The 144,179-nt window shown below is 36.1% G+C and overlaps 4 protein-coding genes and 1 non-coding gene across 7 annotated transcripts in view; 3 read left to right on the top strand and 2 right to left on the bottom strand.

Moving 5' to 3' along the window:
• Positions 1-37,342: 37,342 nt before the first annotated feature.
• On the top strand, positions 37,343-83,637 carry LOC121424786 (shootin-1-like). Of its 2 annotated transcripts, XM_041620561.1 has the most exons (12): positions 37,343-37,702; positions 58,958-59,132; positions 69,818-69,936; positions 70,742-70,823; positions 72,320-72,414; positions 73,312-73,470; positions 74,327-74,571; positions 75,449-75,504; positions 76,019-76,206; positions 77,548-77,680; positions 79,477-79,525; positions 82,717-83,637. In XM_041620561.1, exons 1-12 carry the CDS (start codon positions 37,622-37,624, stop codon positions 83,219-83,221), a joined length of 1,887 nt encoding a protein of 628 aa, XP_041476495.1. In that variant the 5' UTR covers positions 37,343-37,621; the 3' UTR covers positions 83,222-83,637. The 2 variants fall into 2 exon arrangements, with proteins under 2 accessions (XP_041476495.1, XP_041476496.1); XM_041620562.1 differs by lacking the exon at positions 79,477-79,525 and having other exon boundaries at positions 82,717-82,810.
• A 3,353-nt stretch (positions 83,638-86,990) lies between these two features.
• On the bottom strand, positions 86,991-109,664 carry LOC121425154 (nucleolar protein 14-like). The gene is made up of 19 exons (XM_041621153.1): positions 109,423-109,664; positions 108,505-108,639; positions 107,825-107,963; positions 106,146-106,204; positions 105,857-105,922; positions 105,138-105,233; positions 103,436-103,513; positions 102,572-102,738; positions 100,586-100,659; positions 99,656-99,942; positions 98,917-98,971; positions 97,886-98,105; positions 96,716-96,851; positions 95,516-95,680; positions 94,704-94,864; positions 93,479-93,704; positions 91,505-91,626; positions 88,977-89,138; positions 86,991-87,744 (listed from the first exon to the last, which is right to left on the bottom strand). Exons 1-19 carry the CDS (start codon positions 109,621-109,623, stop codon positions 87,645-87,647), a joined length of 2,649 nt encoding a protein of 882 aa, XP_041477087.1. The 5' UTR covers positions 109,624-109,664; the 3' UTR covers positions 86,991-87,644.
• Positions 109,665-113,370: 3,706 nt separating this feature from the next.
• Positions 113,371-113,443, top strand: TRNAA-AGC. The gene has a single exon. It is a non-coding gene; the product is annotated as a tRNA-Ala (tRNA).
• A 6,828-nt stretch (positions 113,444-120,271) lies between these two features.
• On the bottom strand, positions 120,272-130,021 carry LOC121425515 (ankyrin-1-like). The gene is made up of 5 exons (XM_041621590.1): positions 129,670-130,021; positions 126,977-127,126; positions 126,122-126,349; positions 125,269-125,481; positions 120,272-124,638 (listed from the first exon to the last, which is right to left on the bottom strand). The coding sequence occupies exons 1-5, from the start codon at positions 129,938-129,940 to the stop codon at positions 124,148-124,150; spliced, it is 1,353 nt and encodes a 450-aa protein (XP_041477524.1). The 5' UTR covers positions 129,941-130,021; the 3' UTR covers positions 120,272-124,147.
• Positions 130,022-140,505: 10,484 nt separating this feature from the next.
• The window catches only part of LOC121425109 (BTB/POZ domain-containing protein 16-like), a 19,250-nt gene continuing 15,576 nt past the window's right edge, over positions 140,506-144,179 (top strand). For both annotated transcript variants that reach the window (XR_005971475.1, XM_041621087.1), the window contains exons 1-2: positions 140,506-140,942; positions 142,987-143,053. Coding sequence is in view for 1 of the 2 variants with exons in the window: in XM_041621087.1 (XP_041477021.1) it covers positions 140,818-140,942; positions 142,987-143,053 (192 nt within the window). In the remaining variant the exon portion in view is untranslated. The remainder of the gene's footprint in view (positions 140,943-142,986; positions 143,054-144,179) is intronic.

Raw genomic sequence — 144,179 nt, 5'->3', positions numbered from 1 at the left:
CACAGGACACAAACATGATCGTGGGTGCACTGTTCAGTGTCGTAAATATAAAGCTGATTATTCGTTGATCATCTTTAAATTTTCTGCTCTCGTTTTACGCGGCTTACTGCACAGTTAGACCTGCTACAAGAAAGATCAATTCTGATGATGCTTGTGTAGTCTTCCACTGCAAGAGCAGATTTAAAGACGTTTCAATACTCAATTGTGTTCAATTTTGCATTCGCGATGATTGAGGTTGTAAAATCTTAGCTGATCACGTTTTCATACGTAATTTTTGACGTATAAGTTTCCTCTCAATCACGATCTGAACACAACCATTGTTTCTTATTATATAGTGTTTTGTGATAGCATTTCAATCATGATTCATGTTGCTGTTTAAATTTGAAAATCGACATTTAATTCACCATTAGACAATGCCCTTAAAATGTTCAGCGTTTTTACAGTGTATATTGAGGTTGGATTAAGGTGGGCTTCTTTTTTATGTATTTTTTTCACTTTGGTCGATTTACTTTCTTTATTGGATAGCTATTTTCTTTTGGTATTAAATAGCTCTTGAGTGGATGCACATGATTATTATGAACGACATCATTGCAATATATCTTCAATTTTTCGGACTTTGATCCTTGGACTTTGACCTAAAAATTTATTCAAAGGTAATTTGTCTTTAGCGTTTGATCATTTACAACAAAAGAATTCCTTCATTACATTTAGTTTGCTTTGTGCAAAGGGCAAACTAACAATAAGGTTTATTTGTGTAGAACATGAAAACAGAGAGTAAAACTAACAGCCTATTTATGGAAATGAAACAAATTTCATTTCTGTATTATTGGTTTCAAAAGGGGTTTTGACCTTTCAGATGATTTTGCAGGGAATCCATTGTTTAAAGGTGAATGCCGGTTTTGGTAACGATATAAAAATGAGTTTGTTCAGAATCCAAAGAAATGACCATCAAAGTGTCTGTTTGTATAAATAAACAATATGTGCCAAAGGATTCTGGAAGAACTTGTGTGATTGCTGAGAAATTAGCAAATAAGCACAGGATTCGGGTCAAGCGTCTGGCATGACATTCAAAGCAATGATAATACACTGTCCCAAGTGCGCTTTTCTGTGTTGGTGATCTTCAGTGTAAATATTTTTCAGCGTAGATTTCAAGATTTCACAAACTTCAGTTTATGTGACTGTACCAGATCTAGATCCTTGATGATATACTGACAATTAAGCCTGGTTTTATAGACTTTCTCATGAAATCAGTGTTTACTGCATGCAACTACTGGCATTTCTCCTTAAAGTTGCAAAGCTGCAAGCTAAAAAGTCTAATGGTATCGTCTTTGTATAGATGATAGACTTTATTGCAACTACTAGCATAACCTTATTTTGGTTTTAATCAATAAATGCATTATGCACAGCATAAAGAACCATAACTGAATAAATACAAATATCCAGAAAGTAAGCATAAGCAACTAAAGTGAAAAGTATACAAATAACAATAGTTTGCTCTTTATAGAACAAAAACTTATCTATTATAATAGTTATATAATGAACCTGAAATGAATACATCTAGGGGAAAGTAATTACATTAGTAGTTGGACTTGGAATTATATTTTTAGCAGGTATTTCTGATCATTATGTATGTTTGATGTTATGACATTGTTATAACATCAAACATACATAATGATCAAATTACAAATGTGACAATTGTATAGTAGTGAAGTAGATAGAGACATAAATCATGTAAACAATAACAAATAAATGTAAATGCAGAGGCCAGCTACCGTAAGCTGAAAGCTTGAAATAATAGCAGCCAGGGGGAAAAGAGAAGGCTACATGAAAACGATAATAGAAATACCAGGTCTTTATTATTTAAAAGTGATGTCACTTATACCCTTTTCATAAACCTATCCTCCAATTAGCCGCCTAAGAGTAATGCGGATAATTCAATAAAAATTGCGTTCATAAACTCCGAAAATAAGCCGCATTATTTTTACGAGCGCCCGTCCTGAAAAAGGCGGATAATCGCCATGACAACTGGACACGCCCCCTCCGATGCGGTTGTGTTGGAAAAGGGTGACCTTGTGACCGCACCATGGCAATTATCCGCATTATTTGGAAATGCGTTCATAAACTCAAAATCTTGTCCTGATGCTGCTATTATGCGGATAATAGCAGCATCAGAGTAATGCGGATAACTCTTGTCCTCCTCCAATTTTACGACCAAATTATGCTGCTATTAGCCGCCTAATTCATTTTAATGGGGTTTATGAAAGGGGTATTACACGTATATTGCTTAAAATATGATAAAAGGAAACTTAGGGGGAAGCACTTATTGCAGTTGCTTATTGCAAGTGCTAAGGCTAAGTGCTAAGGCTATAATATTGTTACAATTATGATAATGCAGCTATAATTGTACTATGATGACTACCCCCTACTGGTCCTATATTAAGTTGTTTGTGATTATGTGTTTTAGGTGAGGTGGCTCCAGTTTCCACAAGTTACAAACTTTTTTTTTTGACGGGCTATCTTGCAATGTGCAATACGATTTGCGTACATTTCAATTTTTAACAAATCTTTAATGAAGTGAGATTATTTTCGAAGTCTTTTTTCTTTCATGTTACTTCATTTTTGATTGAGTTAATGCTAATCCATTTGCCTTTTGAAAGGGCAATCGATTAGTCTGCTCGCCTTGTATCAATTGAATTTTCTAAAAGTCAATGACTTTAAAATGTTCAAGGCAAAATTGTACAGTACTTAACTTGTTCAATGATTCAAAGCTTTCATGAGGTGAGTACGCCCTCTTGAGGTGGTTTGAATACATACAAGCCTTCATCTGTAGATTCGTGCTTTCTGATGAGATGGGCAAACTCTTTGAGCAGTGTTCAATAAATGCCTTTCCCCCTAGAAACAAGATTTTCAAAGGTAAATTTAATCATTGGTTGGGATCAAGCAATTATTTATTGGTTCTTCTAAACATGAACATAACATTGAAATTTATGGACCAAGAACTACTCAGAATAAAAAATAAAGATTATCATATCACAATTTACAGCCAATCAGATCTTTTTATTTCAAATAGAAATATGATTGTGCAGTGAATGTGCCCCTTCCCAAGTCATTCCCGAATCCAGAAAACGGGCAGGTCCCAAGTCTTCTCAATCTTTTGCCCCATGTCTGTGGAATGTGTGCCTCCTACACTGTAAAAACTGTGGTGTTAAAACTGACACCAATTGGTGTTAATAGAGGACCACACCCTGAGGTGTTAAAATTACACCCTAGAAATTAAACATAACACCAAAGAGTGTAAATGTAACAACAAAAGGTGTTGTAATAACACCTATAGGTGTAAAACTAACACCACCAATTTAACACCGGTGTAAAATAACTGGTGTGGTCCTCTGTGTACACCGGTTAACACCACGGTTTTGCTGTGTAATTTTCTAAAACATGACCTCATTTGGCATGTATATATATCTATTTATTCATTAGAACATATTTATTCAGGTACAGAAGATCAGCATAAAACTGTTTTTCATCAATGACCTGATGACAACATCAAGAAGAACAAAAATCATCCTATCAATATCATACATGAAAATAAAGTCAAAATCTGAGTCAAATATATAAAAGGCATCAGAAAACCCTCGTCTATATCACAAGTCTTAACATGCTCAATGCATGAAACAGCACTTTGAATCCTCTCAAAAAGGTATATTAATCCAATTATTATCATTATTATTACCATTTTAAAAATTATGCATCTACACAAAGATATGGAGGATGTGGAGCTTTGTGGCCCAGTGGATAAGTCTTCTGACTTTGAAACAGGGTCGTGGGTTCGAATCCCAGCCATGGCGTAATTTCCTTCAGCAAGAAATGTATCCACATTGTGCTGCACTCGACACGGGTGAGGTGAATGGGTACCCGGCAGGATTAATTCCTTGAACGCATGAGCGCTGAAAGGCAGCTCGAGCTAAAGCCGGGGTAATAATAATGACAACGCGCCTCGGAATAGAATATTTCTAGATGGCGCTATATAAATGCCTATTATTATTATTATATATACTGAAGCACCAGTTTATGCAAATTACCCATCATATTGGAACCTTCTCTCAATAACTGAAAACACTTTTTGCTATAATCCGGATTATACATGTATTTAAATAAGATTGCAATGTAGCAAAGATAGAAATAAGAAGTCACCAATAGCAATCTAGGACAATTTATCCACACCAAATCCTCCTTGGATGCAGGGGAAATGAATAAATGGATGCTTTTCTAGAACATCCATTATTAGTGGCATCCCTTTTTCTGGGTCAATATTTCTGTGATATATAACCTCAGGAAAGGGGGCTTTAAAGCTGCAATAATATTTGCATATATAGGCTAATCTATCTATTTGTAAAGTAGGTTTGATTTTGATACAACATAAAACCTCATTTTTATAAGAAGTTATGAAAGTAAAGTGCTAATGATAAAATTATCTTGCGTAAAAACCAATTTCTATTGTTACCTTCACCCGCAGTTTAAAAGGCCAAGTCCCGCCTGAAAAATGTTGATTTGAATAAAAAGAGAAAAATCAAATTAGCAGAACGCTGAAAATTTCATCAAAATTGCATGTAAAATAAGAAAGTTATGACATTTTAATGTTTCACTTATTTTTCACAAAACAGTGATATGCTCAATTCAGTGACATACAAATGAGATAGTCAATGATGTCCCTCACTATTTCTTTTGTTTTTTCATTGTTTGAATTACACAATATTTCATTTTTTACAGATTTGACAATAAGGACCAACTTTACTGAATCATATAGAATTCGACAATGCTAATTATACATGTCAGGGGGAAATCATTGTTTCACTTGTCAATGAGGAGAAAATAGAATATTTCATATTTCATCAAATAAAATACAAAAGATATAGTGAGTGGATGATGTCGTCATCAGTCTCCTCATTTGCAAACCAGCCAGGATATACATATGACTATTTTGTGAAAATTAAGCAAAACTTTAAAATGTCATAACTTTCTTATTTCACAACAGATTTTGATGAAATCTTCAGTGCTGTACTTGTTGGATTTTTCTCTTTTTATTCAATTCAGCTTTTATTGTTGGGATGGACTTGTCCTTTAACTCCTCGAGTCTACTGAATCAAATATCTGTTTTTACTACATTGCTTGAGTACAGAGTCAATCTCGCTACTTCACAAATATTTTATGAATTTGCATACAATTTTATCGACTGTTAACATTTGTGCTTGGATTTCCTATGAAACTATGAATTATGATTTAATAATGGTAGTATCCATTGCCAGGGGAAATCTGCCAAAAAACAGCTGGGATTGATGATACCCCTCCCTTTGTGAAATGGCCTGTTCAGACGTGAAATGTTTATTTAAAAAAAATCGCTAAAAGGAATGTCATCCTAGCTTATTAACTATTCAGACAATCCATCCAAACCTTGCAGAATAAGCAATGTAAATTTGCAAAATTCTACTGTTATGCTACTATGGATATGTGGTCTATGTTCACGTTGAAGTCCTGCTCATTTATTTTCAGAATCATTTTGAAGTTTGAACAATGATTTGGTATCAAGACCATTCATACTTTTAAATTTATGGTTACACCCTAGTTTTGTAACCCAGATGCAGTGTTTTTTTTCTGTCAGCATTGGGTGAAAATAGCCTTGGTATATAAACCATACATCAGTTTCTTTTTGATAGTATGAACAAGATTGATGAGTATGAACATGACAGACGATGCAAGCATTGAAAAACCCAACACAATTGTGTACAGAGTTTCTATCTATTCCTGTGTCATTTTGTGTTCTTTGGAGACCCGTGTGACGTCTCTCTGTGCCAGTTGGAAGTCTTATTGCGAGAGGTTTTAGAAAAATAATATTTTAAAGAGGGGAGTAGTTAAGTTTTGCTGTACTAACATTAAATTTAAAACTATTTGAAATTTGACTTTATATAAAGGGAGAGGGCAGTTGAGCGAAGTGGGGACAATTAGACACCGTTCTCACTACCTTCCTAAAACTAGTTTACCGGAAACTAGTTTAAGTGTAGTGAGAATGGTCTTCCGATCAGAAAACCATGTCGCAGGTAGTTTTCAAGATCGCCTTGCCTTGTTAAACTGGTTTTAGCGTGAGGACACAACCGTTCTTTGGGAAGCGATCTTTGCACATTTTGAGCACGCTACTCCACACGACAGGTGTAGAATGCCTACGCTGTGGTTTCGATTCGAATTTCATGCGAAACATGTCACTTTACTGAGAGCATTTCCATAGCAACAAGATCACTTTATGTGAAGTGATTTTGAAAACCACTTTCGCGTGATTTAATGGGAATGCTAGCAAAACGATCTTCCAAACTGGTTTCCTGAATTGGTTTCCAGTAAACTAGTTTTAGAAAGCGTAATGAGAACGACCTCTAGGAGAGAAAGGTAGAGGAAAAGTGAGAGAGAAACAGAGAGAGGGATGAAAAGAAGGCAGAGATTTTGTTAAGATGGGAAGAAGAATGTGAAAGGAAAAGAGAGGCAGAGGAGTGGGGTAGGGGAGCAAAGAGAGAGAGGGCACAATAGACAGGCCTGTGAAATCTCCGCTATTTAGCGGAAATCCGCTATTTTCATTTTTTAAGACCGATTTCAATTTCCGCTTTTTTCCCGTGTTCCATTTCCGTTTTTTCTTAGTCAAAATTCCGCTATTTTATCCAAAACGGCTGGAAAACAAGTCTAGGTAAATGGATGCGAGCAGAATGTGTGTGTTGTGAATATACACGTTACGGGGCCTTGTATTTTGCCTTCGCTAAACTGCTGCGTATCCATAGAGATACATCTCTATGTGCAGATCACACCGTGCACGCAAAGCAGCGTCTCAAATCGCGATATTTTGCGACTGGTAAATACGTCTGTAAGGATGATGACGTCATCCAAGATGGAAACTTACGACCAACGAAAGGATCGAAGATGACGATGTTTCGATCATTATTTCAAAGGAATTAGCGGTAACTGCGGTCTAAGGTACGATATTTCTGAATTTTAAACATTTTTTCGTAAATATGGATGTGATTTCTTTTTCATAATGTGACATTTTATGTACAAAAAAACGATCGGAAAATCGGGTTTCCACTGTTAGATCTAACGTTACTGCTAAAATATGTTGTCTGTACTTACGGGCCTCCAAGCTCTTTATGAATTGGTGAGTGAGCCAACGCAGTTCAGCGGAATTTTTCCGCTATTTTTTTGAAACCCCACTCACAGGCCTGAATAGAGTGGGTGTTGGGAGGAGAGAGGCGGGAAGAGAAGGGGAGGGGAGCGAGACTGAAAGACAGGGGGGGAGGGAGAGATAACAGAAGGATGCCTGGTAATTAATGGGTAGTAATGTGTTCGCACGTCCTATTTGCGCTCCTGTCATATTGGTTCCTGTAGCCTAATTATATTAACCTGTTAGGGTCACTGACATTTTTGTACTGCAAGTTTAAAGTTTATTCCTTGTCCTCAAGCAGGTAGAATCAGATGAATGTATTTATCAAAGTTTAGCTAATATTTATCAACCTATTTGTCCAATCTTATAATTTAGGAATTTATGATCACATTTTATAACACAACCAATTAGTGCTTTGCTTCTTGGTGCATTAGTATTGAATTCTGTTATTTCTTGACCATTTACTTTGGTTCAGATATCAAATTAAAGAACAGATATTGAACTTTTTACACATATGATTTTCCATTTGAAATTCAGATCTGCTCGCCAACTGAATATTTTGGTATCCTTTCATCAAATTGTATTACTCATGCATGATTGGGGAATCATTGAATTTATTCAAGATAAAAAAGGAAACTCTAAAGCTTTACGATGATAGGTCATTTGTCTATGGTATTTGTGATTTGATTATGATAAATCATCAATAATTCCATTCTCTTGTTTTTTCATGGGACACACTATATATAAATGAGTTATAAAAAGTGAAGAAGGCAGTGGTTATCTTTTTTTGTGTTATAAAAAGTGAACAAGGCGCTGGCCTCAACTGAACCTTGTAAGAGGCCAACCTCTTAAGAAGGTAATTTTTGTATTCATTAATTTACTACAAGGCCTCTCAGCTTACAGTTATGTAATATTTTCTTACTATGGTATAATACTTCTGAATCATTATCAAGTCATCATGCATCTTGCCAAAATATTCATCAGGTTTTGAAATCTTTTGTTTCAATAAATATAAAAAAGCCTATTTTTCATTATTTTATATAATTTTCAAGGCTATTGAATTGAAAAATTGTGTAATGCATAATCTCACATTAGAAATACATGTATGTATAGAAAATAATCAATGGTGATTTTGATGAATATGTTATTTGATAATTTTCGGACTTTCTAAATTCAAGATAATCTTCAATTTCTTCAAAATTATGGTGATGAAATAAGAATTGAAATTACAATGAAAGTTATTCTGGGTGCAATTTAGATAACCACAAACCAATTTTCTTTAAATATTATTGATTGAGTTAATTCATAAAAGTGAAGTTACAGATGACTGGTTCAAAATGAGTAATTGAGGCCCTTGTAGCTAAAAGATATAGTCCCCACTTTTATACGTATATGAAACAGAAGCCCCCTGAAAATTGTTTTTAAATAATAGAAAAATATGACCCAAAAATGTTTTTATTGTTCTTTTCAAAGAGCATACCATGAATTTATCTTGTCCTTTTGCTGTTCACAAATTTGGGATAAAATCAGACCTCAAGAAGAATCTTCAGCAACTTTTTTCTGGTAATGTGGGTGCATTGTGGTGTAGTGGTTCTGACTCTCGCCTTTGAAACAGAGGGTCTTAGGTTCGAATCCTAGCCATAGCGTGTTTTCTTTCAGCAAGAAATTTATCCACACTGTGCTGCACTTGTCCCAGGTGAAGTGAATGGGTACTCGGCAGGAGTAATTCCTTGCATGCACTGAGCGCTGGTGATAGTAGCTCGAGCTAAAACCGGGGTAACAATAGCAGCGCTCTGTATCCTCTGGCAAAAAGCGCTTCGTAAATTCAGCTATTATTATTAATAAATAATATATAGCATTTATGAAGCACTGATTTATCTAGTTTCCTATTCATTGGCGCACCATATATTACCCCCGGCTGTCAGCTGCGAAAGGTGCTTGGTGCATTCAAGGAATTAATCCTGCCAGGTACCCACTCACTTCACCCGGGTTAAGTGCAGCACAATGTGTTTAAATTTCTTGCTGAAGAAAAACGTGCCGTGGCTGAGAGTCAAACCCACGTCCCTCTCATTGGAAGACGAGATTCATAACCACTATAAAAACACTAGGGTTATTTTTCCTGTACATTCTAAATTTCAAGGACTTTAAAATGAATCCAGATTGGCTTGGGATAGTGACTGGATTTAGATTAAAACCTTGTTGATTTGAATTCAAAGCTATAATAGGCTTGCATCCAAATCAAATCTTGTTAGATTTAGAAGCTAGTCCCTTGGGATTGAAATTAAATCCAATTTTCGGCTGGTCACTATTTACAGTTGATCTGGGAGTATCTATATTAAATCTTTGAAGAGTGGAGCATTCTTTGAAAAAAAAATAGATCTCACAGTTCTCCCTGCAGTTGTCTAGCATTTGTTGGATTTAATAATCAATTCATCTGGTGACTCAATTAAATATATGCAGCAACTTGGCAGACAAGTGAGTTCAGTATAGATAATATATTACCTCCCTGGGGGCTTCTAATAGACTCACACATGTTAAGATACTGTAAGTGTTAATTGTAAGTTTCCTGAATAACTCATTTGAAGAAGGACTACATTGACCAGTTTGACCAAGTTGCTTGGACATCGTTCGGAATGATTTTCTGTTACTTGGAAAGGACAGGTATATGTAGGTAGTCTCTCAGAATCAGGATACGATTAAAAATGTTTTCATCTAATTCGGATTACTTGTTCGGAATTTTGAGGAAAAGGTAAGTCAAGGAGATTGAACATAGATAGATAGATAGATAGATAATGGATATGGATAGATAAATGGTTTATAAATAAACAAAACAAGATCCTGATATTTTCGAGACCAAATTGTGATGTGCATGAAATTTGTTTATGTTTCTGTTTATGGCAGGACAGCGATTTGCTGGTAAATGCCAATCTGGTATAATCAATCACCCAGGAAACATTTTATGTCTAGGTTTAATCAGTCATAGAGGCTGACATTATAGACGACAGATATTACTCCTAGGCCTTTTTTTATCAAAGTGGAGACAATGGCAGAGCAGGGTTTTGAACTCACAACCTTGCGATTATGAGTCCAATGTTCTAACCTCTGGATCAAACATAAACACAGATAAACTGTTTTTAAAGGGGAAAATGAAATTAAATTCATTGTGCAAATTTCATTTGAATTTCTGTGGTCTCATTTTATCTCATATTGATCATTCTTGAGATTTTATCACAACTGCTTGTCTCAGTTTGTCCTTATATACTTTAAATGATTGATACTTAATTGAATATGGTTGGCCTATTGAATGAAGCTTGTGCTATTACATCGGTTGTCGTCCGGTCGGGCAATCGTGAAACTGGGTTCAAGAAAAGGCTTCACTAAACACTTGCAGGGTCTCATCCAGTTTGCCCGATGATTTGTAAAAAAATTATCAGTCAAATATACAAATGTTTGGGTCTAATTTGCCTGATGTTTTGTGAAAATTGATAGTCAAATATACAATCGGTCATGTAAAATGGATCGAACCTTTTGGATTACCTGATGTGATGACACAAGCTGTTTTATAACCATGTCATTGCACTCATTTTCATTATTTGGATAATATCAATAATTTATCTATTCATATAAGAGTTAAATCTAGCCCTAAAGAATCTAATCATATTAATAAATCAGCATTTACTCCTACAATTAGGAACAATCCATGTGCAAAGAATAGTTGATTATGGGCAAATCGTGAATTCAATTATCTCTTTCCTGCCAAGAGATATATAACTGTCCATTCATAAAAAAATAATTGTTTGGGATCAGAAAAGTTCTTTTTAATACAGGCTTGGAAACAGAATTAGAGCTGTCACAGTTTTTAATCAGGACCACGAGATGTTGTGCAATATCTAATCTGACGATTAACTTGGAAAGCACATTTAAAATGATAATGGTTTCCAGAAGACAAGTATTCTTCAACTAAAATAGTCTACATTGTGTGATGATAAGTTCAGCATCTTAATGTTTCAGTGCAGGGTGCTACATGTACATAAGCACTTGCCCAGTTGTCCGGGGCAAGTAAAAGTCGGGCAACAGTGTTTTGAAGTAAAGACAAAAACTACTTGCCCAAATTTTGAAGTAAAGACCAAAACTACATGCCCAAATTGGGCAAGCAAAATTCTCACAGTAGAATGACCAAAATTAGGGTCAATTATGATATGATGGCAGGCAGGATAAAATCACTTTAGAAAAAGAAATGCAATAAAAAAGGTAGATCAGTTCATGTCAAAAGAGAGAAAAAGGTCAATGGTTTAAATAACCGCAAAACTTTCCTTTGAAGAGGTATACATTTTTTTTCAAGGATTTTTTTTTTTTTGGGGGGGGGCAAGTGAAAAAGAATTTTGGGCAAGTATATTTCAAGTTTTCAACTATTTAAAAATTTACTTGCTAGACTGGGTAAGTGCTTCTAAAAAGTTATGAAGCACCCTGCAGTGATAGTCTGAATATAAACCCCTTTTTGAGGCCAGTACAGATAAAAATGCTCAGAATTACTTGTATGAATCAATCAGCCAAGAAATCGGTGACCTCTTCTTTAAAGCAAACTTTTGAGCGAGATATAACTAGGACAGGGCAGATAATTACTTCATCAGGAAAGATGATGAAGCAATCTATTGGCTTAGGATATATTTTACGAGTCAAATGAATTAGCTTATGTATTGGAATATATATTTGTTTTGAATACAACCTGTATATATTTTTTTCATATCCTGTTTTCAAATGGAGACTAAAATTTAGCAAGCAACATTGATTTGCATTGCTGAGTGTATAATGTTAATATTTAAAGTATACCCAAAACATCCGTGCCTGTCTTTACCCTTTACAAATGATATGTTATGAGAAAATATGACTTTTAACAGGTTAGGGATGATAAATACATGGTGAAAATTTGTTTGAAAGAGTTGACAGAAGATTTCTTTCTAGTCATATTAACTTCATAATTTTCTCATAAGCTCTGTTGATATTTCTGTAGTGACCCTTCACCTCATGTCATTTATTTCATTTTCAACAAAATATACCCCAAGTAAATACAAGTCAATTTCATAAACAGTATATCAAGGTCATTAAATCAACTTGAAATATAACTAAAAAATAGAAAGGATTACATGATTTATAAACTGTGAAATTCTTTGACAATAACTATAAATTATTAATACTAAAAGATTGGATTTTATCACATCTTAAACTGTTATAGGTCTGGGGGCTTTTTAGATACCATGCTTTACAATGAACAAGATTTGGTAAGTGTCTGAACGAATGGAAAAGAAAGAAATGTTTGCATTTCATTGCCTGCATGTTTGTGAGCTTGTCCTTTCTCTTTGCATGAATTCAAGAAATAATATGAAACTTTTCTTGACTTTGACAACAGCTCATAGTGTTCCTAGGTGTTTTTAAGGATAATTGCTAGAAGTGTTTATAAGAAAGATAAAAGTAAGGTAATTAGTCCAGTGAATTAGGATGCAACTCATGATAAACTTCATACATTTGAATATTGTTTGATTTAGTTGGATCTAATTGGAATTCAACAATATAATCAAAATTTTATTTATTTGAATCTAATTGGAATTCAACAATATAATCAAAACTTTATTTATTTGAATATATTCCTGCCATCAGTAACATGTTTAAAAATGATACAGGCTAGAATATCTAAACACATTTACGTATATACTGTGTATTCAAATGCAAGAAAAATACATGGAATTTTTTTTTTTTTTTTAACCAATAGAATGATTTGTATTGAAATGATTTTGTATTTTTTACTCTCCGGAAGATCTTGAAATTGAGCATATATTTACGTTTCAAATGGAATTGTCTCTTCATTTCTGGGATTGAGAGCTTAAATTATAACAGCACATCAATTGAAATATGAAATTACATAATGAACAATAATTAAAGGGGAAAACTGAATTTGAGTGATGATATTATAGCAACCAGCAATTTATACTGTCTAGGAAAAAAAAGCATTATCCTATTCCCCCATTGAGTTATCCATATTGGTTTGGTCAGGGGAAAAGATATTCTATTCAGACTTTTAAAAGTCATTGTTTAACTCAAGATCGGACTTTAAGCCCCTTCAGACTTGGCAAAATACTTAATCTGTGATCATGTGAAACTAACTGCAAGAAATCATAAAATAGGCCTGCATTATTCTCCTGAGATGCTTTAACAAGGGGGGGGGGGGGGGAATAGGAACATTGAATTTGATTTCAAATCTGATTTTGATATCAATTTTTGTGAAAAGTGAGTGCGCATGAGTGTGTATTTTTAAAGGAAATCACTCGGTCATTATCTTAATCATGCGCAGACAGGATCAATTACTTTGTGGGTGCCACTACTGTTCACCTATTGTTTGGATTTGCTTGTGAGGGGGCCCAGAAAGGAGCGATTTCCTTCAAATGTGATTTACTGAATTGTTTATATCTAATCTTAATGGAATTATGATATCGGTATTTCAAATGTAAATCAAGCACAGTATTTCTTTTTTTTTATAATTGGATAGTACTCAAATAAAATGATTGAATTTTGTAATGTTTTTGTTATGTGATATAGGCCTACCAGTAATGAGTGTAGTTGAGAAGGCAACTGACCCTGATTTAACATTTGTTTAATTATTTTGCATTGGTTATTAATCTCTCTCATTGGATCTTTATGATAGGATTGAGTCTGGTTCTGTTTATATTTTCTTAAGTTTAATGAAGCTCTTTGTGCATCAGAGTGTCTCAAAAGATATATTATTGCTCTTGCCATGTTATTATTCCTATTAACATAAAGTGAATATGAGCTCCATCAGATTGTTCCATAAGAAGCACTTTAACATTTTTACATTCATAGCAAGGGGCTCATGTCACAAAACTTGTTATAATAACAAAGTCATATAATAGTTAAAAGCTACTGAAATCCTTGTATCTGATTGGCTGATGAGAATTTTTTCATAGAAAATTGTGCATCTGTTACTAAAACAGGTCTATATGAAATGGGGATGGTAATTGAAAAATGATTTTAAAAAATACCTTATATTTTTTTACACACATCTGTTTTGCCCATCACAAAGTTCCATTGCTAAAAAATACAATATTCTCTTCAATGTTTGATCTGCATGTTGTCCAATTATGCAGTATGTGTTCCCTTATTTTTTAAAAGCTGAAAATGTTAATCTTTGAAACGTAAAAGATGTAAATTCTTCTACTCTTATCATAAATAGATTAATTTCTGACAGGTTCCAATTTATCTCACCTGGTGGGAGTGCATCCAATGTGGATAAACTTCTTGCTGATGGAAACAACGGTATGTCTAGTATTCGAAGCCATGACCATGTGATAGAAAATGAGAAATCCATTAGATCATGGTGCTTATAATGAAAAAGAAATAATGATAGTATAGCTGGATTCATATAGTACTCTTTGCCTGAGGATACAAAGCGCTTGCTATTAAAGGGGAAGTTCACCCTGAAGAAAGCTTTGTTGTGAAAATAGCAGAAAAAATAATGAAAAATATTGGTGAAGGTTTGAGGAAAATCCGTTAAAGAGTAAGAAAGTTATCAGAGTTCAAAATTTTGGATTTGTGACGTCATAAACGAGCAGCTGCCCCATGTGTTATGTAATATAAAATGTATGAATTTCAAATTTTTTATGGTTCCTGATGACTTAAGTTTGTTTTCTTTTCATGATCGGGTATGAAATGATTTTTCTATATTGATATACAAAAGTTACAGTGAAAACCATTTTCAATTTTCTGAGAAAATGACATTTCATTGATATTTTACCATTCGCTATATAGGAATGCTGCTCGCATATGACGTCACAAATCAAATAATTGAAATTCTAATAACTTTTTAATTATTTGATGAATTTTTCTCAAACCTTCGGCAATATTTTTTATTATCTTTTCTGCTATTTTTACAATAAACTTTTTGTCAGGGTGAACTTCCCCTTTAATACCCTGGCTTTAGCACGAGCTACCATCACCGGCGCTCAGTGTATTCAAGTAATTAATCGGTGCGTTAACCATTCACCCCACCTGGGTCAAGTGCAGCACAGTGTGGATCAGTTTCTTGCCGAAGGAAAACTCACCATGGCCAGAATTCGAACCCACGACCCTCTGTTTGAAATGCGAGAGTCAGAATCACTAGACCATGACGCACCCATCCGCCAGATTGTGATAATCATTGTCGTGGTGCCTTGATGCTCAGCCATGGTCTTTCTCCAATGTCTTGGCCTTGGACTTTCAAGCCTGATTGGTATTGAGGGTTTTGGCCTTCACTAAAATGCTTTAATCTTGCCATGGTCAAAAATGACTAAAGCAAGGTGTCCAAATGACTCCTTCTTCTAGATGACTATGCATTTCTAGTGAATGCATTCATGATTTCATAAAATGTTGGAGAAAATAACACAAAATGGAAACTATCTTTCCATCATGTATGATTATAACCACATCACGTTTTGCCTGTGACCTGCTTTTTGTGAACTCTACTACTGTTACATATTTTTCTTCTGATCTCAATTGAAGTCAAAGCCGCAGCTGGACCAACCTTAGATTTGACCCTGTTAAGCAATAAATATGAAAGTGGTCATCTAATATTGACCACACGGTGGCTGCAACTGACAAAGGTCAAGGACGGTACATACACCCCATGGCAATAATTGCATAAGATATTTTTATATATCCACCAAGGAGACGAAAATGAATACCCTTTAAACCTTGGGATGGAGTGATTACGATCTTGCTATGCTCTGAAAAATGTTTCATGTCCTGTTTGAACCAAGTCCAAGTTCTGCTCGTATTTTTAACTCTGCCAAGATTCCTATCTACGTCCTCCTCCGATTGAGTTGAACAAAGTTTCTAAATGGATTTGTGTTCTGTGAGAAGTTTTGGGAAATTGGAATCCTTCCTTGGTTAGTTTGGAAACATCAGGTGTATTGCTCCCAGGAGGCATTTCATTGTCACTTAAAATTGATCTTAAAATTGATCCAATCAATTTCAGATAATTTAAACAAGATTTGGATTCCAAGGCCACGTTATCAAATTTTTAAAATCAGATTTAGGCCTAAACATCATCATAATTAATGTCATCGTCATCATTATCATCATTGTCATCATCATCATCATCATCATCATCATTGTCATTGTCATCATCATCATTATCATCATCATCATCACCACCACCACATTCATCATCATCATCACCTTCATTATCATCATAATCACTATTATCAGCAACAACAACAGCAGCAGCAACAACAACAACAACAACAACATCAGAACCACACCCTTGAACTTGCAATTAAGCCCCCCCCCCCTCCAGAAAAAAAAGGAAAGAGAAGTTATTTTCTTCAAATATTTCTGAGCAATGATAATGCAGAGCTCTACATGATGCAAATCCGACATCTACTATTGTGCCATTAAACATTCTAGCGTTACCCTGTTTACTCTGAACTTTTTAAGATAATTTCATTCTGGAGATGTAAACTTTCCATGGTCAAGGCTCATACCCATGTTATGAGATAACTTGTTTTTTTTATCGTGATGAAAGGGAGAGGTCAGTTGCTGTAGGGAGATGTCTTCTGTCTGAGGAAGTCTTGTCTGATAGATGCCTTCCTGTGTATCCTTCACTACCAGAAGGACTTAAGTCCACCAAGGATGACTTCAGACGAGGGGCCATTCACACTGTTTGATTTCCATGATATTTTCATCAGACCACTTACGCTGCCCCTGAAAACTACTGTCACAATCCAGAAACCTTTGTAGTTGTAGGGGAAGTGATTTACGTCTTTGCGTCGAACTTGTAGCCTTCGCTATCATAAGGACTTAAGTGTATCATGGAGGTGATCCATGAGTGTATCAAGGATGACTTTGTAGGAGAGTCATCATTTGCCCTGTTTAGTTGGTTTTCATGTGTTTCTTCAACAAATCATCAAAACTTGTCCGAAAAATGCAATTTACAGCACTGCTTTTATGGGTATTGATTTAATCTCTACATACACAGCAAAAACTGTGGTGTTAACTGGTGTACATAGAGGACCACATCAGCTATTTTACACCGGTGTTAAATCGGTGGTGTTAGTTTTACACCTATAGGTGTTATTACAACACCTTTGGTTGTTACATTTACAATCTTTAGTGTTATGTTCAATCTCTAGGGTGTAATTTTAACACCTCAGGGTGTGGTCCTCTATTAACACCAATTGGTGTCAGTTTTAACACCACAGTTTTTACAGTGTATATTAGGCAGGGGCCGTAGGACAGTTTTGAAAGTGGGGGATGGTGGAGGGGAAGCTGACCTTCCCCCCAATCACACAATAGATGGTTATTTTATTATTTATTGTAATACCGTTTTGGGGGGGGAGGGGGTGAATTCTCGTCCCCATCCCCGGCCCTCGTTGGGCATAACATTGATTAGCCATTAATAGATTGCCATCATGCCAAGGTAACTTTGATATCTAATAATTGCTTTGGAACATTGATTTTGATTGGCTGTTGAGCCCTGCTATCATTATCGTCATATAAGTTTTCATGCAGCTGCATGGAACCCTGGTTCCTGGCTGTGCAAGTAAAAGTTGGTACATAGTACCATGGAGGTAAAAAGTACATACACTTTTTCCTAATATATATAATTCCTTTTTCTGAGAATGCATTTCTTTGGTAGAAAATGTAAATTTAGCAGGACAAATGGTTATACACTACACACCAAGAGTTGAGATGAGTAAGAACTTGTATTCAGTGTGGGATAAAATGGCCGAGGTAATCATATTCATGATTGTTCTTTATTTCATCATCTTGTCAACTCAGTGTCACTGGAATTGATAGTTTCCTGTTATCAGAGCAAGATTATAAGATTATGGGACTAAGGTGTCTCGGAGCTCATCGCCAAGCTCAACATTCCATGAATATTTGTTGCTTTTCAAAAATATGTGATGAGTATAGTTATGATTTATTTTTTCATACGAAGCAAGTGCTTTATAATTATAAGATGACTTCAGCTAGTTCAGCCTCAGTCTATGAATCTTTTCTTAAGCCTGTGAGAACAGGGCCCCATCTTACAAAGAGTTGTGATTTATCTGATCAATGTCAAGTATATGGAAATCCATCCACATCATGATTTTTGCTGCAGGAAATTTGCACAATGTCCTTTGTAAACAAAAAGAAGTAAACTGAATTTTTGAGACATCGATGGCTTTATGAGTATGCATCACGTGCATTTTGTATGTCTACGTTGCTGGCTTTCCATAGTTGCAAATGATCGGATCATTCGTAACTCTTTGTAAGATGGGCTCCAGGGCCTTATTACATAAAGCTTAATGATTGATCACAATCCTGATTTCTATGATTGATTGCATTTCTTATTGTAAGATCAATTGTAAATTGTACTTTGTATTTTAGGCATAGTGTTAAAACACAATTTTTGCGAGAAAAAAAATCAGATTGTTGCGCTCTCTTCCTGTGAACTGTTGTTAGTAGGAAAAATAAAATCCCAATTCCTTTATTTTTTTAGAGTTAAAGATGATTTTTTTGGGGTATTTTTTTACAAAACAAGTCCACCTATTGGTATTTATAATGCATATATATAAAATGTCTTGCTCAAGGGCATAAGTGCCGTGCCGGGAATCGAACCCCTGATCCTCGGATCTTAGACCACTCGGCCAGGGCACCTCCACTCATAGATGATGATTGTACATGTAGACCGACAGATGATGATCAAAAATATATGTTGATACCTGCAGAAACTTGAAATTTCATGGCTGCATGGTAGCTATATATAGCGCATTGCATATGTTAGAAAGGGAGTGGTGCTCTAAACTGCCAACCAGTGCCAAAAGAATTGGGGGAAAAATGTTAACCAGGAATTAAAACATTAAAGTTTCATGTGATTAAATCATGAAATCTTTTGAATGCATGTCATTTCTTTGCAGAACTCAACTGAGATAATTTGAGTATCATGTTTAGTAATACAACACTTTACATTTCATTTCCCCAGAGAGAGGTGCAGCATCTTTTAATTTCTATTCTGAAATATTGGTGAGATAATCTATTTTTTCATTGTCAGGTGAAAGTCAATTGATTTGTACAGAGTGTGAACAATTGATGATAACTTTCAAATACACCAGAGAATCTTTTTGGTGTTGTCATCATAACTGTACTAAAGATGAAATTGAGCTCATTTTGAGGTAGCAGGGTTCTATCCAAGGACCTAACCCCATCCTCGGTGGGTCGGTTGAGGCTCGACCATGAGGGGGGCAAAAGCAGGAAGTCGTGCTTGTTTTTGACGATGATGAATGACGATAGACAAGGGAGGGAGCCACCTCACTTACACGCTCTTAAGAAACAAGCCGCAAGTTGGAGGGAAGAACTCAGTTTTTAGTGGAGTGTTGCAGGAGCAGCAGGGCCTTTCAGGATTGGCTATGTCCCCCGGATTACTCTCGCGTGATTGGTTGAATCTCCTCTACTCTAGTTCCTGCTTCTGTTTATCCCTTCCAAGGCTCACCTCGTTAGGTCATAACCTGCAACTCATGTGGATGTTGAGAAGGAACAATCTCAAAACTATTCAGGAATATTCCAGGAGCTCACCAATCTTTCAGTAGTGGATAAAAAGGATAGTTATCTCAATACTTTTATGAACTTATAGAAGATTCTTTTAGTTTCAGAGGTCTTTGAAACTGGAAAATATAGCATCTGTCTTTCATTCTGTTTGTGCTGATGGGAAATCTGTGAATATTTTCTCATTTAGCTATTAGACTCAGAAAGTCTACAAAACTGGAGTATTTTCCAATGCTTTTCATTGTTACCTTGTCTTGCTGGTGGAAAACTTTGGAGATTCTGTTTCTAGCTGATCCAGAAGGTAGTCACTACCAGAAAGCCTATTTTACACTTGGGAAGTAGCATCTCTTTTCATTATTGCCTATTGAGTTAATTTGGAGACTTGAATATTCTGTTGCTGAGCTCATCCTAAAAGTCTTTATAACTTGAAGATAGTGTCTTTTGGATGCTGATAAACCCCCCAGATTTTTATATGCATGTAGAAAGAGAATTCATGCGCTTGGAAGTTGATGACAGAGATAATTGGATATAGTGTGAATTTAATGCACCACCACTCACCATGGGATTCCAGAAGAGAAGGGTCCAAGTTGTTCCAGCTAATCGAGTTTGCGTACAGCATTCACCGGTCTCTCGTCGCATCAAATGCAAGCATACAGACGTTGATATCTTACCGGTAGGTCATGTCTTCAAAGTTGTGCTAGCAAGAGACCTTTGGTCCATTCTTCAGGGCAATCTTATACCCCTTTCATAAACCAATCCTCCAATTAGCCGCCTAAGAGTAATGCGGATAATTCAATAATAATTACGTTCATAAACTCCGAAAATAATCCGCACTATTTTTATGAGCGCCCGTCCTGAAAAAGGAGGATAATCATCATGGCAACCGCACACACCCCTCCGATGCGGTTGCGTTGGAAAAGGGTGACCTTGTGACCGCTCCATGGCAATTATCCGCATTACTTTCGAAATGCGTTCATAAAGTCAAAATCTGGTCCCGATGCTGCTATTATGTGGATAATTGCAGCTTCAAAATAATGCGGATAACTCTGGTCCTCTGATTTTACGACCAACTTATGCTGCTGTTAGCCGCATAATTGGGTTTATGAAAGGGTATTAAAGGCAACTGCTGGTAAAAAAAACCCTGATAAACTTGCCCTCGATCCTTACCTTAACTCTTATCTCAATTATAACTTTAACTGCAATCCTAATGTTGATCCTAACTAGAAATTTAAATTCAGTTTCATCTGGCTCTGTTCACAAACTTATAAGTTCTATTTATAATCAGTGTGTACACAGAGGGACACGACATTTACTCTGGCGACAATTGCTCTGAGCTTTATTTCATCTAAGATGTATAGTAGTAGGGTTAGGGATGCAATAGGGGTAGGGTTTTATGATAGGTTTAGGATAGGGTATACTTTTGAATCCAGGGTTGAAGTTTGTCGTTCCATTAGTGTGCGGTATTTGCAGCGGAGCAATTGTCGCCAGAGCAAATGTCATGGAACCAAACGCAGAGCTGTTATCATCACTTGTCTGGCCAAATGTCACTCTATCTGCTTATACCCTCCAAGTACTTTATTTCCTGCTATTAAGTTCTCTCCTTTAACACATCCTGGAAGATTTTCTTCTCTTCGTACCAATCGTAATCAAGGAAATCTCGAGGGGTAATAGATCGTAAGGGGTAACACCCAATATAAATGATTAGACCCAGTATGTCCATTGATCCAACATGGAAATAACCTGCTCAATTCTATGTAATCTTTGATGCTATATTTGGGAAGAGATTTGTTATCGAGCCAATGGAACATGCCATTGAATGTTTCAGCTCAGAGAAAAAAATTGTTGGAGCAGTATTTTTGTATGTTTTCTCCTTTCTCAATGAAAGTTTAAAGAAAGATGATTTACTGAAAAGAGAGCTTTTGCTATGGTTCGGGGACAATTGACTCTTTGTCCCCATTATAAATTGACTCTCCATGTTCCTGGCCTAATTCTGGTCAGTCTATTTCATTTATTTCTAATCTATATGAATTATATTTGCCAAAGTACAAAATGGAATGAATGATGATAAATAATGATATTTTTTTAAAAAGTGTTTTGACATTGTTTTCAGGAGTTGAAATAGCCCATGATCATATTGTCATTTCAACAATTTCATAATTTGTTATACAGCATGACATCCATAACTCATTTTACAACCTTCTATTAAATAGTCATTTTTTTCTATAGATTTGGTAGTTTTATTGCAACAGACATTTTAAATTTCAAATAAGTTTCATAATTTCATGGTGGTATTACCGTACTCACACCTTAATCTGCCTCTGATATGGGGACCATTTTTCCATGTATAATGACATGAATATGATTACTAATTGTTACTTCACTAATCTTGAACAAATATCAGCTAGCCTTTTAATCAATTCAATCAGTTAGCACTTCTCAACAAGGAAGGAAACAAATCACTTAATGGTTCCTCTGATCCATCTGAGTAGTGTCATTGCTAGACTAATCATTTTGCCTGTATCCTAATATACCGCCTATCTGTAATTTAAGCTGTAGCTTGAAGTCTCGACTAACTTTAAAGGACAAGTCCACCCCAACAAAAAGTTGATTTGAATAAAAAGAGAAAAATCCATTAAGCATAACACTGAAAATTTCATCAAAATCAGATGTAGAATAAGAAAGTTATGATGTTTTAAAGTTTTGCCTAATGTTACAATACAGTTTCACATCCTGGTCGGTATGCAAATGAGACTGATGACATCATCCACTCACTATTTCTTTTGTAATTTAATATATGAAATATTCTATTCTCCTCATTGTCAAGTGAAACAATGATTAATTCCTCCCTGAACATGTGTAGATACCATTGTTTTATACTGTATGGTTCAGTCAAGTTGGTCATTATTGTCAAATCTGTAAAAAATGAAAAATTGTATAATTCAAACAATAATAACAAAAGAAATAGTGAGCGATGGATATCATCAACTGACTCACCTAATTGTGCATATCACAGTTTTGTGAAAAATAAGCAAAACTTTAAAATTCCATAACTTTCTTACTTTACATCCGATTTTGATGAAATCTTCAGGGTTATGCTAGTTTGATTTTCCTTATTTTATTCAAATCAACATTTTCTGGGGTGGACTTGACCTTTAACAAGGGCCTTGAACAGATGAATTGAAACTGTTAGTCTTCTTTTTTTATTTAAATAGAATTAATGAAATTGTAATAGTTAAAATGTAAATTAAAATTGCTGATACAGCCAATTGTAAATGACTATTTATCTTCAGAAAGTGAATTAATATTAAAACTAAAATTTTGTTCAAATTTTGTCACAGTAGACATTTTGACTACTAAATGTTTAAGGCTGTTGTGCATTTTCTCTTCTTTTGCTCACAAACTAAAGTATGCAGTATACATTTAAATGTTTTTTCACCCTTTCTTGTTGTCTTTCTCGATTTATTTAATCTGCTTATAATTTACTAAGCAAGAAAGTGAGCTTTGGAAGTGAAAATAATTTGAGGAAGAAAGGAAGTTTAGTTTGAGAAGTACTTTCGCTTTGCTCCGAGAAGGGAACTCCTCGTCTTGGAGTTAACCATCCCGAGGGATGACCTGTAATTTTGTGATAACTTTTCTTGAATTAAGTCAAAGTAGGAGCGACTGTTTTCAATGGAGTATAGAAGCTATACTTTTGATGCTTGAAGCAAAATTGTAAGAAATTCCCTGTAGAGGTGTAATGAAATATAGATTAGATGATAGAAGCTTTAAAATTAAATATACAATGTCTCTTCAAAGCGTGTCAAATATCTGTGATGGAAAATTTGAATTATGTGTAAGGTACATGAAGACAGGATTAAGTAAAATGTTGCAAGTTGAGATTGAGCACTAGTTCAGAGCAAAAACATTTGGCTAATTACAATGTAAGAGCTCTGATGAGAGGTGAGAGTTTTCTAACTTATTAATTTAGCAAATATTAGATAGTAATTTTTTACTTGGTACCCTTACAATAATATGAGCATTGAATTTATGAAACCTGGGCCCTGTTGTACAAAGAGTTACAATTGATCCAATCAATCACAACTATGGAAAGCCAGCAAAGTCAAAATATGAAATGCATGTTTGTTCAAAAAAAATTCTAGATATGAATCCATATCCATAAATTCATTGATTTCTTGACAATTTGGGGTGTTCTCCTTTGATTAAAAAGGACATTTTGCAAATTTCCTGAAGAAAAAATTATGACACTGATGGATTTCCATAGAGTAACGATTGATCGGATCAATCGTAGCTCTTTGTACAACGGGGTCCAGGGCTCTGTATAGTCTGCAGGCACAAACCCATGGTTTTCACAATTGGCATAGTGCATAATGTAGAGTCTGAAGTAGTGAGACTAGATTCACTGTGTACTGTGGCTGACACAGACAGAGCCTCTGGCATCTAGTCTTTACTCTATATTGACCTGTTATTGGTTCGGTTAAAGTTTCAGATACGAGTCTGTGTTTGCAGACTAGGCCCTGTAACGGAAAAGATGCAATACTATTAACAATTGATTGTAAATTACTGTATGTGGTAAGTTGCGATGGGGATTGATTATACAATTGGTTGCATCTGGATGTTACAGGAGCCAAGAAAGCTCATCAAAATATAATATTATGATTTAATAGTCCTGGGGTCCGTTGCAGAAAGAGTCGCGTTTAAATGCAAGTCAAAAAATCAATCGCAAGTCCCAAATGCATGTTGTTGATTGGTTGAAAATCAAGTTAGAGTTGCGATTGATTGCAACTCTTTCTGCAACGGGCCCCTGTTCATTCTGTCTATGTATCACAGAAATAGGTGTGTCTATTGTCTTTGCAGCAACTTGTAGGATTTCACTTGGCTTTCTCATCCCCCATCGTTGAGTTATATTTCTGCCAGATAACGAAAGGTGCTTGAATATCACACTTTGAACATCCTTAATGGGTTTAGGGTTACTATCACAATTTGCTTTCTTGTGAACACCCAGTGGCGGACCGTACGTGACCCGGAGGAGACAAAGCATTGGGGGGCACAGCATTATTCACGGACAATGCAGTGCCCCCAAATGCTTCGTCTCCTCCGGGTCACGGTCCGCTACTGTGAACACCATTAATGTTATGATGCCCCCATGTGCCTTGAGAGCTCAGAATTCTTTGAAAGTACTTAAATTAGTTTTATATCACAACCTGCTCTAGTCTGAACACCCTTGATGTTGTGCTGTCTTTCTGGATAAGGGTGCTCGGATTTCTGGAAAAGTGATTTAATATCGCAATCTGCTCTGGTGAAAACAGCCTTAAAGATAAATTCCAGTATTGGTAACGATCTCAAAATGAATTTTTACAGAATCTTATATAATGACCACCCAAGTGTCTGTTTGTATGAATAAAAAATATGTGCCAAAGGATTTTGGAAGAAATTGTGTAATTGCTGAGAAATAAGCAAAATAAGCGCGGATTCGGTCACTTCCGTCGGGTCTTTATTCCAGCAATAATAATACACTGTCCCACGTGTGCCTTTCTGTGTTGGTTATCTTCAGTGTGAACATTTTTCAGCGGAGATTTCAAGATTTTACAAAGTTCAGTTTATGTAACTGTACCAGATCTAGATCCTCGATGATATACTGACAATTAAGCCTGGTTTACAGACTTTCTCATGAAATCAGTGTTTACTGCAACTACTGGCATTTCTCTTTAATGTTATGTTGTCCTCACAAGCCTAGGGTGACAGAGGAAGGAGGTGGGGAAGGGGGTGTCAACCTCGCCCCTCCTTTATAGCAGGTGCTTATCATGACAGTAGCGACAGGTGTATCTTCTAATATGCCGGTCATGGTGGCTTCAATGTCACCAACGGATATTAATGCAACATTTACAGCTCTATGGTTGGTTGGATAATCTTAATCCCTTTTTTATCATGATCCCATTCCTACATTCTCTGACGTCATGATCCAGCATTTCTAATAGCCCTATAGATGTGACATGGTTTGGTCTACATATTGTGATGTATATATGCGATGCGAAACTAAGGGTGATTTTGCATTTTTATTTTATCATTTTTTTTCATTCAAACTAGGTTTTAGAGACTTTTATTAAAAGCTACATATTCAAATATTAAAAAAAAAGTTTATAGGGCCAGTAGGGGATTCATTATGTTACTCATCTAAAAAATAGACAATGTAAGTTATAAAAAGCGTCAGTAATTGTAATTTGGTATCAACAAAACACCTTATTAGAAATATGTTAGTGCCAGTATAAACTTAACCCAGACAGTTGATGCAATTGCTATTCATCAGTTTTTTTTTATTCATGGGGGCTTTGTTACTTCAGTTTACCTTCTTTTTATCTTGAAACGTAATTATCCAGGATGTTTAGTTGAAACCACAGTTGCGCACATACAAAAAAAAATCTTATGAACTATAGGTCCATAGAGTGATGAGAAAATTGTGCTCAGGCCATCTTTATCAAATTAAAACAATATGAAAATAATGTGAAGAAAAAAAAATCGAGTTTTATTATCTATTTCTCTCCTGAAAATTTCCAAGAGAAAATGTGTCTTATTTTGCTATACTCTCTACAAATCATTCTTTGTAGACTTTTTAAGAAAAATCCTATTTTACATGCAGTTTGCCATTTCACAATCTGATTCTGCAATTTTTTTCAAATTGTGTGTGATAAGATTGTCTATTATGATTATGTTCACCTTCATGTATTTTTCTTTATTATTATATGGAAATGTTGTAATACCACCCGAGGAAGGTGATATTAGTAAGCACATTCCTACCCTAATTGAATGGCACCATGGGACCATTCTGACGCAGCATTCATTGCTACCTGTAATTAATTAGAAGAGAAAATATCAGCTCACCACATTTAAGGACGAGGATAACTTTTCTATGACCTCATTAAATCCAGGAGTTCATACTGCTGCCCCAGTCACATTGAGAAACTGACTCCAGACCCATCAAAGCTCTTATATTATTTTCAATGATATTTAGTGAGCGATTGTATTACCAACTGGCCTTATATTACTGAACGCGCCTATCGTACATGTCAGAAACTAAATTTCATACGCTCGAAACTTTGCAAAGGGAACTTAAATAGAAAGATGATGAAAAATGATAAACACATTTTCAAAGTCTTTAAATTCTCAGAGTAGTAAAATATCATAAAAATGGCTCATCAGTGATTTTTTTTCCTCAACTTTCCCCACGGAAAGCACACGTTACGTAATGTGATACCATTTTCGACTGAACAAAATATTTCACATGTGAACAGGGGTGCGATTAGAAACTGATATCATTAAAAAGAAAAACAACTTTAGCAAAATTTTAGAATTATTATTTTTTGTAGGTACTTGTGTATATATGGTTAAAGTTTGATGAATTTTAGGAATATATTGTGTTTGATATGACTGAATTCTTGAAAAGTGTTTGGTAATACAAACCACTACCATACTATCAGTCAGCTTGGAGTCGGTTTCTGTTTGCGTGACTGTGGCTTCATTTCTCATTGAAAGATTTATGCGCTTTAAATGAATATTGAATTGAATTGATTTGAATTTATTACCAAATCTCACTCTCAGTTACAAATGCATGAAGAAGTACATCACATATTAACAAAAAATTTGGTAATTTTGAGCTGACAGAATAGCAAGATGCTAATCAAGGTTAGCCCCAACCAACTGTCTATAAATGTTCTAACAATGCATGATGCACATTACACATTTAAGCAAGTTTTTATTCTGGAAAAAAGTATAATATTCAGATATTTCAAGCATTGTGTAATTATGCATTTGGTTATTATAATAAATATGTTCTACTTTTTTTTTTATAAAAGATTCTTCAATTCAACCTCTGGCTGCTAATGAATTTTCAAAACACCATTACTATTACAATAATTCACAAACTAGATGGATATTCTGGTTTATATACAAGCTAACTAATAAGACAGGTGAGAGTCATTACTAGTTTCAAATTTCCAACTGTTATATAAGCCAGGGCTCCACAGTTACATTTTTTACTGGTCCAAACCTAAAATTTGCTGGTCCCCCAAAATAGCAAAGAACATTTAAAAAACAAGTTAATATTTTTCTGTCTTTCATTATTAATTGTTACCCCTCCCAAAACAAACAAACAGTACACACGCACACACAACATAATCCGTGAGAGCGATTTTTCTAATTTTCAAAAGAGAAGAAAATATCATTTACATCAATTTGATAATTTTTTTTTACTGGTCATGTTGGACCAGTAAATCCGGCTGTTTATGAAAAGTTACTGGCCCGACAGCAATTGTCACTGGTCGTGCGCTGTTTAAACATCTTCAGGAATATTTTTTTTCTTCACAACAGGGCTGTGTAATGTGAAAGATACTTGCCAAGCCATGTTCAAAAAGTCATGACCAATAGTAATTATTGTTTGTATATTTTTATATTACACCCCAAACTGATAATAGAAAGATGAATTAAATTAGTTACATATGAATATGAATAATCAATGCTATAAAAGTTGAATTGAATTGTAATATTAATCCCTATTTGGGGATGAGTAGTGTAGTAGAAAACTTGTATGTCTCAGTTCTGTGAGTCATTTGTCCTAGTTTTGAAATTCAATCAGTTAATTTGCTTATTTAGATATCAATGATTCCTTTTTAGCAATGATAAGCGGAAATATTACATAATGTTATGAAGACAATGGGAAAATTTAGTCCAAGTTTTTTTGGCTTAGTAAGACAATTTTAAGAAGGATGACACTTGATTTAAGAACTTAATTATTGCCAGGTTAACTTGGAGAAGTTTACAATTTGAATGGTATTGGTCTACACTCTAAATGCCAAGCATTTAAAATAAATCCAGATCGGCTGTGAATAGTGACCAGCTGGATTTTGAATTAATTTCAAATCTTAAGGATTAACTTTTAAATCTGAAAATATTTAATTTCAATTCTTTTTGATTGATATTTAAATCAACAAGGTTTAAATCTAAATCTAATATTCGGCCAGTCACTATTCACAGCCGATCTGGATTTATTTTAAATCCTTGGAATTTAGAGTGTACCATTCAATATTTAAATCGTGCACATATATAGTGACTGTTTCATCATTTGTCATTGATTGATTCTTATATTTTTTAATTTGGCCATTTATCAGATTTCATGCCATCTTTCCACATTGTGTAAAATTCAAACTTAATTTAAAAATGACAAAACTTAATTTTGGCTTTAAGGTCCTTCGTGTTGGGAGTATGATGGAAGGCTGTTTCCTGAGATATGTCTACATCTTATCATGATAGTATCATTCCATACCACCTGTCAATCAGTCTTAGGCCACGCCTCGTAATGTGCCTCTGGAGTGTGTACTTTCATTGCGTCATGCCAGTGATGCCAATTTATCTTGGAAATTGTATTCTTTCACACTTACTTATACAAGACCATATTGTCAGTTGAGAGCCAGAAGGGCGTTACTGCAGCTGAAAGATGTTCTGTTCAGAACCAGAAGGGCACTATTGCTGTGCAAATTTTATGGTAATATTGCTCTTCTGCTGCTCAACAGAACATCTTTGATATGCAATTGTGCCCTTCTAGTTCTCAGCCGACAGTATAGATAGGGTGCTTTTCCTGGAACAAAAATTCAGTGATTTTCACTGATAATTGTTATAAGCCATAGAAATCCTTGCGTGGGATTGGCTCAGAACGATAAATCTGTGAAAAGATGCTTCATCATGAAACGCTCCCCAGGTATTTTGTCAGTGTAAATTCAAAGAACTTATATATGGCCCCCAAATCCCCTTCTGATGATAGAGTTCTTTTCAAAATGATGAGAATTGCTTTGAAAGTGATAGTTTCCAATATCAATGCATGAAGGCAATTTTAAGGAACTTTTTTTTAATAAGAGAAGAATGTTGTACATCCTTTGTTATAGATAGGAATATGAAAGTCATGCTAATTGTGTCTCAACACTTTTGTCCCATCACATGTTTGCAAAGGGGTATCTTGCCGTTGCGCTGGGCCACCAATGCAGTTCACCCACTAGGTGCTTTCAGGGGTGGTGTGCAGGGAATTCTAAAGCTTAGATAGTTCATGACCTCCAAATCAAATGAATAGTTCTGGGGCCCGTCTTTCAAAGAATTGTGATTGATTTGATCAATCGCAACTATGGAAAGCCAGCAAAGCCATCATATAAAATGCATGTTTACTTCAAAAAAATTCTAAATAAGAATTTATATCCATGAATTCATTGATTTCTTGACAATTTGGCGTGATCGATCTCCTTTGTTTACAAAAGACATTTTGCAAATTTCCTGCAGAGAAATATGATGACACTGATGGGTTTCCATAGAGTTACGATTGATCGGATCGAACGTAACTCTTTGTAAGACGGGGCCCTGGTATGCTGATTCTACACTAGGAAGAGATATGGTATACCTCAGACATATCAGGATGCTGAAAGTGCTTTATATTATTTCTTTCAAAACTTCATGTTGTATGATGAAAAGAGGGGCATTCCATCAGATTCAAGCTGTTCTACACTCTAAAAAGTTGATTCATCCCTTTAATTATAAACGCACGCCTTTGTCAGCAACTCGACTATAAACCATTGATCATTTCTAGATACTGGTTTCATATGAGGAGCACGCAAAATTAATATTTGTTTAAGCGTAAAAGGTCTTCTGCCGTGGCAGGTAGCAATAAAGTGCCAATCACTTCACCAGGGGATATCCGACCAGAAGCATCCAGGGGCCTCACAGCCAGGATGATCTTAATCACGGGACAGGGGAGCCTTTCATGGAAAGAGATTTGTCATTGATTTTCAATTAAAGACCACTCTCAGCCAATCGGATGCAAGGATTTCAGTAGCTTATGACACATGCCAGTGAAGTTCATTGACAAAAGGCTTTTGTGAAAAGCCCTCTTGGGCTGTGGTCATTTCTGAACAACTTCCACTGATGGGAAATATTAGAATAGTCTTCCTAATTGAATCATTATGTTGCTGCGGCTGCAGGAAAGCGAACTGTTGTGCTTGAACTAACCTCAAAGCTAGCATGAAAAAACGTTACTCCTTCTAGGCAAACTGAATCCCCCTTCCCCCTCTCATTCGGGCAAAATATGTTCACTTAGCCAGGAATATGTGCACACATCATTCACAAACTTATAACAAATATGGCACATTCAAAAGTTGAGAAGTTGGAACTGAAGAAGAGATTTTTTCTTTCATTAAGCTTGGTTAAATCTTTCTGAAGTGTTGGTCACTATTTCAGTATAGTTTACACTATTGAACCTTCACCAAAGTTTTACAAGATAAGGACAAGCAGTGACAAGATAACATGTTCATTATTCTGTGTATTCAAAGATAAACTGATATTTCAATTTTCATTATAATTAGTCGTCTGATATTATGCTTTGGAGCTAAAACAAATTTTCAACAAATTAAGAATTTGTTTTTATTTATTTCTTCAATGATTAAAAAGCACATATTAGGCAAACAAAAAGCAAAAAGAAAATATAATCAGTGAATATCATGTATTTTTTAAAAGGTTCTATACTAAACTTGAAAAGCATCAGATGTAATGTACAATGATACACTGAAATTCTACTAAAATAAAATGAAAATTGAGTAATAAAGAATTGAAAAGAGTTTACAAAGATGAATTCTAATCATGTCAAATCAAATCAAGTCCTTTCTATTGATTTACCTGAAGTAGCAAGTTGCAGTTGCTCTGTGATACTTGCTTCATGCTTTAATTCTATTCACATTGTTGCAGATTACACTTTGAGACAAGAGATCTTTCTAAGATAGTAACATAATCTAGGCCCTTTATCACAAACTACATTGATTGATCACTCATCATTTGTATAGTTCATTACACACACAGAGAGCTCGATAGAATCAATTGCAAATCTCAGCTCTGCGATCGATCATTGCACAGCTTTGAGTCCAAGTGCATCGATCCTGCATCATACTGCCCGTTAATCTTCCCAATGATGATGCAATTTTCACCCAATGATCTTACGTTGGAAATGGTTATGTCGACACCATCGGGCTAGTTTGCCATCGTAAGTAAATTATGTCAAATTTGTCTGGGGAAATGCAGAAAGAATTGAGTTATCTCAACTGATGTTCATGTGCACTTTGTTTCTAGGTAGCTTGGGATTTGATGGGTTGTCTGAGTAGCAGCAGCTGGACATATGGAAATTGTGAGCAACACTGACATTTGAAAATGTGGAGAAAAAATGGGGGGAAAATGTACGTATGGTAATGATTTTTTAATGAATATTTCATGTACTTTTAATTGATGCTTTTGATACATTGAAAATGCGTCTCACTGAAATGTTTACAGAATTATGCAGACTACAGAATTGTTTTTCAAATCATAATCAGTCTTTTGATATATTACACAATTATTGTCCAATCGAGCAAATTTATTACCCAGTTGTTAGTTTTTATTACCCAATTCTGGCAGATTTTAACCTATAGTTGTGTGGACAGTGAGTTGCCGAGCATTGGTTAAAAGTTGGACATTTTTTGCCCAACTATTTTAAGAGTGTAGGAACTAAGAATCACTTTTGCTAATATCTTAGTTGTTTTCATGACTATCTTCATGAATATTCCTATGTAAGATTTCAAGATATCTGTCAGTCATCGCATCCATGCATGTCATTGGGATAAATAGTATGGGGTAAAAGAATATTAACCAATTATAGGGTAAAAATGGCAAAGAGAGTGAGGAACAGTAAGATGCATTCATGGAGATAAGAGTGAGAGAGAGAAACAGACAGACATCGAGGGGGAGACAGACAGACAGACAGACAGAAAGACAGACAGACAGACAGAAAGACAGACAGACAGACAGAGGCATATAGGAAGAGAGAGTGAGAGAGAAAGAAAGAGAGTGACAAAGAAGAGACAAACAGAAACAAAGAAGTAGAGAGAAAGAAAGACAATCAGAGAGAGCAGGAAAGGGAAAGGAGCTAGTGGAGAGAATGATAGAGAAGGAGGAGATGAGAGCGAGAGAGGGGAAGGGGGAGGAGTATCTCATGGAGGGGAAGGGGTCATGCAACAAAGCCTCTCATATTGCTGGCCGCCGTGACCTGGACAATTAACATGATAATAGGTGGCATACATGACTCATGTGGGGTTTGGAATGAGGGCAAATTGAGCCAGGTTCCAATTATCCTTGCATCCCTGATTTCTTCTAATTAACTTTCTTATCCCGTTTTTCTCAGTATTTCTTTCCTTTTATTCCAGTTTAGTTGTCTAATCCCTTGAATTTGAGGTCTCGCTGCTCTGCTGAGAAAAATAAAAGAATTCTGTATTAATGCATTGATGAACCTGTTTTAACGTGGGAGTGCCACTTGCTCAATTTGCTAATCTCTACGTCATAATTGATTTACGCGCCATCCCTCAGTTGTTACCATGGATAATCTAGTAATTGTCTATCCCATTTTATCATTTTAAATTGATTGCAAATCAATAACTCCTTTTTTCTTGGATTGATTATTATTGATTGATTGATTAATTGATTGACTTTGAGGCATATAATTTGCTTTTGGTCTTCAAGGTATGAACTACTAAGACATTGGAAATTGTTTCAAGATATGTTTGGATTTTTCGTTTTGTATTTTTTGTGTTGGTGGGGGGCTTCTTCAGTGAGTGAGATAATTACTCAATAAGAATTCATTGAATGTTCTAATCTGTTTATTTACCATGTTGTTGTAAAATTCTATATGCCAGTGATTGACTCTTTTGTCTTTTCAGGTTATTTCTTCCTCGGCACTTATTGCCACACCGCTCCAATTCCTTCATTGTAAATATATTGGTATGATCACAAGAGTTGTGAAAAATTAATACATTGTCATGAATTTGATCTTGTCATCATAGTCAAGAAAGACCAGAAAATAATAATAATGATAAAAAAAACTTGGATCATGATAAACTCGGGGAGATGTCAATTTCTCAACTTTTCTATGACCTGCAGGAAATCACATCACTTGTCACTTATAACTATCTTTATTCAATCTTATTTGATCGGCTATATACATGTGAGATCTGCTCCTGATAGATTTTATTTACAAGATGATAGTGCTTCTTGAAATAACTTCTACCATGAAGCAATTTTCATGCCATATAACTTTATTGGTTTATTTCAGGGTAATGCTTTCTAATGAAAAGAGTTATGAATATTTTCATACCCCTTATAAAAAATCATTTGACTGTTTTCACAATGAAGAAATTAAAAGAAGAATTAAAAAAAAATAATCTATTCTGCTTAAGAAACAATAAATAGAATTACGAAGTAAATGTTCCAAATTGAAGATTTATAAATCTAATATCAGTATTTTTTTGCAATAGATTACACTTTTAAGGATTGGTCAAAGTAACCATTGGTCAGAGAGGATTGGTCAAAATTCAAAGTAAACATTGGTCAAAGACGATTGGTCAAAGTGATCTGTTGGTGAATTGAATATGTGTCTTACTGACAAAAATGCTCAAAATCTACCAATTCATTGGTAAGAATCTGCCAAGATATTGGTTGATATTGACCATTTTTATTGGTCGAATATTTTTTAATCAATCAATATATATTGATTGTTTACTTTGACCAATTGTTTAAGAGTGTAGAATTAGAAACCTCCTTTTCTATATTAATCCTATAGTGTGGGATTAAAAGCAGACAGGAGTGATATAATTGAAGTCTGGGTGAATATATGTGTTGACATATTCAGTGATATCATGTGTGAAGTCCACAGAGAATCTCTCGGAATAGTCAGACTAAATGCATTGGCTTCTCTCCAGCCGGATGGTACGCAGGATATTCTTATTTACGACCCTTTAAAGTCGCCTTTATTTTCCTCTTGTCTGCGGTGCCCCGGAATTAGCTGAATATATAATTTCATGCCCCATCTACAGTTTTATGCTTTCCTAAACTTCAACAATCATTAATTTACCTGATTTAATTTCATCATTAACTTTTAAACTTATTACCTATTGACTTTAACCTTTGAAGGTCATAAATAAACAAATAGTAGGCATATATCTCAAAAAGATTGATGTAATGGAATGACATGTTGTATATTATAATTCAATGAAGGTGTAGAAAATAAATAAATTCAAAATAAAACAATACACTGTGTATGGTGGGGATCCATAGACTTTCACTTTTTGAGAATAAAATAATTGAATACAAGGTTGATATGAGTTGGCTATTTTCTTTCTCTGCTACAGATTAACCTGCTAAAACAGTTTTTCTATTCATTACTATTTTATTTCATATATGAATAACATATGTATTCATTATATTTGTGCTCACTCAATGTATTTTTTTTTGTTTGACTAAGGTTCATTTCATTTCTTTATTTCTATTTTTATGTTTTTATTGTTACCAGTACTATTTATTTGCTTATTAAATTCATTTTTCTTTCTTTATTTATTCAGTTGTTTATTTATTTATTTATCTATTTATTTATTTATTTATTCATTCATTCATTAATATTTTTTTGTGGGGGGTATGTCAATATACGCAAGGAGGTAAATAAAAGTTGATTTAATTTGTAATGAAAGTGTACTGTTGGTGATAAGAAGTATCATATCTCATATAAGAATAATCATGTTGTTTAATGATGCCTCATTACTCAAATGAAGTATGTGCCCATCTTGGGAGTCATTATTCATACAGAATCAGTCATGACTTCTGTGCATATTAAAGAGTAGACCCCCCCCCCTCCACATCAACCTCGCATTCCTCTACCAATAATCAACCCAGCCCCCTTGAGATGATGCATGTTAATTCCTGATGAGGTGGTTTCCCTTGGTGACGGCACTGATGAAGCATGTTTTATACGATATATGGGGTTTCCCATTATTGGAAATTAGGTAAATTTCAGTGATATGTACGTGAAGTTCCATACCATTCTCGCTCATAAAAGACAGCTTCTGTTCAATGATGTTGAGTTTTGTTGTCATGGTTGCGGTAATAAATTCAAAGCATGATTTCGAGTTTCCTTGCTTTTCCATGAATGCAATTATGCATTCTTATTTGCCGTAAACCCCCACCCCCCTCAAGGTCATACTCATGGATTCCGTGCACGATGTTGAGGTTCCTATCACGAATCAAGAATGAATTATTGGCCCAATGTGGAGTTCCCCTCCCATGGCAGAAATTACGAATTCCATGCATGATGTGGAGTTCCCCCATCACTCGCGATATAACGAATGATAGATTGGTCAGATGACTCATCAGTGCTCTGGAAGAGGTAGATCATTAAAAATGAAAGCAATTTCATCCTATTTTGCCTGAACCTATTGGAACAGTCCTTCCCTCTTCCAATGCATGCAACACGGTGGAAATAAAGTGAAAGTGACAAACACGAAAATCTAGAAGGTTTGACTTGTGCTTCGTCGACAGCATTTAGCTGGAGGTTAACCTGGCTTGAACCTAGTGCAACCAAAGAAAGCATAGAAAGCAACATTGCATTGATACAGCCAATTCCATCTTAGTCATATGGTCTTTGTTCGTCTGCGGGTATAATACTTGACTACACCTGCGATATTACCACCACCTGAATAAAATAGTCGGATAATGGCGATTTGTCCACACTGATCATGTTATGTTTCCTCTTAGCTCTTACCTGAAAGGAAAATTTTCATTTTCATTTTCTAGACTGTCTGTTTTGTTCCCCCCTCTCTCCTTCTATCCCTTTTCCTTTATCTATTCATCTCCTCTCCCTCTCTGTAGCCTTCCATTGTCTCTGTCTCCCCCTTCTTCACCCCCTTTACCCCCATCTCTCCACCTCGACCCCCTCTCCCAATCCTCCCGTTTTCTCTCCTATTCTGTGTGCTTATAAATTAATTAGTTCATGTTATATTCTTTTGAATATATTTCATGAATGACCGATAGACCTAATTGCCTTAAGTCAAGTAGATACATATAGCTCATGTATACTGATTTAATAAAGGACATTGGATTTTGTTGTTCGTTATAAGTGAAGTTCACCCTGTATCAAAAATAAAAGCACACTTAGCATTTCCTTTATTACCTTATCCAGTAGACAGTAGTTTTCTTTTTACACCATATCTCAAGATTCACAGACATATAGATATACAGTTACTCCCTGCATACGATTAAACAGCTTTCCTCCTACTGCACATTGCATTGAAATCTCACTGACCTCCACACACGCTGCACTGTGTGTGTGTGGGTTGGAGATGATGAGTGTGTATTTGTGTGTCCAGCTCTCATTCACAATTTCATTAGTGCAGCTCGAGTGCATGGGAAAGTGTGAGGGGTATTTGCATGAGTGGGCGGGGCTTCAATGCTCCACCACCACCACCACCACTACGGGCATCGCCACGTGCCTCCATCCGGGCATAGATGATGAGGACACGGAATGAGGATGGAATGGAGACGAATGAGTCACTCAATCCACCCTCTTTCTCTCTCTCTCTCTTTATCCATCTCCCAACCACCTTACAAACATATGACTGTTTTTGATCTTCAGTAGATAGTAACACACTCCGTGTGTATGTGTTGTTTGTGTGCATGTATTTACGTACATTATAATCAAGTGTCTTGCTGTGGAGTCTATGCCAAACACCCACCGCACATCTCCACCGGTACTTGGAATGCCCGAATTATGGCGCCAGACTCCTGTCCAAACCCAGCCGTGAGTACCTCTCCACGTAACTGACAGGTCGAGGAGGCGGAGGGGAGAAAGAGGGGGAAACCTGTTCTTTTTATTCTACACGATAGGGCATCTCTCTTTCTATTCATTAACCGGTGTGTGTACGTGCATCCGGTGGATTTTTTTCCTCCCTTGGCCCTGCCGGGTGCAGGGGCCGGCTGCTTTGAATGGCCTGGTACGACAAGATTTCATTTCGTAAGTCGGCAGATATGAGGCGATCGCATGCACACGGACAGGAGTCCGACAGGGTAAGCTATACCTACAGGGCTGCCAAAATGCCCCCATCTTCAACGTCATTTCTTATATATTTCCCTGATTAGTCATCGCATACATTATTCATGTTTTCCATATCAGGTTCAATGTTTTTGGTATTTCTCTGTTAATTTGGGGTATTGTGTTCCCCTATAGGGATGAGTGTGAGTTATGTGTGGTGTGTGATATTGGTTCCTCCAAGCCTCCAAGGTGGTCGATTGGTTCCAGGTTTTTGTTCTCACTTTCGTGCTTGTACTGACAACAGAAGAACATAGGTGCTTGCAAACATATAACCTCTTTGTTGTCGTAATCATATCTCAAGCAACCGTTTGAGTCCAGACCTAGCAACGCAACTGCTTGTTGTAAGTAATGATCCATTGTTATTATTTAAAATCTGTTATTGTTGTTTTTCTTGCTTATTTTGATTTCTAGTACCATATGACTATTTGAAGCCTAATATGTCATTGATACCTGTATTTCCAGATTTATTTTCGTTTTGTTTGTATAAAGTACATTTGATAATAATATGCAATTTTTTATATAGCGCTTAATACAAATGTTTCTAAGCGCTGCATACTATTACCCCGGCTTTAGCATGGCTACCCTGATCAGGCGCATCAAGCATTCAAGGAATTCCTTCCTACCGGGTACCCATTTACTACACCTGGGTTGAGAGTGGCAAATGTAGATAAACGCCTTGCCAAAGGACGCTACTGCTGTGATGGGATTTGAACCCCGGACCTTGTGGTTCACAGTCCGGAGACTTATCCACTGAGCCACAGCACCTCCATTTACTTAAATGAACGTTAACTTTCTGTTGTTCTCTGTTTATTATGGATGTATGTATAATGATGTTAAAGAATGATAAATGTTGTCAAGATGCATTTTTTTGGCTGCTAAGAAAACGAGATAGGGTTTAGAGTCCCGATTAGTATTCACCATCCTTTAAATACATATTAAAATACAATAATAGCTCAGGATGCAACCAAGGGATCTACAGCTTTGATTCTTTTCAGATGGACGTGAGAAAGTATCGAGAATAAAAGGGGAACAAGTTAAGTTTGATCCAATTTACAGAACACCTCTTGATCTATCAGAGGGTTCTTCTAAAATGCTTTTTATGATATACATATAATTTTATGATGTTCTTGCACTAAATGAGACAACCCATATTTTCCATGTGTCTTGTTGCATGAGAACTTAAGATCATGTTCAGTTTTGCCATTCAATGGTAGCTATCACTCTTCAGTCAGTCAAAATCAAGGTCTCCATGGTTGTTAAGATTACGGAAACAGTATATTTTTTGCAGCAGGTTAACAAAATTGGACTGAATTACCTAGAACTCCAGTCTAAAATCATTCAGATGCTTGTAAAACCCAAGTATTATAGTCTATAAATATCATACTTTAACTTTAACTAATTGCAATTATCAAGATTCTTTTTATTCAAATAAAGAAGATCAGTACTGGTTTTAAAAAAAAATCTTTTTATACCAAGAAATTCTTTTTTTAGCTATTGTAGCTTCCACAGACTTTATTTCAAATTTGTGTATATAGCAAACCCTACTTTTGATACCATTATTTCTGTTAAAGGGGAAAGTATATTGCTCTTGGCTTCAAATCATGTCAAGTTCGGATGAATAAAATTATACTTCTACTACTACTGCTACTACTACTACTACTACTACTACTACTACTACTACTACTACTACTACTACTACTACTACTACTACTACTACTACTACTACTACTACTACTACTACTACTACTACTACTACTACTACTACTACTACTACTACTACTACTACTACTACTACTACTACTACTACTACTGCTACTGCTACTACTACCACACCACTACCACTACTACTACTACAACTACTACTACTACTACTACTACTACTACTACTACTACTCCTACTACTACTACTACTACTACTACTACTACTACTACTACTACTACTACTACTGCTACTACTACTACTAACCCTACCGCTACCACTACCACAACTACTTTACTACTACTACTACTACTACTACCACTACTACTATTTCTACTATTACTCTACTATTACTACTGCTAGTACTACTACTATAATACTACTCTTCTACTACTACTTCTGCTACTACTGCTACTACTCCTTACTCCTACTCCTGCTCCTCCTAATTTTTCTACTCCTACTGCTAATACTACAACTACAACAATAGCTATTACTTCTTCCACCACCACCACCACTACTTTTACTACAGTATACTGTATTACTCCTCCTCTTCTCATACTACTCTTACTACTACTACTACTACTACTACTACTACTACTACTACTACTACTTCTACTTCTGCTACTACTACTACTACAACTTCTACTTCTGCTACTACTTCTACTACTTCTACTACTACTACTACTACTACTACTACTACAAAAAAAATGAATATTAAATGCTAAGTAAGATGAAACGTATGATATTCATTAATCAAAATGTTCTACATAATCAATCTTTCATTGACTTTGACAATGATTTTCATTTATATCTGTACCATTTTCACTGCCTTCCTACTTCCACAAATCCTTGTAAATCTAAATTGAAAACTTCATTTCCATTAATCACTCTCACGTATGCTCTCTCCAGGGTTCTGTAAGTGAGACAATATCCTGCTGTCTATACGCTATTCCATCTTCCACTTTCAAAATCATTCCACCACAAACCTTTCCCCACATATATATAAATGTCTCTTTGCATATGCTTCATTTGGAATCAAATGTTTGTGCTTAACTGGACAGACGAAATGCCAAAAACATTATGCACCGTCGTTCTCTATGGCAACACACAAAAGTACTTTGATAAGGTCTCCTGGTAAAAATAAGGGGAAAAATCAATAGGAGTGGGAGACATTATGTATCTTTTTACCCAATAGAGACCAAGAAATAGAAGCGTTTTATTGAGTTTTGAAGGGAATAGGGATAGAAATAGTTCCCTAATGGAAGTGGTTCATGGCTAATGTCCAATTAACTCACATTTTAGTACTTAATAGATAACAATTTAAGCATGCAACCTATTTCTTATGATTACTGAGTACTTTTTGTAGACCATGGATGCTGGTTTTTAGTTTTTTCTCTTAAATATAAAGGGAACTTTTAGTATGCGAGGCCTGATTTATTCATTTACTGACATAGCAGCACCTGATTGATTGCATAATCCATTGAATGTTCTTTTTTTCTCATTTTGGAAGCACCCCCACACCCCTAATTGTTACGGCCAAAATGAGGTGGTATTGTGAAATTTGAAAATAAAATTCACCTTTATTTTGATACCTTTGGGGGGGAGGGCTGCTTTTTTATCTATTATCTCTGTCTCTCCCTCTCTCTCTCTGTCTTTTGGTTTGTTGTGTGTGTGTGTTTGTGTGTGTTTGTATGTGTATATCTGTCTATTTCTGGCTCTGTTTGTCTCTCTGCCTCTTCCCCCTTCTACCTTTGAAACTTTTTATGTCTTTTTCCTTTGTTTATTCATGATTTACTCTCCTTCTTACTTTATATTTGATAGTCAGGTTTTCTTTCCCAATTTTAGCTTTCTCCTTAAACAAGACAGTGACTAGATGCCATTGCTAGATGTTGCTAGATGCCATTGCAAGACTTGTAACCCTTGAAGATCAAAGCTGGTCAGAAGCGAAAGATTAATTTTTCTCTGGTGGCACCCAAACCTCTTCTAAGTCAACATGGATATTGATCCGAATTATTTCATCTTGAATTAGAATAGAAATGAAGCTGAGAGGAATAATAATGATTGTTTGCGGAGGGACTCTGAAAAGGAAAACATAATACTCACACACAAGCAAGAGAGTCATCATACTTAAAATCCCTGATTCAGATGGACACCAGGTGGGTGTTTCATGAAAGTTATCAGCACTGACTAAATTGTCAGTGCTGACAATTTCAGTGAAATCCTTGGTTTTGATTGGCTGAAAGGCACTGGCCTCTGACCGTTACTTTGGTAACTGTCGGAGAAAGACAACTTGTCAGTGCTGACAACTTTCATGAAACGGTCCCCTGGTCCATCTGGGGCAAAAACTGCACAAAATTGGAATTGAGAAAATTCTGAATTTAGAAAAAAAAAGAAAAGAACAAAAATTCTCAAATATGCAACATTGGGCAGCCCCTAAAAGCTTTTGAAGATCACAAGTGCCAATCATCATGATCCATTGAAATATACCTGCAGACACAGATACAACACAAACAGACAATATGATGCCTTTGGCCTTTGCAATTACAATACTGACAAATTCAGTGCTTCGATTTATCAAAGTTACATGCACTATAGATCTTCTGTGGAGATTTTCTGTGAAGAAAACAATCAAATATCTTTTTCATCAGTATTCAGATCCTTACGCTCTGTCCTCAGCCAAAGGAATATAAAACTCAACTCAATAGCGATATGCAAGTCTTACAATAAGACTTGTTTTCCAATTTTGTCTCGATCTGGGTTTATTTGTGAGAAGATTTTGTGTTTGAGCTTAGTAAATCTTCCGTCTGCTTGTCAATAAAGTTAATTTCATACCTCTCATTTTTTTCCCATCCTGGACCCTCCCAGCATCCAATTAAGTGAAATGTTACCCTTCATATTTCTAACCCTAGATTCAGACTATCATCGGAGAGGAGAGGAAAGTGGCCCAATCTAACTGTTCACTCCTTTCTCCGTGTCTTGGATACAGTCTTTCCAAACCATGGAGAGGTCATGCAATTTACGGGTATCAGGTGTTGTACTGGTCTGCAGCGCAAACACTTTTCTCGAGTAAAGTGGTCTGAATACACAGCCTACAATACCTTGTGTACTGAAGGCCCTCTTGCTCAAATGAAGTAGTTTTATAAGTGCTAGTCTTATGTGAAGACCCACTTGCTAATCAAAGTTTCATTCTATGCCTGAAGATGAGGGCTGTACTTTGCAATAACATGGATGTGAATGGGACCCTATATCTAGTCTGCTGTGCAAACCCTTCACTCATGTAAAGGGTCTGAATTGCAGCCTACTTATGCCTTGTGTACTAAAGGCCTCTCGCTCAAAGCAATTTTTGTATATGCTAGTCTTTGTGTGGCGGCACACTTGTTGAGCAAAGTTCCAATCAGGTCCTGTGCCTGCAGGCTACCCCATATCTGTACCAACATCACACTTGCACATGATTGATATAAAAAAAAACAGCTGTGCCCTATCAGTTTTGCTCCCAAGATCGCGCTCTCCTCCAAATTCTGTTCTCAAACTCTATGGATCGATCACCAGAGGAGAGGGTAGATAAATTGGTGCTAGTGTGCTTCTCCTGTCATGCCCCAAAAAATTGAGCACTACTTCACAAGCATCGCCTGCACGGCAAGCAGGTTGTGGAACATTGCTTTATTTCATTGGGACATTTGAAAGTACTTAGCGCTGATAATTCTCTGCAACCATTAATTCTGATCACAAGATAGGAGGGGGTATACTCCGGGTTCCATGGAATTCCCTTCCAGTTTTCTACATGTGTGAACGCAGGTTAAGTTATTGCAGCCAGGTCTGCGCATTACACCCCTTTTGAGCAGGTGCTTTCCTGGTAAACTCATAAAATGATGTCACTTCATATTAAAGAATGAGACATGGCAAGTTCATGGCTTGGTAAATATTAAGACAAGAATTTGAAAGTAATTATGGTTTATTAAAGTGATCCTGTAATCCTACACTTTCTCATCAACAGATGATCACTTAGTCTAGTGAAATGGTTTGTTGTAAACAAAAAAGGTTTGAAGTAAACAAGATGATATTTTCTCTCTTTTCTCTTTCTTTCATTTCTTTTATTTCTCTTTTTTTGTAAATGTATAATCTAGTCATGTAAGATAAGCCTCAATGCTAGTATATAAGTGTTTTCTAGTGTTCTATATGATTATGTTGTTTCATTCTTCTTGTTCTTTATGATGTGTTGTTTTATTCTTCTTGTTATTTATTATTATTTTGTTTCATTCTTCCTCTTCTTTATGATTATGTTGTTTCGTTCTTCTTGTTCTTGATGATGAGTTTGTTTCATTCTTCTTGTTCTTTATGATTAGGCCTATGTTCTTTCATTCTTCCTCTTCTTTATTATTTTGTTTCATTCTTCGTGATTATATTGTTTCATTCTTCTTCTTCTTTATTATTATTTTGTTTCATTCTTCTTGTTCTTTGTGATTATGTTATTTCATTCTTCTTGTTTATAATTATGTTTCATTCTTCCTCTTCTTTATTATTATGTGTTTTCATTCTCCTTCTTTATGATTATTTTGTTTCATTCTTTTTGTTCTTTATGATCCTTATATCATTCCTCTTGTTCATTATGGTTATGTTGTTTCATTCTTCCTTTGTTCTTCCTATACTACTCTACTCATCTCAATAGATTCCTTCACACTCTCTTGTAACTGTTTTCTTCTATATTGATTTGACACGCTGAATCTCTTGGTATCAAATACCACAAGTGTAAACCGATATATTTACTTGTGGTTCCCATGGCATTGTCGAAATTGACATTGTAATTATATCTCCTGTTCAAATATTTGTAGCTTAATAATATACTTGGCAAAGTCGCAAAAACCTCATTCAGTGATCTATTTACCTAGTTTCACAAACATTTTCTTTCTACCGCCATTTGAAACAGACAAAAATTGAACACCCTAATATCATAACTTCATGCAAATTTCCACCCCCCCCCCCTCTCGCCTGCCATTCCCTGTTCTTAAATCTATTTATTCCACTTTCTAGAGCCCCTTTTGTTATAACCCCAGACACAATAGATTGAGCTGGTATCGGATACCATACAACACACTCCTGAGGACCTATGTAACCGATAGTGGCACGTATTAGGTTTCATTGTTGTGTTCGGCACCCCTGGGGCCAGCCGCCAATATCGCGATACTTTCAGAGATTTCCCCTTTTCTTATGGTATGGTATCCTTCGATGATCGAGAGTGTTAATATCATCAGGAAGAGTAGATTAAAAAAATATAATGCTCACTTCAAGGTGTCAGACCTATCCATCTATCTTCCTATCTCTCGATCCTCTTTGTTTACGTCTACTTTTTTAAAATGGTGTGGATTATAATTATTCAGCAAGCAGAATATAAGTTCCTCCATACTGTTAATATTTTTTTTCTTTTGGAACCATTTTCTGCTGACATGTGTGACTACATTGAAAAACAATATTTCAAACAATAAAGCCTCCATAATTAAAGTTTAATTTTTGTTTATAAAAGTTCAATTGTATATTGGACTTTCATCATATCTTACTGTACAGATAAAGTATGCTAATTATCAGGACTTTGCTTTTTGGTTTGACGCTAAAAAAAAATTAAATCTAAATATTATGTTACGCTATTCACACATATTTCACAAGTATTTATACTATACTTTTCAATTTTATTTGACAATGAATCAAAAGTTTGAAAATGAATATTCTGTATATTTATCAAAACTTAATATATTTTCACCAAGTTTGAGGAATGGCTCGGTATCAAACATCAGCAACTTTTTTCAAGCAACAACTAGAACAGATGGACCGAAACAAAAATAGAAGGAAAGTTAACAAAACTCAGATATTGACCTAGATACACCAACATATTGCAGAGTGAGACCTTAATTTTGAAAGAGTGTTTTGAGGTGGGATTGAATAAAGAAGGAGTAGGATGAAGATGCGGAATCTTCTTTTATTGCTTTCTTCTGCTCAATCCCGTCAGATCCTTGTAAAATTGCACTTTTGACATGTACTGGATTCATGAATAAACCAACATGTCAGGTCGTATACCTTCAAGTCTTTAGTCATGGTGAAATAATAAGTTGTTTTTTATTACCTTTGTCAAATTACTCTAAACTTCTGACTTGATGAAGTCTAAAAATGAATATCTTCTATTTGGAATGCATTTTTCGGCAAAACAGCATGGAATAAAGAATAATTGTTCATACATAAAAAAAGAATATTGTTCATATTTTATTTACAAGTATGTAAATGTCACAAATTATAAACATGATTATGTATATGCTCATTTGTATTCTTCCTTATAATTTATTTTTATTTTTTTTTACTATATTCATTTATGTTTTTGAGCATTATTAAAAGAGTATAATACTTATCAGAATTTTGTAATACTAGTACCATGTCTATTTTTAAAATTTGAATTCTCTTAAAAAAACTTTTTACCAATACATGCAGAATCCATATTTTTTATCCATATGAAAAATATAGCAAAAATCTCAAGTATATAACCTAAATGATGTATGAATATTGCTCATATAATTCCCAGTTTATTTTCATAAACATATGTGTGAATATATTTGCTACTATTTATTGCATATTGGAAATGAATCAGATGATAAAGAATCCAAATGACTTGCACCTGGTCATTTTACTGTGAAAACCCCCACTATTATCGACAGTGACCCAATCCTTTGTCATTAATTCCTATAAAATTTTAATCAATATAAAGATTAAATGCAACCAGACATTATGAATCATTGATATATCAGCACAATCACATCTTGTGTTTATACCCATCATGCATCAGTTCAGGTATTTTCCCTGTAATATGATTATGATCATCATTATGACACATTGGTATCGCCGATGAGTCATTGGGGTGACCTCCATTATCGTCACGGTAACCATGAACACCCTTTCATTAGGAGAGGAGATGCTCAAGTCTCCTTTCTCTTCTCGCTCAAAGTTGGAGTAAACACGCTCTATTTTTACATGGATTTCTGTATTGTTATCTATCCTCTTTGTCAATCTCACGATTATACGATGACAGGCTATTCACCAATTTAATGAGATAATTCAAGATGTTGAGTGGCTTACACAGAGGTTAATCCTATTAACATAAGGCATTGTTTATATGCATATCCATTTTACACATGTCTGTATGTCTAGTTGTGGTATTATATGCGATCATGTTTGAAATTTAACTGTGACAATGCATGAGGATGAGATAATATTTACATCATATGCATGCATGTACATATATATGCTGATGCTGCTAGTATCTAGACAAGTCATATAATGAGATTTTTCATGCAGGAATACAGGGTGTATAGAAGTTTCTGATTTGTTGGTGTTTACATTACAGGAAGATTTGGTCACTATTTACAAACCTTCCAAAATGTTCTCCATTTGTTTTCTGTTACGATGTACGATATCAGTATCAATATCTAATATCTTCAGCTCGCTAAACTATGGCTGCCTGGCCTGCGTTAATAAACCATAGATCTGTTAATATATAGTCATTTAATTCAACAACGTCCAAGCTTCTTTTGTGATGTTGCCTTCTCCATCTTATTACTTTTCTCATGTTTTTGTTGGTTCATAATGATGTATTAACAAGAACATTTTTTTATTGCATAATGTATTATAAAAAAAAATGAAAAACAATATATTTTGCATTGAGAATGTGTCTATTGTTGTAAGAAATGCCAAGTAATGATGATCATACTTAAAAGTAATCAGTATTATAATACAGAATTCAGGTTTGAATATAGATATTTGTTTAATATGAAGATTACCTCAAATATTTAGGCTACAAGTCTTTCTAGTTTTTACAAGATATCCCAAGGCAATAATGCATAATATCCCCCTGATGCGTTTCACTGTATGCACGGTGATGGTTGACCGTTAAATGTGTGAGTAATCGTAACCACAAATCTGATCCCGGCCCAATCAGGGACAGAAATTCAATTTATTTTCAATTTCTGGCCAGGGGTTGATGAGACTGTAGTCTAGGGTAGATGAGAAAGTATTTTATCTCCGTGTTTTTTCCTCTCGATCGTAGACTGATGAGATGTGTTGCTTCAGGGGTCAGCTGTTAGGTCTGGTTCAGTGTAAGATACCATACGGCCCTTAATTGCGATACATGCATGCGTTGGTTTTTAAAACTGGCCCCGGAGCTGGCTCCGTGCCTGTGTAAAAGTTGAAGTGGTGTCGAGATCAATACCTCTATTGGAGACGTTGATTCTGATATCTACAGAAAGGTCAAGTCAAGATAATGTTGAAAATGATGACTTTTAAAATCCCATTTTATGTTTTTGTTTTACCAAATGTTAATTCTGATGTAGACGGTGAAAACAAAATGGGATAGAAATTCTCCCTCCCTGTCCAATATGGGGCCAAGTGTCATGAATGCGAAAGGAATAATTCATGAAAACTGACAATTTCATGCAATGCATATACAGGCAGTACGGCAACCAATAGACCAATTCAAGGGGCACCTCTGTTACTACTGAACCTGAATGAAGTAAGAAAACTGACAAAATAACTGCTAAATTTGATTGAAAGAAAGATATCTTGTCTTGACATTCGTGTAGAAGCAATTTTACTTTCGATGTTTTTATTTGCCACCAGCATATGGTAGAAGAAAATAGAAATCTAATTTCCGCACAGAACTTGTAAACAGTATTCCTTATGAGAGAAAGGGAAGGGGGATTTTGCATGCGATGGAAAGCATATTAGAATGGGAAATACAAGTTGAATATAAGAGGATGAGATATGGGGGAAAACAAGGAAATGATGGTGTCCTTGAATGATTGAATCTTGAGAAAATTTCCTTTCCATTTCATACTAATTGACAGGAGTTTAGCTTCTTAGCCCAGAAATATCCCACCATACATGACAACTGTGCGAATAATTTGATCTATATGGGGGTGTTGTTCCGATATCTGTCCCTTTTTAGTTAGCGAAAGAAATAGTTTGTGTCACGTTTTGGACATTTCTAACTTTATTCTTTTATTGTTGATGACAGCAGTGGTTTTTTTCAGAGTTCAGTTCAGATTTTGGCAGAGGGCCATGGGAATATATATGGTAGTTATAGGGTATATTGACATTCAGGATAAATTATAAAAATGCATCTATATGGAGGGGACAAATAGAAATGAGAAACAGAATTTCTTTATGGTCAAGTGGATTGTTTTCAGGCATATGTGTACCTCTTTTAGGTACAGGCCAAAATGGAAATCTTGAAAATCATTAGATTTGCTTGTATTGACCAGTTTGATTTTGAATATTTGAGGATTTTTTAAGGATGTTAAGGTAAGCATCAAGTGATTAGAAAGATCATTTTCATAGATGTTTGACGTATGTAAAAAGCTTTGAAAAAGATATATCTCTAATAAAGTCATAGGAATGATGATAAAATATAGGGCACTTGAGACGTATATTTAGAGTTAACAGATTTATTATTGCCCAAGGTAGTAATCGCAGTCATTCCCCACTTACAATGTATGCACATCCTCCACCCCCCAGGGAGTGGAGAATGTCGCCATGTAAACATAGATATTTTCTTGAAAACTTTCAGTGATTTTTATGTGAGATTGTACATGAGTTTTATTCCTTTTTATTTGAAAATCTAAAAAAATCCTCCTGATCTTTTTGAGCAAGATGAAACCTATAGACATTTGATGGAGCATATGTTTTGTATTAGCCTATAGATACGTGTTTCACTCTTCTTCCTTTATAAATTTGTTTAGAAATGTTGTGCTTTCCAATTGGTTTTAGCAAGATTTAATCAGTGGATATTTTGTCATATGGACCCTCCTTTTGTGCCTCCTAGCAGTGAGTGTATAGAAGATAGGAGTGTGCATAAAACATGCTGTTCACCGAATCACAATGATATCGCTCGGCAAGAAGGCCATGCTGCATTGAATCTTCTTGAACAGTCTGCAGTAAGGCTTCTACATCTACATCTTCTTCTCTCCTTGTTCAGTTAAATAATTCAATTGATTTTTTAAAGGGATTGAGTGGATTGAACGAATGTGATTTTCTTGAAGCTATTGTCACGTGGGCGACAATATCTTGTATTTTGAATGTTGGGCAATTGATTAAGACTATTTAAGACTGGATGTTTTTAATTAACTAGTAGTTAACATAAAAAATTGTTATTTTTTAATTTTAATTGACTTCAGATGTTTAGAACCCTTCCTTGATAGTGATGATAATATATTGTTTGTTTGTTTGTTTTGTTTAGTTATTATCCAATTATTAAAAAACACATTACATAAAAATATATAACATAAATAATAACATAGATGGCATCAATTAAGATAAACAAAATGAATTGCAAATATGTTGAATAGATACAATAATCGAAAGGATTTCCCATTTTAGAGTCAAACATAATTACTCTGTTCTTCCAAGGGGTCCATAAAAAACATTAAAATAGTTTACATTGCAAGACAAAGGAAATTTGATATTGAAGAAATGAAAAAAACATTACATATATGTTGTTACAGAATTCTATAGTCAGCAACTTCATTAGAAATGAATACACTAATTCTGTTTTGTTTCGAAGTATAAAGTGCCATACAGAAGGCTGTTCTGAAATACTGAACATACAAACTTGTGTTAATAACCAAATCCTGGAATGGACAACATTGCTTCATGTTAATATCCTACTTCCATGATGATGCGGTCAACGGAATGGAAGTCCTCCCCTTCTCCCGAAGCCAACATCCATCTTAACAGACCCTCTAGGGATGGCATCCTATTTTTGGCACTTCCCCCTCCTCCTAGGGTCTAACCTTTCTATATCAAGGTCACCGGGATCCTTCCGACTTCCGACTTGCGATTTCTTTTGAAGATAACGCCCCTGCGAGACTAGATCCAGTGATTTTCCTAACTCCACTATGTGTTTTTGTTGTGTTGTGTCATGTTGCCTTATTATGTGAGCAAATACTCTGACCTGAATTTTTACAATCTGTTTTATTTTGTTTCCTTTTTCGTTGCCACTCCCCGACCATCTCCTTGTCACTTCTCCCCTTTCCCAACTCTCATTTCTTAAAAATATGGTTTCATTTCACCATATATCCAAGATAAATTCAAAGCTTGCTGATAAGTCATAACTTTCACATGATTGCTAAACAAGGCGAGATTCTGATAGAACCACTTTCTGGAGTACCCTTGGTCCTTCATTTTAATATCTATCCCTTTCGTCATCCTTGCTTTTCAACAGATAAAATATTGACTGATAATGCTACAAAATTATATTACTGGCATTCTTCATACAAACATTACCTTAATGTGCAATTTATCTCAAAGTTTGTTTCTTCTTGTTGAAATCCTCTTGGTTTTTTTTGTTTTGTTAATTGACAAAATGTTCTCCTTTGACTTGTCACATTGCTCTGTTTATTCACAAAGGAATCATGTTTATAATAATAAACATAAATTCTCAATCCAAAGTAATGTGCTTCTACAGGTGTGTTCATACTGAAGGCGAAGTGGAGTTACTCCTGAGTAACTCTGGAGAGAGTTGATACGCTTGTACTGCGGAACGACATTACACCCCCTTCCAAACTGGCAAGCTCCGCAGCGGTGTAGCTGCATTTGATTTCATGGTTTCTCCCTATGCGGAAATGAATGACGTTACGTGAACTGCGTTTGTAACCCTCTTCTTGAAGTGGGTTGAGTACTCCACTTTGAATCAGGATCGAAATAATCAAAATAATCAAAATAATCTCAGAATATTCATTTTAGCCTCCAAAGTGGAGTAATTCCTTCTTGACTCCGGAGTAACTCCACCTCTGCTGTCAGTATGAATGTGGTATACATGGTTGAGATTGAAGTGAATTGCGAATCAGTTGCAACTTTTTGTGAGACGGACCCTTCTGTCTCCTCACATGTTCATGTTTCTCATTCATATTATGATTCCTGGAGGAATCAATATCTTGCCTTCATCTTTTCTGCACCTTTTCCTCTCACGGTGCCACAAGGCTTGTTCTATTTATTTACACGCAGATCCAGGCCAGGAGTTTTCAGGGTGGGTGGGAGGGGGAGGTGGGGGGGGGGGGTGCACAGCGGGCAAAAATTGCCCTTGCATTCCCTTTTTATGTGAAAAATACCTCACCTTTTTCCTGTTCTAACCCTTATGTCAGCAATAGCATCCGGGGGAGGGGGGGAGGTGAGAACCTTTAAATCTGGTCAGGTGATTTTTGAAGAAGTTTATACCCCAGTTTTTATGACCTTTCAGTTTCGGAATCCTGGATCTGCCCCCGTTCACATGGCATGGGGGTGCAATTTTTCATGAATGTGGGCCAAACTATATAACCATTGTATCAGGCAGGCATGCATCGATTGCAATCGGCTTCAGGATAAAATGGATTATCAAAATGGGTCAACAGATGCATCATGGGAGAAAAAACAAAATACATGGCCCCAGTTTCAGATGAGAGTAATATTCTTGATTCCTACTTCTGTATCACTCCAATCTAATATATCACTCAATAATACTCAACAGATTAGCTACTGGATAAGTTATCTCTCCAGTTAATCTTATATATTGGATTAGAGTTAAGATATGTATTTGTTTACTGAGTTAGCTGGTGCTTGCATTTTGCAGCACGCTTTATGAAGACCCAGCCCTTCTCGTCACCTTCGCTCCATTCAGATCTTATTGGTTTGGGAAATAACTTGCATTATTAAATTATGTCCTGAAGCACTACTTAAACTGCACCTGCAAGGCTACTGTTGCGAGTCGAGTCGTACGCATTGCTCAATTTCAGAGAGGAAATGCATAATCTTCAAAATATTGATGGCCTAATCCTTCCAAATTATCTCAAATTGAGTGACATGATTTGAGCTTAGTGCAGTGGGTTTATACTATTTTTGCAGCAATATCTTTTGGGGCATAGCCTTTATTAATTTGCTCAGTGAAGTGTTAAAAGTGTGCTGTTCATTGGGTAATAATATCCTGCCTTATGGAAGTTCATAGACCTTTCAGGCTCAACGATCCAAAACAGTAAGAACGCAGTGTCCTTTGAAATTAATTAAGAGCATGTGCTCGAGATAATTTTTGATACACTTCATATGATTACTTGCTATTTTTTGTATTTTGTTCCATATGTGAAGTAGATTTGTCTGCATTGCCTGTTCAATTGAATGTTTTCTCCGAGTTGCCTTGAGTCCCGGGCCCCGTCTTACAAAGAGTTACGATTGATTTGATCAATCTCAAGTTCTGTATGGAAATCCATCCTTACCAAAATTTGCACAATCTCCTTAGTAAACAAAGAGAATCACACTGAAATTTCAAGAGAACAGTGAATGTATAAATACATCATATCTAGAAAATATTTTGAACAAATTTGCATTTTAGATGTTGACCTTGCTGGCCCTCCATAGTTGTGTTTGATCGGATCAATCGCAACTCTTTGTAAGACAGGGCCCAGATGTGTCACAGTCAAAAGTATTTGTTTAAAAAACATTCTATTATCCATTTGATATTTCGGGCAGCACTTCCCTTTTCTACCATTTTCAGTATTTACTCTCTGTCTTTGTCACCATTTTGTTTTGTTTGGAACTTTGTTCGATTTTTGCTGGTAAATATTGCAAAGTTATTTTTTTCCAGATGAGAACTGACTGTTAAATGTAGATGTGGTTAACTATGTTTACTTCCTCCTACCGATACAAATTACCCATTAACAAAGAAGATATTGTGTGAAATTTGTATGCTACAAGCTATTACTATACTGCACTAATTATTGGCAGGTGGATAAAAGGCTATTTTCAGCTTTTTAGGAAAGGAAAAAAAAACAGGTTGGGAGTTCCAAATGGATGCAGTAAGACTGTAGAATGGCAAAACCTATATCAAAATCTAATGTTTAAACTTATCCAGAAAGCATGTTATACCGAAATCTTGTTTCATTTTGAGGCACACCCCCCTGTGATGTAGTACATGTATTTCCTCCACAATTAACTTAATTGACCACTGGACAGGGATGACCCCTTAAGTCAATTCAGCATTTATTTCCAATTCGTTAAAAAAACCAAGGAGCTTAGAAGCTCCTTGAAAAAACAAGGCATGATTCTGTACAAAGAAAGAGAATAAAAATCAAAACATATCTTTGAAACATAAATAGATACAGACGAAAGTGATAAAGTATTATTGCCAAATCATTGAAACAATATAAAAATAAGACGAAAGATAAATGAATGGGAAACAGGAGTGCACTAAAAAGCCAGGAGTAGCAAATTAGGCTATGAGAATAAGATAATTTGGGAGTTTATGGGTTAAGCTGTAATATTGTATATTAATTACCCGAGTTATGAACCCCCACCCATGAATTATTTTAAATCCACTCAATCTTTGGCCCGTATTCTCCAAAGAGGTTTCCATTGTACCATGGTACCAAACCATGGACTATGCTGATTTCTGTTAATATCATGCTTCAGTAGGCACCCTTTGCCAAAACCATGCATTTGCAATTGGACTTTTCTTAATGTATGCGATGAAATAAATGTAATTTTGCTAAAAATATGCAGTCTATAGTTTTTTTTACCATGGTGCAATGGAGATCTCTTCCGACAATACGGGCCTTAAAGAGAAATGCCACTAGTTGCAGTAAACACTGATTTCATGAGAAAGTCTGTAAAACCAGGCTTAATTGTCAGTATATCATCGAGGATCTAGATCTGGTACAGTTACATAAACTGAACTTTGTGAAATCTTGTAATCTTTGCTGAAAAATGTTCACACTGAAGATCACCAACACAGATAGGCACACGTGGGACAGTGTATTATCATTGCTGGAATAAAGACTCAAAGGAAGTGACCAAATCCACGCTTATTTTGCTTATTTCTTCAGCAATTACACAATTTCTTCCAGAATCTTTTGGCACATATTTTTTATTCATACAAACAGACACTTGTGTGGTCATTATATTAAATTCTGTAAAAAGTCATTTTGAGATCGTAACCAGAGCTGGAATTTATCTTTAAAGCGGAGTATAGTGTTTTAGGACAACTTCCTCAGTGACTGACGAGTCCCCTTGAAAGAAAGAGTTTCTGCTTGGGCAACGTGTTCTCCATGGAGAATTGTCCTCCGAGGAACTCTTCTCTGCTGGTGATGTCCTCCAGGAATTGACCGCAGGGGAGTTGTCCTGCAATACAGGCTTACAAGCCTTCATCTTTATATATGAATGGTCGAGTTACCATCGAGCGTCGCCTGGGTGTTCTAATATTTATGGAGCGAGATCTAGAGCGGTATTGCTTTCTCTCAAACATTTTCATTTTATTTCCTGTTTGCTATCTGCAATCTTTATGGGCATCTTTCATACTAGATATAGTCTAGTGAACCTTCCTTTATGGATAGTTAGTCCATTTGACAATTTCTATAGAGTGTCAGTATTTCGTAATGGGATAGGTCAACTTTGAATTATGAATCATGCAGTTCTATCATCAACTCTGCGTCTTGCAAAGTAACGGTTGTATTTCTAATCTTCAATCCATTCCTATTCTATGGACTATTAAGAAAATCCATTGGAAAGCAATATTTTGGTTGTGTATCATTTTGGATATTGACTCCTGATCACATTAATACGTAAAACTTAGAGTGACATGTGAGTGCAACATGTGAAAATACATTGTCTCAAAGATGAGAGATTGTTGTATGGAAGGAAGATTATCGAGGTCAAAATTCAGTCAAAACATTAATGATTTGTATTTATATTTACTTTGACACTGTTTTTGATATCTATTCAATAAAATATTTTAAGATAAACAAACTCAGTCAAAACGTGTTTCTATCTTATGAAGATAGAGGTCAGAAGTTAATTTGAATTGTCAAATCAGTCAAAATATTAATGATTTTGTATTTACTTTGAAACTGTTGTGGTTGATATGTCTCTGATAAATATAGAAAGATTAAAAAGTCAGTCAAAACAATGATTTTTATATTTATTTACTTCGACACTGTTGTTGATACCTATTCAATAAAATGTATTTAAAGATAAACAAATTCAGTCAAAACATGTTTCTATCTTATGAAGATAGCTATGCAATCCAATATACATATATTATTTAGCATCTGTATTCATCAAGTATGAGTCTGCTGTCGGACATGAGGCAACCAAGAATTGAAACAAAGACAACCCATTCTCTTAGTTATATGCTCATAACATGTCCCTCAGTAAGGATGTAAAGCCATCGGACTGTTTGCTTCAAAGAGTACTAATCTAAATGCCATATGTAGAGATCGAAAGATGACAGAACCTTTATATTTGTACAAAGTAACCCTTGGATATTTTTTTACCACACAATGGCTTGATTAAATTTCCCCTGAACATTAGGCATTTAAGTTTTAAGATGTTAAATGAAACACTGAATTAATGAAATAATCATTAATTTTGGTATGCCATGAATGCATGTATGGGCAGTGGACTATCTACCCAATTCAATAGGCATTTGATGTAGTGCCTTGTCCTTTCAGTTACAAAGCACTACACACACACTACTCCATGTTTTGAGCCTCTTAAAGATGATTTAACACCTCAGAATGATCATTGCTTAGTTTCTGTGCTTCACAAAAATTATATGATCATTATTATCAAAGTTGTATAGTTATGATATCACTGTAATCCGTGCTTTGAAACAGACATAGGAAACAATGACATCTTGAACATTTCATAGAGGACCTTCTTCCCAGGATACAAATTCCTTTGACACATTATTTTGAAAATGCATTTTAATTGGTCATTCAAGGTTATTTCCCTAACTCAAGAAATGGTGCAGCTGTGAATATTGATCATTAAAGATAAATACCAGTTGGGGTGACGATTTCACAAAGATTTAAGTATGACTTAAGTCGCACTTAAATGCCGATGCGTACATGATATGCAACGCACAATCTTATTGATAGATACGCATTAGTGCGCGTCCTCATGACACGATCTGACCAATTCCGGTCAAGCCTTTCATACCGTACGCAACTCGGTATTTAAGTGCGACTCTAAGTCATACTTAAATCTTTGTGAAACACCCCCCCCAGTTGTGGTAACGATCTCAAAATGAGTTCCAACAGAATCAAATAAAATCACCAGCCAAGTTTGTGTGAATAAAAGATATGTGCTAAATGGCTGTTGGGAGAAAACACACAATTTCTGAGAAATTGGAAAAATAAAGCATGGAATTCCATCAAATATCAGGTATTTTTCCAAGCAATATTAATCCACTGTCCAACATATTGTTTTCTGTGTTAGGGATCATCAGAATTATTGTTTATGAGTTAAAGTTTCATGATTTTACAAAGATAAGTGTACATGAATGGACCAGATCTAGATATATGATAATATGGTGACAATAAGCTCTGATTTAAAAGAATTTCTTATGAAATATTTTTTTGCTGCAACTACTGTATTTTACCTTTAAACTAAAGCAAAAATGAGAAAAGAAACCGAACCCAAACTACGGACCCGTATTTGCCCACCCACTACTCATCGTGTATGCACAGTGATTCATCTTTACAGAAGCTAGCTTGCAAGAAATTGCTCGATCAATGTTGCTCTTTTTCAGAGCGGTCTGTCTATAGACTCAATACGCATAGGTGTCTAATAATGGAATATCTATCATTATTAATTTGCAGGTCCACAGATAACAATGATGCTAGTATGCTAGCTAATGTTATACTATATTCAATTCAATTCTTTTATTTCATTTCCATTCAAAACATAATACAAAGTAATATAAAACAATACAAATCAAGTACAATTTTACAGAAGGGCATTCTTACTTCGTAAAACAGACAAAAAAAAACAGTATAATATAAAAATGTTATGGAAAGGAGTGAAAAGGGCAGAGGAATGACAGCATTTTCACACCCAGGATTTTATTGTTGTGATTTTTTAACAAAATCATTTATGAAGAGTAATTTCTTATTCACTGATGATATTTTTTAGTTTTAAATATTGATGTGGATTTTAAGTATTGGTGTGATTCTAGTTACAAAAAAGTGGTTAAAAAATGTTGATGTAATGGTAGAAAATGTTGATGATGTACATAAAATAGTAAACAGCGTTGAGTACGCATAACATATGGTAAAAATCTTGATCTACAACCATTCAGCCAAAAACATTACCCACTGTTAGTAAAACTTCTAAGAGCTGGTCAAACCTCTTGGAATTGGTTCACGTGTTCCAAATGTTTATTCAAATCTCCTCAAACTTGGCATTTAAAGGGTTAAAGTATTGTCCCTTCCCGCCAGTCTTCCTCATCGCCCTTATTTTTAGCTCCCTGGTAAATTGAACCTTTCCAGAGGACAGTTAGAGGAGGAGGGATGTGCAAATGGCAATGTAGTTCAAGCTGAAAATTGGATTCCATGCTGCATTTCAGATGAATCATGTTTAGAGGTGTGAAGGAAATATGTCAGGTGAACGGGGGAGATCATTAACCCTTTGGTGACCGAATTCTGTAGTTCGTATAGGCCTATTTTGATCTCGGGTATAAAGTTGTGGTCGTACTAAGGACAGCCATTGTATTAAGAAAGCTCAAGAAGTATAGATTCACTTTGACAGCACATTTGGGGCTTATTTCTTTCATATCTGTTTTGGAATGGTAAATAAAATTGTTGTCTTCACCATTAGAGCTTGAAAAATGAACACCATAATGTTTTAAGCGGACAATTTTAACGAACTTTTTTTTCTTATTACATTTTCAGCTTCCCATAATCCTAGCATCATTAAAATAGAAAAATGAAGTTGGAATAATCTTAATTTCGTCATGCCATGATATAAAATTCAGTTGATGCACTGGATTGCATGGAGAATGATTTCAAGATGAGATACCGGTAACTTGGCAAAGGTTGAAATAGGAAATTTCTTTTGGAGGAAGGATAGTTGTAATCATAGAATGTCAACAAAATGTTCTAGTTATTGCAATCATATTTGACACATGACAAAATCAGAAGCAGAGAGATTGGGAGAGGGAGGGGGAAGCGAGAGGAGGGGGGGGGGGGGGTAAAGACTCTAGGTTCATGTTGGAGAATTTAATCCCCTTTAATTTATATTTTCCAATTTGAATTTTCCCTATCCCCCCCTGCTGCATACTCAATCTTGGGGAGGGGGAGGGTGGGAACAGAAATACCGCTCAATACATTCCTGTGGTTGGTCAGTGTATAGAAATTGACAGATAACACTCATTTTGCCAAATTCCCCCTTCATTTTGGGCTATTTCAACTGTGTCATTTTGATTGAATATGAAATAACCTTGTATTAATTTTGCAGCTGTTTTGCATGAGAGAAAAGGCTTTGGATTGTTTTAGTTGTACAATCTGATTGTTGCCTTTTTCTATTGCAATTAGCTTTTCTAACTTACAGAATTTTTGTTGGATGCTTATGTATGCAGGAAGGTTTCTATATGATTGTAATCTTTCATTCATTATTTTGGTAGATCTATACTTGTATTTGATGCAATGAAATTAACATTAACCAGTCCTCTACTTTCCTCTTGTCTTTTTGTTCAATGCAGACGGTTCGAGAGATAAAAGAGCTGAAGAGGAAAAGTCAAATGGTTTTTGCACAGAATGGAATCGACTTCTCTCAAATCGTCGACATCAACCTCGATGAAGATCCGGGGGACACGTCGCTGGAAGACGAGGTACAGGAATCCCCTCATGCCAAGGAATATCAAGCTCAAATTGAAGGTCAGTCTTTCAAAATAGCTAATTTGCCTGTATTACAGGCATTAGAGTGAGTGAAATTTGGGTATGTAATAACCACACAAGTGAGTAAAAAAGGAAAGATTTCCATCATTGCAGAGTTCAATGCAAAACAGTCACAGGGAACAAAAAACATTGGTTTCAATATTTCAGTAAAAGAGGAGGCATGGAAGATGGCAGATTGTTGGGAAAAGTTGATTCTCCCTAAGAAAAGCAAAAGTTTGTCTAAAAATCTGACAAGCATACAAATGTAAACTTAAAAAAAGCAATATCTGGGCCCCGTCTTACCAAGAGTTACGATTGATCCAATCAATCATAAGTCTATGGAAATCCATCAGTGTCATAATGTTTTTTACAGGAAATTTGGACATTGTCTTTTGTAAACAAAGAGAAGCACAGCGAATTTTCAAGAAAACATTGAATGCATGAATGTAATAATAATATAGGATATTTATATTGCGCACATATCCACCTTGTTAGGTGCTCAGGGCGCTCCTATATTACCCGGCTATGCTAGGCGTTCATAGCGCACACAGCTTTTTTTAAGGAATTACTTCCTACCTGTACCCATTTACCTCACCTGGGTTGAGTGCAGCACATTGTGGATCAGTTTCTTGCTGACGGAAATTATGCCGTGGCTGGGATTTGAACCCACGACCCTCTGTTTCAAAGTCCGAAGACTAATCCACTGGGCCACAACGCTCCACATATACGTCATAGTTAGAAAATATTTTGAACAAATATGCATAATACATGTTGATGTTGCTGGCCGTCTATAGTTGCGATCGAGCAGATCAATCGTAACTCTTTGTAAGATGGAGCCTGTACTCCCATTAAAATGGGTGGCACAATTCGCAGTTTTAGTCCAAATGGTTGGCTCTTCCCCCTCTGCTCAACCCCCCCCCAAAAAAAAAAAAACACACACAAAAACTGCAATGGATTGGTATGTACAGGTGATCCTTACAGAAAATTGGCTGGAAGATATGAATATCAATGAAATCTTCCATATTTTTTCAGAAAATGAATTAATTCGTACGTCCATCATAGATGATATTGAATATACATTATATATTTTTTTAATATTTCAACCAAATGATTCTGATACATGACATATAAATGAGAGGCTCATCTAAAGAAATAACAAGGGGTATCCTCACAACAGTATGTCTTCATCAACAGACTTCATTCTCCTATTAAGAACATAGATTCAAAGAACACAACAAATTTTTCAAAATCTTATCCGCTTTATATCATATTTACAAAAGTACACACCAACATCTTTCAAGGTTCCTCCTCCTTAATGCACTTTGTTTGTGTGTCTATATTGTGTGCATAAGAGAGGGAAACTGTAACGATATAAGACAGAAGGACGAGAGCGTTACAATGACAGCCATTAGAAAGTGGTCCTTAGCAGAGCTCATTCCAATAATGGATGATGTCTTCTTGGATGCCAGGAGGCACTTTTCTGGGGGAGCTTCTTTTCGCAACGAATCCATCTTCCCCGTGTCAATCTCGGTTCCAATTTAGCTTGGGGTTTGGTGGAGTATTGATGAGAATAGTTTTATACTCTTATTTTGATTGCTTTGGGGGAATATGAAGATGTAGGCCATACTTTGTTACGAAATGTGCAGTGTCCTGATTGAGCAAAATAAAACTGGGTGTGGGTAATGTGTGAGTCCATGGATATAGATTTAAGATTTTAGACTAATACTACAAGGAATAAATTGACCTATAATTGTATTTCTATAGAGAAACTAAAATGTTTTTGAGAGGAAAAGTAATTGTTTTGCTACTTGGTAACATAATTATTGTGGTATAAATGTATTGAGTTGTTAATTAGCATGTTATCATTCAAGTGGGTCTATATTACTAGACTACACTAGCATTATGGGTCAGGATACTGGCCAGGTATGAGTACTTGAGGACTCGAGATGGCGCTATTAGTTCATAGCTGCTTTAAGAGTAAATAAAAAATGATATGAAACAACAACAAAAAGGGCAGTATTGAACTCATGTGATACTATAGGTAATCAACTATGTGGGAGAATAATAGCAATATCAATAATAATAGTAATAGAAGAAATAGTTATAATAAAATAGTAATAGCAATATCAACAGTAAAAGTAACAGTTACAGTAACAATAATAGTAATAGCTATAGAAAAAGTAGTAGTAATTCTAATTGTATGCCTAGTAATAATAGTAATAGCAATAGTAATAGCAAAAAATAGTAGTAGCAATAGTAGTAGTAATCCTAATAGCAATGGTAATAGCAATAGTAATTGTAAAGTAATAGTAACAGTAATAGTAGCAGTAACAATAACTAATAGTAATAGTAAAAAAATAGTAATAGTGGAGCATGACAAATGGGTCTTGACAAAGTCTTCTCTTGTCACAAAAAAATATTTTCTACTGTCATTTGATGTGCAGGAATGTTGAAGCAATATCCATTTATTGGTGCTTTTAAGAGCATCAATATCTCTCTCCATGCAGTATGAAGATGGGAGAGGCAGGCTCATATTCAGAGATTAACGTCTGCTGCTGCTCGGCTGGAATTAAAGTAACGGGGTTACTTTTTTAAGGTTATGATGAGTAGTGTTAGCTAAAGGATATATGACATGATAGTGATAAACAATGGTCTCATATTCTTTAAATTCCATGAAAATAGCCATGCGGGACATCATAAGGTATTGCATTATGTTATCTGCTTTTTAGCAAAGTAATTCATATTATCATATTAAAATTTATCAACTGTCAGAGTCTAGTCTAGCTACACAATGCTTTGATAGTTTCTGTGCATAGCTATCTGCATAGAATGTGCATGAGGATTGCACTGACAAAAAAAAATCTCACTTAGGCACGAGACTGAAGTGTATTGCTTATGGCTACTGTATTTCAAATCCTGTATTTTTTGTTGCCATCATGGCCGTACACAGATTTTTTTTCCTGGGGGCAAGACACGTTGTTTTGAAGGAAAACTAAAGCGAGGAAGCGAAAATGACTGATCTTTTCATGGGGGCGCTTTGCCTTTTTTAATGTGATATTGAAAGATTTTGTGCACACTTTCTGTGAATTTGGTGAGAATTGCTAGTAAAAAATGTAAGTTTTCAAAATTTCTGAAAGGGGGTGGGGGGATGGCAACTGATCCAATACAAAGGACTCTGGTGGAGACTTTGGTATGAACGTATATACAGGTTTATTATACAGGCCAGTTAGGCAGGTCAATCAACAGGCATGGTATCCATGTTGCGGGAGGTGTATGGAGTGCTTAGATATCCATACTGATATCGTAACATCCCCCTTCTTCTGATAAGATTGAGAATTTCAAATTTCAATGATATTGTTTTCAAACAATACTTTTGGTAGTCTGCAAATTTTGGTAATTTGGCTTGGTTATGATTTATCAGATATAATATAGAAATTGTTTGGTTTGTGAGAATAATACCAATTTGTGATAAACTGTATGCATCTTCAATTTTACATAACTTTAACCTTGTGCAAAACTGAAAATAATTTGGATAACCGGATTGATCCTGAAATCAATATTTCCAAACAATAATTTTTGGTTATAGTGTCTTTTGATAATTTCGTCAACACTATCTTGACATACCAAAAATAATGTACAATGATTATACATGCACATAATAAACTTAAAACTACACTAATGTCTTCAGTGTTGTCTTCTTTCTTCTCTTTCTCTTCTTTGTTTGAGAGTTTAAAGTGTTCATAATGTTCAATCTTCAAACATGAATCTCTCTGGTTTGCGAATAGTGCGTCCAGATCTCGTGGTTTGTGAGTGTGTCTGTTGAGATTGATTAGAGTTAGACATTGGTGTTCGTTGGACGTTGTCTTCCTCTGGTTGAGTTTCTGTGGAGTGGTCTTCGTCGAACCTCACACGCTTTGGAGTTGGGTTGGTGGATGGAATTTCCCTCAAGTGAGATCTATTTCTCCTCAATATTCCTCCATTCGGCGTTGAAACTTCATAGGATCGAGGTTCTTCACAGATTTTGGATACTTTGGCTGGTATCCAAGTGTTGTCTCTTGGATGCAGAACTCTCACTGGCTGTCCTACATGCAGTGGTGGCAGATCAGAACTTGCATGTCGATCATGCACTTCCTTCATTTTGTCTTGCCTATTCAAGAGAAACTCGGTAGCAGCAGAATCTCTCGAAAGATAGTGACTTGGCAATGTGGTTCGGATGGGTCTTCCAAACAACATCTCTGCTGGTGATCTCAAGTTATTGTCAACTGGTGTTGCTCTCAGGTGCATCATGGCTAGTTGACTGTCTTGGCTAGTTTGAGAACACTTTGTCAACAGATTCTTGATTGTACGAACCATTCTCTCAGCTAATCCGTTGGATCTTGGATAGTGCGGTGAAGAAGTGATGTGCTTGATATTCCACTTCTTGCACATGTCTTGGAATGGTTTCCCGACAAATTGTGGACCGTTGTCGGACACAATCTCTTCTGGTGGACCAAACAGACTGAAGATTCCCGTCATCTGTCTTGCTAGAGCTGCACTGGATGTGTCGGTTAGCTTAGCAATGATCGGATACTTGGAATAGTAATCAGTAACAAGTAGATACTCTTGTCTATTGAGCATGAACAAGTCAGTTCCCAGTCTGGTCCATGGTGCTGGTGGTACATCATGGGGATGCAGTGGCTCTTTCTGCTGTCTTGCTTGGTGTTTCTGGCATGTTTCACACTGCTTTATCAACTGATCAATGTCCTTGTTGATGTTTGGCCAGAACACTGTCTCACGAGCAAGTCGCCTCGTGCTTTCGATTCCCATGTGTCCTAGATGAAGCTGTCTAAGGATGTCATTCCTTAGTGTCTTCGGTATGATGACTTGACTTCCCTTGAAGAGTACTCCGTGTGATACTCCAATTTCATCTCTGTAAGACCAAAATTGACGAAGGGATGTCGGCAATTCTTGGATGGTCTCAGGCCATCCCTGAGTGACTATTTGCCATAGTGATCTGAGAACAGGATCATTAGCTGTTTCTCTCTGAAGCTCTGTTCTCTTGTGTTGTCCGAAGTATATCAAGTCAATCTGGTGCGAATCTTCGGCTTCAGAGCAGATGGATTCCACTCTGACATCTAGCGGAACATCGCGTGCTTCCTTGGGATTAGGAAGTCGGCTCAAGGTATCGGAAAGAATCATGTCTTTTCCTGGTCGATACTTGACTTGAAATCGGTATCCTTGGACTTTGATAAGCAATCTCTGTAGACGTGGTGGTGCACTTCTAAGAGGTTTCTTCCATATAATCTCCAATGGTCTGTGATCTGTTATGACGGTGAATTCCTTCCCGAACAGATATGTATGGAAGCGGTTTATACCAAACACTAGGGCTAAGGTTTCCCTCTCTATGTTGGAATAGTTGGACTGTGCAGAGGAAAGACTTTTGGATGCAAATGCAACTGGTTTGCCTTGCTGGAGCAGGCATGCTCCTAGCCCTTTCATCGATGCATCTACCTCAAGAGTTGTCTCTTTCTTTGGGTCATAGAATTGTAGACATGCACCTGATGATACTGCACTTTTCAGGCTGTTCAAGGAATGTTCATGATCATCGTCCCAGATGAATGGTACTTCCTTGTGTAGAAGTTCTCGAAGTGGCGCTGACTTCTCTGAGAAGTTAGGAATGTATGCTGCTAGGTATGTGAATAATCCTAAGCATCTCTGAACATCTTCTTTGTCCTTGGGTGATGGCATCGAGGTGATAGCTTCTACCTTGCTCGGATCTGGGTAGATACCTGATCTAGTGTACTTGGAACCAAAGAAGTTGATGGCTTCCTTCTTGATAGTACATTTGGAGCTGTTGAACACTAAGCCTTCTTGCTTTGCCGTCTCCATGAGTAGGTAGAGATTCCTATCGTGTTCCTCCTCCGTTCTTCCTACGATCGCTATGTCATCTGCGATGCATATGCAGCCTGGCACATTTTGGACAATCCTATCCATATGCTGCTGGAAGATATCCTGACTAGTACATAACCCAAATGGTAGTCTTTGGAAGCAGTACCTTCCAAATGGTGTACGGAATGTGGTGAGATCCTGGCACTCCTCTGCTAGGTGAACCGACCAGTAACCAGCCTTCGCGTCTAACTTAGAGAAGTACTGAGCTCCTGCGAAGACAGGTTGGACCTCTTCCAAGGTTGGTACCTTGTGCGGGCATCTCTTCAAGGCATCATTTAACCTCCTGGGGTCAAGACAAATCCTGATGGATCCATCTTTCTTCACAACAGTGGTCATGGAGCTGCACCAATCGGTGTGGTACTCAATTTTTCTGATGACTCCTTGCTGCTCCATATTGTCCAGTTCCGCCTTGATTTTGTCTTTCAAGTGTACGCTGCACTTGCGGGGTGCGTCTATGGTAGGTTTAGCATCATCCTTGACATGAAGCATTGCCTTCCCTCGGAAACTGCCAATAGCGTCAAACTGATTTGGATATGCTTGTTTGAGATCCCTTACACTTGTGATAGGTGTTTGTTTAGGTTTAGGATTGGTTGTAGGTGTTCCGTTGTGCATTGTGTGAATTGTGATAATTCCAAGGTCAGTGCAACCTAACAACCCTAGGATCGCTGGACCCTTGACATCTGCTACATAGAATGTATGTGTTGACCATTTTGTACTCTTGTATCTACACTTTATGTCTAGTGTACCCTTACATGGAATTTGTGTCTCTCCGTAAGCTATAAGTTTTATTGTTGTTTGTTTCACTACTGATTCCCACTTTGGACCGTAAATTGCCTTGGCGGTACGTACGGTGATAGTGTTAGCACTTGCCCCCGAGTCCACTTTTAGGTAAAGCTTATGTTGACCTACTCTCTGTGGGCATATTATGTCAATGTTAGCAAATGCTACAGTACCTTCTGGATTTACAACTGTGTGTGGTCCATTGGTGTGTATGGTGTCGAATTGTGCTACGTTGAATGGACTATCTGTAGATTGATAATGATCATGATCTGTGGTAGTATCATGTGTTATGTCCATTTCGCTTATTGGTTTACTCTTTCGACTTTTCGACTTTGATCGTGATTTGTTTTGTCTTGGTTTACGATCATCAGATACCGTGTCGGATCTTCGGTCATCTGATCTACGATTCTGTTTACGACTACGATCATTTTTCGATTTACGACAGAATTTGGCCCAATGGCCCTTGGTGCCACAGGCACGGCACTCATCGTCATACGCAGGGCACTGACGAGGTTTGTGGAAACGTCCGCAGTTACCACACGCTTTCCGTCCCTGGTTACGCTTGAACGAATCAATATTCTGTTTAGGGTCTAGTGTCTCAAGACATTGTCGGCTCGCAGCGACTGCCTCGTATTTACGACCTTCTACCAAAATTTGTTCGACCTTGTAACCTTTCGGTTGATCTAGCAATGACTTTTGGAATTCGAGACTTGGAGTTGACGCAATCACTAGCTCCATGATTCGCTCATTTAACTCAGCTTCCTCGAAATCGCAATTTTTGGCTTTGTCCCTACACCTGGTAACGAATTCATCGATCGTTTCATCTGGTTTCTGCCTGTACCGCATTAGCTCTAAGCGGTGTATGCGAAAATTGATATTGACCTTTAACTGTGCCTCTAGTAGTCTCCATAGCTCTTGCGGTTTTTCTTTATCGGTCTCTGATAGCCCCGATGCATTGATTCGACGCAAGCCTTCATTGCCTACAGCAATCTTGATTTTTATAGCCACTTTTCTCTGATCAGTTATGTCTTGGTCTGCTAGAATCAGCTCCATTCTTTTTCTGAAAAGCTGGAACTCTTCTGGTAGGTCTGTTGCCTCCCAGTTCATTTCTGGATATTTCCACTACTCATTGTGTATGTTCGCTGTACGTATTAGGTATTTAAATGAATGAGTGTAGATATTAATGTCTGATTATATCCACGTGTGAACGCTCCTTACAGTCACAGGTCGACTGGTGATGATACCTGTAACGCACTCACAGCCCTGTGTGAATGTCATTAGGTGTTTCATGCAGTGAAAATGCTGGTCACTCCCACTCACTTCTCACACTCCAGATTTACAATTAATATTAGGAAAATATTAATTCATTGTTCACACTCTAGTCCAGAAAATTAAGTAATTTAGGTTTTATCAACTTTTAGTGTATGTTGATCTTATGATGCAGACCTCTGTGCCAGTGATTGAACACAGTTATAACTTATTCAGGCTAAATTTGATTGTTTACAGTTACCGTTAGCATCTCGCTCCTTCTCACAACACTGTGATTTGCTGTGACAGTGCATTGGGTATGCACAGTACGGTACGGTACAGTAGCGATGCGATAGCCGGGGCGAGCGGGCGGCGACTCGCGGGCGCCCGTTGGGTTAGTAGGTTATGAAGCATGCGAATTTCGGTAAAAAGACATGCAGTTTACTTCCCAACACTTCAGTAGCTGGTTACTTGATCCTTGTCATTTCAAAGGCGATCACTGGTTTCAGCTGCCACCATGATCCAATACAAAGGACTCTGGTGGAGACTTTGGTATGAACGTATATACAGGTTTATTATACAGGCCAGCTAGGCAGGTCAATCAACAGGCATGGTATCCATGTTGCGGGAGGTGTATGGAGTGCTTAGATATCCATACTGATATCGTAACAGCAACTGCCCCACTGCCCCATGTTGACTGAACATTCACGAAGCAGATATTACAGTTAAGGCCCTATAAAGTTGCATACACATGATTCTAGTCCTTGGATCATCTTTGGGGGGGAGAGGGCAAGGGATCTCTGCCTCACGCCCCAATTTAAGGGGGTCAACTTTGCAACAAACATGTTATGAAGGTGTGAAATAAGCGTAAGAAGTTGGAAAGGGCACATTAATTTCCTTGCCCTGGCCCTCGCATCAGAATTTGAGAGGGGCACCTTTTCAGTGCCAACCCCAGATAAAGTGATACAAGAAAAGTGAGGAGTTACATGTAGATAATCAATTCCATTCAGTGACTTTGATAGCTAAGGTCAATGTGTTTTTCTTTCTTGCTTTTTTTTTGGTGGATTCACAAATATCATGACCTTTGCAATGCTGTCTCGTGAGTTCTGGTTTTGGGTGACATGTAATAGGCATGGAAACTATTTTGATCAAGTAATTAGTTTGGGGTTAGTCATGGTATTTTTTTTCTAATTTGAGTCCCCTGTCTTTTTCATATTCTGATGTATCCTTATTATTCGGAAGAATCTTTTATTATCTGAGGTAAGGTTTATTTTTTATTTTGTCAAAAGTGAAGACCTTTTCAATGCTAGGTACCTCTGAGATTCTGGATGAAAGCTTTTTTGGGCAAGTAATAATTTTAGGACTTTTGGGATTTTTTTCTTCAACTCTCGATCTCTTGTCTCCTTACTGTCCTTAGAGTTGTAGAGTGGGCGGGGGAAGAGATTCTAGGTTATTCTTTGCAAATATCGAGACCTTTAACGGATGCTGCCTACGAGATTCTGGTTTGAGTGCTATGTTATTAGCATGGAGACTGCTGTTAGCAAGTAATGGCCTCCCAGCCAAATAAATCGTTGCTGAATCTGTCGCTTGTCTTTTACTGTTGTCTTCATCTAATTCACATAGATATGATGGAGGTCTTGAGCCCCGGGTACTTGTGGGATATTTACAGTGTGTCGTTGCATAGAATCTAATCCAATATATTGCAATGTTGTAATCTTTTTGTATGAATGATAGAAAAAGGTCCTTTGAGTAAAATAGAAACTGTAGTATGATGCTTCCATCATAATTATAAAACCCTGATTAATTTAGATTTTAGATGAAGGAGGGGTTTGAAAATAGGCAGCAAATTTGAATTAACTTGAAAAGGTTTTTTTTTTATTCTGTGGAAAGTAAGATAAAAAAAAAAACAATGTCAATTTTTATTTCTGATGTTCTTGATTGTGGGGAAGCTGTTATGTATTTTAAAGACACGTTTTTGAAAATTCCATTCCACACCATTATATTTCATGTTAAGTATCAAAAGGGCAATCTAGTTTGCTATGCAAATATTATTCATACTTTTTACAGAAAAGGTCACACATAGCAGCAAGAAATGTTTTCAAACTGGAATCCTATTATGTTTTTGTTCATTTAGGTTATATACATTGAATTCCAGGATAGCTGATCCTCAAAAGAGGAACATCTATTTATTTGATTTCCAATTTACCATGTTATTCAAATTTATGAATGTTCACTTTCTTGGGACTGAGTAGTGAGGTTAAGATTATCCTGTTGTCATGAATGAACTAGAATAGTTAGGATCCAGTTTCCAACAAGACCTATTTTTTGTAAAAGCCTCTGGCAAGTATTCAGATCCTCAAGAACAACCTTTGCACGAAAGAATCACTCAAACATTTAAGCAAAAAAGACAAGTACATAATAATATTAGTTAATCTGTTATAAATGAAAGATGAATGAACAAGAATAATTACTTGTTGCTACGTCAGACAGTCCTCTGATATGCTTTAGGGCTTGTAAATAACCTTTTATTACAAAAAGTACGATGAATTGTTACCATTCTGAAAGTGATTGAAATTTATGGATGTGCCTTTTCTATGAACCTAGTAATAAAAACCTTTGTTGTAAAAGTATGCATAAAATTTGAATATTTTAGCAAACTGTTCATTTTGATGACACATTTTCATGAGTTCTTTTTCGATCCGTTTTCAAAATGTATTTTTTATCTGTAGTGCTGAAGGATGAACTGTTCAATGCAAAGAAGGATATAGGTTATGCGATAGAAGAGAGAGACATCGCTCAAGAGAATCTTGCTGCCGCTTATAGCCAGATAGCACAACTCAAAGAGCAGGTGAGAAGATTTATTAATTCATTCATTTTAAGTCAAAGGAACTTCTTGCTGGGCAGCGACTTAACCACCAGGCTATTAGCAGTAGATGACAGGTTCGAATCCCACTGGTTCCAATTTTTTCTGACTTATGATTTTCATTACAGATCAAGCATGCGATCCTGAAAATTTGTTTACAAATGATAATTTCTCCTGTGATAGCTAGCCTCCGTCTTTATTTACTATCAAAGGAACTTGCTGGCCATATAAAGGTTTTGGGAACCACTTGTCATTGATGTGTATGTTTGCATTTGTTTGCAAAGTGAATGGAGCTGGGAATAGGGAACCGATGAGAATGACTGAATGAAGTGCTGCTGTACAAAGTTAACATTGGTCCAGGACAGTGGTTCCCATCATTTTCACAATAATGCCACTTGCTTAAATCATCCATTCATGAGAACCAGAATGAGAATTGCACTAGTCTGTAATGGCAATGGCTTGGTGTGAGGGTTGGTAGAAGCTTAAATTGTCTTTTCACATTGTTCCAGGGATCCACAGTAATCAACATTCCGTCCCTGAGATGTTAATAATACATGTACACTGTATATCTAACTCAAAATGTAAAAAAAAAATGAGGACAGCCAAGGAAAAGCTGTACTGTAAAAATGTAGCAATGATGGCAAACTCATATATTCTGCAAACAATTTCCTAATTCTTAAGGAGAACTCTTTTTGTAGGCAAAGAAGGTTGCAATTTCACTGTAAAATCAAGGTTTTTTTTCCAAGATGTCCTAGGAAAATGAAATAATGATTATTATTTATAATGTCAGATGAAACTGGAGAATGTCTCGCATGAGAAAACCAAGAAGGCCTTACAAGAAAGGGATAATATCATTAATCAACTCAAAAGAGGTCAGTATTATTCATTTGATTGTTATTTCATACTTTCTTCCATAACATTTCTTCTTGTAGCACCTTCAAAATCTCAAATAAACCTGGTATATTCAGACAATTAAATGTAGATGTACCTCTCACCCCTGTTTATCATGTTTCCATATCATTTCTTGAATGTACAATAAACATCAACGTGTGGGTACCGGCGCACTAATACTGTTTGTACTGTTATTATGACTATTTTAATTAATTTAAGTCCATATTTTGAATTTCGTGATGTTGTTAGCTACATGCATGTACGGTGCTCGTGTCAACCTAACAATGAACATTCCTTTCATTGCCAGCTTGTTTAATTAAGCAATTAATATTCTAAATCAGTTGACATTTGATGCATACTTGATGTATAGATTAAGCAGATTAAAACCTTTCTGTTGCAAGCCTGTATGTAGACTCCATATAATTGAGCAGATTCAGTGGGCTTTGTTAGAGAAATGAATTTTATATTTGTTGCAATCTATATCTGACTAAATGAATTTTGCAATCTTAGTTGCAATTTAATGTTGGAGGGGGGGGGGGGCTGATATCCTTTTTCAAAAATACACATATGAGTAAATTATATAAAGTTCCAATTCAAGTGTCAATGGTATGTAATAGAAGTATGGAGATGAAAGGTTTTGTCAGAGAGGGATGAATCAAATGCTTGATAGTCATAACCAAGTGTACCGTGAAGCCCGCTTCAATCTTCTCCTTCTTTGCCATAGAAACCTTCAGAAGTTGTAGATTACCAGTTTACCACTCATGCATTCATGCCAGGGGTATTTTATGTCATTTTAATTCATGTGATGTCTGTAATAAATAAAGCATTTATGGCGTGTGCTTGCAAAGTGTTGGATTGGTTGTTTATATTCATGTGGCATGTGTGGAGATGAATCTTGTGACTAAGCACGTCTTACCAATTAGAGATGATTGGCTTTACTGTTACGATATATATCAGGGCGGGGCGGGGGGGGGGGGGGTTGAAGTGGGGGTGGCATTGGGCACATAATTGTTCCTTTTCACTTCAACCAACCTTTGGTGGGTATAATCCAGGATTTTTCTATAGGCATTTGTGTGTTTGGGGGGGTACACAGAGGTATTCCTTCTTTCTTATACCAATTCACTGGCAGATCTAGGAATTATCGAAAGGGGCAATCAGCTCCTTTGTCTAACTTCAGATACTAAAACACTGGTGAATTCAGATCTTGATGATGATGATAATGATTATCATGATGATGATTATAATGGTGATAATGAGGATGATTATTATGGTGATGATGATGATGATGATAATTATGATGGTGATTGATGGTCATGATGATAATGATGTTTATGATGATGATGATGATGATGTTTATGATGATAATGATGATGATGATGATAATGATACAAAGATAAGTATTATGGTAATAATGGAGAACATGATAGTAATAATAATGCTTATACCTTTACGACATTTTATTTACATCCTTATACAGTATCAACCTTGGTATACAATGAATTCAATGAGGTACAGAGCCTATATGAGAAGGAATCGGCCATGAGGGAACAAGCTGAAAAGATGGCATCAGAAGTAAGACACATATCCTCTGGATATTTCAAGAAATTATTTATACTCTTTCTCTTGCAATGAGAGAATATAGTTAGGAGTTTGAAACATCGTTAAACTTCAAATTGGAACATCTGAGCATGCAACAGATTAATTGATTAAATCGATAATTTATCTGCCATAGTGGTTAAGAAAGGATTGCTCATTGAACTTACCATAGTTACGGGTCATTTTGCCTCAAAAGGTACCCATTAGGAATTTATTACAGTGGCGGATCCGGGATTTTCCAAGGGGGGGGGGCACATTTCCACTGGAAAATAAAATGCAATATCATTTCGTATTTGCACCTAAGACATTAGAGGAGAATATGGACCCATGTTAAAGGCCAGTATGTAAAAATTGGGGCCATGTTAGGGATTTTTCAGCATAAAACCATACCCCATGTTAAGGGATTTCTTCCAAAAAGTGACCCATTCCAGGGGCACATCCTGTATGCCTTATTTCATGAGCCCCCCCCCATCAGGTTTAAGTAAGCTTTTTTGAGGTGGGTTCAGTTTGTTAAAAAACAATTCTCGTCAACAAAATGGTAAACCATGGAGGTAGAATGTGTCAACATTGAAAAAGCGACAACCCCCCCCACAAATGGTTTTCAAGAACAAAATATTTTGACGTTTACCTATTTTTGGATATATATATATATACACTTCTTAGGAAGGGGGTGGGGATGGAGATTCCCATTTTTATGGCTGTGAAGCGGTATATTTATTCTATTTATTTTATTTTGATATCTAGCGTGAAGTCATCAATTAAAATGTTGACGTTTTTAAACTTGAAATACTTAATACAATTTTTCTTAATAGATTCATGAATAGTGCAAGTGCTAAATGTTATATACATATATTGTATATTTTATTTCTTCAGTATTATGCAAAGAATAAGGAAGCAGAGGCGTACAAACGCCAGAGTGCGATGTTAGTAAGTGATGCCATCAGCGGAGATGATAAACTCATTCAGAGCATGACAGAGATGGAGAAACTCACAAAGGAACTCGAAGAGGAGAAAGAGAGACATAAATTAGAGGTAAAGTATTTTTTCAGATAGTTTTGTATTAAATTTATTTTATTTTGCCTCATAATGATTGTGTTGGTAACCACTTACAAAAGAACTTGAAGAGGAGAGGGAGAGCCATAAATTAGTGGTCTAGTATTTCTTTTTAGATAGTTTGTATTAAATTTATTTTTGACCTTTAATACTTGTGTTGGTTACCACTTAATTGGTTTAACACTAATTGACCCAATATGCAGTGGTGTCAGTGTTTATATTCATTTGGTCTAACTGCCATTTGTTCTATTTGTCATTTAATCATCAAACTTGTATTATATGTACTTGGACAAATTGTTTATCAGTTTACTTTAAATTCTCCCGTTCATTTTTTTTTTTACTCTCTCATTTTTTTTTTTTGGGGGGGGGTATTTTATCACATGGTACAGATTATATGAGATATTGAAACAATGGATATTTGACCAAGTGTTTATTGGGCTTAGTGGTGATAATTTATGGAGTTTTTTTTTTTCAAAATGTCAAATCCTTCTGTTGGTTAACAAATGCTAATAGTTATGAACAATAGATTATATAGTCTGGGGAAACAATAATAAATTAGAAAAATTGCATTTGCTAATTTTGTTTTATAAGCAATGATGATTTTGGAAAATCATTGGGACCTGTCCAAAAAAGGCTTTTAACACTAAATGGCAGTAGTTCTCCTTCAAGAATGGATAAATGATTATAGACAAGAGTAACAAAAATGACAAATTACATATTTGTTAGAAATCATGAATCAATTGCGTTTTAGAAAAATCAAGGTTTGATTTCCCTTTATACATATATGAAGGTGTATAAGCGTATAATGTTATACATTTCCTACGTTTGACCACAGGTGAAGAGATTAAAGGACGAGCTGGAACTCTCAGAAAGCCGGGAGAAGATGGAAATGCTTGAGAACAAGCTGAGCATCGCAAAGGAAGAGAACGAATCGCTGGAGAAGAGAGTGGAGGAACTCGACGTCAAGAACAAGGAACTGGCCTACGAACTGAAAGAAGCGCTTAGTAAACCCAGTCTTCCGAACATCCCACCGCCTCCCCCACCTCCACCAGTGCCACAACCCCCTAGGAACCCTCTAGAGTGAGTGCAACAACCTGAAATACGTATATGCCAGTTGTAACAATCTCAAAATGAGTTCGAATAGAATTTGATAGAATTACCACCCAAGTGTTTGTATGAAAGAAAAACATGTTCCAAATGGCCCTGGTAAAAATGTGTAATAGCTGAGAAATGAGTGAAGTAATAAGCAGGTATTCCATAAAATGCCGGTTCTTCATTTCCAAGTAATATAAACACACTGTCCGACAAATGCTTTCATGTGTTAGTGATTTTCAGAGTTATCAGTTTTCAGCTAAGATTTCATGATTTCACAAGTTAAGTCTAGATCTTTGATGATATGGTGACATAAATTAACTTTGATTTCAAAGACTTTCGAAAAAAATAATTGTTTGCTGCAACTACATTCTTAGGAAGTTGGTCAATTTGTTTAGAATTTTTGTGAAAAGCCACAAGATGACACTTGCTAAAAAAAACCTGTAATTGCCTAAAACAAGCTAGTTTAGTAAAAGGGGGTGGGTGTGAAATATCTGCCCCTGAATTTGTCCTTGATCAGGAGTAGAACTTTGTGCAAGAATATATTTCATTGACATTTAGTAAATAAAAGGGTAGTTTTACCTGGGTACATTGTCACTATACTCAATGACCGAAGGAAGAGTGTTCATGGAAAGATTGAAGAGGCAGGGCCCCAGTATGTTTCCCTGTGGGACACCAGGTTTTAGACATTGTGCTTACCTGCCTCATCATGTAAAACATGGTAGTTGATGTAAAAGTCAAATTAAACTCGGAACCAATCTATTTAGTTACTGTCAGACAAAGTGATGGCAGGTGTATTTTTCATATTCATTGTTGTCATCATCACTGTTGTCATGGTTATGTTTGATTCTGTTTGTTTTATTAGAATGCTGCAGAAGATCATTAAAAGGAGAAATCACAATAAAAAGTCGGAAGATGGCAGTAAGTATTCCATTTCCACAACTGTTACAGAAGGAGTGCACTTGCCAGGCTTGTTTTTCATACATATAACACTTTAAAGAACAAGGGCACTTAGGTAGGCTGGTGACCCTGAACATCTCACACTTTCACCTACTCGTAAATTAGCCGGCAATAGAACATTAACCATGTTGGCTTCAAATTACTAGAATGATTTGCCACTTGGAATTCGACGTACAGTCTCCATCACTGGCAATTTTCAGAGAAAGTGTTAAAAACCCAGCTATTTTGTACTTTATAATTTAAGATATATATCATTCCATTAAATTAATTCATTGTATTCTCTGTGGTCTTAATGGGAAAATTGCTGTAAAAGTGCAATAACTAATAAGCAGTGTTAATTAAAATTAGTATACTATTTTGAGCAGTTAGGGAGTGGCACCTGTCCTTGTTGATAAAATGTCAATGGCTCCTGGTATCAAACTGCACTCTTCATATTTACTCACAAATTTGATCTAATTTTCTTTCTGTTCTGAAGGACAATTGGACTGCTATCAGAAGCAATTTGAGACGGCGATGCAGGACATGATCACGAGGATCAAGAAGGGTCAGATCGTTCTGAAACCGGTCACCAAACCTGAGGCTAGCGAGGATAGGCCAAGAGCACCACTTTCAAAACAATCTATGAAGAGAGCACAGGCAGTACAAGAACTGGATAATATACTGGTGAGTGATGATGGCAAGAGGTTGATTGCAGTTTAGTCCGGGGGATGGGGGGGAGTGTTTCTTACAGAATTAAAAGTGACTTTAGATTCATGCTTGAATGCAGATGCGCACATGATATGTAACACACAATCTTATTGATTAAAGGCCGCCGCACACCTTAGGACTGTTCGCGATCCGATTTTGGAACAAATCGCATTTTGCCCATTTTCTGAAAATGTGAATGGAACATATTATTTTATTTGAGGTTTAAATTAATTCAAAGAATACTAATATAAACATTTTGAAAGCTTGCTAGCCTTTATTTCGGACTAAAGGCCAAATTAGTTTCAAATCATAACCAATCGTGTGACTGCTATGACGTCATTGCGACTAGATATTAAATTCGCTTTTATTCTAAGTAGGATGATAGCATGGTCTCAGATTTGAACATAGGTATTCGTACGATGATTTAGAACATTATACAGTAAGATATTCCAAGTCTCAATATTAACATCAAATGCTACTACATTTTATTCTGAAATTGGGTCGCAGACCAATCGTAAAGTGTGCAGTCGCCTTAATATGCAGTGGAGCGTATCCTCTTGGCATGATTTGACCAATGCGGTGATGCCAACCATACTGCACACAACTTGGAATCTTTGTGAAACACCCCCCCTGTTTTCTAGATTTCAAGGGGGTGTTTCACAGAGTTAAGTGTGCCTTTGATGATCCATGCTTAAATATTTACATGTAAATGATACCTAACATGCGATCTCACTGATGAATATGCAGTTCCATGGGCATTGTCTAACCAATGCAATTATTTTGTGTCATGTACATGTTAACACATGCACTGGGAATGTAAATTCAAGTTTAAGGCACACTCAAAACTTTGTGAAAATTTATGATGTATTTAAACATACCCAAGTGACGAATTATGAAGTAAAGATTGATCAAAACAAAAGCCAAGTCAAAGTGTGGAGGAGCCGTGGTGTAGTGGTTCTGACTCTCGCCTTGTAAACAGAGGGTCACGTTTTCAAATCCCACCGCTGTCTGGCGTCCTTTGGCAAGGCGTTAATCTACACTTTGCCACTCTCGACCCAGGTGCTAAATGGGTACCCGGTAGGATGTGAAAGTCATTGTAGCTTGTCCAGTACTGAGTGCGCCTCACAGGCGACTGACTTGAAGACTCCCGGGGAGTGGAGGATGTGCACACATTGTGTGCGGGAATGACCGATTGAATCCAATGACCTGGTTAATAATATATCTGTTAAGCGCTTAGACACGTCGTTCCGATGGATTAAGCGCTGTATAAAAGCGGATTATTATTATTATTAAACAAATAATGTTTTTCTTTTGCAGGTTGGTCTGAAGAATAGGAACAGGAACAGACCAAGACCTCTTCCAAAGGGGTCCAAGGAGACGGAACAAACCGACGAGTTTGCGAAAATAATGGCACAGAGGAAGGAACGATCAAAGCAGCCACCTCCAACAAGTAAGTATTATTATCCTCGTTAAGTTTCTTGTTCATGTTACTCTCGTATGGTAGATGCTTTTTTTGTAGTGTGTTGTTCATGCTTCTAATACAGCGTATTTATCAATACATTTAAGTGGAAGGGGGAACAATGTTGAAATATTGGTGCCAAGATTGCATCAATGTGTTTTGTTGAGATGGGTGGAGGGAAAGGGGGGGGAGGTTACAACCAAATTTATATACCCATTTTTTTTTCAAAGGGGGGGGGGGGTGAGGGGGTTAGGGTGTGTGCCTAGTCCCTAATACCATCTAGGAAGTATAATGTATTTCTAAAGTAATTTCAGTGGATTCTTGTTGGTCAGATAATATTCATGTTAACAAAACATTTTATCCATCCATTAAATGCAAGGCTTGTGAAGTATTTGGTTTCGGCCGATTTCATGGTTTTAGGCCGTGGGTTTTTAATCTAGTTAAACTGGATTAATTTGAATCATGGATTTAGATTGCACTTTGCAATCATTATTTGACCATTCTTCATGCTTTTATCAAATCTATTCAAACCTGGTTAAATTAAAAAATCTTTAAAGGACAAGTCCACCCCAACAAAAAGTTAATTTGAATAAAAAGAGAAAAATCCAACAAAGGTAACACTGAAAATTTTATCAAAATCGGATGTAAAATAAGAAAATTATGACATTGTAAAGTTTTGCTTAATTTCACAAAATAGTTATATGCACATCCTGGTGGGTATGCAAATGAGGAGACTGATGACGTCATCCACTCACTACAGTATTTCTTTTGTATTTTATTATATGAAATAGGGAATATTCTATTTTTCTCCTCATTGTCAAGTGAAATAACGAATAAATTCTTCCCTGAACGTGTGGAATGAGCATTGTTTAATACTATATGATTCATTCAAGTTGGTCCTCATTGTCAACTTTGTAGAAAATTAAATATTGTATAATTCAGACAATAAAAGAGCAAAAGAAATAATGAGTGAGGGACATCATCAACTTTCTCATTTGAGTTGTGCATATCACTGTTTTGTGAAAAATAAGCAAACTTTAAAGTGTCATAACTTTCTTATCTTACATCCAATTTTGATGAAATTTTCAGCGTTTCACTTGTTTGATTTTTCTCTATTTATTTAAATCAACAATTTTCTGGGGTGGACTTGACCTTTAATGAATGTTTGCTAGTAAGTGTATTTTAACATAATGTGTTATCCACTATATGCGTTATTTATTTATTATTATTTTTGCATAATGCAAATCATGTTTTGGATTTGAAGATAAATCTCCATACAGAACCAAACCAAAAGGTGTTTGTTTCAAATCCCATGTCATCTTTGGCAAGCCATTGATATACATTCGATATTATCTAAATGACCTTATATGATAAGATACATTCTCATGTTCAAATCTTCGAAAATTGAACAGACAGCTTATAACTTTTTTTGATAAACCTGGAAATCGTGTAAACAAACTTAGTTTGTCTACAATCTCGAAAAGGAGCTCCTGTCTTTAACTGATTTTTTGACTGTTTGTTGTAGGAGGTATAGCCCCCACCCTTTTACAATAATTGTTTTTTATTTTGTTTATGTTTTAATTTCTTCAGATTGTATACAACTGCAATGTCATTAAATGCATCGCTTTGTTTAAATGGCCTCAACGTTTTGTCGGTATTCAATAAATCGTCATCACTTCTTCAAAAAGAAATTTGGTAATCTATATTGCCAATATGACGGACTATATAGATGAAGAACAGCGACATAGTGAATTGTATAAAACAACAATTGTTTGTTTCCCAAACAGGTTCGAGACCATCCCCTCAACCCACAGCTCACCCACGCTCTACCCCAAGGTAGAAACGTGTTTCAAATTATATGTGAACGCATCATGTAGTTGCTTGTCATGCATATAATAGAAGTGCCAGTTGGGAATGTATTGTAATACTTTTCTAGTGCTTGCATGATCAATATGCTTTATGTATTATAGACCTTGTACATGTAGATTCTTGTTCTGTTTTACCATTGCTTCAACTCTTTTTATGAAGAATTGATTCTGGGGAAATAATACGAGATGTTTTTATGATTTTTTTCCTTCTATAATCTAGGGTTTCATATTGCAACATTAGTACTAATTTTTACTGTATACAGTCAAAACCCAAGACTTATATCTATTTATTATATTCTCCAGTATAAAGTTAAAGAAAATCCTGCTACGGTAATTATGATTGTTCAATTTAATTGTACAAATGTTCAAAATTGCAACATAAGTGTGGTAAGGGTTAAAAGCCCGCTTTCTTGATATGAAAAGCCGACATTATAGTCTTCATCATTGCTGCGTGCTAACTCCATTTTCTCTATGCAAACTTTGATTACATAATTCTTTTTTTTCCAAATCTCATCTTTTGGTACTTTGCTGTATTTTCCACCATCCTTGGCTGGTCTCTCTAATTTGAATTGGAATTAAAGCTTTCAAAAAATATGAATCAGAAATGAAATAGAGAAAAAAGGGCACTTTTTTCCAGAATCAAGCCCCCCTCCAAAGTCCATTGGCAAAGATTAAAAAAAAGGCTGTTTCCTATCTAGATCTGTGTCGCGTTGGTTGACTTTGACAAGCAGTGCTTCGACCATCAGCTCTGAAAATTCTTTCACCCCCCTCTATCAGCAATACCCGCAGACTATGAGTATATTTCTCATCCAATTTTTAGAGTGTGTGGCCTTTTTATTCAAATGTGCTCTTAATGTTGAATAGCTCATCTTTAATGCGTGGATGTCTTTTTGGTGCTTGCTGTCATCTTCAGCTCTATTCTCTTTGCTAGATGCAATGCCATTTCTTCAATACTTTGTATCGCTTATCTGTTACATGTAGCTTATAATGTTAGATTCAGGTCTTATGAGTTGCTAGTCCTTTTCTTCATAATACAGTTCTTTATACCCATATCATTCTTATTAACTTTTATAACCTTTTTTTCAGTGAACATACACTTTGCTCCAGTATTTTGAATTTCATGTGTGAAAGTAGCGTGTGTGTTATTGTATTTAGTCTTTTCTACAAATTTGCAACAAAAAAAAGATCCTACAAACATTTTGAATCTCTTGATATGGTAGGAACCTGTGACTTTGGCTTTTAAGTGAATTATCATGTGAAATGTTATATGTTCAGGGGGGTGTTTCACAACGATATAAATATGACTTAAGTTACACTTAAATGCTGATGCGTACAAGATTTGCAACGCGCAATCTTATTGATCAATACGTAGTAGTACGCGTAATGTTCGCATGATCTGACCAATGCAGTCATGCCTTTTATACCGCACGCAAATACATGTAGACATTTAAGTGCGACTCTAAGTCATACTTAAGTCTTTGTGAAACATCCCCCAGATCAATTAGTACCTGACCCAGTGTATGTGCATGATGCATTTTGAAACATATTGCATGACTGTACCCATGGTATATGTTAGATCTGTGCAATTTGTGGTAAAAAACTATGAAACCCTTTGACTTGGTTCTGTGAAAAGAGGACTGGAATCTGGGAAATAGAAGCAAAAGTGGGTTTAAACTGTCTTTATCGATATATTTATTATCCTTCACATTCCTGCCTAGTTCCTTTTCTCTTTTTCATCTGCATATTCTAGAAAACAATACTATTCGAAGGCAAATACATTTAGCTCTGAAACCTCAGAAATGAAAGATGTAAAAGCTTCGTATTCTAGCCCTTGTAGAAAATGTTTAACTGTGGACTCTGCATTAGATGAATAATCAATGAAAACAATAAATTTCAAAACTAAATATGAAACCATTTATGTATATCTTCTATAAGTCAGATTTTGCCTAAATTGAATGGATTTGTATGGTCCAAGTGAGTTTGACTTAACCCTAAATAGACTGGGCTATTTCGACGCCTAAGCAGACGGGGGGGGGGGACTGATTCAGCCCCACCTTATGATCTCGGCCATCGATCGCGCGATCGCGACGAAAATTGGCACACGCGTTACCCATGGCATTATCTACAAAACTATAACATCAAATTCTGCAAAAAATCTCATGTCTCATTAATTATACTAATTTATGCGTAAATCATGTGTTTGCTCTAATTAATAAAATAATGCCCCTGAAATGCTAATTTTTATTTCACATTCTCTATATAGGCATTTGATCAAATTGATTTTAAAAAAATTTCAAAATCACATTTATTTTCTTATGTATTCTATTATTTTCTAAATTTCTTATGTATTTCTTTGTTTTTCAACTTTTTTTTTGTTTTTGTCAATGGAAATTGTTGGGGACTTTATTTTGACCATAAAAAAGATAAAATTAATTGATTTTAAGCAGTAAAAGGAAAAATAATGATAGATTTATGAATTTTGGCTAAGAACACTATTTGCATTGGATTTGTACACAAATTCACATTTTTGAGTTATTTTGGGTCTGCATGCACTTACGAAATGTTGCGTAATTTTGGAACCGCGTATCCGGGGGTCACAATTTTAGTCTCAAAGGTTTTGCGAGACTTGAAAGTAAAACGTCAGCGAGCGACACGGTCAAAAAATTTCGTGCGGCGGATTTATCGCGAAAAATGTCGAGGGGGGGGGCTGAATCAGCCCCCAGTCTTTTTAGGGTTAAGGGTCATTTGTATTCTTTTCCTTGCATCGGACAAATATGTTCAATTTTACATTTATGCTCTTTGAGATCAGGGCCTTGTCTTGTGATTGATCCGATCAACCACAACTATGGAAAGCCAGCAACGTCTACATCTAAAATGCATGTTTGTTCAAAACATTTTCTAGATATTAGGTGTAATCATGCATCCATTGACTATTGAAAATTCAGTGTGGTTCTCATTGTTTACAAAGGACATTTTCTGGAGAAAGAGAAATTCATGACATTGTTGGATTCCAAAATATATTTTAGGTTGATTGGATCAATCGTAATTTTTTATAAGACAGGGCCCAGGGATGAGGCTACATTGAATAATTTGTCTTGTCAAATGATTGATATTCTGTGTAATTCTATGTAATTTATTATAAATCAATTTAATTTACAGGTCATTAACCAGCAGTACTAGTCTAGACAGTGGTATTCTACCCCATAGGACCGTCACCAACGTGCCTCCCGTTGTTCCGAAGAGATCCCCTCTCACCACCACCACCAGCGACCCAACACCCCCTCCGCCCGAACCCATCTACAGCACGGTACATCACGATGACAGTCCACCGTCGACGCCTTCCTCCACGCTCTCCTCCATCATCTCCTCGTCCTCCCAGGAGATCGAGATCCAAAACAACCCGGCTTTCATCCACGATAGCGGCGACGAGCGATACGCCTCCGCGGACTTCACCCCGCCACCCCCGACGGCGGCGAATCCCTCCGCCTTGCAACAGAATGGAGCGTACAACGCCAAGTTTACCATCAGCAGCGACTTTGGAGAATCGGGGGACTACTCCCTGGTGGAGGAGAGGCAGGACAAGCCGGTGCCATCGCCAAGGCGACAACCATCCATCCCCAAGCACGAGCCGGAGCCTTATTACAGCGAGGTCAATAACCTTTAGAGTGTGAACTGAACTTGTCATGTGATCGGTCAGGTGACTGCTGGTGAATTTCTTTTTGTGTTTTTAATCTCTTATTGCCTATACACAGGTGATGGACTGATAAAAGCCATGTCCTTTACATGTACATGCGGTTTTCACAGGGCAATCTGCGATAGGAAAACAAATAGAGCAAACAAGCTGTAGATAAACCAGTCTGCATACATGAAGAGCATGTAATTACTTTTATGAGATCTTGCTGGGATTTGCACATTTTTTTAGCAGTTGGCAAAGCTTCAGAACCTATGTGTACAGTATGCCCTGTGAAAACTGCACTTGCAGATGATTTTGTAATATCTTTACCTCTTTTGGAAGGTAAGCCTATATGTATATAATAAAAATAAAGAGTATCATGTTTTAAAATGATTCATTTTTATGTAGTTGTACTAGAAAAGAGAGCTCTTCGGGCCTAATATATATATATATATACAGTGTATTTATGTATATTTTCTTGCAATGTATAGACTTGTTATCCTAACATTCTAAAGAAAAATTAGGTTATTATACTAGCCTTTTTACAAATTCTTGCTAATTATTGCCTAACTTATATGATTGTGGTTTATTAGATTTGTGACTTCTATTATTAAGGGCGAAAGAGATATCATGGTAGCAAAATGTATTCAGAATACGTTTTCACAAAGAAATAGATTGTACTTACTCATTAGTTTTGATTGTCACATCAGTTATCATTTTTTTTATTCACAATTTACATGTATAATTCAGAAATATTAAATTATACACACTGTTATTCCTTGCTTTTTTTGTATGCACAAAGCAGAATGACCAATGGCCTTTGATTGATGCTTAATATATGCTTTTGTCGACGACACTCAGAAATTTCTTTTTTGGGGGGGATGTGGATGATATTACTAATTATCATTATTACTTTTTTTTAACAGTCCCTTATAAAGATCAAAATGGTGTGTGAAATGTGAAATTTGGAAATGGTCTTTCATTGTGGAAGCTGAAATGTAATTCTCATCCATTCACAGTGCAGTGATAAAGTCTATATATTGATTTGTGCAATACAATTGATGCTATCAACTTCATTTCAGCTACATTTGTAATAATATCCTGACAAATTAGTTATTTGACAGTCCATGTAATTCATTGCATACCTTGAATTTGTTTTTAGTAAGTTTAATACGCTCTGACAGATTGGAAGGGGGAGAGGGGCAGACAAGTTTTGTAGGTAAAACTTTACGTCCACAACAAGGTATGAATGTTACTCTAGTTAAACATTGAAATGATCATGTCGGCTGGAAGGATCGTGTAGGATTTTGTTGAATGAGCTGATTTTTTAATTCCGTGGAATGGGATAACTTTTGTTTTTACTTGCTCTATTATGAAGTTACACATGATTTAACATCTTAATAGCCCCAGGGGCCCATAACACAAAGCTAATAGCAATGATTGTCAAACATTTTTCTACGATAGATTGCATTGAGTAGTACAATGGACGATTAATCGCTAACCTTTGTATTACGTGACCCTGATCGCGAGTTGTCTAATACCGCATTCCCACCATCGTGCGATCTGTTACGAGCGCAACGATTGGCCTTTCGTTACTGATAGCGAACATTTTTTGACCATTCAAAATATGATTGCCACGACTTAGTCCACAGTTTTGTACATGGTGCAAATCATGAGTGGGAACTAGGTATTCGTTTCATTGCGTTTGTCAAAATTTAAATCCTCTTGGAGTTCAAACAACAAGAAAATACTTCAAGAGCATAAAACAGCCCCCCCCCCCACCTTGTCTTATCAATCCAGCATATAAGAGAGCATTGTAGTCACCAAATAATCTATTAAAGAAAAAAAAATCAATATATTTAATGATGCAAAATATATTAGTGTATATATTTATATGTATAAATGACTTTGTAAGATATGTACATGTAAGTAAATACAAGCACATTTATGAGGTGGCTTTGTCATTGGATATTGTGTTCGATATGTTGGACCAGTAAAGCACTTATAACAGTAGTACATGCAAAGGATATTTGATATCTAGTGTAGGGAAAAATGACAAAACAAAGATAATGCAGATGAGTGTAAGAATTTCTTTTTATTGTATTTCACTTTTCATTCATTTATATATAATCAATAACATTTTCATGATTTTTTTTTAATGAGTAATTGATATGCAAGGAATATGGTTGCTATAAAAATGCTGCATCACAATTTTATACAAGTCCATTGTGTGTAATCGATTGTAACTGGTGATGGCATCGAATTGTGGGTTTATAGATGAGAACAAACTCGGAGTAAGGGGAAGTTGGTTTTGGAAAGCAGACAAAAAACATAGGTCAGCATTCTTTATGCCAGGGCCAGGGATGTTTCTTAAAAAAAAAAAACCCATTTCATATCCCCTTCTAAGAGAAAAATATTCATCATATTCAAAAGTCTTTTACATTATATTCTCTGTAACTTTGTCTGCTTTTTATCATTTTTAATAATACCTACTTTAATCTTCATTTTGCCTTTTTTTGAGTCCCATATACAGGTAATTTTTACATTTTACATACTATCATGCCATAACATGGTGATGGTATTTTCAATATTATTTTGAATATATTAAAATCAAAGCAAGATTATAATGCTAATTGGTTGCATCCAGAAACAAATTTTTATGTAAAGTGAATGTGCTTAAACGATGTATATGTGAAATATTGTAGAATTTCATGGGGATTTTGTGTATCTTTTCGAGGGCGCAGGGTTATTTTCAATAAAAAATTGGAAAGGTGTCTTTCATCACCCCCCAAAATGAGTGTTGTGTGTTGTTTTTTTCTTTATTTTGCTTGGGTAGTGTTTATGTTTTAAGTCGTACTATATAGGGTATTTATATTGTGCACATATCCACCTTGTTAGGTGCTCAAGGCGCTCCTATATTACTCGGCTAAGCTAGGCGTTCAGGGAGCGCACACAGCTTCTTGAGGAATTACTTCCTACCGGTACCCATTTACCTCACCTGGGTTGAGTGCAGCACATTGTGGATCAGTTTCTTGCTGAAGGAAATTACGCCATGGCTGGGATTTGAACCCAGGACCCTCTGTTTCAAAGTCCAGAGACTAATCCACTGGGCCACACCGCTCCACACTCTACTATCAGCAAGCACAAATTCAATCATATGCTTTATATGAAATAATTATAGAGGGATATGAATGGAATTTTCCTCTCAATTCATAGAGACTTGATTCCCTCTCAAAGAGACCAAGGTACAATTTTCAGTAATTAGAGCAAACCATTGATTTTATTAAATTTCAGATATGCAACTTTTAAGACATTTCAGGTACCTGCATAAATTAACATATTCATATAAAATGCATTAAGTAGCAAAGACCTTTGAAAGTCTACTGCTGCTCTTTTTGAATCAGAATGTCTTTCCGCAGTCTTGATCTGATAAGAGATGCCAAGTTCAAAGACCAGCTATGCGTGAGATTTTCTGTGAATCTGAGTGAAATCACAGACATTGTGTACAATGTATATGAGGATAGGCTGTGATAGTTGCGTGAGACGGAGATTTGAAGGGATGAACAAGAGTCCAAAATGCTTGAGTCTCAAGCATAATGCGTGAGACTTGGTAGCTCTGTGTGATCTCTGCCAGTTATACCTCAGTCACATATGCTCTATGGCGGCCGTACCGCGAGTCGAAAACAGCCGTTTTATTCATTTTTATTCAAACCCCACTATATGTAGCTGGTGCCAAAAAATTCTGAAACGGCCATTTTCGACTTGCCGTATGGACGCTGGAGACCAAATGTGACTGAGATATTAGTGACAGATATAGCGAATACTATCTATAGTCTTGTTCAGCGACCCTGATGCACTTTGCAGCCTACAGTAACCTTTGCCTGCATGCAACAAATTAGTAGAAATTATCCATAGTCTTGTTCGAAGACCACTGATACACTTTGCAGTCTGCAGTGATTTTTTTTCCTGCCTGCCTGTAGGCATCGGATACAGCAGAAACTATCCATAGTCTTGTTCAGAGACCCTGATGCAGTCTGCGATAATCTCTGCCTCTTAACAGATTTTGCGGAAACTCTCCATATCCATAGTCTTGTTCACAGCCATGGTGCACTTTGCAGTCTACAGCAAATATAATGTAAGATATCCGTAGTCTTGTTCAGAGACCCTGGTACACTCTGTAGTCTACAGTGATCTCTGCCTGTAGGCAAGGTGTATAGTGGAAGCTATCTGTAGTCTTGTTGAAAGACCCTGATGCACTTTGCAGTCTACAGTAATCTGCCTCGAAGCGACAGATATATCAGAAGCTATCCATAGTCTTGTTTGGAGACTCTCGATGCACTTTGAAGTCTGCAGTGACTTCAGCCTGCCTGTAGGCATCGGATATAGTGGAAGCCATGGGGTGAGAGATAAGGCTTCACAGTTTGTGTTTCTTGCGTTTGATATCCCTGAAGTCTCCTTCCTGCGTGGCCAACATCTGATGGAGACGCTTTACCTTCTCCTTCCTCTCGTCATCCCTGTGGCAATGAGAGAAAGATCAATGGCATGAATGAATGGACTATAACAGGAATTTAGTTACTACTAGTATTATACTATCAGGCTGATTTTTCACAAGGTCTACACCAACTGTACTGTAGCGTAATATGTCAAAGATTGACAGAATGAAAGAATGATTTATGGCATGTTCATGGAAGGGTTAATTGGATAAATATAGTCATGGATGGTCTTTCATGAAGCCGTTTAACATGTATAGCCATGCCTTAACTGGATTCCATTAGCTAATTCTCATGTATTCAAATACTTCGTCGCACGCACCACGAACCGTCCTCTCAGCGCACTTCAATGCGAAAGTTAATTTTGCAGAGAACGCATCTAAAAAACAGGTTTTTTTTTAAACCAGCAATAAGTGCACCTACACGGAGAGCAAATTATTCACCGGTGTCTTTGTTCGATAGTTCAGCTTCCAAATTTTCATCCGGTATCTTTACATTTTCTTGAAGTGAATTATTTACGCCACAGTGGGCATCGTAACAGAGAGGACGGTTCGTGGTGAAATCGCGAGGCACGATAGTGCACTGTATTTGCGCAGAGAGGACGGTTCGTGGTGCGTGCGACGACTTGTAGCAAGAATTTCAAAGAAAATTTGGGGTATCTGATTCAACGAACTCTCACCATGGCTCACTAATCACCCGTGTATGGAAAAGTCCCCTCCCCCATATGGATTCCTCACGCAAGCAAGAACTAAAGAAACACTATATGCTCCTGTCTTACAAAGAATTGCAGTAGATTCAAATTCGAAATAAGATTATCTCAAATCCTGTTAAGAGTAATGTGAGATACATTTGAATGTATTGCATCTCTGTATAGAGCCAGTGTGTAACTTTGAATCGCGACAGACAAAGGCCTACACAATACATTTTCATTCCCCTGTACAACTTTCACACCAAAATATTCATCAGAAACAAAAAGTTTGGTGCCTAATACGAAGGCATAAATATTAAGACAGTCCTAATTCATCTTGGACTTAGGCAAGAGAATCAATGTGTGCTCTTTCCCTTTGAATAAGAATGTGCATGAACATCTGAACAATTTCATCTTTCTAAAATAATTGAGAAAAAGCCCCCTGCCTATCTTAATAATACAGTCTAATGAGAAAGAAAAGATACATTGCAGACAATAACAGTCGCACCTTCATTAACTTGTTTAATTAAGGTTACCGGTATTCAAAGTGACATGTGAATAGCATTACCTTTCTTTTTGTTCTTTGAGTTTCTGTCGGGCGATAAACTGAGTATCTTTACGGATCTCTCTAACAGCACCCTTCATCTCTCTACGGTGACGATGGATTAATCTCTGTTGTTCGTCACGCTCCTTGTTTCCTGTGCTATGATACTTCCTCGTCGGATCATAACTGTGAAAAAGATACAACAATTTTCATACATAATTCTGTTTAATATCTAGAAAGAAAATACAATATGGGCGCCGTCTTACAAAGAGTTGCGATTGATCCAATCAACAACTATGGATGGCCAGCAATGCCAACATCTAAAATTCTACTTGAAAATATTTTCTAGATATGTGTGCTCTTTCCCTCTGAATAAGAATGTTCATGAATACAGATTCATCTCTTGCATTAGTTAATTCGTTTACTGATTTAACCAATTACTGTTATCGAGAGCTTATTCAAAGTTGATTCGTCGTTTTCTGATAGTCAAATATCGTTGTCCAGCTAGAGTTTGTCGTTTGCAAAAAGTCGTTTCGTCAATTTGTCGTTTGCCGATAGTCAACTATCGTTGTCCAGCTAGAGATTGTTCAGAGTTCCCACTCTATTTGAACTTCAGAATTCCTGGATTCATCCTTTCCAATTTCCAATGAAAGAAACTTGTGCTGAATTATGTCTTCAATTAAAACAAATGAATATACTGGAGAGCCGGGAAGAGAAAACTTCTGTTATAAACTTCCAAAATATGTTACAAAATCAAGTTTACAATCTGCTGTTACTCAAATATATACTACAAAAGACAAGATTTCTACTGTTGCAAATACTTTGTGTTCATTTTTTCTGTCTTTGAATAAAGAGATCTGCCGTCATTTTGCAATATGTGAGATTGGCGACGGCCATCATGAAACGATCATGAATAATATGGAGCAGCAAGACTGTAAATCCCAACTAATGATGTCCATTCGCAAACAAAGACTTGTCACTGTAGCTTTCTAGCCTCTCCAAGCTCCAAAGTCAGGTAAAGGCGATGGCCGAGACTATTGATACGATGATTAGTTTCACGGCTATGTCGACTCGCTCGAATGACGAACAAACCAAATCAATGAGTGAGGTAATACCTCTACCCATGCCTGAAGCTGGAGTGAATGAGAATGCTATAGACCAGCAACTGGCCCAATATCCGCTCAAACAAAAGGAATGTTTCGAGTCAATTGAGAGTGCCCATAATCAGTCTTCAGTGGGCCCTATTATTGTTAATGATGATCAAACTTCCAAAGTGTCAATGACCGGCCCTTACCGTCATGATGTCCAGAGCTAGGTTTTAGGGTGAGATCGGAGTGAAAAAGTTCAGTCCATAATTGTTATTTCTAGATATTTTAAAGATTTTGTTCTTTAAAGAGTCATATATTTTTTTCTGTCCTAAGATTAAAAAGGTACTCATGATGGTTGTCAAGTATCCTTGATGAGATGGAAACATATCTTACCAACAGACCAGGGCCCTGTCTTACAAAAAGATATGATTGATCCAATCTCAAGTCTCAGGTGTACGGAAACCTATCCATACCGTAATTTTTTCAACAGGAAATTCACACAATCTCCCTGGTAAACAATCAAATTGAATCTTCAAGAGAAAGATCAATGTATGATTAAATCTATTTATTTATTTTCAGTTTTATTCAATCAGGGTGGCCTCATCAGTTGACAAATTGTTGTCCTTGAGGGCCCTAAGATAAAAATCATCAGGTACAATTTACAAAGAATGAATACATAAATCAAAACGGCATACACTAAAACAACAAAAATACAATCTAATAAAAGATCAACATTGCATTTCAAAGAAAAAGGAAAGGCTATTGGAAACTGCTGCATACGATGTTGTCAATATTTGACAGATAAAATAGTAAAGCCTAGCTCACATCTTTGCTTTAAGCTGCGTACACACATCTATTCTATGAGCTGGGTGGAGATCGTTAAGCATTGCACGAAATGAAGGGAGATAAAAGTGAGTTATATTGAGCACTGACAGCTGCGTTAGCCCTTTACTGTTGCCAGTCCCCGCCAATCCTTGCTCGTATGGATTTTTGTTGCATTAGGGTAAGTTCACTTGCAGATGTTTTAAACATCACTAACGAGCAAGAACGCAAGGCTTGTGTGTTAGTGAGCGCATTGACCTTGTACTAGCTTGTTTTATTGTGTTGTGTTGCCGCTGGCTGTGATTGTCTGTGTTTGAGTGATACGCAGCTGAACGCAAGAAATAGAGTTTGTAATCTGGCCCTTGTCAAATTGCATCCAAAGATAAAATGTACATGTATACAAGTCCCCAAAATCAGGATATTTGCCCCGAGGGTTAGAACATGATTACAAATAAATTGGGATCGATGCATTTAATGCCGACTGTGGCACATCTTCCAATGGTCAATTTCATCAACATTGCAATTTGTCATACATAAAAAAATCAAATGGTGTCTGAGATAGAAATATATCTAAAACAGTGGGTTTTCCCCTGTTTTAGGGGGATGGTCAAGAAATTGATAAAATTTCTGGACTTAGCTTACTTTTCTTCAATCTTTGGTTCGAACATTTTGAGAGGAGCTGGTTTCTTCTTCTCGACTTCAAGAACTTTCCTCGTCCGCTGTCTGCTGCCCTCTATGTGAGAAAGGACTTCATCTCCCAGTGACTGATGAGTCAAAAAATATGGATATTGGTCACCATTAAATGAAAGAAAGAAATTAGGTATGAATATGTACTGAAAAAAGACAAAAATTTCTGAGCAAAATGGAAGTATAATAATATTTCAACTACAGAAAGAGCATGTTTGGTGTCACAGATATGCCTTCTTCTCTTTTGCTTGAGCTAAAAATTTCATACATAAGTTTCTACATCAATATTACCATTCTACATACATTTTGATTAACTTATTGAATTACATTTCGGTGCTTATTGTACACTCTTCATTAAAAAATTTGAGATGGAGAAACACAAAGTATAGCCACATTGGTTTCAATGCACTGGAATCAGAATTTAAAAAAAGGGTCATTAATTGTTTTATTGGAAATTCAGTGAGAATCTCATAGTTTAAAAAGGACATTGTAAAAATTTCTTGGGGAGAAAAATAATTATGCCGCTGATGGATTTTCATAAAGTTGTGGTTGATCGGATCAATCGTAACTCTTTTTTAAGACGGTACCCAGATTTAAAGGTCAAGTCCACCTCAGAAATATGTTGATTTGAATCAATAGAGAAAAATCAGACAAGCACAGTGCTGAAAATTTCATCAAAATGGGATGCAAAATAAGTTATGACATTTCAAAGTTTGGCTTATTTTTAGCAAAATAGTTATATGAACGAGCCAGTTACATCCAGATCAGAGAGTCGATGATGTCACTCACTCACAATTTCTTTTGTTTTTTATTGTTTGAATTATGCAATATTTCAATTTTTACGAATTTGATAAGGACCTCCTTGCCTGAAGCACAAAATGTTAAAATAATGGAATTCCACGTGTTCAGGGAGGAATGAAACTTTGTTTCACATGACAATGACGAGAAAATCAAAATATTTCATATTTCATATAATAAAATACACAAGAAATAGTGAGTGAGTGATGTCATCAGTTCCTCATTTGCACACAGACCAAGAAAACTGTTTTGAGAAATGAAGCGAAACTTTAAAATGCCATAACTTTCTCATTTTACATCCAATTTTGATGAAATTTTCAGTGTTCAATTCAATTCAATTCAAGGTTTATTAAAAACATGAGTCGCAGCCAAACGGCTGAATTGTTCATGTATACAAAGTAAAAACAAGAAAAAGACTCATTACATATTTCAAACATTAAAAAACAGTAACATGAGAAATATGTGTATAGGCAAGTGTGTTATGCTTGTTGAATTTTTATCGTTTTATTCAAATCAAGTTTTTGTTGGGGTGGACTTTTCCTTTAATGAAGGATAACAAATATTGACATCAGTTGATCATGATAGCAGGGTTGGGCTCAATTACTTTCTTCAATTAAAATCATAATTAAGAAATTGAAGAAATGTTCAATTACAATTACTTTTCAATTGAATTACATTTTTTTTCCAATTACAATGACTAATTTTGTCAATCATAATTTCAATTACTTTCTATAAAAGTCATAAATGAAACCAATTTCTTTTATATATGTACTAAGGTTAGTACCAACTATTTCAACACAATTCTAAATAACAGAGAAGCTAACAAGTTTAAGGTTTATGTTAATAAAACATGGATTCTGCCTATTACACTCTTTGATGCTGGAGCAGTTGACATGAAAAAATCATGTTATTAAATCATGAATTAAGTAAGCTTATTGAAAAGTAATTAAATGTAATCAAAAGTAACTAAAGTCAATTACATTTTTTTCAATTACGGTTACTTTCCCTTTCAAAATTTCACATACAATTACGATTACTCAAAAGAAAAATGCAATTTATTACGTTATTGATCAATTACCTTGTAATTGTGCTCAACCCTGCATAACAGAGATGAAGAATCACCTGACTCACCTGAATTTCATGGTTGTATTTATTCAGAAGCAGCTCTTTATCTTGCAGGAGGGTGTAGATGGGGGAGAAGATCTCCGGATAGCTGGGCAGATCTACATAGAGTTTAGAGAACTGGTGGAGGAGATGGCAGGTTAGACCAACGGCCCACGTAGAGAACTCTGCTTGGTCCAGGTCCTCGGGGTCTATCATCAGGTCCAGGATCTTCACCGGTTTCAGTTCGGATTTACTGTTTAATGTTAAACACATAAGACGGAAAAGTCATGGTTGTTTTTTTTTTTTTAAAGTCCACACCTAGTTTAGAAGAATGCATACAGCATTTCCATTTATTTGAATGCAGGATAATAAAAGCACTGTCAATTAAATGCCTTGCTCACGGGCATAGGTACCATTGCCATGGATCGAACCCCGAATTTTTAAACGTTTAGTCGGCGCCTTAGACAGCTCGACCATGCCACCAAAACGGTTGGTTGATTCATAGATGCTCTGGAAATAACTTTAGTGAAACAAAAAGGCAATGAGCACTGGATCAGAGCAAACTTGTCCGTGAGAATCACTGTCAAGATTGATGATAGGTGACTTAAGTTTAATTATCATTGATTTGATAATTTTCTCACAAACAAGATACATGATGTTTTACTCTTGTATTTTGCAAGATAATCCCAACCAACTTTATTCATATCTTGCCACTATAGTAGTGGAAAACAAAGAAAGTATGACTAAAAGAGATAAAGAAATCAAGTAGACATAGTGATAGTTGTGCAAAATACTTTCAAGATTCCCCTTTACTTTACGATACAATAGTCAAGTATTTTTTTATTTTTGATAAGCACTATTACTTTATTATTATAACATTATCTTTATTATGACTACATTTTTGAATTTGCAGCTTCCTTTGGTCATGGTGGGCAAGATAAAATCACTTTGGAAAAAGAAATGCAAGAACAAGGTTTATCAGTTCATGTGAAGAGAGAAAAAAGGTCAATGGTTTATAAAACCGCAATATTTTCTTTTGAAGAGGTAAAACTTTGATTTCAAGGAATTTTTCGGGCAAGTATATTCTAATTATTTAAAAATTTACTCGCCCAAAAGGGCAAATGCTTCTAAAAATTTATGTAGCACCCTGCATATGGTTGGTTCATACCATTGGAAATCAATTTAATCTATGAATTCATATTTTCTGCAAAATTACAATGGATGGATATAGAATTGGCTTGGCTGCACTGACCTTGTTCCCTCCTGTCGAAGGAGTTTGGCAAATCTCCCAGAGTGTTTGAAGGGCGCCACCACAAGGCCTCCCGTCTTACTCTCGTGGTCTGATGCCATGAATAGAATCCCTCGTAAGAAGTTGATGACTTCAGGAACAAGACGTTTTGACAGGGATACATACTGAGGAAAAAAAAGAAAATAAAATTTAAAATCTTGAAAAATTCAAGAGCACAATTGGAAAGTAAAAATATCAATAAATACTAATTCATGATACATAAGAAAATTAAATTCATCCAAACCTAAATATCAAAATATCACAAATTTAGTGTTCATTAAATATTCGCTTGGTCTGCTTCTCATAGTCTAATACACATGGGCTACTGCATAGTAAAATGAAAGTGTGGTAAAAAAAAAAACATTAATCTATTAAATCGTATAGCGTAACTGGAAATTATACAATATGAAAAATTGGATCGGGGGCAATTACGCCAAATGGTTATTAAATGATCTGGGGGCCCGTTGCAGAAAGAGTTGCGTTTAAACGCAAGTAACAAAATCAATCGCAAGTCAAAAATGCGCGCTGTTGATTGGTTGAAAATCAAGTTGCGCATGATTTTTAGAGTTGCGTTTGATGGCAACTCTTTCTGCAACGGGCCCCAGGTATTTTAGATAAAGTAGTATAAGACTATAAGGGATGAAATGGAAAGTTGACAACTTGACAATATACATTACAGAAGAAGAAACTTTATCTTTCAAGTTTCTCATTCTCATAATTCTAAACCACAAATTTGAAAAATTGTAACAATACTTTCAAAATGTACTTTAACTAACCTTGAGGAAGAGATTGCAGAGGAAGAGGCCAAAGGTCACATCTTGACATGACCTCACCTGGCACTGACTCAAAATGGCACCCATGAAGAGCATTGTGGGTGTGACGACACTGTGACGAAAGTCAGACGTTGGGAAGAGGACCGACACCAGCTTGAAATAGAGAAGCTGCAACAAGAATGAAAAGAACTCTCACGGTTTAGACCTTGACCCTTAACCCTATCATGACTAAGTACATGCCAGCCAATGACACCTTGGTTTACCATGTAGTTTTTCAACCACAAACGAGCAGTTACATATCAATGGGGTATTAGCATATTCGGGGTCTATTGCAATAGTGCGACAACGGTCATCAGAGGGTTATAAGTCAAACCTAGCATTATTTCAATCGCTTGTTGGTATTATTAGGAAGAATTCATTTTTTAACAATGAAATTCTTTCAAAGCTAATGGGAGGTTCTTCCATGAATTTCATATTCAACACTACTTTACAATCAACTGGAATATGGAGTTCAAAATGTGAGCTAAAAGTTGTTTTTTTTCTCACTGTATCAAAAAGATTATATAAAAGACTTCCGATGTCCCGCACCTTATTGCAAAATAAATACAATATGCAATTACTGAGCCTGCCATATTCCAGTTGTCAAAACAGGTTTATGAAAAAAAATATAGGGATCAATTTCAGACTGTAGAGGCATAGGAACGGATGCTATGTTTAACCCTGACTAATTACTTAATTCACCCCCCCTGAGATCTTGGCCGCCGATGGCACGAACCCCCCCCCCCCCCCCGCCTGTTTAGGGTTAACAAAGAAAGGGAAAGGGGAGGGGAGTGGGCAGTGAAAGATAGAGGGGAGAGGGATAGAAAGAGGGAGGATAAAATGAAGTGGAAGAGGAGAGAGGCATGGCAGAGAGAGGAATGAGGTGGATGTGGAATGGGGGGGAGTGGGGTGGAAGAAGAGAGGTGGAAGGGGAGGGAAGAAAGTAAAGAGGGAAGAGGAGTGGAAAGATGGAGGGGGAAGGGCAAGATTATATAGCGCCAAGATTAAAGGGAAAGAGGGGTAAGGGGAGAGTGACAAGGGGAGAGGCAAGAATGTCACAGGGGGTGACAGAAGGGGGTGCAGAGAAGAGAGGGGAGGAGAGGAATAAAGGGTAGGGGAGGGGTATTAATCAGTGAATATGAGAGAAGGATGACATCAACTCACCACATCTAACGAAGGAAACATTGACCTTCCCTTGTCTTCATTTTCCTTGTTGAATATTTCATACTTCTCACTGATGAGCGCTTGTAGGCTGTTACCCGAGGATAGCGCACAGGTCTGTGTCAGGTCATACAGGTGCCTAAGAAATAAAAAAAAGATCAAAAATGTTTCTTGCACTATGTGACATACCTCTCTCAATCAATACACAACAAGGGCGGAAAATTTTCCCCAAAGGTAGGGGGGACCAGGGCCTGGAAAAATTGACAAGCAAAAAAAAAAAAAGTTATCACACCTATATGCTACACGTAAAATCTAGATAATTTCAATCACAAAAATTTGACAAGCAAAAAAAAAAGAAGTGATGTATTTTGCTCCATCATTAAAGACCAAAAATAGTAGGGGGGACAATTGATATCATGCCCCCCCTACTAATTTGGGTAAGGACACGTCCCCCCTGGGATTTCCGCCCATGCCAATACAAAAACTTGTATCAATCAGTGGCAGCTGATATGACAAAATTTATATAAGCATCAATTATTTACATTTATTTTAAATATATTTATCAAAACAAAACAGGAGAATCATAAAATATAATTAAAAAATTATATATTTTTATATTATTACCTTATATATAAATTTATAAAATTTTATAAAATTTATACATTTTTTATATTATTACCTTAAATATAAATTTATATATTTTTTATATTATTACCTTTTCTCCCAAAATACTTCATGTAAGCTCAACTCTATATTTTTTTTCAATCAAGGAGTATGGTTTACTAATGAAGTGGTATTGAAAATCTGTTATTTTACCGATGAAGAGGCAATAAGAACTTCTACCACTCCTAGATTCCTATCTAAAGATAAAGGCAACCCCTTCCCTATTTACATGTGATGTTATGGCAGCCAAGTTCTTCTACCTTAACCCCCCTTTTTTTCTTAAATCTAAGTTGTTGGGCAGGTTACAGAAAGAATTGCATTCAAACCCAACTTAAAAAAATCAAACACACAGTTGAAAAAGTTATCACACCTATATGCTACACGTAAAATCTAGATAATTTCAATCACAAACAGACATGTGATTGGATGAAAATCAAGTTCTGTTCGATTGCAACCTTTTGTGCAACTGGCCCTTTGTCACCTTAGCAGTGATAATACCGTCGTACTTACTTGGTTAGACCATTGATAAAGTCAGCTTGTAGATCCTTGCCTTGTTTCACATACTTCCCCATGAGTTGATATATCAATGAGGTAAGGGTCTCTAGTTTAGCCTTGTTACCCTCGGAGAGACTCGGATGGTGGCATTTGATCATCCTCTCTAAGATGGTCAGCTGGTTGCTAGGGGTGTAGCCAGACAAGACATCCTCTAGCTCTTCAAGGCATGTTGGCGCTGAAGTAAAAAAAAAGAACACACACACAAAAAAAAAAACAGTAAGTCTAATTGTTTGATGGTGCAAATGATTTGGATTCAAACACATTGGCCTGTAGCCTGAACCTTGGATTTCATAGAAACTCTGGAATAAAACTCTGTTAACTTGAGACAGCCAGTAACAACACAAATCTCTTGCAGCACAGATCCAATGTATCAGCTGTTATGACAATTGGATCATCCCAAAGAGTATTATAATAACTCAATAGCAGCATACGTGTATTTTCCTTCACCATTAGTAAACATAAAACACACAATTTTTTTGAAAATTTTGCTTCCAATGATTTCAGCAGAATTAGACCATGGCCTAACTTATAAAGTAGACAACAAAATATGGGCCTTCGAATATTTCTCATTTTTTCAAGGATACTTTGAGAAATGAAGATCAAATACACACACAACCGGTGCGTTGGCTCACTACCGCGAGGTCGGATGTTCAAGCCCCGGCTGTGTCAGACCAAAAAGACGTTAAAAAAGGGAGTTGCTGCTACCCTTGTTTGACGTTTAATGATTTGAGGAATAGAGCAACGTCAATCTGGCGTTGCAAAGTGCCTGCCAGGTCAACAATCAATTGGGCAAAATTAATTTTTGGAACATTTCTACATGTATATCATTTTTCTAATATGGATTTCATTTCATACATTGTTCAGTTTCCAAACAAAAAAAATCCAGTATTCTAAATAAAGGGTTTAGTTTGAGGTTTTCCATACTTGGATATAAAGCGCTCCTTTCGAATGAAAACTTTGAAAGAATTAAGGAAGAAAATACTTACCTTGGAATGTGTACGGAAGCTCTTCCTTGGCTAACCTTATAATTTCTTCTCTCTTCTGTATGATAAAAACCACAAAATAGTATTGAAGTTAACAGATTTGTCCAACTATAATCTTTAAATAAACTTTCTCTTTCAGATGTGGACATTGTTTTTGCTGGTACCAGAAAAATACATTTCACTTCTACAACAATAGAGGCGATCGTTTTCACACACACACACTTCAGGTTTTAAACTATTGCAAGTGCTCAATAATATGAATTATATAAGACAATCTTTCTTCTAAAGTTCTAATCTTGTCCCATCCACTGAAAGTTTGTGAAAATTAGATTTCCTCGAAGAGAATATAAAATGCTTGATCTCTTTCTCTTAGTATTTTATAAATTGTACATCATAAAGCTATGAAGATGGCAACCTAAAAGAAATATGAAAAGAAATTCAGAGACCTACTTGTATTAATCAAATTCGAACATTTTAGTAAACATTACATTTTCCCAATATTTCATCGAATTGGGAAAATGTGATTACTAAAATGTTCAAATTTAATTAATATTAGTAGGTCTCTGACTTTCTTTTCTTTCTTTTTTTAGGTTGCCATGACAACATTCATTTTATTGACTCTCAATTCTTTGAAAATAATTAATCATTAAATTTACTGAAATTTCACATGGCTTATTCATTTTTAAAGAAGCCTCCCTGATTATCAGCCAGACTTGGCAACTCTGAAATTATTTATACATACCTTTTTATTTTCCTCTGGTTCTTGTATGGAGACTTTCTTTGAAACACTCTGCTTATTGTCTTTCTTCAAGGAGCTTTTCATCTTGAAAGTCCTATCATGCTCCTTATCATCATTGTCGTCGTCATCCTCATCATCCGATTCAGAAGGCTCAGATTCCAAATCAGAAGCATCGTCATCCTCCTCCTCATCATTATCGCTCTCCTCATCTTCTTCATCTTCATCTCCATCATCATCATCTTCTTTGTCTCCTTCTTCGTCCTCCTCTTTCTCCTCTGCGTCAGATTCACCTGCAGAATACAAAGACAGGTGCACTTAGCTAAATGTTGAATTTTTTTGCCTTATGCTAAAAGGGCTGTGTCACTGCCAAAAGTTTTATTGGAACCGTTTAAATGCAAGGCTGACAATACTGGCAAGACTGTCAGCCTTTTTAATGTTTTATTCTTTTATACATTTAAACTGCATAATCTTTCACTGTATAATACCAATCCCCCCTACCCCCAACAAAAAAATATTTTTGTAGTCATCACAACCTGCTTTTCTCATGAATTTTCTTTTAGTTTGATGCAGACAATGTCATGATGTGAAAAAAATATGATATGAAAAACATGGTAGAGATTTTAATGAAGTGCAATTAGAATATATATATGTTATATTGACAAACATTTCTAGTTATTCACAGTAGTGAACGTATTAACACCATGACAATAGCAAATTGTGACAGGATCTAAACAACCATGCACTTCTAAGCAAAATGAATATGATATTTCACTTTTCGTCAACAATCGAACATTCAATCATGCTCTCGTTAAATTTTTCACGCAGCTGGAAAAATTATGCTAAAGAATTAGAAAGAAATTAGAATGTGTAATTCAGCAAGAGATATGAAAAAAATTTACAAAACAATCCCGACATTGAAATGTGGAAACTTACCTTGATCAAATCCAAATGAAGGAACGCCATCACTATAACTCAGAGTGCTTCGATTATCTTGGGTTAATTCAAATCTAGAAAATGAGGATTTTGAAGAAGGAAAAGTTAGTACAAGTTTTTTGCTTAAAATATCAATGTTTTTATTCAATACTTAATACATCATTAACCCCATCTAGGCAGGGGGGCTCAGAAGCCCCCCTCAACGATCCGCGCAATATCATTGCTGCACGAAATTTTCACTCACTGACTTTCTACTTTCAAGTCTTCCACATCTTTTTTAAGACCATATTGTGACACCTGGGTAGGCGATTCCCAAATTACGCAACATTCTGCTACAAAATATATTTCAAAGAAACCTCAAAATCAACAAAACTTCTGATTCATGGATTAAAAAAAGATAAATAACTTGACATTTTAATAAAACTTTATTGTTAATAAAAACATCAAAAGCATAATTCTGTCAGGTTTCATGGAAAATAAAAACCTATATCAGGCAAAAAAAGAAGAATTTTTCATTTCCGGGGGCTACTTCTTTAAACCTGCTACCTTAAACCGCAACACAGGATGAGCTTTAACATTGCAGTATATGGATATTTCCAGATTAATTTGAGCATTTAAGGGGCAAAATCGCCCACAACACCCGTGTGTGTTTCTCCCTGCAACATACAGTCATGCACCCAGAATAAGGTGTTGTAAGTCAACCAAGAGGACAGATTTTTCAGACAAGCATATACGTCAATGTCATTACATATATCGAAATAAGGGTCAAGGATTTTTTTTTTGGGGGGGTCTTATTTTATACAGTTTGAATCATCCAGTTATTAATATTTACATCATTAATAGCTTTTTAATCTACCTCAAAGATATATCTTCATTACTAGTACTGCCACTGCTTTTCACAGAGTTGGCAAATCAAAACTGAACTCCCCATGAAAGTCAATATTAGTTTGAGTGATGGGGCTTGAATTAATCCAAGACAACCAAATACACAAGTGATTGGCAACTCTATTTGTCTTTGCATAATTATGGTAACTTTTTAAATTGTGGATATTAGTGCTGTATTAGAGAAATGTGCCTTTTCTGAAAGATGGCCTTGCCTTAAAAAACATGGGGTCGTGTGGTCTAGTGGTTAGAGCACTGGACTCATAAACGCAAGGTTGCGAGTTTGAATCCTCACTCTGCCATTGTCGCCACTTTGATAAAAAAGACTAGAGAGTAATATCTATCGTCTATAAGGTCAGACACTATGACTGATTAACCCAGATGTAAAAATGTTTCCTAGGTAATTGGTTATATACCAGCTTGGCGTTTACCAGCAAAATGCTGTCCTGCCGAGTTCCTGCGGGAGTTGTCATAAACGGAAACAGATTTGAATTAAAGGACAAGTCCACCCCAACAAAAACTTGATTTGAATAAAAAGAGAAAAATTCAACAAGCATAACACTCAAAATTTCATCACAATCAGATGTAAATAAGTTATGGCATTTTAAAGTTTCGCTTCATTTCTCAAAACAGTTTTCTTGGTCTGTGTGCAAATGAGGAACTGATGACATCACTCACTCACTATTTCTTTTGTATTTTATTATATGAAATATTTTTATTTTCTCGTTATTGTCATGTGAAATGAAGTTTCATTCCTCCCTGAACACGTGGAATTCCATTATTTTAATATTTTGTGCTTCCGGCAAGGAGGTCCTAATTGTCAAATTCGTAAAAATTGAAAAATTGTATAAGTCAAACAATAAAAACAAAAGAAATAGTGAGTGACATCATCGACTCTCTCATTTGGATATAACTGGCTCGTTCATATAACTATTTTGTTAAAAATAAGCGAAACTTTGCAATGTCATAACTTTCTCATTTTACATCCGATTTTGATGAAATTTTCAGCATTGTGCTTGTCTGATTTTTCTCTATTGATTCAAATCAACATTTTTCTGAGGTGAACTTGACCTTTAAGGACGAAAGTAAGTAAAAATTCTTCACCCGTCGTTAAGATCATCAGCCGACATGTATTGCATCCTTCTTTTGTTCTCCTCTTCTTCAGTCTCTGTGATCCCTTTCATTCTTCGCTGTCGATCTGCTTCCATCTTCTCCAACTTCTCCTTCTCTTCCTTGGCAAGCTCCTCTGGGGTTTTCATCCTGTCTGAAGCCTGCCATGGGATGATTCATGAATATTCATAATTAGTACAAACCACCAATAACTTTGCATATGATAATACCAAGTCTCTATGCGTTGTGGCCCAGTGGATAAATCTGCTGACTTTGAAACAGAGGGTCGTGGGTTCGAATCCCAGCGATGGCGTAATTTCCTTCAGCAAGAAATTTATCCACATTGTGCTGCACTCAACCCAGGTGAGGTGAATGGGTACCCGGCAGGATTAATTCCGTGAATGCATGAACGCTGAAAGGCAGCTCAAGCTAAAGCCAGGGTAATAATAATAACAACATGCCTCGGAATAGAATATTTCTAGATAGATGGCGCTATATAAATGCCTATTATTATTATGCACTTTGGGTAATATGTATAAAATTCAGTAATTTTCAACTTTTATTTAATGATTGACAGCTACATCGGCACATCATGCATAAATTAATCAGCATACATTTGGTAGCTTACATTGTGGGTAACATGGGTGTCAATTTTTTCGTCGCGATCACATGATTAAGGGCAATACGGAGGGGGGGGGGGGGGCAAATAAGACCCACCCCCCACTGCTATGCAATTTCAAAATAGTGTGGGCTATATAGAGTCAATACATCACTTTTGTTCACAAGGTCCTGAACCCGTACAAGAGCTTGTAGAAATGCTACAACAAAGATGAGTGAGTTGAAAACAATTGTAAATACCTTGGCTCTCATATCAAAGATGAGTTCTTTAACAGACATGTCATAGTCATCCGGTTTGTTCTCTCTTTCCTTCTTGCACTGCAAAAACAAAAACAACAGCAAACAAACATATTATATCACATATTCTTACAATACTTGCAATTCTTCGGTAAACCAATCTTTAATTAAAGGGGGACTCTTCTTTCCAATAAAAGATTTAAACAGATTGGCATGGCAAGAATTTGCTGCTGCTGCTTTAAGACTAAAAATCGCTAATTGGCTAATAGATATTTAGATGTATAACATGAACAGGATAAAAGATAATATAAATCATCTTGATGTACTAGGCCATCCTTTGGCATGGCATCAATCCACACTATGCCTCTCTCCATCCAGATGTTGAATGGGTACCCAGTACGATGCGAAAGCCTATGTAGTATGCCCAGCAATTGAGTCTTGGAACTCTTGTTGGAATGCTCCCCAGGAAGTGGAGAAGGGATATACATTGTGTGCAGGCATGCCAGGATCTGGGGAGCATTTCATCAACATTTTCGTCCGACAAGGTGTCAGATCTGACATCTTCCTTGATTTTGATTGGCTGATAAGCAATGTTACTATGGTAACTATGTTACTATAGTAAGAGAGCTATTCCACAAAAAATTGAAGACTTTCCTCATGAGGGAAGCATTTCCTTAACTGTTGTGTGATAAGGCCGAATTGTTATTTTGACTACCAACTTTAACTGATTGTGTATTTTTCTTGTCAGTTTGTTCAATTTTTGTGTATTTATCAATTTTATTTCTGTTTTATATCAGTTGTTAATTGTGCACCTTGAGTGTCATCGACAGATATGTGCTCTATACAAATCTTTAATTATTATTATTATTATCATAACTGTCGGATAAATTGGGACTTGTCGGATAAAACGTCTGACAAGTCCTTTCATGAAACGCTCACCTGATGACCAGATCTGATATCTGCAAAGTGCTTCTGGGCTCCGTTGTATAAAAGGTATTATTATGGTAACTTTGCCATCTAATGGTAACTACCATGGTAACAAGGCCCAACATCCAATCAAAATCAAGGTTTACAAGAAAGTGACCGTCGGATGGCAAAGTTACCATGATATTAACTTTTATGTCTTTAAAGGTAAATGCTAGTTTTGGTAACGATATCAAAATGAGTTCATACAGAATCCAATGAAATGACCACCAAAGTGTCTGTTTGTATAAATAAAATGCATGTGCCAAAGGATTCTGGAAGAATTGTGTAATTGTTGAGAAATCAGCAAATAAGCACAGGATTCGGGTAGAGCATCGGGCCCGACACTCTACGCAATAATTATACATTGTCCCACGCGCGCTTATCTGTGTTGGGGATCTTCGGTGTGAACATTTTCCAGCATATATTTCAAGATTTCACAAAGTTCAGTTAATATAACTATACCAGATCTAGATTCTCGATGATATACTGACAATTAAGCCTTGTTTTACAGACTTTCTCATGAAATCAGTGTTTACTGCAACTACTGGAATTTCTCTTTAATACTATTCAAAAGCAGAATTTCATCACCTGAAGAAAGTACCATGATATTCACGCACACACGCATCATATACAAGTTGTAAATTAATACATTTATGACCTTGTCAACGACAGGGAGACCTACAGGATTACCTCACTCCCGTATACCAGATGATGATGAAGAATTGACGAATAACCTTACCTCGACGTTGGCTATGAACTGTGCCACAAAATTGAACTCTTGATCTAGTTGCTCAGTAAGCTTCACGACGTCTTCCTTCTCACTCTGTCGGTTGAACTGAAAGTATATAAAAAAACATCAGATTGATTTAACATACCCTATAGTGTTTTCATTAGCTCTTTGTTCTGTGAACTATGAAACCCACGAATGAGTTATATTTTCAAAGTTGGTGTGGCCAACTGACAGTAAATGGCATTTGCAAATATATGGAAACTATTTATGTGAAATGTCAAATACAGCTGCAGGATTTAACACATTATTGGTGACACTCGTTGACATCAGAGGGAACAGGTTAATTTTTCAGATTTAAAAAACCAACCAGACAGAAAATGAAGAAATAAATGTTATATCAATTCTCATACAATTTTGACATCTCAATTTTTATCTTTGAGGTTAGGTAATAACGGTTGAATTATGGAATTTTCAAAATTCCCTTGTCTCACAAATGATTATCACTGGTCAAAACTTGTACCTGGTCTGTGGGAGGGAGGGGGAACCTTGCCCCATTTTTCATCTTTCAAATATTTTGCTTTTTCATTTTTTTTCCCATCCAACTTTTTGTTAGAACAATTCTTGAAACTTGCTTGACACACTTTAAAAAAAAAATTACCGGTAATAAGAAATATGATGTGAAACGAGCAAGAAAGGGAGCATAACTTGATAAAAAGAATACTATTTACCTTGTCTTTCTTAGATTTGGCGATGATTTCTTCAAATATTTCATGTCGGGTCTTAGGCTTTCCTTCCTAAAGAAAATAAAGAAATATTCAAATGAAAACAAAAATCACAAATGAAGAAATCAAGACTTAACCATTTCAGTATACATGTAGTTTCTGAAGTACTCTCAATATTCATAAGATACATTAACTTCAAATATTATAGTTAAATGCAGATGTCAATCACGCTTAACACATTCTCAGCGTCAAGACATGCATACTAAAATAATATAGATCAATTCGCTGTACGAACCTCGTCAGTCTTCTTTTTCGTCAGAAATCCACCAAAATGTTCTTCGGCTACAAACTTTTCTGAAATGAGCAAAGAGAATGCCAAATGTGGACACAAAGATATGAGAACAAATAGGATGCTAACAAAATATTATACAGCTAAAACATTTAATATATATGCCCTAAAAACAGCTTGGATATTTTTTATTTATTTCATTTTGTTTACCCAGGGTAACCTCATAAGTGGACTAAGCACTGTTTTTCTTGGGGGGCCTGTATACAAGTAACAAATACATACAATAAATACAAACAATGAAAAAGTATTAACCATGGAAGAAAGTACGTTCAAAGAGACAAGCAACCTGCATGACATACACTGTACACACACACACATACTGAAATACATGTGTGTATGTAGAAAAAGTCAACATATATATTGTGCACATGCAAATCCAGAAGTATATATTCCCTACGATCATATGTTTATTGATTAAGTTTGTGTTTACTTGATTACTAGTTCCTGGAACCAGTCAGATATGGGCATTATATTTACTTATAATTTCATTTGGGTTCCTGGACTCACAAAATGAATTCTCTAGCACTAACGCCTGCAAACTCTTCATTCATATCTCTGTTCATAACATGAAATCCAATCTCTAAAGATCTGATTCAAGTTCAGCGGATGATGACATCAAAATGACAACGAATCCCATTTTACATTAATGAACAGCTGACTAGTCATATGCAAAATTATGTGTTAAGTTGCTCATATATTACAAACACATGTATAAATGCCATCCTTGATGATGATGATAAACAGCCAACATCCAAAGGCACCAGCTCCCTTATATGTCACACATTATTCACAAACTTGTTGGAAAAGGTGGGTCTTTGATACGGCTTATTTTCATTTGGTCCATTGTCAACTCGTATATCATTTGGTCTACCATCAGTTCGTTCAATATCCACATGATCTCCATTTCATCCACTCACCATTCCGTCTAATAACCAGTTGGTCCAATAGCCATTTAGTCCATATACCATTTGGTCTGATAAGACTTAGTGTTAATTGGGCACAATGAATGAAAATAATATATTAGACCAACTGGTTATGAGACAAAAGTGGTCATAGACGAACTGGTGATTGGACGAAGTGATGATTGGACCGAATGGTTGTTAGACAAAATGTTGATGGACTGGAATAGACTAAATGAAGGTAGACCGGGTGGTGAGTGGACGAATTGGCAATTTACCTTCAGCTTAGATTTGAAGGTCTCAATGTTGTTACAATTACCAAATTGACAAACTTTTCATGACTCTTAATAATAATAATAATATTCCGCATTAATATAGTGCTTAATACATCGGAACGACGTCTCTAAGCGCTTTACAGACATATTATTACCCCCGTCATCGGATCCTTGCATGCCCGCATACAATGTATGCACCTTCTCCACTCCCTGGGGAGCATTCCAACAAGAGTTCCAAGACTCAATTGCTAGGCATACTACATATAGGCTTTCACATCCTACCGGGTACCCATTTAACACCTGGGTGGAGAGTGGCAAAGTGTGGATTAACGCCTTGCCAAAGGACGCTAGGCCATGGAGGGATTCGAACACACGACCCTCTGATTACAAGGCGAGAGTCAGAACCGCTTCACCACAGCGCTTCCAAGGGTACGAATGAATGACTACTTACTATCTATCAAACCAGTGTCTTCCTCATCACTCTCAAGATCCGGCTCCTCAAACTTCTCCAAACTTGATAGAGACTGGCCATAATGTGTCAGATCTTCATCGGTATTCAGACTGTACAAGCTAGACTTCTCATGTGTTCTCTATTGTACACAAACATCAAGAGAAAGAGAAATATTGAAAGCATTTCACAAAATTGCATTCAGCCATTTAATACAACACAAGCTTCGCAACCATACATTATTTCATTCTGAAAGGAATATTTGTATTCTATATGTAATTGAAAATTCAATACCCAATATGAATGATATTATAGTAAGAAAGCCTAACAACATGGATTTGTTGGGGATAGGTGTTTAAATGATATAAAGGAGCACATTAACATAACAAACAGGCACTTTAGTAATGCATTTGAAGGGATAGATGAAGATTAGAGTTTATTTTGCATTTTATACACACTGTTTTCAACTGTGTTGGAGCAAAAGTTCTTGGAAAAGCTCTCATTCATCACGAAAGATGGATCAATTAAATATGATCTTGTATTCATTGAATACAACCAAAATGGAAAATTCTGTTCGATTTCCAACTTCATGCAGAGCTATAGGCAATTGATCCACTCGATTTTCCACCCTAAAAGATAAGAGAAAGGTGCAGTCATGAAATCAATAATCAAAGAAAACAAACCTGTTTTTCCAGCGTAAACCTTTCCATCATCTTCTCCTCGACTGACATTCCAGGATCATTCTCTCCTAGTCTTCTGTCAAGGAACTTGTTTGTTTTATGCCGTTGTTTGTACTCCTGCAGCAGGGTGGCATTTCTCTGAAAAAAAAAGAAGAATTTTCTTGGGAGTTTGAGAACTTGCTATTGATTGATAATGACAAAGATGCGTGGGGTCCAGGGTGCTACATAACTTTTTGGAAGCAATTGCCCAGTCAGGCAAGTAGATTTTTGAATAGTTCAAATATACTTGCCCCAAAATTTATTTCACTTGCCCATAAGAAGTCCTTGGAAAAAAAAGTTTTACTTCTTCAAAAGAAAGTATTGCAGTTTTGTAATCCATTGACCTTTTTCTCTCTTTTGACAAGAACTGATCTACCTTGTTATTGCCATGACCAAAATTATGGTCAATATCATATCATACTGACCCTGATTTTGGTCATTCTACTGTGAGAATTTTGCTTGCCCAATTCGGGCAAGTAGTTTTGGTCTTTACTTCAAAACACTTGCCTGATTCTAAATTTTACTTGCCCTGGGCAATCGGGCAAGTGATTATGTAGCACCCTGGTGGGGTCAAAATTGGAAAAGATAAAATAAGATGGCATGGTTTGCCCTAAAATGCCAAACACATGGTTATCAGTACTTTTTTTTCTCTCTTGCCGGTTAATTCTGCGCCCAATAGCTTCCCATCATAGTTTTATAATACAGTTAACATATTTCTTTGACGACAGGTTGCACAGGTGACCTTTTTTGAAAACATACCGATAGAAATACAACCCATAGAATACTTTGGAGGGCCCAGCAGGCAGATCCACCAGTGGTGCAAGCTAGAACACATTAATTCACAACTTCAGTTTGGAAGATTCAATTGGCAAAGAACCGTACCTTTTGCAGTCCTTTAGACCTGGACACCGCAGGCATTCCTTTCCCATGTTTGTTCTTTCTTCCTAGGATGTTGTGCTTTTGTTTGTTGATTTTAACTTCAAATGGATTGTGTTTAACATCAGTTGCCTTGCTGCGCTGTTCCACTTTGGATGTCAGACCTCGTCTTTTCTTATTCTTGGCCATGTTTCTGTATCTTACCATCAACCATCCATCAGAAGCGCTGCATCAATGACATTCAGGTCAATCTGTTATGGTTAAAATAACAAATATCAATCAGCCATGGCATGCTTTTACATTGTGTGATCTGATATACATGCCAGCAGGCAAGATCAGGCATTCTTGTAGACAACCCAAATGCATGTTTTAGGACAATTTGTATTTACATTTTACACAAATTTGATTACCTAAATTTCAGCAACATCATGCGTCAGGAACAGGTCTATTTCGGATCTGACACATCTTATCTCAACATTGTCATGCAGTCTTTGGAGTACATGCATTTTTGAGACGGATAGAAGTTAGCAATCATAATTCATGCAAATGGCTGACTAAACTAAACATACATATACATAAAGCCACATGGTAACACAAATTTTATTGCTAACATGGATTCATAATTGAATTTCTAAACTAGGCCTACAGCAGAGACGAAGTGTCAAGTCTAACTGCGACCACTCATCCTACGTACATGTACGAGGTTATAATATAACCTCTTCCCTACCGAGAAAACCTGCTTTGGCAGGATTTTCGAGTGCCAGCTGCCTAGTAAGCAGTATGGCAAGTTCCCCCAATTCTGCGCAGTCCCCCTTGTCTGCGCGATCCTAGTAATAGAAGATACGCAACGAGCACGAACTTTATACTTGCAATACATAGACAAAATGCACCTTTTCTCATCAAAATCCCTGAATCGTGTGCAAAGTGAATGAGTGCACAGACATGGGTATCATATTTTTTTTTCAATCTGAAGAAAATGACTGCTCGAGGTTTTTTCAAGAAAATCCTATATTTCCTTTCATTTTTTTAATGAGAAATTTGGTACACTTACTCTTAATGATATAAGGAACATTATACTAATAGATTTTGTGAAATAAGAAGAAATTCATGTTAAATCTTAACTCAAATTGTTAGGTGTGCAGGCTCGGGGCCCATCATATTCTAGACCAAAAGCTTCGGTCTCTGTTATGTTGGTAGTTCAGCTGAACTCCATTGGCTTCACTCACCAAATAACAGAGACCGAAGTACTTCTAGCGCGATCTGTACAGGGGACTCAATGGCCATATGTTTATGTGTTAAGTTCAGATAAAACAGGAAGTGAAGTTGCGCAACAGCCAAGGTAAGTCACTATTTTTATTCCTTTTAAATTGATTTTCCCCGTTTTGGGGCAATTACCGTAAGTAACGGTGTATTAACCGCACCCGTGTATTAACCGCACCCCCAACTTTGGACAAAAAAAAAAAAAAAAAAATTCTTCTCACATTTACATGCATATTTGAAGTACAAAGAAACAAAATCTAAGTTTTTAAAATTCAAAGTATCCAAAGAGATTACCGGTACGCGGAATCTGCTGTTCTTGATCCATTCATCTACAAATGTTAGAAAGAAAGAACGGTCCCGACAATATTGGCAATTTACACACTCACTCACCTCACAGTCACAGTTTACACACACACAGCACTGCCATTACCGTACATTGCAAACTACGATACAGTACCAGTCATGCCAGTACATCTTATCAAATTATGATCTGTCTTTCCCAGCGTAGGAGGAACAAACATTCACATTTCTTGCATCATAACCTCACAATCACTTTCAGAAATTTGATGTCTTAGCATGAATTTTGGATACGGGATTATAGGAAGGTTCAAGAAACAAAGAAATTGACATTTTTCCAGTTGTTTTTTAAGGCTTCGTGCTGTCTCTCGTGCATGGTTTACATGGTATCTTCTGAAAAGCAAACAGGAAGGAAAAAAAACAAGCTGGCGCGAAATGGGACTTTGAATAGCGCCAGCTTAAGTCGCACTATAACCACATTACAACGCAATCTCTAAGCTCATTCAACTCTCGCTCACAAAATATTACCGAGTGTGCTTCGCGTTTCTTTCAAATTAGCCAGGGAACTTCACTACTTTGAATCGAGAATAAAGTCAAAATTAGTGTCATGAAGGTGGGTGCGTTTGTTATGGACAACATTTAATTAAGATCGTAATTCGCTTCCCATTACCCGCGGCTCATACCCCTCTAAACGACATTGCCTGGGCGGCTACGCCCGGCCACTCGATGTGTTGTGAACTGGCAGACATCGTACATGTACAGTAGAGGCGCACGGCCAATATGGGAGACTCTCTCCAATAGGGGAGACAATCTCCCACATTGGAGACTTGCTTTGCAAAAGGACAAAAGAAACAACACCAACAAAAGCATGATTTTTCCCACCCAAAATTTTGTCTCACTGAGGTCAGAAGCCCATTTGTTTTGTGTGTGATTGACAACAAAAATCCTTATCAAAACAAAAGTAGACGGTGAATTTTTAAAGTAGATGGTGAAAAGGGGTAATTCTTCATGAGGAATCTGCTTATCACATTTTCATTTGCCGCCAAGGTAATCCTTTTGCAGCAAATGTAAACAAAGGAAATTGGTCTCCAAAACTGGAGACTGTCTCTGAAATTGGATATCCAAAATCTTTACAAAAGTCTCTGATATTGGAGATAATCTCCCACATTGGAGACAGTCTCCAATATTGGCCGTGCGCCTCTACTGATGTACGGGAGGGGTTACGGCGGGCTGGCTCAGACCCGTCACCGTGTATAAACCGCACCCCCGACTTTTGCTTCTATCCCGCCGAGAAAAAGGTGCGGTTAATACACCATTACTTACAGTAATGCAAAGAGGGAATAGGCCTAGGGCTAGGCCTATTGCATTTCTGTCGTGTTTTTCTAAATTTTGAATCATTAAAGACGAAAATTAAAGAGCCCCGACGGGGGGATTTTGCATTGTAAATCCCCTAATGGTGGCTGCATGATAGCGAGCTGTCTGTGTACGAGGAGAAATTACTACAAAAAAAATGTTAAAAAACTCCTCAAAACAGACAGCTTCCAGCTGTCTAATCAATAAATCATAGTATTGTCAAGCAAACATTGAAACAATATTGTTTAGATAAATGTTAAAACGAAATTAAAATGCAGGCAGCAGAGTACCGGTAGATGATGGGAAACATTTAGATGAACCTTCAGAAAACACTGTTAAAGTTTAAGTTAAACTTTAAGGCAAGGAAGTCAACGTGCCCATCACTCCCATGTCACATCATTTGGTGCTAATGCGCTTCTGCACCCTCATAGCGCCCAACAGATTCCGGTCATGCCTTGCGCCAGCGAAGCGGGCGAGCGGCTCGTGGAACACTGCGTTGACTTCATCGTGCGTTGCGAAAGCGCACCAGCACCATTTTACCGGCATTATCTTAGCCTAACGTTTATTGTCTTTAATTAAGCAGTAACTATACTAAGATATAGAATATATATTCTGAATGATTAATAGCTTTGTTATATTTTCTAGTCAAACAAATGCTGTATTACTTGCAACTTACGGTAATGCCTAAGGCTGAGGGTGTCAACTTCAATGCTGTCGAGTGGCGATCCGAGTCGAGTCCTTATGTAAATGACGTCCGCATTCCACGTGCCCTCGTTACATGTGGGTTAGTACGATTCAGACTAAACGAATATATTTCAACGAATTTAATAATGTACCTAAATTATCATTGATTACTGTTATAGTAAAACAATTGAAAAGTTTTTACTTATATATAGATGAAGAAGAATAGTGTTTATTAAAGATAATATTACCATCCAATTTGTCAAAAATAAAATTAATATCAAAGAAAAACCTTGAAGAAGACTGTTTAGAACGCAAAATGTAGTCTATATATACCTTATTTCAGCCCGGGAGATTCAACAAGGGGAGCTAGCTCAGATGGTAGAGCGCTCGCTTAGCATGCGAGAGGTACCGGGATCGATGCCCGGGTTCTCCAAGTGGAAATCTTTTTGGTTTTTTTGTTCCCCTACCCACTCAATTACTTCTCGATTTTTTTTAGCAAAAACGTTTGTCTAGGTGTCACACATTTGTTTTTCTCTTAGAACCAGTGGCGTAACTACGGGGGGGGGGCATGGGGGGGCACGTGCCCCCCCAATCGGCTGGCCAAAAAAAAAAAAAAAACGGGGAAAAGGAGAAAAAGAGGGAAAAAGGAAGAGAAACGTAGTGGGGAAAGAAGAAATTGTTGTTTATCATAGTGTTATATTATGTTATATAACATAAGAAGCATTTTTCACAACTTAATGAAACATTATTTGCTTAATTGTGTCTTCATTGTTCCAGGTGCTCGCATAGACTTTTTAACGAGACATATAAAACTGCTGTATTGAAGCCTCCCGTTTTCAAATCAATATACAACAAAATAATATATTTTCTCGCAATTAGAGTTATTATTGTTTTAAGTAGTGATATATTCTTCTTTTTCATGACTACTGAAAGTTATTGCCGTATTTTAAGGTCTTAATATAAAACATTTCCTGTCCGTGCTAACATTCACATTAGTGGATTGGTGAGATTTCTGCTCTTCATGAACTCCTAAAATCAGTCCTTAAAATGTCAATTTTTCTGATCTGAATATCAAAAAATTATAGCTCGCGCTTCGCGCTCGCATCATTTGGTTAGTGAAATACGTGGGGTCTCAGTGAATTCCTACAAACAAGCCTTGTAATGCCCTCTTCATGTCTGAATTTCCTAGATTTTCAGCTCGCGCTTCGCGCTCGCAGTATTTCATTAGTGAGATGCGTATGATAATCATGATTACAATGACTTCAAAAAGTGCTCCTTTTTTTTAGATGTAATTCTAACAAAATCAGCAAGCGCTTGGCACTCGCATTAGATGACTATGGTGAGATATGTATACTCTGACTTAATGGATTCGTAACTATTGTCCTTAAAATGTCAATTTTTCTGATCTGAATATCAAAAAATTTTAGCTCGCGCTTCGCGCTCGCATCATTTGGTTAGTGAAATACGTAGGGTCTTAGAGAATTCATACAAACAACCCTTAGAATGCCCCTCTTCAGGTCTATATTTCCTAAATGTTCAGCTCGCGCTTTTGCGCTTGCAGAATTTGATTAGTAAGATACGTATAATAATCATGATTACATGACTACAAAAGGTGCTTCATGACTGTGTTTAGATGTAATTCTAACAAAATCAGCAAAGGATGGCACTAGCATTAGATGACTATGGTGAGATATTTATACTCTTAATGAATTCTAAAATATAATAAATAAAATTTCCTTGTTTAGGGTCAATTTATACAAAAATTTTAGCTCGCGCTTCGCGCTCGCATTGTTGGTTTAACGAGACAGTTAAGTATCATGATTACAAAACAATTTGCATATAATGTCAATTTTTAGCCCTCAATATCAAAAATTTTCAGATCGCGCTTCGCGCTCGCATTATTTAATCAGTGAGATACATATTCGTTTGATGGCACTGCATGTCCTTAAAATATCTCTATTAGGTCAGTATACCTGACAACTGAGCGCGCTTCGCGCGCTTCCTCAGTGACCCAAAATTTTTGCTGGTGCCCCCCCAATGCCGTGACCCACGGTACGCCACTGCTTAGAACTGTCATCCCAAACATGAGATGGGGGGGGGGCTACCATGAGTAAAAAACAGAATATACAAATTAAGAATTTATTACAAATCTGATCACCTTATAATGGGGACTTCTATAAGGCTTTGAAGTTTCTCTTCATATTTTGAATACATATTATTGAATATGGAATACCATAAAAATATGACAATGCACAATCTCTAGCGTACCTATGGGGGGGATGAGGGGGGGTGGGGTGGAGGCAGGGGGGAAGTCTGCCCCCCCTGACGAATCACCACCCATGCAAAGGACGTATCCCTGCCCCCCTGAAGAGTTTAAAAGACCTTTTTTGCCCCCCTGACGAGCTTGAAGACCTTCATTTTTTTGCTTGTCAAATTTTTGGCGGACGGTTTTTTTGCCCCCCCCCCCCCCCCCCCCCCGTGGAAATTCCTAGGTACGCCACTGATTATAATCCATGAAAATGTCCCATGGTTTCAAAATTGAACGAGCTGGATTCTATTTTTTTATTCACTAACACCAATAATTCTTTATGTCGGTGATTTCACAGGCTTACTATCAACCGATCAGACTGAATGACTATCAGTAGCTTATAACAATAGTATAAGTGAAAATAACTGTTTCATGAGCACCTAGTAATTAATTTAGACAATCAAATCTAATCAAATCTCATTTGTTTCCATATATAGGTTTAGGAACTGATTTTAGCTATTACCATTGGGTGAAAAAAAAAGAAATGACATGCATTTCAGGTGCTTATATAACCTTTTCAAGTATGAATTTATGCTCCTGCACCTTCCATTCTTATACTTTACTTTTTAAATTCGCTTCATTCTCAGTGTATATTTTATCTTGTTTTTAGAGATACAATATACACTGAGAATGAAGCGAATTTAAAAAGTAAATTCGCTTCATTCTCAGTGTATATTGTATCTTGTTTTTAGAGATGGGAAAAATAAATTCGAAATTGAATAGTGCACTAGATAAAACATATAAAATGAATCTCAACTTTCTGTTAAAAAAAAAGAAAGATAATTTCATGCAATTTCTACACACACCATGAAAACTAAATAACAAAAACTAAATAAATCCCCATTGTTTTTCTGTATCTATTTTTCTAAAACCTTCATTATAAAGGAAGAATGTCCAAAAACTGAGGGTCAAACTTTTATCAATTCCTGGCTTGTAAATTTTTGTAGATCTACTCGTAGTCTCGTAGTCAATGTAGATCAACAAAAATTTATAAAGTAAGAACTCTGTATGTTGACATATTTCAATAAATTTAGTGAAATAAAAAAGATTAGTAATCAGCAAGGGGTAATAGCGAAATGAGAAAGATACAAATTTAATGAAGTGAGGGATGTTCTAGAGACTTTGGGAGCACTCCAATGATCTTTAAGGTTATTCAAAGATTAACACTGGAAATCCCATATATTTCGTAAATTCACTTGTTAAAGAGTCGTAATTTCAAACATTTTTTAGAGATATGATGAATCGAAACAGGTGTAAAGATATATGAAATAGTTTCTAATTATTAGGAAATTGGACAATCCCCATGAAGCATAAGAAAGTGATATAAAGCTACAGCAAAACACCATAACAATAAATACACAATGTTACTCCGACAGATACTAAACCATATATTTTATTGCACTAACTTTTTAAGCAGTGAAGATCAATACTACATACACTAATGATGTACTTTTATCCCAACCTATCCCTATCCTGGGATAGATTTATATTTCAGTATACTTAGCTTACAATACACCAGCTTGTGAATTAATGTTTTGAGAAACAGTACCCAAGTTTAAAGAGGCTATAATATCCCAACATAAAATATACACTGACTACACCATTAAAAGAGATTCTGATATTATTCAGAACTGAAATTATCTTCTAGAAATTGAAATAAAATGAGCAAACATGCTTTGAAATAGTCACTTCTTTTCATTTCTGTATGCAATATGGCACCCAGGCTAATTCAATAACAAAAGTGTTCCTGGCAAACCGATTTAAGTGTCATATTGCTACGAACTGTTCATGCAATTGAAATCAGTCCTTTTGCAAAGCAGCCCATCCACTTGAAATCATAGATATCTGAATTCATACATAAGTTAACATTTTTTATTCAATAATACACCATACTGAAAGACCAAGGCATAACACAGGCAACAATCAAAATAACTCAAGATTTTAAATAAATATCCTAATTATCAACTTTCATAAACGAATCAAAGAAAATGTGTCAGTTTGACTTACTAGTAGTACTAAACTTTTTTGCAGAACTTCTAGTAATTCATTTCAATATCAATGAGAAGGATAACTGTTGCTAAAACTGTAATCAACAAATAATCAATAATATAAAACAATAAATCATACATTTAAATGTAAGCCTCTTCTAGATATTTAAGACTGAGATGAAATTTACCTTTGCTTTTTAGAATATTTTTTGACATGGTGAGGAAATACTCATAAAATCTAATAATTATGTGGGGACTGCATACATGATATATCAAAGACAAAGGGATAAAAACATACACTCCAAAATGATATTTCAATTCCAAATTTATTAACAAAAATATGTAATTTTTTAAATGTCTTTGCAATAAAGCAAGGGCTGGCATATACCAAGGGTATACTAAAATAGCTTGCTCCAAGATGGCATACATCTAAATTCCAAATTTATTTTTTAAAATATGAAATTATTGAAATGTCTTTGCAATAAAGCAAGGGCTGGTGTATATCACGGACATGGCATACAAAAATAGTTTACTACAAGATGACATTTTCAATTCCAAATTATCAAATAAAAATATGAGATTCTTGAAATGTCTTTGCAATAGAGCAAGGACAAGGCCTATTCATTCATAGGGCCATGTATTACCCTCAAGCGAAAAGCATTTCTCATTTTTTTCTATGAAAAGTAAATTTTGGTAACTCTAATGAGTCCTGCCAATATTATGGCTGCAGTAAAGTCATTTAAGATCAATAAAATTCAGATGTTTAAACTTCAGAGATATATATTCAGTAGATATACATATGTTATGTTAAAGAATCAATTTATTTTCATTATCATCATTTTAATTATTTAATCATTATTGCCATTATAGTGTGACTGTCATTATTTGTTATAATGATTGCGTCTTTCATTATCATTTTGGTTTCTAAACATATGCATTTATCTCGTATGTTTGTTATTTCCATTGTCACAATAGACCTTGTTTACATCCCCCCTGCACGACTGGAATATTCCTTTTTCATCAAATCAACTGTGCCTGTGCATAACCCATATGACGTCAGCTCGAATTCCATGAACATAACAGAGACAGACGATATTTCATTCACCTGCATTTTTGCCAATTTTTTTCAATTTTCCCACTCTGATATTGATGTCTACCTTAGTTTCATAATTGGAGTCAGACGAGAAGGAGTTTAGCTTCAATTTATCCGATAGCGTCAGGTAAATCATTAGATAACAGTTTTGTTTACGATGACTCAGCACGCTTGTAATAAATGTATTATAAGTAAACACACAATTTAAGAATCATGTTCTTGTACAAATGTTTATTATTTTGTCTTTCTGGAATATGAAGAAGTCTGCATTAATATCTGTTATTGTTTCCTCGATTGTTAATGAAATTAATGTATTTTTATAAATTGATAACTTTACATTTCATTCTTTGCATTTACTTCAATTCGACAGGCATACTCTGTGTGGGCAATATTGTGAGGTTTATATGTACAAAAGAGAGAGAGAGATTTATTATATGTATGTAAAACTGTTCTGTTGAGAAGGTCCCTGAATGCATTGAAGCATATATCCCTGAAATCATTGTATTGAAGTCATCCCTTCAATCAGAAATACTTCTGAGGAGAGCCCTTCAGGGAAGTTCTCCTTGACCTTGGGTCTGTGAGGGTGATCTTGGGATAGATTTCTTGACAGCTTGCTTGACACATGACCAAATGAGAAGGAAAGAGACTGACCACCCTCTTGCTTTGGGGAGGTCAAGATTTGAGTTACACTTTTTGATGATCTATTTGAAGGTGGTTTGATTTGTCTTCACACTGTCAAAAAGCTGTATATGGGTGGTCGAACCCTTGATTCATTGACGATGCTATTGCTATGTACATGTAGGTGACTTTCAAACTGCATATAGATTTGTCCTCCTTGAGAACTCAAGAGGGGGTTGATCTACCCTCAAAATAAATACCACATAAACTTTTAAATGACTGTGTCATGTGTCATTTATACCTGCCGTTACATTTATAATTTGTTATTTATTAAATGTTAAATCAATTTCAAATCAAAATAAATTTTCTTCGGTCTTCATCATTTCAGGTTTTATCTTCCTCCTCCAGCTTTCCTTAATTGTATCAATGACCAGCCTTGAATGTTGTAACAAATCAGTAGTATACGTAACATTATATATATATATATTGAAGTTTACATTGTGCAATATTTTTAATCATTCATTAGAGTTAGGCTTATTTCCTGATAAATGATAGTCTCCTGGCTTCAAAAGTTTCCTAAGGATGAAAGAGAAAACAAAATAATGAAATAGGGGAAAAGTGTGAGGGTCGAGGAGCAAAGCAAAGTGTTGTAAGGAATCAGTAGTGTACGTAACCTAATTTGATAAATAACAAAGAAGGATGTCAGGAGTTTCTTGGGGTTCACTGGCTACTACAGACGTTACATCAAGAATTACGCCAAGATTGCTAATCCTCTATTTGCGCGAATAGGCAAGAAGGCAGGTTCTGGAAGGCATAATGTTGTAGAATGAACTCCAAGATGCCAGGAAGCATTTAACACCTTGCAAGAGGCACATTAGTGTCAGCTACAGTTCTGGCATATCCGGATTCATAGCTGCCATTTATCCTTCAGGCAGAGGCATCTTTAATTGGTCTAGGAGCAGTACTTGCACAAGTACAAGAGCGAGTGATCTCCTATGCTAGCAGGAGCTTGTTGTCTGGAGAGACCAAGTATCCGGCTCATAAGCTTGAAGTCAGAGTGTTACATTGGGCTGCTACCGTGAAATTTTGAGACTATGAAATCCAAAGGAAGGTAACGGCAATTACAGATAATAACCCACTAACATACGTTCTCGGATAAAGCTCGCCTGGACGCTCATGGTCAACGGTGGGTCAACGAATTGGCACAGTGTAATCTAGACATAGAGTACCATCAAGGGAAGTCTAACAATAATGCAACAGCTTGTCAAGAATTTCTTCAAAAGAAGCATGGCGTACCCTGGACTTCACTACCACTGCCCATGACATTTCCGGAGGAGAGGACATTCCTTTCAAGGTGAATGAAAATCACAACATAAATGCTACAGATCTGTATCAACAGAATGAGTGCAAAAGCACAGAGTTAAAAGGAATGACTTTGGCAGAGATTGCTAAGTTTCAGAATGAAGATTTCGTCACAAACCGCGTCATTGAGCCAAAATAAAGTGGCAGCAAACCTGGATCACGTCAGATCAAGAAAGAAAAAGTTGCTGTTGGAATGCTACTTCGACAATGGAATAAGCTAGAGGTTTATGATTTGTCTGTGTTCTCTGAAAACAAGTGGACACAGTTGCTAAGAGAGACAGCAGTCGATCCAGTCATGATCATGTTGGCCCGGATCATCAGAGACGGATGTACCAAACTGAAGAGATGACGATCGCACACTGGTAGTTCTTCCAAAGGGAATGAGGAAAACAGCTCTTTAAAAGACACACCAAGACATGGGTCACCTTGGAGTAGAGAGGACTTTTGCTGCGATGCAAGATAGATACTTCTGTCCTGGACTGAAATCTCATGTACAAGAAAAAATCCAACGATGTAAACGTTGCACTGTAAGGAAGACGAGAGAATCCAAGTCCAGAGCACTTTTGACCTTGATTAAAAGCTCGCGACCGCTTGAACTAGAATACCTTGACTTTCTGAGCCTAGTGTCGTAAGGAGGAAGAATAGAGAATGTTCTTGTGTTAACCAATCATTTCACACGGCATGCTCAGGCTTTCCTGACAAGTGATAAGACAGCTCTAAATAAGCACAGATTTTGAGTCCCTCATCATCCCAACAGTTTGTTTTGGTTAGAGAGAGGAATCCACTGTACAAATACAGTGTGGATGGGCAGAAAATACCTCTACACAAAGATTATGTGTGTCGCCACCTTTGTTATTGGTATTGGTAATAAGCATGATCTAACTGATTTAACAGATTCAATCATTCAAAATAAGAGGGGATTTGGCATTGAAGTCATTTACTTATAACTTGAAACTCCTGAATATGGTGAAAGGTCTCACAACATTTTCTGATACCGTAATTGTTATCAAAGAAGTATGCTTGGAAAGCATTCAGTGAGGTTGATATAAATCGAACATGTGATCACAGCTCAGTTTACCCTGTCTTGTCCAACTTCCTAGGCTATAGTTTCACATATTTTATATACGGTATTACATGCATATCACTGACATCACTGGCCACTATTTGGTTCTACTCCCTTTCACAAAAGCGCTTTATTTTCCCCTGCATTAAAGTGGATTGTACAAGCATGCACCTAGCGATCTAAAACTTTATTGAAATCAATCAGAATGACACATAAGATTTATTCTAAAATGACTTCATCTTATCACCAGCCAAAGCATGTTCGGAACATCTTGAAAAATGTTCTGAGAAAAAGGCAAAAAAGGAACAGCGGCTCAATCGCCATGATGTCCTTGTTCAAATGATATGAACCACGCACGATCAATGGCATCATCTTCAAAGGAAGGCAAGTGGATGTACCGAAGCCACTCCGAGCAGATATCTTGAAATAAATGCACACCAGTGATACAGGTATCGAGAGAACCAGACAGCCAGCCAAGGACTGTGTATATTGGTCCGGTATAAGCAAGGATGTTGAGAATATAGTAAAAACCTGCCAAGCAGGAAGGGGAGGGGGATGATCCCATCCAAGACCTCGCAATATCAATCAGTAAAAAGTTCAGAATTTTCAAAGATTTCTTAATCCTATAGATCATTTGTGTGAACATTTTAACAAGAGTCTGTAGGAGTGGACTTCATACCGCATTTAAAAAATCCTCGCCACAAGGAAGCTTTGATCCACATGTTGCACACCAACATTCCTGGAGAATGGAACAAAATTGAATTACATTATCTTCTTCTTGGCACTGATACAGCCTGAGGGCTAGGGAGTCACTCGCCAATCGACCTTATAGCAAATAACACTTGTCGTGTGTCGCACAATAGATCACAGGAAGAAAACGGGGGCAAACCTATTTACAACCGCACTGAAGCCATATAATGCCAAATATTTTCTACAATACGGCTTATATTCTCAGCCTTTTTTTCATCCCAAAATTTCAAAGCATTTTTTCAAACTCAATCAGGGAGTTTTAGAATGCTTATACTTGAAGATCAAACCTTGTAATCGTGGCAAACACGATGGATGACGCTGTTCGTAGATTTCAGCAGTTTTCTACAGCTAAACTCAAGCAATTTCTGAGGGAAAGGCAAGTTCCTTTTAATGACGAGAAACACAACAAATTTGCTAGAAAGGCCTTTGTATTAATCTTTCAAGACATATTGCAAGGTTCATTCCAGTTTAGCTTTTTGGAGCTGCAAGAGGAATTATCGCATCAAGTATCAAGTATGTATGCATCTTGTTTATTTGGAGTCATGAGACATGAAATAATATATTAAAACAAAGATTAGAAAAAAAAGAGTCTAGGTCAGTGGGCAAGCATCCCAGCAGCGAGGCGTCTCGTCTCTCTGCCCGAGGGCAGAAATAAACAGCCGGGAAACATATGGAGGACGCAGGCATGAGGGGATGGTCTAGGTGCAGACTGTGTTGTCCAAATATGCTAATGTATTTTTTCATGACACCTGACCATGGGGAAGATTATAGGCATCTGCTACGTGTATGTCATCATGTGTGACACCGTCTGAGTTATTTTGAAAGGAGTTACTGTAAAATAAGTAATTGTCAAATGGTGGCTGGGAGGGAATCTGCAATGGCTTTGGCATCAGGTACATGCATCAGTTACTCCCCTTTCCCAACTGAAATTGAAGGAAAAGAAGGTTGAAAAAATGGAAGTTATTTTACCAATTATAGACAAATTATGAGATCATTATAGAGCTTGCTGCAAAGATGAGGGGATTTTGACGAGGGGTTTTTGCTGCGAAAAATTTCCACTTTACCTTTTATAATCAATTTGGATTCATTCTTTATGAAAGTTGTAATTTATTCTAGATCAAATTGATATTTCAATAAGATTTCTTGAGAGATATGAATTAAAATCAATCTTGATCTGAGTTGAATCAATTGCAGTCATAAAATCATCCATTTTCTAATTAAGGATAATACCTTCACGATGCTACAGACTTATGCACAGACATGGAAGACTTGGAAACCTATACCACTTTCACACACACAGAGGCAAGTTAGTATGGCGAGTTGTTGACGGTTTACTTTTTAGAAGCACTTCTTTTGGCAAAGACATTTCAAAGACATCTCAAGTCAACTTGCGAACTTGACATGGCTTGGTACACTTGACTGCATGCTGAACACAGTTGCAGCAAAGCATTCTGGGTTGAATTGCTGCAAATACACTGAAGAGCTTATGAAAAAAAAAATTCTTTTAATTTAAAAGAGAATCTTGAAAGCTGAAAAAATAATAATAATAATAAATAGATGGATGCTCGACTAACAGCAGTTAAAAATCTCAACATTTTCCCAATGCCAGTTCTGAAACAAAATGTACACTTCAGATCACTATTCCTACATGAATTCAATTCTCCTTCGAAAGTCTCTTTTCATTAAAATTGTTTCATTTTATGACATAATCTAATAACATCATCATCAACTCAAATATGCCAGAGGGAGGTGAACCCTCTTATCCTGTTCAATGAGGACAAAGTCAGATATAAAACTTTGAATTTCTGACTGAAAGTCCTCAAATAGGTCGGATCTCTTTGCATGTCTGCTATAAATACATACCTTCATACCCTAATTCATGTATACCATGATAATTCAATGAATATTGAAACGTTTTAAGTGGATTTTATCCGCTGTGACAAAAAATTGCATACTCAACATTTCAAGAGGATGTATTCCTTGAGGCGATCGGGAACAGCCAGCTCCCCGACTCTATTGAGACGTGTCGGTCTGAGGAGCCTCCTGACGCGAAGACGGCACAGATGTTGGAGCGGTCTCGGGTTAGAGAACAGAGTCTTTAGCATGGTCAACCTCTCTAAAATCTGTGACACTTGGCTATCCCTTGGACTGGGGTGGTAGGGTATCTCAAAGGAGTCTGTGGCTCGCAAGATAGTATCTAAGATGACATCGTCATCCTCGTCATCTTTGTTGTAGATCTCCTGTTGTAACAACGACCTGCCGTGATACTCGATGTTGAAGTCTGCTCCGTACTGCAGCAAGAAGCAGGTCAGTTCTGGGTCATAGCGAGGTCGGCCGGGGTCGAGGGTGATATGATCACGGGACATGTGATACTCGATGGTGTGTACGTGATGAAAGTGCTCTCCTCCATCCGACTTGAAGGCCACAAGATGAAGAGGTTTTAATCCTGAAAAAATATAGCACAGACCAGTGTGTTGTTAATACTACATGTTAAGAAAATTACAGTACACACACATAAATCACATCTATCCTAAGAAATGCATAATAAAATCTCATTCTACTAGTGAATTACTTGTATAAACATAACAAACTTTACCAGAAAAGGCTTAAAACTGCTTACAAGAATGCAATAAAACAAAACTTGTGTAAATCCTGAAAATCTAGATAACAGAAGAATAATTTAAGTCCCATAATTTTCAATGAAAAAATATAATATAATGAAACAATTATTGCATACAAACTGTACAAAACCAGCCCTGGAGGCGGCTAAACGAATATGCAACACCCGGTTTTCAAAAGCTGAGTCCACTCAGATTCCAATTCTGGATGTAATTTGAAGCCAGTTCCACACCAGCTCCAGTCCAGCAATTGGTATGGGTAACACCCCAAGTGACCACTGAACTAGAAATTTTGTATTTCTAGTATTTCATGCAAGAACAATGCAAAATGTTCACATGAGAAGTCAGGCGACTCATGGCATGTGAGTAGGCAACGTGAAGCCGGTGGCTCCAAAAACTGGTAGCGGGTCATCTTCAAACCAGACACCTATGTAACATGGGACTGAGAAGGCATTTACCTTTTCTGTTCGGAAGGTTGACCTCAATATCGCGGCCGTGCAGTATGAGAGTTCGTATAAGATCTGGTCCAGCATCACTTGTTTGTATCATAGCAAAGTGCAGTGGAGTATAACCAGTTGGATTAGCTGCGTTCACCTCCACCCCATAGTCTAGTAGAGCCTTTGTCGCTTTTAGAAGGCCACAGCGTACGCAGTCATGGAGTGGGCTATTTCCTGGTATGGTGATGGGGGTGATAATTAAAAAAAATAATAATTTGGATTATTCATTGCCTCAATCTAGACCTAGAACTTAGAAGTAGTGAAATAATCAGGAAAATGGATGAACATGACATTTTTATGACCCTAACCCTTTTCCCACTAACAGAATCAGTGTCCAAGCTAGGGACTTCATAGTGGTGGTGACAATTTCACACTAACAAAAAGTTTTATAGGCTGAGTTACTTGTCTAAAAGCTGAAAGTGAATGAACATGGTGACTCTTGGAAATTGTCAAAATCTTTGAAAATTCATTATATGTAATCAAATATACAAATGAAATTACTATTTTTCCTTGCAAGGAGTTGGATTTGAAACACTTTTCATTTGGTGGTGGTCGTAAAAAGTGTTTATCATGAAGAATGGTGGTCAGATATCATCCGTGCGTGTTGGGCCCGACCACTGCAGCTATAACACTGAACACGATCAAGGACAATGTCGGGACCTTTTAGATTTCCATTGCTGATTTTGAGGTAGTTTTGTTATCTAAATTAACAGAACAGATGAATTTTTAGATATTGAAAATCCAAATGAAGTTATTATTTGTATCACGGTATCTCGGTATTCTCAGTATGACATGCAACCTGACATAGACTGACCTGTGCCTATCGATGACTTAGCCGCTATCTTCTTTTCTTGAGACAGCCTAAGAATGGTGAGAGCACTCTCTTCGTGGCCAAGTTGGCATGCAGTGTTCAGACAATTCATTCCAATTACGTCTTTCTTGTCAAGATCAGCATGGCCTCGTTGTACTAACTCTTCAATGCAGTCGCTACGGTTCAACTTGGCTGCCATGTGTAAAGGTGTGGTTCCTCCTCGAAATGGCTCTGCAAACAAAGATGAGATATTCTTTTTTTTTTTTACATTTCCTGTTTAAACAATTCATAACCCTGTTCTGACAAAGAATAATAAGATGTTATTGAACACAAATATGAAGTGCAGGTTTGTTTGTTTTTACTGGTTGGTGTTTTTTACATTCCTATTGTCCTTTGTGATTTTTGTTTGCTTTCTTTTTCTGATGCAAAAGCCATTGATTTGAAATCATAGGTCTGGTTGCCTTTTATCCCCAAAAATATAATTTGGAAAAAAAAGTTGAAAAATTAGAGATAGAGTCACATATTAGTAGTAAATGAGGCCACTACATTTGCAATTTTACAATTTTCGAAATTTTACCTGCAATTTTTGAGAATTTGTCTGTCTAATGACAAAAAGATATGACTTTCAGATAAAAATCAATAGTCTCTGCATTTAAGCATTATTTTGGACAGTCAATGAGGCCATTATCGTTGACAACCTACAATTATCAAGACTTTACAGGTACAGGTACTTGTAATTTCAAAGATTCTATTCTTTCAAGACAAAAAGTGTATCCATACGAAAAAATTGTCAAATGTATGACAAAAGATTCTTACTTTACCAATATTTACAACAAAATTGAACCATTTCAAGCTTACTTTTGTAGACACCAGGCGCATTGAAGTCCGAAGTCTCCGCGTTAGCATTTGCTCCAGAATTGAGAAGCAGAGTCACACAATCTCTGTGACCGGCATGGGCAGCAAGATGGATGGGCTGGACATGATACCTGTTCACACCACATGGATCAGCTGTATCAAATATATTTCAAACAGAACATAGAACTAATGAAGTAAGATTGCGGAGGCCGGGGGATGGGGCTCTTATAATCCAGTTTACAGCCAAAAGGCACACACACGCCTAATGCTATGGTCACAAATTCCTTTATGAGCAACGTGCAAATGATTTCATACCATTTATAACAATTTATATTAATAACCATTTTTTACATGATTTTATATAGCAGCAGTGCTGAAAACGACTACAGAATAATTCACAAAAATACCATTCACATGATAATGAAATACTATGTTCATTGACCCTAAATGAGAGTTGACCATAAATGATCGTGTGACCAAAGACTTGTGCAAGACGATCATTGATACTTAATTACGGTACCTTTATGTCCACATTTCATGAACTAGATCCATAAACTTTCAAAGTTATGATGGCAATACAACATATACAGCCAAAGTTCTCTGACCTTGGTCATGTGACCTAAAACTCACACAGGATGTTCACTGATGCTTGATTACTCTTATGTCCAAGTTTCATTAACTAGATCCATATACTTTCAAAGTTATGACATTGATAGAACTTAACCTTGGTTAAGAAATTAATTTTGAATCTGCAAACAAATCTAAGTCATTGACCCTAAATGATCTTTGACCTTGGTCCTACATGTATGATTTGAAACTCACAAAAGATATTCAGTACATACTTGATTACTCTTATGTCCAAGTTTCAAGAACCAGATCCATAAACTTTCAAAGTTATGATGGAAATCAAGAATACCCCCAACATGGCCAAATTCAGTGACCCTAAATGGCATTTGACATTGGTCATATGACCTAAAACTCAGGCAGGATGTTCAGTAACTAGGTCCATATAATTTTTTAGTTAAGATGGCATTTAAAAAAAAACTAAACCTTAGGTTAAGATTTGATGATGACGCTGCCTTCAAAAAAAGCGGCACCTATAGTCTCGCTCTGCTATATGCAAGCGAGACAAAAATCGTTTGTATGGTGTTCGTAAAGGTATTTGCGAGAGTAGCATACAAGATGTAAGTTGCATCTTGACTAAACAAGTCATAGAACAGCACAACTTATGACAAATAAATGTTTGTTAGTTGTTACTTGCAATATTATCCAAACAAAGTCTATGTGATATATTGCTTATCAATTCAGGGATTAATTTTCCTGGTATGACATCGCACTTAGCTCCACATTTTAAAAGACTGCTAGTACAGCTAAACAAATATTAGGTGTAGGCGTGTAGCAGATTTTCTATGTAGGACTGTACTGTACATCAGAATGCAGTTACAAACTTTTCTCTTATGACCCAAAATATGCTAATCAAAATGTTGTAAACAAAATTATTCTTGGCAATATCTTTTAAGTTTCTGTTTAATCAGTCCATCCATACTAAAAACATTTATAGCCTTCATACAGTGTAGTTGAAGATTAAATTCAAATTAGAAGATGTATACATGATTTCATCAAAGTCATGTCAGCATATTGTTGATTCACGATTGTTTGCAAAAAAAAAATTTCCCTGGAAGAAGGCCTGGGGCTATATGGGCATGGTATATATCCTACAAAGTTTTAACATAGCACATTCTTATTCTGTGCTTGCCTGAGGTAGGTGATCTGCCTTGAGATGGTGTACTGATCTCCCTCAGGGTTTATTTGCATAATTTTTTCTATTGTAAGGAAATAGATATTTGAATAAGAAGATTTGCATACAAAAGGAAGAGTGTGAATATAATTTACTTTCTAATGAATATAAATGAGCTATGAATAAACATTACTTTAATTTTGCTATTAATTTCTAAATGCTACATTGTAAACCATCGAGAGTGAATCAACTGAACCATTGAATGAACTTGAAGAAAAGAACATTGTAACTAACATATTTTTTTTAAATTGTAAAAAATAAATATTTGAATAAGATGATCTGCAATCTGCATACAAAAGGAAGAACATAAATATAAATGACTTCCTAATGAATATAAATGAGCTATATTACTTTAGTTTTACTACTAATTTCTAAATGCTAAACCATTGAGAGTGAATAAACCGAACCATTGAATGAACATGAAGAAAATAACATTGTAACTATTGCATGAAAAATTCAAGGCAGGAGGTGAAGGATGGCAATGTAAAGACTTCTTCAAAGGGAATATGAAGCAGCGAGGAGACAAAAATGTTCAGCATGACTAAAGAAATTAAAAGGAGTCACTCTAAGTGGAGAGATCAAACTCAAAGACAAAGGAAAGGTAACATCAAAGGAAATAGTTCACATTCAATTCTTTATGTTCAAAATAAAGTCTTTTTTTAATATATGTCAATACAATAAATGTAAATCAAATGACTGACTTTTTAAAAATAAACTTTAGCAGACTTTAAAAAAAATGAATCCAAAAAAAAAAAAACAGTTACCATGATTGACACTAATGACAGACATTCAAAACAAGTAAATGTTTAACCAAGAGAGACATGATGATTTGTTTTTATAAATTCAGTTCTAAAAACAACTAAAATCAATAATACTCTATTAGTATCAAGTATCATACCTCCATTGTCTAACAACAGCTGCGCAATCTTCTTGTGCCCGTTCATTACTGCGGCCATCAGCGGCCGCTTGAAGTTTTCCCCACTGGCAATCTGTGCCATCGCATACGCCTCTCCTTCCGGGGAGGCTCCCTTCTGCAAAAGGTCGATCACCGCATCGTCATCTCCAGACAGACAACATTGTACGAGTGCTGTATCCAGTGCTTTTTGTTGATTTACTCCACGATTTTCTTGGAAGAAATTCAGGGGATTGTGAAGCTTCTTCTTTGACATGATTTTTTTTTCAGATGGAATTAACTAAATTAAAGAGTAAACATGATGGTAATTTGTGTTCTAATTTGGCTCAGGCAAGAAAGAAAACAATGATGATATGCGTGAGGAGACAAAACATCAAAGAAATAACATGCACAGTATCCATCTCTAACGTTAGAGAGAATGTCCGCGCGGGATCCATTCAGTTAAAATACCTTATCATTTGGCTACTATGATTGGATCCTATCGCCGTTTGGCTGACACTACACTAAGATCTAATCTATACCTACTTGATCCAAATTTTTCATTTAGTCTTATCCCTGCAGCCTTGGTCTAATTAGAAGTTCGAGAAGCGCGAGTAATTTTGTTGTTGAAAATTTTGTGTATTTTTTTCCTAAAATGTGAACATTCTAAGCAATGTTTGTTATCCTGAAAGAGATGTGTATGCAACTGAATAATTACTGCGAATGCAAAGCGCGAGCAGTTTTTTTTTGTACACGTTTTGGACTGATCGAAATGGTAGGCCTACCTATATACTGCTTGCAGTTAGCCATCGACGTTAAATATTTCAACAATAAAAAAATGCGAACGCCATGCGCGAGCTGAAATTTTTGACATTTTTACCTGAAGAATGGAAATTCTAAGCACTTTGAGTAACTTAAACAGAATATTTATAACTTAACAATTGATTCAAGCGCGAAGGGCGAGCGGAAAATTTCGAGATTTAGTCCTAAAAACGAGACACTCTATTCATGTTTTGTAAATCATGAAAATGATGAGTAATTGGGGATCTTCCTATTAACGCGAGCGAAAAGCGCGAGCAGAAAATTTTTATATACGCTTTGATCTGATCGAAAAGGTAGGTCCTATCTTTTAAGGACTGCTTGCACTTATAGCCATAAAGACCGTATTTCAACAATCAAATAACGCGAAGCGCGAGCTGAAAGTTTTTGACATTTCTACATAAAGAATGGAAAAATTTAATAAATATTTGTAATCGTGAACAGGATAGCATAGCTATATAACTAAGCAGTTGATTTCGCGTGAGCGGAAAATTCGAGATTTAGACCTAAAAGCAGGACTTTGTTCAGGTTTTGTAAATCATGACAGGTGAGTAATAGGGGATCTTCCTACATTAAAAAACAAGTCCACCCCAACAAAATGTTGATTTTAATAAAAAGAGGAAAATCCAACAAGCATAATACTGAATATTTCATCAAAATCGGATGTAAAATAAGAAAGTTATGACATTTCAAATTTTCGCTTAATTTCACAAAACAGTATGCACATTTTGGCTAGTATGCAAATGAGGGAACTGATGGCATCACTCACTATTTCTTTGTATTTTATTACATGTAATATTCTAATTTTCTCCTCATTGTCAAGTAATACAATGATTAATTCTTCCGTAAACATGTGAAATTAGCATTGTTTATTACTATATCAATCAGTCAAGCTGGTCCTTATTGTAAAAAAAAAAGAAATATTGCATATTTCAAGCAATAAAAAACAAAAGTAATAGTGAGTGATCATCGACTGACTCACCTAGTTTTGCATATAAGCGAAACTAACATTTCATAACTTTATTATTTGACATCCGATTTTGATGAAATTTTCAGCTACATGCCAGTTTGATTTTTCTTTATTATTCAAGTCAGCATTTTTCCTGGGGTGGACTTGAGCACAAGGCGCGAGCAGAGGTGCGCGCGTGTTTCAGATTTAAACCTATAGGCATTCTACTTACTCACTTCGTTCTACTGCTGCTCCTTCCTATGTAATTCCAAAGTCCAGAAAACAGGCCGGTTTCAACTCGTTTCAATCTCTTGCCCCCCGTCTTTGGAACAAACTCCCTCCATCTCTTCGAAACCTCTCTTCTCTTAACCTCTTCAAAAAACATCTCAAAACACACTTATATAACCATAAACCTTAACTTGTCTTTGCAATTAACAGCGCTTTGTATCCTCTGGAAAAAGCGCTATATAAATCCAATTATTATTATTATTATTATTATTCTAAATATATATTTTATAATGAAAATCAAAGCGAGCGCGAAGCGAAAGCTTAAAATTTATTTGACATTCCGATCTAAAAAAAAAGGTCAATTTTAGCTCTACTATTTCAAGCACTTTGTATAGGAAATTTGTGAGGTGGATATGGACCGCTCTTAATAAATAGCTGATATTTTTCATTATCATTACTTTGAGTTTTGACATAGGACCGGGACATCCATAGGACATGTCATCATGCAGGACAGCAGGAATTTCTGCATTTTAATCATAAGTCAATGGTAAATTAACATGCTCACATAATTCGAAACATACAAATTAATACAATTTAAATGTGACAATTGAAGAGATACATTGTAAATAATACAGAAAAGACTGATAATTAAATAATACCTAAGCATAGTGACTTCGGTTAAATACAGGGGCCAGCTATTACAAGCACAGATGTGCTTGAAGCGCTCGCTTTGATTTTCATTATAAAAGATGTATTTTTTCATATGAAAATGATGACTTTATCTTTCTATTCCTCTTGCTAAGCGCGAGATGAAACAAAGGGAACAATTTAATCAATAAATTGATATCTTATTTATTAATGCATAATGAGGGTGCGGAATTAATGGGAGTGCAAATTGCGAGCTGAAATTGTTAATAAACTAGGGGATTTTAAGTAGTTTGTTGTGAAATCAATATTAAACATAACTCGCTAATCAAAATGCGAGCATACAGCGCTCGCTGATACGTTTTGACAATCAGACCTGAAAGGAATATTTTGAAAATTTTATTCAATCCACGAAAATAATAAGTACATGTACCTGATAAATCAAAATTTGCGAGCAGAAAAGATTAATATTTAGACCATAAAACTGACAATTTTACAGAGCACTTTATAAAAATCAATATGTAATCACACAAAATAATGAAAGTTCGATTTCCGATGTGAAATATGTTTTGTATATTGACTTCCAAACTTGATATTTAAGCTCCATATCAAACAATTTATGTAAATCATCTAACAGGCAATGCGAGCGCGAAGCGCGAGCGAAAATTTTATATAGTGACATGAAAGATTCTATTTATTTTCCAATTAAGTCTTCCCCTCATTTTAATCCTTTTTTATTCACTCGTCTAAGTCGTTTTCCTTCTCTTCTTTTCTCCTCTTTTCCCCTTTTTTCTTTCTTTCCTCTTTTTTCTTTTATTTTTGCCCCGCAAATAAGGGGGGGGGGGGTTGGGCCCCCTGGATCCGCCTATGCGTATAAAGTAGATATCAGACGAAATGGGTAATGGATAGGTCTATGGCCTATATGAGAATTGGACTAGATGGCAGACTGTCTGCTAGTAGCCTAAGTGGCAATTTCAACGTAGACCATAATAGACGATCTGGTTGTAGATCATTTAAGAATCTGAGACCAATCGGACAATATGGTGGGAATCGGCACGTTGGTGGTGGGAGCGATGCCAGAGCGATGCGGCGTGCGGACCATGAATACTATTCAACTGTGAAAAGTTCATAAGAGAATGGAATTAAGTTAATTGCAAAATGAGTGAAAAAAAATGAGAAAAAATATATACCTCTTTTTGTTTATTTCCTTCCTTCCATCCTTTTTTAATCCTTCCTTCCTTCTTGAATTCTCTCTCTCTCAGTCTCTATGCTTTTTTCCCCTTTATTATTTTTTTTAATTCCAGATGTGGCACTAACTGATGGGGAAGTTGTTAATGTCGGTATTATTAGAACATATAGGTGGAGAGGGGCATGGGGCTACTTGACCCCAGTCTGCAGGCACAGACCCTGATTGAAACTTTGATCAGCAAGTGTGTCTCCACGCAGAGACTAGCACATACAAACCTTGCTGTTTCGAGAGAGCCTTCAGTTTTAAGACTTATTTTGTCTTCTTTGGCTCCCCCACAATAATGTACATTTCTTTGTAATACTTTTGATCAACTCGGTTCACTTTCCTTTTTCAATTATGTTTGTTCCCTATTCTGTACACATTTGTAATGTTTTTTTTATATTATTGTGGAAATAAATGATTCGATTTGATTTGATTTGAGTACACAAGGCATGAGTAGGCTGCACATTCAGACCCTTAATTATCTCGAGTGAAGGGTTTGCACAGCAGACTAATTTGACCCCGATCAAGAAAAAAAAAGTATTTAAGAAGAAAAGGGTAAGATATTATATTATTTTGTTAGAACAAAATTAGATTTTCATTTCTAAAAAAACAATATTTTGTTCACTTTGTCCTATATTATGTATATAACCCATTTTTTTTGCGGGGGGCTTCTTTGGGCTTGAGAAATATTCGAAGTTGCTTTATCAAATACAATGAAATAGTTCACACAATTATTTAGAAAGTTTTTTAACAACAATAAGTGCCATTGCAATGATATTCTTTTCTAATTCTTGAGTTTTCTTTAAAAAATAGGAAATATGCAAATGGGGTAAACCACGTGATCAGCATCATCATAATTACTGGTATTACTGGTCCGAGTAATTCAATTTCAAACAATAAATGGAATTACTTTTGACCAGTTGGCTATATCAGAGGAATATATTTTTGATCTTGATAAAAAGGAAACAATTATTATAATAATATAGGCTAATGATAATAATAATAACAATACAATAAGAATAATGATAACAATTAATGATCAGAATATAATCATCATCATCATATTAATAATAATAATAACAATGATAATGATAATAAATATAATAATAATAATAAAAATATTAATAGTAATAATAATAAGAAGAATGATGATGATAATGATAAATGATAACGATGATAAATTTCTCTGAATTGCAAGACTCATTTTCCATAATTCGTCAAATGAATTAAACTTGAAATAAAGTCATTATCTTTATTGGACCAGCTACACCAGTTTGATGAAAAACAAATTAACTGGTATTAGTACTTTGCTTTAACTGGAATACAATTGTTGGAACTGGTCTCCAGTTGATTTTCACTGGTCCATTAAAAAAACAACTGGCCCAGTAAATACTGGAAACCATTAAAAATCGAATCTACTGGAAACATTTATTGGACCAGTAATACCAGTTTGATGTAAACCAAATTAACTGGTATTACTAATTTGCTTCAATTGGAATACAATTGTTGGAACTGTTAACCCCAGTTAATTTTTACTGTTACAGTTAAAAATCAACTGGCCCAGTAAAAATCTACTAGAATCCAGTAAAAAAAAATACTGGTCTTACTGGTTTTTTGATGATAGATCAACAACTTTTAGATGTATGTAAGGATTTCGTCTTAATAAAGTTTGAATTCAATTTTATTCTATATTGCAATTTCCTCCCCAATCCCAAGTGCCGTAGACCCCCCCCCCCCCCGGCGCCCGGGCCCCCAGGCTAGCCCAACCTGCGCATGGGATCGGAAGTCCTTACCTTAGCAACCGTTACTAACGCCATCATTTCCACACGTGAGGCTCCACTTCGAAGGTTGCTTTGTAAACAATAGCTGTCGCAGGCACAGGGGGTGGAAACTCCGCTTCTGCATCCGGTCAGACATGGGGAAATTTTGGAAGGTCAAAAGTGCACACTGCTCCCATTTTTCGCGTACAAGGCTATGGACACCGCAACTACATTGCACACCAGCGAAACAGAGGCGTGGTCATAAATTGGCCTGCGCGCACAGCGTAAAAATATGCAAATAAGCAAATTGTCACAAATTAGCATAATACGCGAGGTGATTGAATATGAAATGTACCGGTATTCATAGAGCTGCGCGTCTTTGGTAAATTCATGTCAATGATCATTCCCCGTTCACCCCCCTCAAGGTATTTAGTTCTTTATTCATCTTACATTTTTAATTCTTTCGCGCTTATTACTACATCAACTAATTCAGTTATTTATTTGCTAGATATTTCCCTGGAAGACATTTTGGAAGCTTACAAGAGAATCATTAGTAGGATTGAACTTAGGGATCTGCTTGCTCTATTCATCAGGTGTTCATCACTGCCCATTATTTTCATTACACATCATGAATAGCCACAAATATTTGTTTATTATTTTGGGGGTGGGGTAAATACTTAAAATGATTAGAAAAATCTGAGCAAGAGAGCAATCAGGTCATTTTGTCTTTATTTTGAAATTGAAATGAACAATCTGGTGCAAATCTTATGAAGATTTTTTTTTAAGTCTGAGTTTGGGATGGGAGCAAAAGAGAGCCCAGTACCCCCCCCCCATGTATTTGCTCTCATCAAGGCTATCTTAAAGGTCACTTCCAAATAAAATAAAAATTTTGTACCTGCCCACCCCCTATATTTCTCTATCGATTCCACCTACCCCCTCTCTTCCACACACACACATTCCACATAATCATGCGAGCAAACAATTATTCTCATTTCATTTTTATTTCTATCCCACTTTTAAATCAAACTCATTCATGTCTTTAATTCGGCTGCACCTGAATGTCACTGTATGCCATGTTGCAATGGCTTTTTTATATTCTTGCCACTCATGTTATTTTGATACTAAATACCTGTTGTACTAGTATTATACCCATGGATACCCGACATACAGAATCAATCAATCAATCAGTAGCACCATCATATTCCAGTCATATAGAAGTAATCTTCAGTGCCATTTCATCACAACACAGTTTGGTAGCAATAACATCATCACCACATATCTTTCACGCAATATAAATTGGTGGATTAAGTAAATCACGAATATCAAGAAAGTAATATTTCAAATTATAATGTTTATTAATTAATAAATTTTTGAATACATGATAAAAATATTTTTTTCTCTTTTTTCTCACCAAAGCATCAAATTACATCGGCAAAATGCCTATAATGAGTGCAACAGAAATTGCAAGGATATTACATGAGAGGGGATGTATTTTTTTTGTAAAATCTAGAGAAAAAAAATGAAAAAAATAAGTACGTATATTCACTTACATAGTTATTGATAAGCCTTACATAGTCAATATAAGGGGGGCATCAAGGATGCCATTAATAAAAAGATTATCGATATACCTCTCTCTCAAAGTCAGTTACTCAAATATCAAATCATTTTTTCAGCATTTGCTGACAAGAAATAGCATGCTAATCTAATCGGGGACACTTCATAAAAAAAGGGGAGCACATTGCCACATTTCTCTAAAGAGTGCCTTCCCAAATCTGCACATTAGTAAATCAGTAACAAAGTTGCTTATTGTCTATTGTTGTGAAGTGCTGCTAGAGTTGTGTTTATTTCCAACAAATTATTTTATTTGCAGAGCTAATCTAGTTCATTATACGGGACATCGACAATACAGTGTTACAAAAACAAAGAGAAAAAAAAAATAGTGCAACTTTTCACTTCCCCCAGAAAATGAATTCAACAGCTTAATGTCCAGCAATACATACAGGTTCTTGTTTCATAAGGACTTCATGGTAAATTGGCCCCAAATGTAACTAGCAACTAGCATGGGAACCCCAATTTTGATCTGTTGCTTTAATGTTTCCATAGTAATTACCAGAATTTCAAAGTTAGAATAGCTAGTGGTTAGTCTTAATGAATTGGGGTCCAGGACTGAGAGTGATTTCTTCGCCCTTTGTTCTGTCACATTGTTTTTATTATGCACATTTTTTCAATGAAAATCCATTATTTCTTATCACCTTTTATATGTCTGTAGTCATGTATGTTACATAGCCCAGACCTCAGTAAAGGCCCATTCTGCATTGTTTAGATTACCAGAATACAACCTATCCCTTTCAAACTACTAATACTATTCAAAGTGCTTTCACTACTATAAGTACTACATGTAGATGATTAGAACATTAATAAGGGGGGGGGGGTTAAGTGTGCCCTTTGGAAAAATATTTTAATCTTGTGTGAAACCTATGGACCTAAATATCTATACTCCAATTAATCTTTTTTTTCAACAGATGTGTAGTTTAAGCAACATTCAATATGTATTGACACATTTATTTAAATTGATTCAATTTTTTAAATCTGTAATTGCAATGAAGTAACTGCTTGTTATGAACCTAGCCTTCATATTTCTTCTTGATCTGCCCTGGTGATACTCAAGCATCCTGTGAAACCTGCATAGTAAACAAAAAGAGAAAGGAACAAAATGAGCTGCTGATAAATATTATTCTTACTCATCTAGTCCAATTTATTTAGAAGTTTTAAACTTTTTATGAGCCCCTACTCTTCCATGCAATATTATTTAGAAAATGCACATGTAGTAACTTATGTTGCCAGATAAAAATCATAGATCACTATTATAGATCATTATTCATATAACTTTTTTTTTATTAAGTGTGAAAACCATTTCAAATATATATCGAAAGATTAATCTCAATATTTTGTCTTTTTTATTTCTGTCTTCAGAGTAACTGAGTTTTAAAGTGATTTTATGTATGATTAATATAGTTAAGAGACATGGACAATATGCATCAATGGAAATACTGGTGAATCTGAATCCAAAAGAATATTATCTCATCATGGAGCTTTACTCTATGGGATAACATGATTCAGAAAAAAATATATTTTTTAAATATTTTTATGAAAAAAGCATACCTGGCAAGCTTTTAGATCAGATATCCTGTTAGTCATCAGATTGTACCTCTTGGTGATGTGCAAATGGTATTTGACTTTGTACTTCTGACTAGGCTGGGACTGCTAAGAACTGGATCCCATTGGATCTGCAATTCAATATACATACAATACTTTACAGTTAAAAATTTCAAAGGTGATTAACAAAATTCCTCTCTTAAAACAATTTTTTTGAGAGTTTCCAGCTTTCACAATTCCCAACTAGAAAAAAGCAGGTCTTGACCAAAAACTAAATGGTTCAAGCATACGTGGCCTACTATAGTGAGGTCTTTTGTCAATCTTCAATATATATATATATATATATATATATATACACCAAGCCAGCTTTGACAGATGTAGGATAAACATCATTTGTGTGATAATATGGCTCTCGCTCATTCATCAGTGCGAGACAATCATTAAATTTTTTGCACTCGTCTATAAACATGTCTGATTTGAATCTCTACGTTAAGTGAGTTCCTCCTTAAGTTTGATTTTTATTTTAAAAAAGGATTTGCTTTAAATGACCCTTTGCCTTTCACCACAAATAACATCAAGTGAGGACAATAAAGATAAATCAATTGGCTCCGCCACTCTCTCTGCTTAGCCTTATACTTAAACAATTCAAAATAGGGCACTATAAATTTTCTCAACCCTTCCAAAAAACAATTGAGCAGTTTGAACCCTGACAAAGAAATGTTGCCCCCCCCCCCCCCGAAAATAAAAAGAATCACTAAACTCCTTTGCTGGGCTAATCATATTTTAGTCCAACGGTCCATGCAGCCAGGAACTAAAATAAAGTTAACTTAAATCTTTGTAGAAAAAAGTCAAACCAGACAGATCTAGAATTTTTTTTAAATCTATATCTAAGTTAGATCTATCCTAGGGCCTTACTTTTATTTTAAAAAAGAAAAACGTTAACATCTGTCTCAAAAATCATCCCATGAGTGACCATGACATGTCATGGCCATGGGCATGGCAAAATCTACCAATATCATTCCTTCCAAACAGATTCAGTTCATTTAGATTTAATTTCATTTCATTTTAAATGCAGATAATTATATTGAAATAGCGGTGTCGAAAAATCAGTACTAGGCCCATGGCCTATAACTTCAAATTTCAACTCAAGCTTGTTTGACAATTTCCAACACCTAATGACCTAGCCTACATCGGCAATTTCGCAGCCGGCTGGCACCGGCGATATCAAAGTCCGCATCCCGCTCTGCCTCTGGCTATATATTTGGCTTAATTTTGATGCAGCTTTGCCGTTAAACAAGTCCACATCTACCCCTGATATTTGACAATAAGAACTGAAATACAGATTTAATAAGGGCGGACATGAAGCATCCCAATTAACCAACTTAGTTCTACGAAAAACTATATTATTTTCTGAGAAAATATGTCAGTCAGATTTCAGACTTATTTGGGATCAGGACAGGAAAAAGAAATGGAAATATGGAAATTGTGGTTTGCGTTGTAAACTGCACATAAAGCCATGCATGCGACGCCGAACCCCAGCAAACACATTACAATTTCAACTAAGATCAAAGTAAGGAATTGAACTTAACTTACTTTTATTCCTATGGAATGTCATTAGATTGATATTAATGTGTCCTCCAAGATTTTCTGCTCCATTGAAGTTCACTCCGAAATCATGATTTTGAACATCAATTCTAAAAACAGATAATTAGACTTGCTATTGTATTTCAAAAAGTTGAATTTCGCAGAATCAAAAAGAACGACACTTCGCACAGATATCGTAGGGAATTGTGGGACGGAAAAAAATGTTTAATGCATGAAAATGAATAAAACATTCGCGTTTTATCCAATCATACAAGTGCATTGTGCGTATTTTGACGTCATTATCATGAATTAAACATTGACCTTCCAAAATCAACCTTCAAATTGGACAAATGGCAGCCATGTTTGTTATGTACAAAACCTATGGAAAATCAAAAACGCGCGAAAAGAGTTGCCTCTCTAGCTCCCTTCGGGAGCTTACGTATACGTAAGATCGTATCTCTGTGCGCAGGCAAATGGAAAGCGCCAGCGAGTGTTGATTATCATCGTGGCCGTAACTTCCCGGGCGCGATTACACCGTGTCCCGTTCTTTTGGCGGTATCAGCGCTGATCAATCATTCAATGGACCCAAATAGTCTACAAAATTTTCTTGAGATTTGAATATTTATTAAAGATCTCTGGAAAAAAAGGATCGTCAAGAATGACATTATTGTCAGGAGTGTGCTTGCTCGTGATTTAGTTAGAAAATAGTGAAAACAAAGAGATTTTGCAATTTGTATTTGACCATCTGATTTTGCAGTGGGAAACGTCAAGAAAAAAAAAACATGGCTGAGACAACTGTGCTCCGCAATATTTCTTCGAGTACATCGCATGCATCTGGAAGACTAATGTTGCCATATTTACCAACAGAACCTCCAAGATTTAATCCTCGTGCACTTTCTTATTCCATGTGAGTAGATTTTCTTAATCTTGGCATTGACTGGAACTGAGTGAAGTGAAGATCGGATGGGGGTCGGGTGTCCGGACACTTCATATTTCTGAAGCCTTTTTTGTCTTTGGATAACACTAAGAATATGAATTCAATATTTGTAGTCATCTTCTATTTTGTTCTTCATAATATTTCCTAACATTTTGTACTACAAGAACTTGCTCAAACTTTGCTTGTAAATTTTTCCAAATTTGACTTTCTAAAATTGATCGTCTGGACACCCAATCATCATCATCTGATCATCATCTGGTAATATACGGGAAATGAGGTAAACCTGTAGATCTCCCGGTCGTCAACGAAGTCATAACGGATAACAAATTGCAAAACTGATGCATGATGCGTGTGTGCGTGGAGGTCGTCATGGTACATAGAACTGTTTGCTTTGCCAAAGTTTATCCAAGTCATTTTTGAAAGCGACAATATTATGTGCAGATATAAGTGATTCAGGCAAGGCATTCCATGATGTTATAATACAACAACTGGGTATAACATTTTTATTGGACCAAAATCGACATTTATTCACAGATTTTGTTAGTCACAAAGCCAAAGGAAAAAAGAAGTGAGAAAGACTGTGGTAAAGCCAAATAATTCAGTACAATTGGGCATTGTGGCATGGGCCTGCATGTAATCCAACCCATTTTGAAAAATTATGGTCAGTTCCCCCATGTCTGCGCGGTCTCCCAAGTCTGCGCACCCGCGTATCTGCGCGATTCTAGTAAAAAGAAGATACGCAACGGGCACGAACTTTACACATGCAATACATAGGCAGGTATTCATTAAAAAATCCGACTCAAAATGGTGGAAAAATAATGAATTCAGGGCATTTCATGTGACGGCCTCAAAATGCAGCCTTTGTCATCAAAATCCCTGAATCGTGTGCAAAGTGAATGAGTGCGTGGACGTAGGGTACCATTTTTTTTTCAATCTGAAAATGACTGCCCTAGGTTTTTTCAAGAAAATCTTATATTTTCTTTCATTTTTTAATGAGAATTTTGGTACACTTACTCTTAATAATGTAAGGAACACTATTAACCAAAAGATTTTGTGAAATAAGAAGAAATTCATGGTAAATCTTAACTCAAATTGTTAGGTGCGCAGACTTGGGGCCCACCATCATACCAATTAACCTAGACAGCTGGCAGCCATCTGTTTTGAGGAGTTTTTAAATTAACATTTAATTAATTTTTGCTATTTCTCCTCGTATATAGACGGCTCGCTATTGTGCAGCCACCATTGGGGGTTAACAATTCAAAATCCCCTGACGGGGCTCGTTGATTTTTGTCTTTTATTTCAAAGAACTGTACCAAAATAAAGATTAGGCCTAGGCCTATTATTCCTTTTTGGCCTGAAATGCACCAAAACGGGGAAAAATAAACTTAAAAGGGGGAAAAAACAGTGACCTACTTCAGCTGTTGGGCAACTTCACTTCCCTGTTTTATCCAAACTTAATACATAAACATATGGCCATTGATCTGAGCCCCTGTACAGATCGAGCTAGAACCTCGGTCTCTGTATTTGGTGAGTGGAGCCAACGGAGTTCAGCGAAACAGCCAACGTAACAGAGACAGAAGGTTTTGGTCTACAAATTGATAGATCTACAAAGAATGGAGGTTTGAGCCCTGGTCACATCTTTTGGATGGTGATAGTATTGTTAAACTAATGTGAAAGGTCAGTCTCAGACGTAAATAATCATATCTTATTGATACATGTCTGACAAAATTCAATAACCCCCCCCACACAAACACACGCAAATTTTTATGCCAAAAGAAAAAGACAACAATTTATGAAAGTGCTTACAATTTATTCGAGTCAAGAACTAATATTTGTTAGTGCTTGAAATGCCCTCTTTTCCAGACCTACAACCTGCCTGTCAGGTATAACAACAATCAGTCAGATATGCAGTATAAGTATGATGGCGAGTTAATGAATGCGAATATTTTTTTAAATCTGAAACTAAATAAAAATATCAATTTTTATATATCAATTTGATTTTTACATACTGTAGGGCCCTTCAAAGTGCTCCTTACACGGCTCTCCGAGGTGTTGTCGTCGATGGAAGGCAACCACCACGGGTAAGTTTAAAGATAAATGCCAATTATGGTAATTCTTTCAAAATGAGTTTGTACAGAATCCAATAAAGTGACCAACTAAGTGTCTTTTTGCATAAGTACAATGATTATGTGCCAAACGATACCAAGAAACTAGGTCATTGCTGAGAAAAATTAGTGTTGGATTCGAGCAAAATATCAGGTATTTTCCCAAGCAATAATAACACTGTCCCACATGTGCTTATCTGTGTTGACAATTTACAGTTTGATCGTTTTCCAGCTATGATTTCATGAATATACTATGTTTTCAGTTTATGCAATAATGCAACTGTAGAGTACAAGATTAAGATCCATAATGAAATCTTGGTTTTTACAGAAATTTTCTCATGAAATCAGTGTTTATAGCAGCTACTATCATTCGACTTTCTCATCCTAATACGATTGTTTGTCAGTTTCCGTCTCAAATCAGAGGGATGATAATTTGAAATTAATAAAGAAATGCAACAGTTCAGTTGGTTTGGTCTATGAGGAATTCATTTAGGATTTTGAATTTGTCTGGCCCATGTTTCATAACGACACTGACAATTACGATGAACCAGTCAATCGTAACTCTATGGAAATCCATCAGTGTCATAATTTTATCTACAGGAAATTTGAACAATGTCCTTTATAAACAAAGAGAAGCACAGTGAATATTCAAGAAGAAAAATGAATGTACATACATGAATATACATCATAGTTCGAAAATATTTTGAACAAACTTGCATAATAGATGTTGACGTTGCTGGCCGTCCATAGTTGAGATTGATCTGATCAGTCACAATTCTTTGTTGGATGGGGCCCTTCAAGTTGATTGCAAATGCCTACAGTATATATGGATTATTTTTCATCATGAATAAGGTCTCAGAAATTATTCAAGTGCAATTTAAGCTTTTTAAGAAAAAGTTAAATCAAGATGCTACATACAGTATTAATATACAGAGCTGCCAAGTAGTACGGATTTTCCGTATTTAGTACTGAAAAATGAGAAGAATACTGATGGTTTGATGCAAAATACTGATTTCTCAAGTTTCAGTTTTATGTGTTGTCCTATCTATGGTATTCTTCGAAAATACTGTTTTCCTCACCAAAATACTGACTTTCAGCTGTA

The sequence above is a fragment of the Lytechinus variegatus genome, chromosome 12 (assembly GCF_018143015.1).
Source record: "Lytechinus variegatus isolate NC3 chromosome 12, Lvar_3.0, whole genome shotgun sequence".
NCBI lineage: Eukaryota > Metazoa > Echinodermata > Echinoidea > Temnopleuroida > Toxopneustidae > Lytechinus > Lytechinus variegatus.
This window is presented reverse-complemented; position numbering and strand designations above follow the sequence as displayed.

What these genes read in the sequence shown, in the direction of transcription:
- LOC121424786 (XM_041620561.1), top strand. Translation starts at nt 37,622, where the DNA reads ATGGCCTGGTACGACAAGATTTCATTTCGTAAGTCGGCAGATATGAGG. An exon ending in TAAAAAGTCGGAAGATGGCA is followed by an intron (nt 75,505 to 76,018) that starts GTAAGTATTCCA and finishes TCTGTTCTGAAG; the next exon opens with GACAATTGGACTGCTATCAG. An exon ending in AAAGCAGCCACCTCCAACAA is followed by an intron (nt 77,681 to 79,476) that starts GTAAGTATTATT and finishes TTTCCCAAACAG; the next exon opens with GTTCGAGACCATCCCCTCAA.
- LOC121425154 (XM_041621153.1), bottom strand. Translation starts at nt 109,623, where the DNA reads ATGGTAAGATACAGAAACATGGCCAAGAATAAGAAAAGACGAGGTCTG. An exon ending in CGAAAAAGAAGACTGACGAG is followed by an intron (nt 105,923 to 106,145) that starts GTTCGTACAGCG and finishes TATTTTCTTTAG; the next exon opens with GAAGGAAAGCCTAAGACCCG. An exon ending in CTTCGACAGGAGGGAACAAG is followed by an intron (nt 93,705 to 94,703) that starts GTCAGTGCAGCC and finishes AACATTAAACAG; the next exon opens with TAAATCCGAACTGAAACCGG.
- LOC121425515 (XM_041621590.1), bottom strand. Translation starts at nt 129,940, where the DNA reads ATGTCAAAGAAGAAGCTTCACAATCCCCTGAATTTCTTCCAAGAAAAT. An exon ending in TGCGCCTGGTGTCTACAAAA is followed by an intron (nt 126,350 to 126,976) that starts GTAAGCTTGAAA and finishes CTTTGTTTGCAG; the next exon opens with AGCCATTTCGAGGAGGAACC. An exon ending in CAACCTTCCGAACAGAAAAG is followed by an intron (nt 124,639 to 125,268) that starts GTAAATGCCTTC and finishes ATATTTTTTCAG; the next exon opens with GATTAAAACCTCTTCATCTT.